Source organism: Panthera tigris, chromosome F3 (assembly GCF_018350195.1).
Source record: "Panthera tigris isolate Pti1 chromosome F3, P.tigris_Pti1_mat1.1, whole genome shotgun sequence".
In the NCBI taxonomy this organism is placed as follows: Eukaryota; Metazoa; Chordata; class Mammalia; order Carnivora; family Felidae; genus Panthera; species Panthera tigris.
The window spans coordinates 42,865,186-43,006,767 of NC_056678.1; the positions used below are offsets into that span (position 1 = coordinate 42,865,186).

The 141,582-nt window shown below is 53.3% G+C and overlaps 1 protein-coding gene and 1 long non-coding RNA gene across 20 annotated transcripts; one reads left to right on the plus strand and one right to left on the minus strand.

Annotated features, from left to right (window-relative positions):
- Nucleotides 1-557: 557 nt before the first annotated feature.
- On the minus strand, nt 558-111,900 carry PLEKHA6 (pleckstrin homology domain containing A6). 18 transcript variants are annotated; one of them, XR_006213762.1, is made up of 28 exons: nt 111,781-111,900; nt 42,343-42,423; nt 41,547-41,661; nt 36,417-36,521; nt 35,689-35,761; nt 32,811-32,911; nt 29,124-29,326; nt 27,082-27,633; nt 24,864-25,386; nt 24,288-24,374; nt 23,095-23,148; nt 19,501-19,581; nt 18,548-18,616; nt 17,253-17,333; nt 16,802-16,951; nt 15,869-15,964; nt 14,301-14,412; nt 13,540-13,679; nt 12,426-12,575; nt 11,114-11,243; nt 10,791-10,897; nt 9,689-9,865; nt 8,477-8,644; nt 8,262-8,395; nt 7,617-7,762; nt 2,757-2,880; nt 1,467-2,132; nt 558-676 (listed from the first exon to the last, which is right to left on the minus strand). XR_006213762.1 is itself a non-coding variant. In XM_042975524.1 (27 exons), exons 1-26 carry the CDS (start codon nt 111,840-111,842, stop codon nt 2,765-2,767), a joined length of 3,684 nt encoding a protein of 1,227 aa, XP_042831458.1. In that variant the 5' UTR covers nt 111,843-111,900; the 3' UTR covers nt 558-2,132; nt 2,757-2,764. The 18 variants fall into 18 exon arrangements, 16 of the variants coding, with proteins under 16 accessions (XP_042831458.1, XP_042831455.1, XP_042831456.1 ...); XR_006213761.1 differs by having other exon boundaries at nt 558-882; XM_042975524.1 differs by having other exon boundaries at nt 558-2,132; nt 27,082-27,564; nt 29,124-29,266.
- On the plus strand, nt 77,933-82,434 carry LOC122235741. Of its 2 annotated transcripts, none has more exons than XR_006213763.1 (4): nt 77,933-78,697; nt 79,005-79,263; nt 81,599-81,689; nt 82,172-82,434. It is a non-coding gene; the product is annotated as an uncharacterized LOC122235741 (long non-coding RNA). The 2 variants fall into 2 exon arrangements; XR_006213764.1 differs by having other exon boundaries at nt 79,008-79,263.
- Nucleotides 111,901-141,582: the final 29,682 nt, after the last annotated feature.

Here is a 141,582-nt window from a genome sequence, read left to right on the forward strand (position 1 = left end):
CTAGGTAGGAATGGTGTGGAAAGTGAAGGGGAGAAAATGGGCCTGGGCAGGAGTTCTGGGAAAGGACCAGACATCCAAACAAATATATATATTATGTATATATCTATAATATGTATAATCTTCATAAAACATATATTAAGGCATGTAAAGCAACATAAAGAGCCAGCTTTATGAAACGGGAGGTGAGAGCGAGGTGGCAGGCGTTAATCCTTGGTATTTTACATGTAGTTCTAAAAATACCACTTTAAAAAAGGAGAGACGGACAAAGAAAGGAGAAGGCATGGAAGGCCCCCAAAGAGCCGTTTCTTGTGGGTGGAGAAAGGTGCCGGAAAGAGGGAGAGGGCCAATCCCGCCCGCCAGTGTGTAGGGGAGGGGAAAAAAACAGGTTTGGGGTGCTCGAGCTGTGCTAAAGATGGGAAATGTAGCCAAAGGTCACGGTCAACACCTCTGCTAAAAGTGAAGTGAAATTCCCCAGCCTGCAATCCCGCAGAAGCACGAGAATATCCTAAGCACCTAGAACAGTGCCTGGTACATAAAAGGTGCTTGATAAATATTTGTTGAATCAACTGCCATCTTTACTTGCATATGAACCAGTAACTGTCCCAGCCGTGAAGGGGTGGAGAAGAGTTGGCGGCAGATAAAGTAGTCGTTCTCGGGAAGTCTCCGGGCATCAGCTCTGGCAGAGAGAAGGCCCAGGGGCCGAGGTTTTTCCAGCTTCACTCTCTCCCCTCCCTCCTCTCTGGCTACGGTCCTCGAAGACGAGCCGCAGAGGAGGAAGAATGAGCTTTGCTTCTGTGTCTCCTCCACTGGCCTCCCCGGGTAGGTGGATTGTGAGACAGCCAGGCCGGAAGGGAGTCCTTCCATACAGCCTCATCCAGACGCCTGGAATGCGGGGTGGGGTCCTAGAATCTGGCCTCCCAGATTAAGGCTGTGCTACCTCTCCAGGGCACTCGCTCAGCTGGCCCACAGCCCATTCCAAGGGGAAGGGGGACAAGGAAATGTCCCGAACAAGGTTAGGAAAGGCCCCAAGGCTGACTACACCCTACAGAAGACAGGTCCTTCTCTCGGACCCTGAGCCTAGTAGGGGGAGGCAGACGCTAGGCCCAGACCTAAGAAAGAGCCATCTTCCAACCTGCTCACCCACACCAGCATCCCCACACCTTCGTCCCCACGGCCTCAGGCCCCCACGTGCTTGCTGGTGGGTCCTCCGGGAGCCAGTGTGCGGGCAGCCCGCGGATCTGGGGCACCCGGTGGAGGAGCGGAGCTGACAGTCCGGCACTGTACTTGGCACGAAGCTAAGGCTCCATCCTGGGGAAACCAATCCCATACCCCCTCTTTGCATCTCTGCCTTGTCCTTTTTCTTGCAAACGATTCCTGCTGCTTCCTTGTCCTCCCTCCCACTCGCCTCCAACTCTCCCTTTCTCTCTTCTACCCCTTCTCAACCTGCCCTCAGACGCTGCACAGACCTGCGTGCTGCTCTCTACCCACAGCCAGCACCGTCCCCTCCGGGAGTCGAGGAGCCTCTCCCCATGTCTTGTCATCTTGTCTTTGGCTCAAGCAGGGTGGTCAGTCTCCACTGGACCCCAAAGGAGCACCCATAAGCAGAGATGTGTCAAAGCCTTGGGTGCAGCCGGGGCAGTAGGGTGGGGCTGATGGGGGAAGGACATGATGGCAGGTGCCGTCCTCGGTGTCAAGAGGGCCCAGAAGAGGCAGAGTGTCCATCTTCCCCTAGTCCTAACCTAAGACGGCCCAGGGCGTCTCTCCCACCAGGGCATCCTCTTCATCAGGAAATGTTCCAGTAAGGCCATCACCAGCCCGGGCAGGGCCAGGCCTAGCTCCCTGTGACTTGGGCACCAGACAGGAGGGTGCTCCCTGCCCGCCCTCTCAGGCCCTGGCCGAGGACCACCATCTGAGTAGCGAGGGGCTTCGGGGCCGGGCGTGGCGGGCGTGTGGACACTGAGGCATCCTCTCGGCGGCAACCCCGGCCCCCAGCCTGGCTCCCTGCAGCATTCCCACGGGAGCGCAGGCGCGGGGGGGCCGGGGTGGAGGACCAGGACCTCGGGGGGGCAGAGGCGGCCTTCAGAACGTGGCTCTGTGCAGCTTCACGGCGTTGGCCTCGGCCAGGGCTTGCACTAGAGAAAAGAGAAACGGGTCAGAGAGGTGCTACCCGGACGAGAACCGACTCCAGCCAAGCTTCCCCGGGAGACGGAGGTCTCTTCCTGTAGAACCCTGCGGAAACCCGCCCCACGCCCCCAACCCTGAGAGGGGGACAGATGAATGGAAGTCCGTGTTCTTTTCCACCTGCCTGATACTGAGCGGCTGTGTGCGAGGGGAGGGGAAGATGCACAGCCTTTGCTACCGTTTCCAGTGTGATTTTAATTTACAGGAAGATCTGGGGGTGACCTGGGGGCTTCCGAGGCAGGACCGCTGTGCATCTCAACAGGTAGAAGGCTTGTTGGCCGACAGAGGGACAGCGGGGGCCTCAGCTCTGTCCCTGTCTGCTTCTGGAGAAGCAAAGCCCGCGGGCACTGCGGTACCAAGCAGCGGCCCTGCCAGCCGGCGCCAGCCCAGCACTGCACGTGACGCCGGAGGGCTCAAGCAGATGGAGGGAGGGGAGGGAGCGGCGGGGGTCGGGGGGGGGGCACTGGGGGTGCAGGAGAAGCGATGTTGGGATGAGGGGTGTGGATGGCTCACGGGGGTGGGGGGCGGGGGACCCACTCCCCGCGGTGGATGAAATACAGAAGAAAAGTTCTTACGTCAGAGCTCAGACCCGCATGGTATGGCTGCTGTCGGTGCCCCGTGGGGATTCAGACGATAGGGGGTTGGCTGGTGGAGTCGGGGAAGCAGGGGAGGTGGGAGGGCTTGGGGTGGCACATTGCACTGGAAACAGAAATGAACAGGGAGGTGAATAGGGGTGGGTGGGTGGAGGTGGGTGGGGGAGGGGCGGGGAGGCGGGGCACCCAGAGCAAGCGAGGCCCTTCCCCAGGCGGCGAGCCAGGCAGGAGGCAAGCAGAGAGGGGAGCTGAAGCGGAGCTGGCCTCGTTCCCGGGGCGCCCCGGAGGAGCACGGGGTCCCCGGAGGAGACGGGGCGGTTGCGGGCTCTGCTGAGAACCAGTGTGACCGCGGCCGAGGCCGGCCTCTCTGGGCGGAGGCTCCACTCCCGTCCGCGCAACGGGGAGATGGCGCGGAGGGGACCAGCGACGGCGCCTTATACACGGTGGTGTCGCTAACGATGATGATGAATAGTGCAGTAAAATCACACTAGCCCAGATCGTCAGGCCCCCATCTGACGACTGGATCCAAGTTGTCACCGGGGTGGGGGAATCCCCTCCATTTAAACGGAGCCTTCCGGCAGGGTTGAAATGAGCTCCGTGGACTCAGACGAGCTCAAGGTCTTGGAAACACGGCCCCCGCTATCACCGGGGAACCCCCTTCTCCTCAATCCAGGAAGGGCAAACTTCACCCCCAAGCCAAACAAATCATTACAAACCTTAAAAGTGGTGACATTTGAATTAATGGATTTTACTCTTATTACATTATGATGCCATGCTGAGACTAGCCAAGTGGAAGGGCAATGGGAAGGGGGGGTCGTATTATGAGGGACCAGCTCTGTGCGGGCTCCAGGCCCCTGGGCACCGCGGTGCGGCTGTGAGGCAAGGAGACTGGCAGACAGAACGTCCTCACTTGGCCTCAGAGGAGAACCAGACCTCACCCAGGGTCACACTGTTTCCTTCAAGAGAAGGATCCTGGCATCGAACTTCCTAGTCCCTTGCTCTCCACCCTGCCCTGGACCTCATCACCTTCCCTGCCCTCGGCGCAAGAGAGGGGGCCGGGGCAGCTTCCACTGCATATATACGTACACCCACAGTTGTATATAAGACCTGGAACTTTCCCGTGAGCGGGAAGTTGTGTCTGCCCACACACAATACATAGTTTGTGCACAGGATCCAATAATACCTCCACACGCGCTGCAAACATCTCAGATACGTGTGCGCGTGCACTTCCAAATCTGTTCTCTTCCACGTGACCCAACACACGTGTAACTTCACATACAAACACACTCACAAACGCTTTCGAAACACACAGTTGTGCGTCTGTCTGTATCGTGGACCCAATGGTTAGTTATGTGGCAGCTTCAACTTCTAAAATAGTCAAAAAGATGGAAAAAAAAAAAAAAAAACCAGGCAAGGGCTATTTCAGGAAAGCCAAATTGATGTTCCAACGTGCATGCAGTGAGGCTCTTACACTTATTCATAGATGAGCTCCTTGGACTCCAGTTACTTTCATTTCTATACAATTCTTTTTTTTTTTAATTTTTAAAAACGTTTTACTTATTGTTGAGACAGAGAGAGACAGAGCACGAGCAGGGGAGGGGCAGAGAGAGAGGGAGACACAGAATCCGAAGCAGGCTCCGGGCTCTGAGCTGTCAGCACAGAGCCTGACGTGGGGCTCGAACTCACGGACCGCGAGATCATGACCTGAGCTGAAGTCGGACGCCCAACCGACTGAGCCACCCAGGCGCCCCAATTTCTATACTATTCTAATAGGTGTTGACCTGCTGGGTTTCTACCCCCTGGGAGATCAGAAGCAGGGAAATTAGGGGAGAGAAAGGAATCAAGAGGCCTACTGACAGCTAGAAGAAGACACGACTGAGGAGGAAAAAGTCTTTTGCAAAATTAGATATAAAACCTTTAAAAGTGTAACAGTTTGGGAACATTTAGCATAGCTACAGTCTGTACCAACTATAGCCTCTAAGGGCATTCCCTTCAACAGATCCACAAAATAAGCATATTTACAATGATACTAAATTAGCAAGAGCAAGCAACATGGGTTACGTTAAATATAACTTCCTTACGAAGGCAGAAAAGTACGAAATACGTATGAGGAATGTATGTACTGCAATAGTTAAAATTCACATATGTAGCAGCTATGGATTGGACAGATGTGATATTGTTACCGTGTGTCCACAAGTACTACCCCCTCTGCATGCATAAATAATTGGTCACGGGGTGCCTGGGAGGCTCGGTCGGTTGAGCGTCCGACTCTTGATTTCGGCTCAGGTCACGATCTCATGGGGATCAAGCCCCATGCTGGGCTCCGAGCTGACAACGCGGAGTGTGCTTGGGATTCCCTCTCTCCCTCTCTCTCTCTGCCCCTCCCTGCTCACACGCTCTCTCTTTCACAAACAAATAAATGTCACACGTGCTCTCTCCCACCCTGCACACAAAGATACATCAGTACTGCCGCGTGTACATATATACGACATACGCTCATGTGCGTTTGATCATTCCCGATACTGCAAAAAAAAAAAGCGCCAATCGCACACAAACACGTACGTTCGTAAACACCACCTCCATCCTCCTATTGTACGCTCACCTACGCATATGTAACTCCGACGGTGTACCGGATGCCACCTGTGCTCATAAATAATGGTCTCCACACCATATCCGTAGACATCTTGCACACGTATACACTCACGCTTCACACCCGAACACACACAGATACGTGCGCCTCTGCCAACACCACCCGAATACAGACACCGCACGGGACATCATGCCACACACACACATATTAAAAATTGCCACATCTTCCCGTATACACCATTCTTGAGTCTGCACACACTGGGCACACCGACAAGCGCTCCAGCGCTCGTTACTGACCACACGCCCACGCTCAGGCACCACGCCTCCATCCTGTGCACGCCGCCCTGCTATTATGGCCCCGGGCCCAGCACTCAGGTCCCGGGCTTGGACCTATGCCCGCACGGCATGTGCCCAGGGACAGTCCTCGCTGTCCCTGGCAGAGCAACAGCTCTGGGAATCTGGGCCACGAGCCAAGGGGCAGGGGGGACAGTGGGCTTAGTCTGAGGTCTGGCCCCGCTGTGCCATTTTTTAAATAGTTGGGGTTTTGGCAAAAGCGAAGGATAGTTTGCTTTCAGCGCGTAGACCCTGAAATGTAAGCCGGTGTCTATCAAGAGGGAAATCTGATAGGCTGGGGTGGGTTCTGTTTTCATGGAACCTTTGGCTGGGAGACTACAGCCGAGAGAGCCAGGGGCTGCGGCGAAGGCAGAGGGAAGTTTTAAAAACAGTGTTGTGTGCTCTAACCCTCGAAACAGGAAGTTGCCTTCTGCCCAGAGCACGGGGAATTTGATCTTTGGAAGATTCGAGTTCACTTTATGGCTAAAGTACAGAGAGGTTAGCTAGAGGCCTCCGTGCAGCCAAACTGGTTTTGCCGCCCTTGGCTGCAGGATGGGACTGTCTGAAGCCCGTCCCTTTCTCGTGTCCTCGACTCCAGCCCAACTGACAGCTTCTTTCTGAAATACGCGCCCCCCCCCCCACCCCGGGCGGGGGGGTCTTCCTCGGCCACCCATCTAATGTCCCCTAGACTCTAACTGCCAGTAGGTTCTTCCTCAAGGCGTACTCAAATCCCCCTTGTGGTAGCTGAAAACCCTCTGGTTTCTAAAAATATCCATATTTAAAATAGTTGGAAAAACCACAAACAGACCCTACTTCTCCTTCATCTATTGCTATTTCAATGAGCCACGACCACCGTCACCAACGCCACCACGACTACACCTGGCTAGCATTTATTGAGCACCGACGAAGGGCCAGGCACCGAGCTAGGTGCTGAGCATTTATTGTTGACATTCCTTGCACCACCAGACAGGTATTTTGATTTGGATTTTACAGAGGAGGAGATGGAGCCTCAGAAAGCCAGAATTCAAACCCCTCTTAATCACCAGCACGAAACGCCATGCCTTCCACCGGGCTCCTGGCCACAGGCCTGACCTCGCCCAGGCTACCGTCCCTGTGGCCAGCACCCCTGTCTCTGCCTCTTCCTCTTCCTCGACCAAAGCCCTTGTAACCCTGGCATCCTTCCTGGGCCTCCCTCTGGACTGGCCCTCAAAGTTCTTCGTCTCTGTCCTCACCACCTTTTGTCTTGAGGAGGAGGACGCGCTCCGTCCCCCCCAGGCTTCATGACATAATCGCTGTCTTGGAGCCTCGTCCGTTCTTCCTGATTCCATTCTCACCTTCTCTGGGGCCATATCTCAGGCTGGCTCCGGCCTCACCGTGTCTGCCTGGAACCCTCTCGCTTTTGGGTCAGTGTGAAGTCCACTCGTCATGCTCATCTTTAATGAGCAGAAAAGTGGGTTCGGGTCCGGAGCCAGGCTGGTGACTGTATCACTCTCAACTCTGCGGCCACCTAGAGCGTCTCCACCTTCCCATGTGCACGCGGCAGGAAAGGGCCATGAAAGGAGGCCCTGATGCCTGGCCCTCACTCCACACCTATCACTCCCAACCAGACTCAGTTATCACCTTTTGGCTGTGCCTTTCCTCGAGCTGTCCAGGGGGTGGGGGGGGGGCTCTCTTGCTTCCTGCGTGGCCTCTGGCCATTCCTCTGCGGAGCTGCTGGGAGGGTCACCATGGCTCTGAGCTCCTGGATGCAACTCTGGCCCCTCTGCACCCCGCGGAGCCTAGCACAGTACCTGGTGCTCAATAAATGCTTATCCTGATCTTGACGGTCTCTCTGTCCCTGGCCCCCTCGCAGCACTGAGCTTCCTCCCCTGCACCTGGTCAGCCGGTCTCCCTGGAGGAGCGAGGCCCGGCCCCTCTCACCAGACAGCATGCGGCCCCTGCGGGAGGCCTCGGTCGCCAGGGCACAGGAGATTTCAATCCGCTTCTCCTGCTCCTGCAGCTGGCTCTCTGAGTCCTGGGGCACGTCCACAAGGTCCCCCTCGCCGACGGGCACCACGTTCTGCATACTGAGGAGGCACAGACACACAGACATGGAGTGGGGGGGCGGACAGGACGGTCCCATTGGCTTGGGGCGGGGGCCTGTGGACTGAGGTTGGCAGGGTGGCCGGAGGCCTGTGAATGGGGTGAGTGGGACCCTGGCCGAACACATTTTGGGGCCCCTTCCTACAATGTTTTAAAATTAATCAGAAGGTTCAGGTGAACATTTAGGGCGGCCTCGACGAGGAAGAGAGGTCACCAGAGGGCAACCCATCAGTTTGTCTTGACGACAGCACGTGCCTGCACCCAGCTGTCTTTTTGACCCCGACGGCGGCAGCGTCGCGGCCCCTGCCACGGGCCCGGGCCTGGTCCGCTGCCTCAAGCCACGGCCTCCACGCGCTCTCCGCTGGGGAGGCTCAGGGCTCCCACTGGCATGGGGTGGGGTGCTGGATTCGGTGGCGCTAATGTCCCAGGTGCCCTGGGTGCCTGGGTGGGCAGATGTCGTCGAGGTTCACCCAGGCCTGTTACCTGGACTTGGCAATGAGCGTCTTGATCCTCTCCACCTTCTTCTGCTTTTCCTTCAACTCCTCGGGGCTCAGGGGAGTATCGGGCTCCAGGTCAATGTACCGTTCAGGGATGAGGACTTTGTCCGGCGTGGACAGCTGCGGAGGGACCTGGGTCACCACCCCCATCCCACCCCCTTCCAGGCTTCCTCCCCCTCCGCCCTCCCGGACTTCACTCACCTCCTTACTGATGTCCACGTCATAGTGCTGGGGCTCCAGCTCCATTTTGCGGAGCCGGGCGATCTCCTCCCTCGGCGTCTCGTAGGCCTGCCCGCCAGGCTCCTCTGCCCGCAGGGCCGCCTCCAGGTTGGAGATGTCCACCTCGTGGATGCTGCGGTGACGGCGCACCTAGGGGACAGCACCGCCGTGACCACGCGGGGCCCCTGTCCTGCTGTCGGCAGCCATTTCCCCTGCTACCCGTGTCTCCAGACAGCGCAAAACAGGCCTGTGTCCTCCCTGCTCGTCACGCCCCATCCGGCCACCGCCCCGCGGCCCCACCACCCGGCTATCTTCCTTCCGTGCTGCTTGTCCAGAGCGGGGACGCCTGCAAAGGCCCAGACGCCAAATCTCATCGACAGGTCTCGTCAGTACTTGGTACTTCGCATCTGGCTGTAGCCTGTGTTCCCATATTCTGTGCCATACGTTTTGGGCAGTTGATTAGTGTGCCTGACACTGGCCTTTAGTTGTTGCGTATCAGACAAGCTCCAACCCACCAGGTAGAATGCAAGCTGGTTGAGGGTAGGACTTACGAATCGTAATTTTCCTGTATTTTTGAAATGTGGTGGAAAGAAAACTTAGGCAGATGCCTGGGGCTACTCCCAGCTCCACACTCAATACCTGTGTGGCCCAGGAATCCTTAATTTCTCCTGACTTTGTGTCCCTGTCTCCCAAACAGGGGTGATAATTCCGAACCTCGCGCTGCTGAGGGACCCGGATAGAACAACATGAGGTTTGGGAACGGTACCAGGTGACAGGGTGGCATCGTGATTATCTTCAGTGTGTATCTTTCAATACATAGAAAACGCTCTAGAAACTGCGTGAGCGATGCCTCTCTCTGGGCGGTGAACTTCGCACTATTCTGTGTTAAGTGAATTGTGTATACTTCATTTCCACTAAAACAATCAACGCATTCTTTGGGGGTGGGGGGGGGGAGTTATTTTTCTTTAAACGCACAAAAAGGGATACTTGTTGCAATGAATCTTCTGCCTAGTGGGGAGAAGTTTCCCCCCACCCCCCCCGCCTCGTTCTCCCCAGGTGCCCAGCTCGGGCCCTTCCCAGCCCCTCTCCCAGTGCCCCGCACCCAACTGCCCCGGCCCAGGCTGGTCACCCACTGGGAGTGGACACTGTTGGCAGATGCCGGGCCAGGCCCGTGGGTCGCTGCGAGGACATTACCACTTTGTAGGCGGGCCGCGTAGCAGGGTCGGGGGCCGGACTGGCCGGGAGCTGCAGGCTCCTTCGCTTCTCCTTCATAGAACCGCTCTGGTGCCTCCGCATGCGGTCGATCTGCTCCTCCACACTCATCTTGACCTTGCCCTCGCCAGGGAACACGGCACTCTTGGGGCGCTCCTGCTGCACGGGGAGAACGGGGCTCTGACACGTGCCTCGTCTGCCCTCCCAGCTTCTTCATCTGCCCTAATCCCTTAGATTTCCCTTCTCTAGGAAGCCTGTCCATAGCGGGTTAAAGCATAGCCCCTAAGACATACGTCCAGGTCCTAACCCCCTAGTAACTGTGAATGTGACCTTATTTGGAAATAGGGTCTTGGCAGGTGTGATTAAGGTAAAGACCTCAAGAAGAGAGCATCCTGAATTAGAGCGGACCCGAAATCCAATCATGGGCGTCCTTACAAGAGACAGAAAAAAAGAAGACGGAGTAGAAGGAGATGTGAAGGTAGGAGTGCCTACTGGAATGTTGGGTCTACAAGCCAAAGAACAGCAAAGATCGCCTGCAATGCCAGAAGCTAGGACAGAGGCACTGGACGGGGTGCTCCCTCAGACCCTCCAGAAGGAACCAACCCTGATGATCTCGATTCGGGACTCCTGGCCTCCACAACTCTGAGAGAATAAACTTCTGTTGTTTTAAGGCCCCAAGTGTGGGATGCTTTGTTAAGTTCCTGGCAGCCCTCGGAAACCCATCTACTGCCTTAGGTCGGCTCGTTTGACCCTGATTTTTGCTGGATTTGTATTTCATTGCTGGCACATTATAATAATTTTGTTCAACATCCTTCTATCTTTCTCATGAATTAGGGCCACGGCAAATTTGAGAATTGTGAGGAAGATTAGAACAATGAAAGTAATGTGTATCTTCCTTGTCCCTTGTCCCTCGATATGGCTTCCTGAAGGAAGGCTTCTCCAGTGGAGCTGTTGCCCCCTCCTACTTGTCCTGCCTTCCTCCTCCCACCCGGGGTTTCTTGATGGTGGACAGATGGGCGGACACAGAGAGGCCTCAGCCCAGCTCAGGCCCACTCGGGCCTCGGCGCCCACAGATTGTACTCACCCGGGAGGAGAGTCCGTTGGTGAGCCCATCGGCACTCCTCCTCACCACCCTTGACGGGGTTACCTCTTCATCGGTGGGCGACTTCGTCCGAGGAGGCACAATGCCAACTGTAGGGAGGCAGAAGAACCGGTGGGCCTCCTGGAGAAGCAGGAGGGCAGACACACAGGGGAGCCTGCGTCTAGAGGCGGCTCAGTGCCACCTGTGGCCGAAATGAAAGGCCGAGGATGGTTGGGCACTCGCTGTCTTTGGTTGTGATGAGCACCTCTCTGGGCCGCTCTCCGACTCTTGGCCTTGCGTCTAGGGGAGGATGGGACAGGAAGTACCTTTGTTGAGAGCTGTCTGCTTCTCTGCCTCCGCCTCTTGCCTGGTGGGCACCAGGTTGATGTCTCTGGCGGTGTCCAGGGGTGACGTCTGGTGGGGGTCTTTCTTGCTTTGCTCATAGCTTGCCTTGGGCTGGGGAGGAAAAAGGAGGAGACGGTTGGTGCCCTAGGGACTGCTGAGGATTTGGCCCCCAGGGGTGTTTCTTTGTTTTGCAATGGTTGGAGCACAGACCCTTGAAAACAAGGGATAAGGAAACTCTAAGTGAGCCAGTTGGGAAGCAGGCAGGGGTGAGATCGAGCCTCCCACTCAGGCCACCTTAAGGCTGGCCAATGCTGGCTCATCTTGGGGAGTGAGGGCTCAGGGCTTCCAAGAGACCCTCAGCAGAGGCCCAGGAGGGGTCTATAAGGCCGCGGATCTCTGAGGATTCTGTTGGAATCGCACCCAAAACTTAAGCGAAAGAACCAGCTGGGCTTTGGTACCAAGATTCTGGGCGACAGAAAAGTGCACTTAGCTTGAGGGCTCGCCGAATCATGAGACTAGAAGGGGCTTCAGATACCACCTGCACCCCCTTTCGCCCCCATCGTGCAGCTGAAGAGTCTAAGTGTCAGTGAGGTGCACACACAAAGACTGGGCCAGAGGCCAGAAACCCCGGCTCTAGTCCAGGGAGAGAGCACAGGTGAGCCCCATCGCCTCCCCTCATCTGGAAAGCGTGGCCTGCTTTGCCCCCCTCACTGGCGGCCCCTCCGGGCGGTGCAGATACGGCAGCCGAGCCAAGATGGAAATACGGTTCCCTGTTTTAGGCACAGGACTCTTTCTACTCACCGTGCAACCTCTTGCCAGCCTAACTGCACCTCTCTCCTGGGAGAGGGGCTGGGGAGCCAGAACGGGGCAGAAAAAGGGGCCCTGTATTCTTACATCCCAGGGCCGAGGAAACCCAAGAGGACACAGGCGAGGCAGAGACAGAGACAGCACAAGAGGACCGGCGTCTGAGGCGGACAGGAGCAGGAGGGGATCCGAATGGCACCGGTCGCTGCGGGTCCCTGGCCCTTCCTGGCCGGCTGGTGCTGGCAGCCAGGGGCTGCCCGGGAGCCGCGGCACGGAGGGGGGCAACTCATTGTCCCCCTGTCCACAGAGAGCACCAAGGGGAAAGCCTTCTCCGCCATCCCTTTCCTTATCCCAGGGTCCAACTGGGCAGCTGTGGGAAATGACTACTGGAATGGGGGAAATGACTCCGTGTCCTGCCTCGCCCCCTCGCCTGGCCGTTCGCCCCGCTCCCTCCGCCCCTGCCCTCCAGGACCCAAGGGTGCTGGGTACCTGACCCCTGGCTGGCTCGCCACGGCGGTGCCAGGAAGGGGAACTGGGGTACGGCCAGAAGCGGCTCTCGCTAGGGAGTGGAGGCACGTTTGGAGGAGACTCCAGGGGGACGTAGGCTTTGGGAAGGGGGGGCCGCGGCGGGCCGGGCTCCTGAGGCAGAGAGAAGCCAGAGCATTAGGAGGAAGGAGAGCAGCCACTGTGAGAGCAGGAGAAAAGAGCGTTAGCAGGCAGACAGACAACATCGTGGAGACCTGCGGCCCCCATCGTGGACATCCGGGGCCCTGGACCACCGGACTCCCACCCACCGCCCGGATGGAGCTCCAGCTCCGGAGTGAACTCTCAGCCTGGCCTCAGGGCCCTCTTCAGCAGAGCCCCCGCCTGTGACTGCTGCCCCCACTGTTCCCCCATTTTTCTCCAAAGCTCCCTGCTCACTGTCTCATCATCGCACTGGGCACATTCGTGCCCCTGTGTCTTTGCTTCTGCCGCCCCTCCTGTCTGTGATGCCTTTCCCTTGTTCCTCTGACTGTCCCAATGCCTAGTGGCCCAAAGTTCCACCGTCTCTTGGGAATATCAGAGCGTTTATGGTCAATACTGAGACACACACTGCCACGCTCCAGAGGCTGGCTGTTTCCTATAAATTGGTCTGGGTCGGCACCAGACGCTGGGCTCCCCAAGTGGAGGGCTGTGGGCACACACGGGCACATGTCTGAGAGGGCCTCACACCGTCCCTGGCCCCTGGGAGAGCCCCTGTAAACTCTTGCTGACTGGCTAGGAAACTGCTCCCCATGCTGACTCTCCACCCTCTCGTGTGCTGGAAAGCTCCGGATTTAAATCCCCACTAAGTGGTATCTTTGTTAACCATCCTGCTGTTTGGGAAGAGACTTCCCGGGAGGAAGCTAAAGATGGCAAGTGCAGATGAGAGCAAGGAAAGGAGAAATCTGGAAGGAGGTCCGCCAAACTGGGCGCAAGATGACGACTGCCTCGGACCGAAAGCCAAAGCTCCAGGACTGGCGGCCTCTGGGGCAGGGAGGGGCACAGAATCCGGGTCTTTCAGGCAGATGAGGACCTGCTCCCCCCTCCCCCACCTACCTTCTACTCCATTTTCTCAGCTTACCTCACTGGATCCGGGCTTGGTGGGGGACCCCTGTGAGCCGGACACCAGTGAAAAGGGGCTCAGGGGGCTGGTGAGACTGGCAGAGCTGAGAGGGCTGGCGGGGCTATTGGAGCTGTAGGTGGCCGTGGGGCCAAGGCCTCCTGGGGGCAGAGGAGAGGAGAGGTGAGGGATGATAGGGTAGGGGTGTGGCCAGCCATGTGGATGGGCTCCACAGGTGGAGGAGGCAGGGGAGGACCCAGGGATGTGGGAGGAAGGTTCCAGGGCCACCTGGGCCTGCTGAAGGGACTTATTATGGGGGCTAGGGTGCAGGCTGGCCGTGGAGAACTGTGCAGGGACAGGGGACGATGACGGACGGAAAGGACACTGTTGCCTCCGAGATGTCAAAGAAAGCCAGCCCAAAGTCCAGCCCAAAGGGCTTCAGGAAGACATTAAGGTAGTGGCTTCAGATCGCCAACGGGCCCATGGGCTTAGGGGTGGGGAGAGGCATAGGTGCTCTTTGACCTTTTCTGGGGAGGAATCTAGACCATCAGGGGCAACAGTGTCTCTGAGGGGTCTGGTGCATTCTGGGAGGAGAGGAGGGAGTAAGGGAGTCGTACCTACCCTCCCGGGGGAAGATTCTGGAGGCCTGAGAGGGCCCTGACTAGCTCTGAGCTCAGCATAAGGGCCTGGAGAGGTGGGAGCTGACAGATGTGGGAGGGACGCCAGAGACACCAGAGCATTTCTGGCGAGCGTTTCAGGAGGCTGGTGGAGAAGGCACCCACCTCTGTGCTTGGCCGTGTCCGTGCCCCGGGACGGGTTGTTTTTCCTCAGCCCCTCCATCACGTCCTGGATCCTCCAGATTTCCTTCTGGATTTGCCGGTTGAGTACCTCATTCTGAAACAGCAGAAGAGCAGGTCAAGGGAGGTGGCCGTGAGGAGCGTCCCAGCCTCCTCCCTGCATCCCTTTGGGCCGGCGGTAGACAAGAGCCCCGTGCGCACGCGCACGCTGACGGGCACACAGCCCTCCAGCACGTTCCTCTTTCTCACGGGAAGACTGTGCCCCCCCTCGGCTTCTGCCAAATGGAATGCGGGAATTGCCAGAGGAGAGGGCCCTGCTATCACAGTCAAGAGCCCCGTTAGCCCCGTTAGGTCAACATGACTCAGCTTCCCCCAGGGAGGTCAGGGTGGTCTTGGAGCAAGTGTCCCCCTAGGTGGCCACTATGGGAGCCAGTTATCAACGGCAAGAGTTCCCCACTTACTAAGATTCTTTGTATCCAAACAGCCCTTTCGTAACACTCACGCCCAATGCATGCCTACACACTCATGGATTCTATTCGGTTAGAGTTTACACTCTTTGAAAACTGACAGCTGCCACTTATTTAGCGCCCGACCCTCCTCCGTGCCGCGTACCAGGCTCCGCGCTAAGTGCTTTGCATACACTAACTCATCTCGGCTGCACCAGAAGTCTGCGAGGCAAAAGTGACAGGTGTCCCGACTTTGGGGATGAAGGGATGTGCGCCCAAGGCCGTCCGTTAGCAAGCAGTGCGACCACCATCTGAGTCTGGGTCTCTTTGTCTCCAGAGCTGGTGCTCAGAGTGCTTTCCTACCTCCTAAAATGTTCGTGTTGAAAGTGAGGCTTGCCCACAGGACACGGTGGCATTCAGGTGACCTGGACCAAGAGGGCCTTCACCGCACCCTCCCTAACCAGCTGCAAGTGAGGGTGGTGGTAAGTTTTGTTGCCAGGAGGAAAATAGGGGAAACTGGGGCATTAACCGCATCAGAGAGATAGGGCTTGCACAGCTTGGGTAGATACGATTGATCGAGGGAAAGGATAAGAATTCCCCAAGGTGGATGAGTCCAGCCTCCTGCCTCCAAGCAGAGCGTTCCTAACCCCTCCTGGGAAGGAAAGCCTCTTTCCTATCTTAAAGTTCCTGGGTGGCTTCTCCCGTACTGCCCACTCCTTCTGAGGTCACGAGGGATAGCTACACGTATACCCATATCTATATCCCCGTAGAGACCTATACGCTTGTCTAGACCGAAGCCCGTGTCCGTATTTATGTGTTAAATCCTTTCAGTCATAAAATACCTTCCGTCTAACCCAGCTCTCTTGTGTTTCAGCTTTACTCCTTCCTAATGATTTGATGGAACTAAAGAAGAATCCACATTATCTTCGTCCTGAAAGCGTCTGTTTTAAGCGGACTTGAATCCTGTCCTTTGTCTCAGGACCAACTCCCTGTCTCAAGTCTCTGAGATCTCTAAAGCAAGAAAGGAAGCCACTTTGGTCTCTTGTGGCCCTAAGGAGAAGGGAAGGCATGCCAACCGCCCCTCCCCTGCCCAGGGGCCTTCTTCACCTGGACGTCCAAATTGAGCTGCTCCCAGAGGTCGTCGTGCAGGGCAGAGACCTCGGATTCAAGGTTCTCATACTCTATGGTGCTGTTCGTCAGGGCCTGCAAGGGCGGGTGGGTTTACTGAGAAAGCGGCCATTGCCGAAGCCTTCCTCCCATCCCGCCGCGGGGCCCGGGGCCAAGGTACCTGGGGTCTGGCAGGGCGAGGGAGGAGGGCACAGAGGGACAGGCGGAGAGGGCCCAGGGCTGAGACATTCTGATGACAGCCAAACACTGGCCTTACAAGAGGCGCAGTGGCCCATCGTACTGCAGGCGGACACAGGGAAACCAGAATCCTCTCCAGACGTGGGGGTAGGCCACAAGGGGATCGTACGATGCCCGCACCCTACTGTTCTTCCCACACTGGGTGATACAAAGTGGGAGGGCAGAAAGAGAAAACCCAGAGGTGTTTGCTTGCTGGGGGTTAGAGACCTTTCTCCCTTCTGGGCCACGTTTTCCTGGGCCTTTGGCCGCCGCAGCCCAGAGCCATTATCCAGGCAGTGCGTACCGGCCGCAGGGTCGGCCCCGTGCCCACGGGAGATGAGGGAGGTGGCACTGCCGCCCGTGTCCTGGATCTCCAGGGGAGAGGACAGAGGTAGGCAGCAAAGCTGTGAGAACAGCCGAGGAAACGAGTAGCCCTCGACTTCACCCTGTCCTGATCGAATCCCGGTGCAGGTGCGGTGTGTGAAAAATAAGCCAGTTTCCTCGGCAGAGACTACGGATCGAAGAGGCCGGCATACGCACGGCCGCGTGCAGGGCGGTACTAAGGTCTCGCGTTTGTGCCCCTTCTGGCCAAGAGCCCCCTGCTGCTCCCGCCCGTAGAGGAGAGCCGGGAGCTAGAGGGCACAGCCTGGGGGGGGCGGCTCTCCTGTCGGGGTGCCCACGGGGGCGGGGGGGTACCGTGGTCGCCTGTGACAGCTCCACCCGAATGTTGATGAGCTGGTTCTGCAGGGACTCTTTTTTGCGCAGCAGTTTCTCCGGGTAGGCGGGCTGGTTTCCAAACATCTCCAGTTCCTGGTGGGTCCCCATCAAGGCACTTTCCAGGCTCTCCTGAAGAAGGGCAGGGGACCGGCTGTGAACAGCCCTGATAACTCCTCTCTGGGTCTTTAAGAGGCCTGAGCCCCAACGGTTCAGCCCAGCAACTTGGTGGCGGTTGTCCTCCCTGGCTGGGGCCCCCGGAAGAGCTTCAGCAGTTCCAGGGGAGGGCGGTACAGAGGTTTACGACAGAGCTGTGTCAGCTTAGGGCGGAGATGGCAACCCACACCTCTCGGAGCCAGCCTCCCCCCGCCCCCCCAACCCCACCCCGCCGTCCCCACATGCCCCCAGCCCAAGACCACCCCTTGGCTCTCACCTTCTCAGCTCGGAGCTGCTGCACTAGCCGGTCCTGCTCCCTCACCACCTTGTTCTGTTCACACAGTTTGCCCAGCAGCTTCTGGGGGGCCCGAGGGGGTCGAGGGAAGGGAGGGAGAGAGAAGGGGGTGAAGGATATGGTTTGATGGGGACCTGGGAATTTGGTTGGAAGGGACTGGCCTCTGGATACCTCCTCCTTTCCCTTGCTGAGGAACCCTAGGCCTTCTTCACCTTGACCTTGGAGGCTCCTGGGAATAGGAAGACGGTCTTCACCTTGGGAGACTCCCCAAGGACCTACCGGGAAGGGAGATGTGCTTATTCTCTGAGGAAGGGAGTCAGCTTGAGAGAGGAGTTAAATGTTAAGCCCCTGCATTCCCCTCCTCCTGGGGGTTCCGGTTCCCGAAGGGTTGAGGAGACAACGTGGCCTGGGCCTCCCAGGCCTTCCCGGCGGGCATGGATTGGAGGAGCAGGCAGTCTTGGGAAAACCAGTGAACTGGCTCCCCAGTCTCACGGGACCCTGTTCTCCCCTCCTTCCAGGGTCTCCGGATGGCTGAGGCTGGGATTTCCTTCTGAGATCTGGTCCTCGCCTGGATGGAAACTCTCCTAGGCCTACTGGGCGGACCCGCTACCCAGGCAAGGCCAGTGGTGATGGGGAGGAGGCAGGTTAGGCCAAACTTCTCTTCTGGGAAGACTTACGCTTTCCCCACATCCACACCTTTATTCACGCCATTCCTCAAACACTTCTCTGGCTCTTTTCTACCGAGCCACATCTTGTCTTCTGGGCCTTTGAACTTCAAGGCCCGGCTCACATGCCACCTGCTTGGTCCCTGGCCTCCCTGCCCTGCCCTCCTGTGGAACCCATTACCGAGCCCATTTAGTACGACACTACCCTGAAGCTCCCTGAGGCCAGGGCCAGGTTCCTCCCTCCAGTCACCGAGGCCCTCCTGCCAGGCTGGGCCCAGAGCAGCCTGGCTGATGTCCCTCCTAACCAAGTCTGAGTTCCTTGTAATAAGCAGCCCCCGCCGCTGTAGACGAGAGGGCCTAGGGCTCAGTGGAGAAACGCACACAGCTGGCATGGGAGGAAGGGGTAATTGGTACGAACGAGAAAAGAAAGGGGATGAGGAAGGGGCAGGCAGAATGCTGTCTTGGTGGCGACAGAGGACATGAGTCAAAGGTATGAAGAGCCGGCAGAAGGACAGAGATGGACGGAGGAAGAGCCCCAGCGGAGGAGAGCGAAGATGAGGGCGACAGCGGGAGGGACCGGAGAGGACAGGGGAGCAGGAGAGCTGCTCTTACATCTGTATCCTGCTCGTTTAACTTGTAGGTGTGGAGGCCGTCCCGGAACACTTCTGGGTACGGAGGGACCTGCAGGAACACGAGGCCGGTTACAGCAGCGGGGGACGGGCAGGGCGTGTGGGGACGGGAACGCGGACAACCCTCGCTCCGTTCTTGTCCGAGACTGTGGTCCGTCCCCTCTCGCCGCCTCCATTCCGGGAATCTGAGCTGGTTCTTTGCCCCCGGCTGGGAAGCCTGGGATGGCCCCCGTGTAGGTTTTCCCCAATTCTTGAGGCTGATTCTGCCCAGCTCCTACTCTCCCCTCTCCCCTGAGCTCAAGATCTACTGTCGGGAGGGACTCTGGGGGTGCGTAGATCCCAGATGGCTTGGGCAACGACCATGACAACAACAGTTAACCCTTAGCTGTTTTGGAGGGTGAGGCATGAGGAAATGGAATGAGCGTCGGAAACACTTGAGAATTATCATCTTAGCAGATTGAACACCAGCCACAGGGCTTGTGTCTAACCCAGAAGTACACCTGGGTCCGGCAAACGCTGCCCACCCCTGGTGAAGCATCTGGAAATCACCGGACATTCTACACAACCTTGGCACTGGATGGTTCCATATGACACCCCTCATGCCCTTACCCCCAAAGACGTCTGTTAAGAAGATAACAAACACGAGATAGAAGTCCTGGGCATTAAAAAGCAGATTCGTGATCCCTGGCGTGATACGGGATGGTGGTGCTGGCTATTTTGATGGTTTGAGAAACGGGCCTTGGGTCCACCCATGAACATGAAGAACAAGAGAGACACGGTGGGATGAAAGGAGAGGGGCCAGGCGGGGCCTGGAGATGAGGCCTGGTGGATGGAGGGTTGGGCAGAGCAAGCCCCAACCCAGATGGCTTGACCCGACCATGCACAAGCAGCTGAAATGGTGTTGACAGGGACCATGCTGCCAGGCGGAGGCCTTACTTGCATGAAGAGTTGGGCCCTGGGGGAGGAGTTTTCCACCATGCGGTTCACCATACTGATGAGAGTCTCGCTCTCACTCATCTGGAGAGAGGAAGGAATGGACGATTCAAACTCCGGCCCACATAGAGCTATCTCCCCATCACCCGCCTGGGCTTGTTTTCCCAGAAACAGGACAGGACAGCTTCTCACGGGGTCTCCAGCTCCCTCTCTGTTTGGCCTTAGCCATCGCTGGCCCCTTGTGAACTGTCCCAGGACCAGCCCTGAAGGTGCCCTGAGGAAAGGCCACAGAAGGGAGCTGGAGGGCTGCTGTGCCTTCGCTCACGGCCCTGCAGAGACCGCCCCCCGCCCCCCAGCCAGTGACACTCCCCCAGGGTGCCTGAGACGTGTGGGTCTCATCCACACTGGCCAAGGTCAACTCCCTGCCCCAACTCTCTTTCCTCACGTTGCTTCAGTCAAAGACCACACCGGCAGTTGGAAAAACCCATCTCCCCAAATTTGAACTAAATGAAACAGCTGAGAAAGAAAACTGGGGCTGCTCTTTGGATGGGCCTTCACACAGAGGTGGGCACAGCTCTCTCTCCCCGACCCCTGCCCACCTCTTGGCTCTAGAGTAGAAAGGATTGCTAAACACGGTTTCCAGAGCTGGGCTGGTAACATCCATGACGATCTTGGATGACACTAGGGAGCAAATAAGGAGGCCAAAACAAGCAAGCCATGTTAAAGGGACACCAGATGCTGGAACACTGCTCTCCCAACAGGTTATCTTTACGTTTCAAGGGCCATTAGGAACACGGAGGGGGAAAGACTACTTGCCAAATGAAAAAGAAAGAGAGAGAGAGAGACAAGGAAGGGCAGGAGAGAGGAAGGACAGGGAGGGAGGACAAGCCGACCAAATCAACTAGAAATGCTGTCATTTCCCCCACTGGTTCCAGCGTGGCAACATCAAAACGTGAACATATTCGGGAGCGTCCTTGGCTATGTCCCTTTAACTCAACTGACCTACAGGCGAAGGCAGCAGAAAACAGAGGGAAGTTCTGTGGGAAAAGCCTTCTGGGGAGAGGAAGTGAATGAGGGAAGGGACAGAGCCACGTTAGGGCAGAGCTTCTGGGGTCACGATGCAGGAGGCTCTCACGTTTTCGGCCCTTAGCTGCCCAATCTGTGTCACGCCCACACGTATTTTTATCTTATCCACTTAGGTGGTGACCCAGGGGCAGCCTTGCTTCTGTGTGCTGTGGGCAGGGCGAGGGGTACCCACTCACTCCCCTTTGCAGGGTCCACAGCATTTTCAAAGGCTTTCCTAGGATCTGATCCCTCTACCTCTTTTAGCCCTTTGGAATTTTTTTCCATGGCACAAAGTGTCATTGAAAAGGCTTTGAAAAGAGCGGTAGTAAGAGGTTTGTCAAATAGTTAACGGTCAACAGGACATCAGCCACATCTTTCCGTAAGGATCTGAACTCAAGTCAATCCCTATCTTCCTGGAGCCCTGTGTGTATGAGATTGTGTTTGTTGTGTATGGGGTGTGCGTGTGTGGAGTATGTGTGATTGTATATGGTGTGTGTATATGTGTGTTTGCATGCTGCTGTGTGCCATGACTGTGTCCTGTGTGTGTGTGTGTGTGTGTGTGTGTGTGTGTGTAGGGCAAAGCAGACCTGGTAATGCACCAGGCTTGGAGAGGGCAAAGGCGGCCCAGGCTTCTCCTGGACACCCACTGATTTCATTCCTTCCCCTACCAGTGGATCTCAAGCAATAAAGGAGGGAAGCCAGAATGTTCTCGCCCTGGCCTCTGCTCCCACTCACGCTGCGGCTTTGGGGATCTTTTAGCCCCCGCAGGCTTTGACTGTAGGATTCCTTCCTCTTCTGTGTGTCCCTTCAGTCTGTCCAAAATGTTAGATTTTGTGAGAAAGCACCCACCCCAGTGCCTTATACACCATAAAGGTGCTCGAGTAATATTTTAAATTGAGTTTTAGAAGAAAACGAATAAAATCATTATAGCAGCAGTGACCACTTCTCGCCAATGCCTGACAAAGCGTTGCCATGTACCCTCTTACTTGATTCTCCAGGAACTCTGTACGGCAGAAAAGGCGGATTCTACAACAGCCATTTTATGATTGAGAAAACCAAGGCCCAGGGAGACAAAGTGACATTTCCAAGAAAAAAGAAAAACAAAAAACAGAACAAAACAAAACAAAAAAACCACAACCCTCGTAAAATGGCAGAACTGGGACTAAATGTCTGATTCCACATTTTGGACTCTTAGCATATACAACTTCCTTTTAGGAATATTATTCTTTTAAAAAAATTATTCTTTATCTAGAGGAGGTCCTCTGAAGGGTTATTTCTCAAGCATCCCCCCCACCTAAGGGCCCAGCCCTGTCATGAGGGCCAGAAGCCCCAGCAGGGGCCCAGCTGTGGCACTGAAGTCCTGTGCAGCCAGGCACTGTGGATGGGCCACAGAAAGGAAAGTCTGCCCAGGAGCCCTGAGGGCACTCAGCCCTGCCCCTCACTACCCAGGGCACTGCAGACCCCGCTTCCTATGGAGAAACGCCAGCACTTGTCAGCGCTGCTCTGGGCTGGCATCCGGAGACCCATCCCCACGTGGACTGGACCACTCATGGTGTGGACACCACGTGCTGTTTCTGGAAGTAAAATGCAACGCCCGTGAGGGCTGGGAGCTGTCGCTGCTGATCAAAACGTGGATATCAATTCTTCCTAGTGCCCAGCGCCTTCTAAGAGGATGATCTCCCCGAGGCATCGAGGCCTGTGTGTCTAGAACGACCAACAGTTATGGCGGTAGCCTCTGATGTCAAGGGTATGGTTCTCTCTGGAACTGTAAGAGCGTAAAATAATCCTGATGAGGATTGACTCCTGCTTGTTCACATGTTAGTCATTTCCTCTGCTACAACTTGGGTCAAAATCTCAGAGCCACATTCCAAGCTCTGCCGTTTGTTGGCTGTGTGTCCCCTGGCATGTTACTTAACCTCTCTGTGCTTTCGTCTTATCGGCTCTAAAATGGGCATAACAACAGTACCCACCTTGCGGGGGTTGTTATGAAGATTAAATGCGTTAGGATCTATAAAGACACCATCCTAGGGCAAGTCTGTAGTCCTTGGTTTACAAACTATGTTTGTTTAACAACATAGTTTAACAACAGCCTGTGAACCATGATAGATCATTTCCCGGATTCAGGCTGCACTAAATCCCTAGCATTTTAGCCAGCCCCCTCCACCCCCCCACCTCCCTGCCTGGCGCTCACCCCCAGTTCAAGGTCTCTGCTGCTCTCTCCAGCAGAAATGCAAATTCCCGCTTACCCCCCAGGGACAGTTCCATCTGGCCTGAACAAATAGGAGGTGGCATTAATTATTCATGTGGTCATTTCTTATTCTCCTTTTCCCCAGGAAACTCCCAGCTGCCCTAAAGGGCTTTGAGGCGAAGGGGGGCGGGGCGTGAAGGCGCAAACCAAAATATAAGCCACTTTGTTGTGTCCGGGGGGTGCCAACAAAGGTTGTCAAATGGAGGGAAGATGAGAAGGTGGGGAGGAGCAGGGAGACACGACAGGAGGGCAGGGGAATGGGAGGGGGCACCAGCTCTGCCTACCTGCTGATCCAAATACTCTAGGTTTCTTTGCAACTGAAGGTCTAAAAGTTCATCCTACCCGGAGCCCGAGGCCCAACAGCAACACAAACAAACAGGAACAGGACAACAGAAAACAATAAAAAGGAAGCAAAGCAGTTAAGAGTTAGCTGGGGGGGCGGGGGTGGGGGGGCGGGGGGGGGCGAGTGGGGGCAAGGTCAAAGAGAGGCCTCTGTCTATCCTTGAGGAGCTCTGGGGAAGGGAAGGAAAGAGGCTGGGGGCAGGCACCGAGGTTGCCTCCTGGACGCCTCAACCAGAGGAGGGACTCACTCTGGCCCCAGCTCGAGGGCCCCAGTTCCAGGGCTCCCGTCCGCCGGGCCCTCCCCTGGGAGAGGGAAGCACCATTGAAGCAATGCAGTTGGCCCTCCCTACCAGCTCCTGGGTTTTCTGGAAGAATCCATGGTTTCTGGGTGGGTGCACGTGCTGTGTGTCAGGGCTAGGGCTTAGACAGAGAAGGATCAGGGAGAAGGAAGGAAGGGGCACCCCTCCACGCCTGCGCAGGCTCCTCCACCCTGGCCTCCTGGGGCTGTGTCAGGACAGGGGTCAGCAACAGGACTTCGGGGACAAGGACTCTGCCTGTTGGTTCCTGTGACCCTCCTCAGCATCCCCGGTGGGGCGTCTCCATCCAGTTCTCCGGGTGGAGACCGGTGGAGACCAAAATTCTCCGGAGAACAGATTCCAGGGAGAGACCAGTGGAAAGCAGGGAGGAAAGGAAAAGACACACCATGGAAAATCTTTTCTTCCTTAATCCCACCACTTGTGTCGTTTCCCAGAAGCCGCACTCCAGGCCAAGGACAGACTTGGAGAAGACGTCTGCTAATGGCCACTCGGACCTAACTTTTCTTCCCAGGCCGTGACGCAAGCCCCTGACCATGCTGGACGGGAGGCTGTTCTGGAGTCGAGACGATCAGGACATCACGCGCCTCCAGATCTAGTCAGTCCCTGCTCCTCTACCTTATGTCACAGAGCTGGGGGTAACTGGCATCAAGCTCTGCGTTGGGGTTAGAGTCCCGGCCGGGAGGGAGGAGGTATCCAGAGGTTGCTGAGAACCAGGAGGGCCAGGTACCGGGCACAGAGCACCCCTGTGGCTGCCCTAGTTGGGCCCCCGCTCTGGGAGGAGAGGTCGTGCGGGCAGCGGGCGGGAGGAGAGGACGTACCATCTTATCGTGGGCCGTGGGGGATGGTGGGTAGTTGTAGGGGAACAGTCCTGCAGGGACTGGCCGCCTGTCTCCCAGGTAATCATACTGGAAGAGAAAGGGGATTGGAGAGGTGAGGGGGTCCGGCTGGGACACGGACTTCCCCACCAACTAACGTTCAAGGTTAGGGATGTTTGTATCCTGTCCCAGAGCAGACTCCAAATTCAAATGGATTTGCAGCATTTATCCACTGCGATAGCCTTGCAGTGACCCGTCCAGTCCTCAAAAGACAGAACCCTCTCTGCCCTCCGACAAGGAATTAGGGTTCCCGGCACAACCTGGGGAAGGGCACCAGTGTTCCTGCGCCGGGGTCAGAGCACATCCCCCAAAGCAGCTCTCCCACAGGCAGAACTGCAGGGCCAGTGGCGTCCTGGGCATCATCGTGGCTCCTGCCAACATACGGTGTGTGTCCCCATGGGGCACAGTGACCCCAAGAGTCCCAGATGCCTGCACACCTGCACATCTTCTCCGCAGATGGTAGTAGGCTCGTGGGGGACCTCAGGGGATGAGGAAGGAGGGGGCGCGCTGCTGGCTCACCTTGGGGGAGCTGACGGATCGCCTCATCACATAGGCAGCGGGGTCGGCATAGATGTCCTCGCTGCGAGGTGGCAGGCGCTCAAAACGGGCACTGGGTGAGCGGACGGGGGAGTAAATGCGGGCGCGGCTGTAGGAGCCCTGGCTGGGCGAGCGGGGCACGGAGTGGGAGCGGGGCTGCAGGGACAGGCGGCGCAGGGAGCCGGATGTGGCATCCAGCTCATCATAATAGACCGGCTGCCGGGAGGGGGAGGGGCCGGGGAGCCAGATGGTGCCATCCTGCCGCCCGTAGCCCGGAGGATCCTTCCACTCCCGAAGCTGGAAGGCAGGGCCGCCTCCATTGCGGAAGGAGTGACGCTTGTCCTCCAAGGCCCAGGGTGGGCTGATCCGATCATAGGCTGGCATTGAGCAGATGCTGTCGGGCCGCACCCCTGGTGGGTAGTACTGGTAATCATCAGGGTACTGGGAGGAGTAGGGGCCATAATACTCAGGGACCCTGCGGGACACGGGGTAGAACCTAGAGGGACTGAGAGAGAGGACACTGTAAGGAAGCCAGAACGAGCACAACCCCACCCACCCATCTGTGCCCCAGCCCCGCCTCTGTGTCCTCCAGCCTAGAGCAGACCGTGAACAGGTGAATGGTGCCCCAGGCTGACCCTGGGAGCACACAGAGGTAGCCGCTGCCTGGGCACTGAGGCTTGCTTCCAGAGGTGCAGGGAAACTCCCTCAAAGCTTCCTTCCTCTCGGGCTGAGGTCACGATCTCACGGTTCGTGAGTCTGATCCCTGCATCAGGCTCTGCTGTGACAGCAGGGAGCCTGCTTGGGCTTCTCTCTCTCCCTCTCTCGCTGTCGCGCGCTCTCTCTCTCGCTCTCTCTCAATAAATTAATTAAAAAAAAAAAAACAACTGTATCTCAAAAAAAAAAAAAAAAAAACAACAAAAAAACAAAAAAGCAGCTTCCTCCTTCAACCAACAACCCGAGGCTAGAAATTTCACATTCAGAGCTTCCTGGGAAGAAACTTTAAGCCTTGTTAGTTCTATCCCAGCTTGAAGCACAATGTATCAGATCCTCTCAGAGCAGCAAACAGCTGAAGGAAAGGGAACATACCAGGCACCTGGTGCAGGGAGGAGGGGAAACACCCAACACAGGGGGGACAAAAGGGCGCCTCCCCAGATTTTATGTTCTTGTCAAGGGCGGGACGGGTAGGTTCCTGGGATGCATCCCAAGTGAGGCGCTCACCCCTGGGGCAGGCCAGATGTCCCGAGCAGCAGAGTGCCACCAGAGGTGAGTAGCCTTCCTGAAGGTGTCACCTGGGGTCCCTGGAGTCGCCCACACCCAAGGGAGGGAGCAGCAGCCCCACTTGTCCCGAGATGAACGAGATGAACGCTATCAGGCTAATAAATGTCTTCCAGTATTTGAAAGCCAGTCACTGGACAAAGGAGGAAATTGGTCTAGAGGGCAGGACTAGGATCAGTGAGTGGCAACATTTCATTTCGTTTCTTTTCTTTAAAAAAAATTTTTTTTAATGTTTATTATTGAGAGACAGAGCGAGACAGAGCATGAGCATGGGAGAGGCAGAGAGAGGAGGAGACACAGAATCTGAAGCAGGCTCCAGGCTCTGAGCTGTCAGCACAGAGCCTGACGCGGGGCTCGAACCCACCAACTTCGAGATCATGACCTGAGCCGAAGTCGGACGCCCAACTGACAGAGCCACCCAGGCGCCCCTCTTTTCTTTTTTTACAACTGCAATAAATAAAGACTTTCAAACAATTAGAGCCGTTCAAAAATGGGGTGAGTGGGCTTGGCAGTCAGTGAGGCTCACGGTGGTGGAAACGCTGGAACAGGGGCTGTTGTAAGAGGGTGGGAAGCACAGACGGGTATCTGACAGGAGCAAGGCCGAGGCCCCTCCTATGACTGCCTGCGCGTGTCCTGGGCACCCAGCATCCTTGTGGAGAGGTGCCGGGGACTCCGACCCTGTCTCTGAAGCAATCAGAGAGGGCAGGAATCGGGCAGGGGTCACACTCCACAGACGGTGCCACGGGGGACAGGAAAGGATCTGGACAAGCCTGAGACCCTGGGTTTTGGAGTCTTCTTGGTTTCCCAACTCAGCCTGGCTTCCCGAAGGCTTCCAGCAAGGGAAGCTGCAAGTGTTACTACCCCAGCCCCCGCCCCTGGCCATCGCAGCACCCCAGCTCCACGCCTACGCCCCATCAGGACTCACCTCCGGAGATCTTCAGGGGGCGCCACCCCCCGGCGCAGGTTCACCCACTGTTGCAGCTGGTTCATGGAGCTCTTGCGCTGGGCAATCTTGTCGGGGTTGGCACGTGGGGGGAAGTTCCGCTGGTGCCCCCCACTCTCTGAGTCCGGAGGCGGGAAAGCTGTGCTCCCCGGCCGGCTCGGGGAGCTATACTGCCAGCCATTGGGCTGGGCGGGCCGGTCTCCTCCCCCTGGGACCCTTGGGCCCTCGGGGTAAGGGCTGCCCGGCTCCGAGGATGGTTCCGGTCCGGCTTGGATGCCATTGGCTTTCACCAGAGGCTCGCTCTTGACTTCAGGCCTCTCGGGCTTCCGCTCTGCCTTCTCGCAGCCCCGGCCGTCACCCTCCCCTCGAGTCTTGGCCTCTGGCTCGGGCTTGGGGAGGCTGTTGTGGGACGGCTGGTGGTGGTGTTTGCTAGGAGGGATGTTCTCTGAGTCTGGCTTCTCATGGCTGCAGGATGCCAAGGGAGATGTTGTAAGTGACTCCAGCCCAGCAGCGAGCTGGGCAGGGGGTGGTAGACTGGGAAGGAAAAAGGAGTGGAGAAGGGTGGGCGGGAAGGTAGCAATGGAAACGGGATTCAATGAATGACAATTCTGTTTCCCAAATGCCCATTTTGCTTTCTTGCTCTAGCCCGGGCAGTTACTCGAAAACACAGTGCACTCTTGCCCATGCGTGGTGTGCTCATTTCCCCCTCTAGGTCCTCTCCACGGCCCACTCTCTGCTCCCTTCTGCTGACCTGCATTGCATCCAGCCTTCGGAAGCTATGGCCAAGACTAACCCGCCCCAGACTTGGTCTCCTCTGCAGTCTGTCCCCGCTCCAGCCCCCCAAACTCGGTGCACACTACACCAAAGCTTCATGATAGTGACTGTCCTTGATGTTTCGGCCATGGAGGCTCGTTACAGCTCAGCCTGCTGTCCTATGCAAGTTCCTTAACTTCTGCAAGTCTTGGGCTCCTCGTTGGCAGGACGGGTATAACAGTCGCTCCCCTCGTAGGACCGTGCGATCAAACACGGCGGGCGCCAGGCGCCTAAGCTGTTGCCTCAAACATTCTAGGCTTAGAAGCATGCTAGTTTCTTCTCCAGGACAAGCTTCTTCCGGGACAGACTCCGCCTGAACGTAAGCTCCACGAGGCAGAAGCCTGTAGACTGGTCTTCCCTTGTTTTCCTAGCGCCCCCTACAGTGCCTCACACATACCTATTTCCAGTAAATATTTATGAACTAAATGAGCAAACTTCTGGAAGTGCGCCCCTCAGCTGAAGTGAAGATGGGACCTCGTGACGATGTTTTCCCTACCGCTTCTCAAATTCAACAGATTCAAGCATCCTTGTTGCAGCGTTGCCTGGTAAACACTTCTAAGACACTAAAATAGACTTGGAGTCTGTATCGTAAAAACCTCCTTCTTCTGGATCCCTGTTAACAATCTAACTCAAGACTCCCATCTACCCGGTTCCAGCAGAGACAGGCCGTGAGGCTGTGGGTGGCGACAGGTGGCAGGGGTGATGGGGCGGCCATGGGCTGAGTGTTCACTGCATGTCAGGATTTCCCGGCTGCCCCTATGAGGTAGGATTATAACTGCTGCCTTCACGGGGAGGAAATTCAGGCTCAGAGAGGTTAAGTGATCACCCTGATGTCACAGTGTGAGCAAGTAGCTAAGTTGGGATTCGCACCCGAGTCTACCCTCCTCCAGAGGTCATGGGTTTAATGTGCAAAGCCAAGAATAAATGAGCAAATGACCCTGGTCTTTGGCTCCTGGCCAGGCCCCGATGGAACCTGGCTTCTCTCTTGGCCTCCACCAGCCCAGAGAGAAGAGGAAGAACCGGTCAGGGGGAAGGGAAGGGAGACTCCAGGCTCTGGAATCACTTAGCCCTGCTAGGAGGCAAGGAGCGGCTCACATGTTCTCAGAGGTTCAAGCCAGCACGCCGGGCTCAGCAGGACACAGAGTGGGGCGCTTCCTTGATCCTCTTTCTCTAGCACTCCCCACCCCCATGCCCTGTGCCCTGGGACTCACCTGTGACGCACAGCTTGGGGCACCGACTTCTGGGCTGGGGGGATCTGTACTCGGGCAGCCTCCCCCATGGCCTGGATCCAGGCCTCCTGTTCCTCGGGGCTCTCGGCACTGAAGAAGTAGGTGCGGACCCCAGCGTGCTCAGCCTGTGGGGAGAGGCAGTGCGTGGAACTGGCCCCGGCCTCATCCACCCAGCACGTGGTCACCTGTCGGGAGAAGACACCCACACCCACAGCACAGGCGGTCAGGCGGGCCGTCCCCCTGACCTGCAGCTCTTTTCCCCACGAGGAGCTCAGGTGCAAACCGAGCTAGGCCAAGGGCTCCAGCTGGCGTCTAGGCGTCCGCCTTGGCTAGCTCTCTGGACCCCAATAAGCCGCCCAATGGCCAGGTAAGCTTACCTGCCCCACCTGAAGTGATTACAAACAGGAAGCGCAATTACCATGCCCGCTCTCCCATCAAATTCCGTCTTTGATTTGAAGGGCAGTTACCCGATGTCTGAGAGAGATGCCCCCCGCCCCCCGCCCCCGGGGGGCCCGCCCCCGAGCACATGCCAGCCTCGGCCCCAGCCTGGCCTCTGAGGACCGAGTGCCGTCTCTTCTGTGCAGAGACAGCCAGGCCTCCACCTCCCTGGGCATGCAAGGGGCACGCACGGACTGTTAGAGCACGCTACCTAGTTGGTGGCCGCGAGCAGGTGCGGCAGGCGGGAACCCAGAAGAGAGCTCCTGTCCAGAGGAGGGGTCCTCACGCAGTCAGAAGGAGGAGAAGCAGAGAACAGGTCAACCAGACACCAGAGGGAGAGCCAGAAGATGACGTGGCAGGAAGGTTGAGGAGCAGAGGGAAGTGGGGAGCTATTCAGTTTACCCCCTTCTACTGGCTGTCAACCACTGGGACGACAGCACCCAGCGATTCCCGGTTCAGCCCGCCGAGAGCGGGGAGGGCAGAGCTTGCGCCAAGGCAATCGGGCTGTTGGCGGGGAGGATTCAGGGCGTCCGTGCTGTCCCTGACTCCGGCTCTGCAGCTGCAAACAACTTGGGTTTTTGTTCTGGCCTGACGCGCTGCACCTGTTTAATGGGGAGGGCTCTACCTGGTGAGACTCCAGGTTCTAAGGCCACAAGGAAGAGATGCTCCAGAGCCGAATTCTTTCTGGAACCTCAGCATGCTTCCCTGGTGAGACTTTCAGGCTCCCGGAAAAAGCAGGTAGCCCGGTTTACCCCGCTCGACATGAGAAATCCGGGTGGTTACTAGTCTCAGATGTGAACCTCACTTTGGTCTCTGACCCCATGGGTGTGAAATCATGGGTCTCTGAGGGTTGGAAGGAGAGAAGACAGGGCTCTCCTGACCAAGCCCCAGGGCTCTCCGAAGCAGCTGTGTCAAACTGTGTCAAACCCACACCTCCCACATGCTTTCCTGGCTGGACATTCGCCCTGCTGTGCCACCCCTCCCCAGCACGTGATTCCCTTCTGACGGGAGTCATCACGCAATGACATGTCCTACTTCTCGAGGAGTAGAGATGGGCCTCTTTCCTCTGGATCCTGCCAGTTCCCACCCTCCAGCAGGGGGCTGGCTTGTGGGCAGCGGGACGTGTTTCTAGGCAGTGAAACTGTAAGGAGGCACCTTGGGGTTGAAACTGCACAAAGGTACGGAGAGCAGGGGCCCAGGCTGGCCTCCTGGAGTGGAGGACACAGGGTTATTGTACAGGAGAGAGAGACACAGGCAGGTCTTGTGGGTGTGACCTGGGGCTGGTAGGAGCAGACAGCAAGTGAATTAATTTGCTCGTGAGCGCCCCGTGTGTGCAGAGCTCTGCTCCGGCACCAGTCACAGGAAAACAGACCTGCTCTTTGCACTTGAAGAGCTCACGGTCAAGCTAGAGGACAAAACATGCCCACAGGGAAACAAGGAGAAAGCAAAGGCACGGGAACCGCTTGCAACAGGAAAAGGCAGATCCTGGGAGAAGACAGGGCAGTTGATGGCGAGCCGGAGGGGGACACCAGCCTGACATTGTGAAACTGGGCCATGATATTGAGGGAGGTCCCCCAGTGGGGTGAAGTCTTTTGAGCCCCCACAGGGCTGGGTTAGGAAGAGGTTAAGGCATTCAGCAGCAGGCTGGGCAGAAACAGTGCCCGGCTCATTATTAGCCATCCAAGAGTTTCACTTGGTGGCCGTAACAGGACAAGCCTCCCATCTGTCTCCGTTCCCTTCCCCTCCCTTCCCTGGGGAAGGGCCACTCGATAGCCACAATCGGAACCCTTTGTGGGCCACTGAGCACAGCCCTCAGAGTTGGGTTTTAAAGAGGCAGTGCGCTTCTCGGGGGAAAGGGAAGGAGGAGAGGGGCTGATGGGCACGGCGAGCTGGGGCTATGGAGGGCGTGTGTGCGTGTGTGCTTGTGTGCGTGTGTGTGTGTGTGTGTGTGTCAGTCACTCGGGGCGCTGATGGAATGCCTGTGGCTGGCAGAGCTCCGAGCTGGAGTGTGGATGTGTCTGTGCACAGGTCTGGAGGGGAGGGTAAGACAGGCTGTTTGACTGTGTGGGTGTGTGCGCGAATGTGTACAGTAGGACTTTCTGTTGTTGGTTCAACAACCTGTTTCTATTTCCCCCAGCTAGAACCTGGCTCCCTGGAGCCAGAGTTTTATTAATCGCTCATTCTGTTCACACCTCTGGCAGACAGGACCCTAGGAGGCTAGGAACTAATTATGTGCCAAAGAAGCCCCTCCTGGTTCTGTCCTCTGGAGCGACACCTGGGCGTGCGGCCCACCTCTCTTCCACAGTCAGGTGAGCAGAGTCTGAAGGACAGGAGGGGGCAGGCTCTGAGGTCCTACAGGCTCAGATACTGACCTGGTGTTAGCGGCAGTTTCTATCACCTAACACCACGGCTTTAGCTTTTCAGGGTCGTGGACGGCAGTTCTCAACTAGGGGACAGATGGCTTTGTGCTAGGGCAAGGCATGGTTGGTACCCTGATTTTATATTTGGAAGTGAAAGGAGCCTATGGTCTTTGCGTCATCAAGTACAAAAAGGGCGCGGGGTTTTTATTGTTTTCAGTGGGTCATGAATTTTTAAATGTGGAAAAACACTGGCCTGTGATGAGCCAGCTGCAAGTGTGTCTTTGATGGGTGGATTCCCCAGGGGTTCTCAGGGAGCGACACTGAGCAGGCCCACGCGAGGCCCGTCTTCCCGCGCTCTTGTTCTCCCAAACTGCTCTCTACTGGGAGGTTCGGGTTTCTTGATTTGCCATCAAACCCAACTCCCGATTTTCTCTAGAGGCTGAAATTTGAGTCGGTGTGACTGGGGGTCCGGTCCTCCGGGCTCGGTGTAGGGAGGATTCCTTTCCAGAAAGGATGTCAGAACCCCACCAGCCACGGCCCCTGCCTCTGCTGCGAGGAATTTCCGCAGGACTGATGCTAGGCCGCTGGGCAGAGGGTTCATTCCCCCCGCCCCCAGGAACAACTGTGGGACCACCATCCACATCTCCACGGGCCCCACCTGACTCCTGAGGTAAGAGGAGGCGGCCTCTCGGGCCTCTCCTCAGCCTTACAACAGCCTGTAGCGAGTCCAGGGGTCACCGCCTACTCTTTCCTTCCGCCACCACTGGGGGGCTCCTTGGGGAGGTGGCTCGTGATCCTTCTCCAGTCCCGCGTGCTCTACAAGAGCAGGCCCCCCTCCCCCACCTGGCCTGGGAGAGAAATGCCAACTGACCTTAAAGGTGTGTTTTCGGCTGATGTTGTCCGAAGGCTGCACTGCCGCCACCCGGAAGCTCAGGAGCGGGATGCTACCCAGGATGCTCTCCTCCTTCTCATCTGTCGGGTGAACAGAGGCCCGGGTGAGACGCACGTGCCCGTGGCCCGCGCAGAGGGGGAGAGAGAGAGGAGGGTATCAGCCCTCTTACGACAGATACCGATAAATACTTGTGGCTCATCTACGGCCTGTCAGGACTCGGGGCCGCCACCCACCAAGCGCCCAGGGTGTGCTCTGTACAACAACGCGAGGCACGCTCCCGGGAGGTAGGGCACCCCGGCGGCCTTGCAGACACGGTTCTAGATACTGGGACTAGAGAGGCGAACGAGAGAGAAGTGGTACGCACCCTCCGGGAGCTTACCTTAGGGTAAACAGATAAGTGACGACTGACATTACGGAGGGTTTGCTATACGCCGGGTCCCGTTCTAAGTTAATTGCCTTAAAGGATTTCACCGTACCAACAATCCCACGAAAAGGTCCTGCTGCTACCCCATTTTCTGGGGAAGGAGGCTGAGATACAGCGGAGAGGTTAAGTAATTGGTCCCAGGTTACTTAAGTAGAGAGTGGTGGATTGGTCTTTGGACCCAAGAAGTCTGACTCCCAAGCAGGCATTTTTTTTTTTTTTTTTGATGTTTACTTATTTTTGAGAGAGACAGAGCGTGAGCGAGGGAGGGGCAGAGAGAGAGGGAGACACAGAATCTGAAACGGGCTCCGGGCTCCGAGCGGTCGGCACAGAGCCCGACGCGGGGCTCGAACTCACGGACCGCGAGATCATGACCTGAGCCGGAGTCGGGACGCTTAACCTACTGAGCCACCCAGGTGCCCCCTGAGCAGGCATTCTTAACCACTCTCCTGTCTATAGAGACTCTGCAAGCAAGACAATTCCGACAGGGATACACATGGATGATAATGGGATCGGGCAGGGGCAGAGAGGAGAGTCCCCTCTTCGGCTCAGGCTCCTCTGGCTAACCGTTTCCAAGGTTTTCCCAGTCACCCAGCAGCTTGCTCTGTCCTCTCCTGACAGGGGTCTGCCTTCCCCTCTGTGGCCCCCCATGTCTCCACAGGAAGACATGCCCCTGTGTAACCTCTTGGCCCTCTGTTCCCCGGATCAGGCTAACAGCCAGGCTGTTACATAATTCATCCCGAATCTCCAAAGGAGCCTGATGGATTAGCTAGTCGGGCCCCCAGGTGTCAGCAGGAGCCACGGAAGGTGGGGGTGCTCTGTGGAATAGGGGGGGGGCAACTATGAGGCCCTGGCAAGCCTCTCCCCATTCCCCTAGGATAGCTCTTGAGTCAGCCTAGAGACCCTGCAAAACCCTCAGGGTTCAGAAGGGGTCTCTGGGATTATACGCTCATGGGCTCCCCTTCTCTTCGTCCTCATCACTTAGATAAGATACTTGGCTTAAGGTCCAGCTTCCTATGCAGACTCAGCATGGTACGCAGAGGAAGGGCTAAGCCAAAGGATCAGGAGGGACCCAGGGCCGGGGACCCAGGGCTTCTTCAGGGAGACAGAGGCTGCCATCTCCTGGGGGCGATGGCCTTCTGCCTGGTAGTCCCCAGGCCAGTGTTTACGGGGTCTCTTGAGCGCATCTCTCAGCGGATGGCGGCCCCCATCACGGTGCCTCTTGAGTCCACAGCTCTTAAGTTTCTACCCTCACGCCAGTCCCAGAGTCTCTTGTCTGCAGAGGGCCTGGCTTTCCTTCATATTCGTTCATACTCTGGCTCCAGTCAGCCCTGGGTCCCAGAGGCTCAGCGCCAGGGACCAAGCCTTGGCGGATTCTTCTCCCTCCGTCTTGGGGTTTTCTCTGTGACTGGATCCTGTATATGCAGCCCCTTCCTGATTTCTCTCCTCGGGTTCAGGTGGCAGCGACGCAGGGCACAGGGACAGCAGCATTCTGGAGGGTCACTGGGTACAACCTTTGTTTGTGCAAGTTAATGATTCACTGAATTGCCCCCAGGAGGCCCAGAGGAGGCAGGGCTCTGCCATTCCTGGGGCATGGAGGAAAAGAAACAGCCTCTCCTGCTGCAAAATCACTTTACCCTTCTCTTCTTGTGGCCCCGCGTCAGCGTGACGGGGCCGTCGCTGTCATCAGCCCTCACTAGCTCCCAAGGTGCCTTCCCTGACACAACGTTGCTGTACGTATTTTAAAAATAACTTCCTGGAGGCTGCCTCACCAAAGTTATTAGGTCTCTCTCTCTCTCTCTTTCTGTTTTTGAGAGGCTAGAGAGTGAGTGTAGGGGTGCACGGAGAGGACAGAAGCTGGGGGATGTTCGTTTACTCAACACTGGGCACCTACCATGTGCCATAATGCAGCGTTTTAGGCGCTGTGGCGACAGCGGTGAACAACACTGCGATTTCTGCCCCCCCCAGACTGGACGACAGGGCGACAGGAGGAAGCTCCACACACAAGCCCCGATTGGTAGGTCACCTTACCTAGTAGTGAGTAGGGACCTTCCTCTTCTTCTTCCCGTTCCTACCCCATCCCCCGCCCCAGGACTTCACCGCGTGTCACATGACTTTCCTGGTCACCCACTGTGTCCTCCATCCGGACCTAGAACTCTGCCTGAAACCTCGAGGGTGCCCGGGAAGTACTGTTGAATGTGACGTGATCGAGCGCGTGAGCGAGCGGGCTCTGTCTTCATCCCACCGTCAGGACCCACAGGTGCCGGCAGCTACGGGGCATATTTGCATATCCCTCCCCCCCCCCCCACCGCCCGGCCACCGTTGGCCCACTGACCAACGTCCACCCGAAGCAGAGCCCGATGATTTGGCAGAACAAGCAAGAGTGGGCCCTGCCTTCCTGTGGCCCCTGCCAGCCCCAGTGGAAGCGAAGCTCACCTTTATAGTAGAAGAGACAGCGATCCACCAGGACGAACCAGCGCTTGTTCCACTGCTTGACCCCGGAGCTGGCCTGTGGGACACGTGGAGACAGACGGGAGGGACCGTGAGCTGGGCACGGGAGGGGGGATGCAGGGGAAGGTGTGCGGCACGAATTATATAAGGACATCCTGCCTCTGGTTGCGGTTTTGCCACTAACCAGTGGCAGCCGACCCCCTTAAGGCCTCGGGCGCAGGAAACGGACCCTGGACTATTGCCCGTGACCTTCCAGTTCTGTCTTTCTGGGCCTCAGCATCTCTCCCAGGGAAGATAAAAGGGGTGAGAGATGAGCCAGGATACGTGGGCAGAGGGCAGTCAGGCAGAGTGGCAAGGTCAAACTGGGAAGAATTAGCGGACCCCTAGACTAAGGACAGTCCCCTTAGCGCAGCAAGAGGGACCTGCTGAGAATGAGCCAGACGGCGCTCTCATGGGGTTGGTGACCCAGCGTACTTCAAAGTCACTGCATCTGCCCATCGGGAGACCTGGCTGGATTCCCATAGTTGACATTAATTTTTCTGTGTGATTTTGGGAAGACACTCAACTTCTCTGAGTCTTTATAAAATTAGGAGATTCACAGAGATATGCCAAAAATAGGATACGGAAGCACATACCAAAACATGCAGGGACTCAGAAATACAGAGGAATGGGAGCGGCGGTCATGGTGGGGGGACCGGCAGAGGAGGCCTCACCTGCTTGAAGAGCCAGCCCGCCTTGGTGACAGGTGCATTGAGGTTCCGCTTCATGGAGTGTGAGCGCTTCCCAAAAGCGATGGCTTTGCGGGATGTTCGGGTTGCCTGGGGAGGCCGAGAGAGAAGCAGGCCTGACTTTCTTCCTGTCCTCCTCTCTGCTCTATCTGCAACGGAAGCTACCCTCGGTGGGAGCTGTATCTCTCTCCACGCCTGGGGGACTCGTCACGCCAAGAGGACCAGGTGGGACTCTTGGATCTGTCCTCACTCAAGGGCACAGCTGTCCAATTCTTCACTGCTTTTCTCTTATCTCTAAAATGGGGCTCAAAATCAGTCCGACCTGTCTCACAATGGTGTGGGTTTTGTTGTGGTTGTTGTTGTGAAGAGAAAGTAAGATTTTTCATTTCGCCCCCGGGCTTTCTTCTACTGTCCTGACTCCCCAACTCTTTTGTGAAGCTTTCTGGCACCCATCCAAATACAAGTGCATTCCCGATGTCATCATCCTGTCAGAGTCCTGCTCCCTCTCGAATGGCCGACGTAGCACAGAGCAGGGAGGATACACAAGTGTTCTCCTAGCTCCTTGTTGCCACATGGACACTGTCACCCTTCCACATGCTGGCAATAATCACTCTGGAAGCACCCCTGATCTTCCATTGTTTAGCCCTTTTCATCACTGTCAGCTTCTAGATCATTCCTTCAGAATCTTAGGATTCTGGTACCAATCATCCCCTTCATTCAAAGTCTTGCCATCACCGTGACCTTGTCCCTGATGATGACCCACCCACTGCCCTCACCTGATAGTACTGAGAGGTCCTCAGTTCCAAAACCATTCGCTTCTACCCCAGCACTCACTCCCATGGCCGCACCTTTGACCTGGTTGCACCCAGGCCCCATCTTCAATTCTGAGGTTTCGACTTCCTGACGCCCTCCTGTCCTTTGGGCTTGGTCACCCCATTACTCAACACCATCAGCTCTTCTACTCCACTGGCATCTCCAGCTCCTCAGTCCTCCCCTTTTCTTCTGGATCCATCAGTTGTCTCTTGGTCGTATCTATTTCCCTAAGAAGCCCAGGGGTGCCTGAGTGGCTCAGTTGGTTAGGCATCTGACTTCTGCTCAGGTCATGATCTCGCGGTTTGTGGGTTCGAGCCCTGCATCGGGCTCTGTGCTGACAGCTCGGAGCCTGGAGCCTGCTTCGGATTCTGTGTCTCCCTCTCTCTCTGCCCCTCCCCCGCTTGCACTCTGTCTCTCTCTCAAAAATAAACAAACACTTAAAAAAATTAAAAAAATTACTTAAGAAGGCCAGGCCCCACATGGGAATAGGTCAGCTACCCTCCAAAACACCCCATGCGTTGTCATCTCTTGACCTTCTCTAAAACTCAAAATCCCCGAGCAATCAAATTATCCTCTCCCTGCACTCACTGCCAGAGTATGGTTCTGGCAGAGGAGAAGCACACTGCAGTACAGATGAGGCCACCACAGACCACCGTCCCCAAGCACAGCTCGGCTCATGAGCCATCATTCCGCTCCCTGCCCCGCGAGCTCCCCCTCTGCCCTCCCCGCGGTGGACCTGGCTCCCCTCCCGCCAACACACAGATAATCGGGCGATCAGACATGCACTTCCTCAATTTCACACCCTTTTACCTAGAAAATTACTGTCCTCACCACTCATCCCCTCTTTCTCTTCCATGTCAAAAGAGGTGTCGTCCTCCTTTTCAAGGCTAACACATTCGACCCGCCATCTCCTGGGACTTTGCTCCATTCACAATCTCCTCTCAAATCTGTCTTCAACTTTTCCTTCTCTACTGGCTGCTTCTCCTGGGCACATGGGCTCAGTCCTCTCCATCTTAAGGCATCAGTCTGTCTCTGTCTGTCTCTCTTCCCTCCACCTCTCTCTGTCACACACACCAGAATCCCCCCTCAACTCTACATCCACTGCCTGTTGTCAGGTAACACTTTCCCTCCTTTCCCTGCAGGAATATTCTCCTGGGAAGAGTCCTGACATCCTCTCCTCGCGTTTACTCCTAACCCCCCTGCACCTCTTTCCTGAAGTGGCAGCTGCAATGTCATTGAATTAAGGCTGCTCAGTCTTAGGCCATCATCCTAAGACCCTGGAGAGCATTTACTTTCTCTGTTTCCTGCGACTCTTGGTTTCTGTGACAGTATTCTTTCTTCTGAGCTCCTCCACCTGTGGCCGCTCCTTCTCAATCTCCACCTTTACTCAACTGGTGGGCCTTGACCAAACTTCTAAAATTCTCATTTTTCTTGTTCCACGCTGTCTATGTATCTCATCTATACCCATTGCCTTGACTACCAGCAATGGGCTGAAAATTCCCTAATCTGTACCCAAGACTTCTCTCCTAGCCCTGGTCCATTTTGTAACAGGTTGTCCAGCCAGGATGAAGTAAATGCAAACCCAAGCCCGTTGTCTTCCTAACCAAGCCTGTTCTGTATTTCTCACTTGGTGAATGGTACTACAATCCACCCACTTGCCCAAACTAGAACTCTGAACCGCCTCACACCGTTCCCTCCTCCCTCCTCTCCTTATCCCACATTTACGGGTGGGTGAGTCTATGTTCCTAATGGTTCTCGGATCGGTTCTTTCCTGTCGGGTCGTCATCTCTCCTTGCTATGCACCTTCTGGAACAAGTCAGGTTACTTCTCTAAAACAGGGTAATCATGACGCTCTCTTAACGTTTCTTACTACCTCTCACCACTTAGAAGACTAATCAATTTCTTAGCATGGCTCACAAGGCAGGTCTGTAAGAGTCGCCAGGCCCATGACCCGCCTTCTGCCCGTCTACCCAACAGGTCCCTTGCGGTCAGGCCAAACTCCTGGTGGTTCTCTCCCATCCCGCCTGCTTTTGCTCATGACCCATGGAAGACAGAGGGATCAGGATCTCCCTTGTTCCCTAACAAATCCCAACTCATCCTTTAAGCCCAGTGTAGACCCTCCCTACTCCACAAAACCTCCTGGATCCCCCGGGACAGTTAGCTGCCCCTCCTGTCTGTCCACTCCTGTAGTCTAGAGCATGTCACACTGCAATGGAACTGTTGGCTTTCCAGCTCCTTCTCCAAACTCTGAGCTCTTTGTAGGGAGGAAGTTGAATCTTATTCATCTCTTCGTCACCAGAGCCCGGCAAGGTATCTGGCTACAATAAACATTTAGCAAATACTTGCAGAAGAAAGGAAAGAAGAAATTGGGATTTATTACAAAGCACACCCCAATCTGGGGAATAAAATTGTTTTCTAAACTTTACTAGTAAAAATCCACATATAAAGGATGAGATTAGGCACCTGAATCACCTACTCCCCTAAGAATAAGCAAATCCGCAAATCCTTCCCTTCCTTCTCAGGCTCTCACCTGCCATAGCTTCACCTCCTCTCTGTGGCCTAGAAGCCACTCCCATAGTTCACCACTTCAGCCATTCTCCTGCCAAACCCTCCATACTCTCGCCTCCTTATCTTTCTGCCACGGCTTCCCAGCACCACTCAACCTTAGGCTAATCCAACCGTCTGCCTTCCCTGCTTTCACGGCCAGTCTGGGAGTGGTGCTGGAGTAAAACCACACACAACTGTGGACTGGAGTCAGCCAGAGTCAAGTCTGTGACCTCAGTTGACCGTTCGACATCATCACACAATATTTCATATTCCCCTCGTGGTCCTCTGTTCCTGTTCTCCAAACCTTGGGCATATTCTCAAGCCTCATTGCCTCTCCACCCACCCCACTCTCTGCAGAAAACCCTACCTCCTACCTCCCTGTAGAAGTTGAGGACGTCAGATGGGAACGTCTTTAACTTTCTACACCCCCACCTCCTAGCTTCACATGACTTTCCCTTGTAGCTCAGGAGTACCCCTTCCCTATGCAGGCTAACAGCACCTCTGCATCGGACTTCTCCTGTCTCCACAGAAATGAGACTCACGGCTGTCCCCTTCCTCCTGAACCCATCTACTGGGCCATGCCCCTTCTGCTCGCACATCTCAAAACAAAACAAGATGGACCAAGCAGACCTCCTGCCATCTTGCATATCTTCTGGCTTCTGTCCCCTACCCCTCATTCCCCCTAACAGTGAAGTTTCTTTACAGATATGTACATTTCAATATTTCAAACACTTCAGAAAAGTAGAGAATAAATCACCACTTTGTTGGTTTCTAACAAAACGTGACAAATACAGCTGAAACTCCCTTTGAGCCCCTCCTCAATCTCATTACCTTTCTTCCTTCCTAGAGGCAACTGCTGACCCAAAACTAGTCAGCTTGGCAGTGGTTATTTGCTTGTACTACAAATATACCTATACATATGCCATATCACTTTCATGTCCGTTTTACGTAAGCGATAGCACGTTTTTCATATTCTGCAACTTGCTTCTTACCCAACATTACATTTTCGAGATTTATCCTCGTTAATACACATAGCTCTCGTGCAATTTAATTTTTGGAGAGCACTCTATTATACGACTGTACTACCCCTTACTGTCCAGTTTCTTAGGAGACTAGTTTCTACTCTTCATCGTCTGTCTGCCCTCCCATCTCCTCTTTAGCTCTCTCCTGCTTGCCTTCTGCCCCCATCCCACCACCTGTCAGGTTCTCCAGTGGTACGCCCCATGCACGCTTTCAGCCCTTATCTTACTGGACCTCTGTGCCACATTCTTGTCTGGATTACTTCTTCCTCCTGAGGCTCTCCTTCCTTTCTGAGCTCTCAATTGGCATCTCCTCCAAGAATGATTCCTCTTTTGCCGTCCCCCTAGATCAGTGGTTCTCAATAGGTGGAGGAGGGGGCAATTTTGTGCCCCAGGGAACATTTAACAACGTCTGGAGACGCTGGTTGTCACAGGGCAGGTATTACTGACATCTAACGGGTATAGGCTGGGGATGCTGCTTAACATCCTACAGTGACAAGACAGTCCCAAACCACAAAGAACTATGTGGCTCCAAATGCTAACAGTGCCAAGGTTGAGAACCCCCAGTCTAGAGATTGATCTTCCATAAGGTTCCGGTCTGACCCCTCTTCCCTTCCTGTGCTCGACCCCTCTTGCATCACCTCACTTGCTCTTTGGAGACTGTTGAAACAGCTGGACAGGCTAGCATATTTCCTAGGATTCCTACCTGACAGCTTGCCTTGGGGGCTAGACTTACCCGGACGCTGGGCCGCTCTGGGGGGACCTCGGACACCATGTTGTGGTTGGATGTGTCGCTGTTGGTGATAGCCGGGCGTTTTCCACCTGCTTTATTGGACATGTCCAAGGCCGATCTGATTTCAGGTTGATGAAAACAGAAGAAAGGGACTGGTCAGAACCCAGAAAGAATGGAAGGGCCCTAGCTGTATTCCCTACCCTGCCACCCACTGTTCCAGCATTAGCACAAAATCACATCCCCTAAGTGCTATCAAGAGGTCACCTCAGCTGTTCCTTCCGCTCTTCTGAGACCACATGCCAGTAATCTTGGTTGGGCATTTTCCTCTTTCTTTCCTGTAAACTTATTTTAAAAACCTAGACCTTAGGACTCTGGAACTCCTTTTCCTTCTAACTGAAGAGACACAATGCCTCAGTGGATATGAGAGTCATTTAATGATCTTTCTTTTCCTTCCATTCACTGAGCCGAGATCCACAGAGGAAGCCGAGAGGAATTCACATTTGGCTCTCAGGGTTATATCACCTTCCCTCAGCACCTCCCTCAAAGGCCCCTGGGTGATACGCCCACCTCAAAACTATCTCACTCCTCGAGCCTGAGATCTGGGAGACACTGGGAAAAGTGGGTGAGGTCAACGAGCTGGATGGCCCTTAGAAGCTTCCATTCCTCAGGACTGAGGTGAGAGACCCTAACTCCCTCTGCTCTCCACACCCCCTCTTTCCCCTTCCCAGCTGCAAAGTGGCAGTGGGGGCGGGGGTGGGGAAGGCTGGAAAGGTCAAGCAGCCAATGGGGGCAGACATACGTTTTCAAGTTAAATTTTTTGTTTTCTTCTGGGACCTGGCCAGTCACTGGGTGCAGAAATGTGTTCCGTCTTTCATTGTGGCTGTGGAGGCAAAAAAGAGAGAGGTTGTGATAAAGACGGAGAAGGCAGAGACACAAGCTAAAGGAAGGGTGGGCCCCAGGCAGTGACAGGGCCCCGATGGCCACATGGGAGATGGTCCCTCTGTCGTCTGTGGGGTCCAGGAGAGGCAGGCTGGGGGGCTGGGCTGCAGAAAAAGCAGCTGCAGTCAGGTGGGGGGTAGGGAGACACCTTTCACTAGTCAGTGCTAACTACTTACACAGATCGCTGAGGCTGGAAATACGTCCCACTTAACCCCTTCAGTGGTGACCCTGGGCTTGTAAGTGAGTGGGGGGGGGCGGGCAGGAGTCTCCAACAGCCAAGGTTTTGTGTGTGGCAGGTTCTCTCCCAGGAACTGCTCCTGCCCGTGCCCCACATAAAAACTGCTCACTCATTATTTGCTGAAAGAATTCCCTTGTGACCTTGGACTCCTTTCTCTCCTGTTTTATGTTGCATCTCTTGCTTTACGTGAAACCAGAGATCCAGAAACTCCATTCCTGAGCTCGGGCTGGGACCCACTCACGCTTCCAGTCCAGGGTCCCTGCATCTAAGGGGCCACTTGATGTACTGAGGCCCCAGGGACCGTCAGGCATCGAGGTGAGTGCCGGCTCCACAGTCACATCTAATTAAGGGATGCTGGGGCCTGGGGTGGGCTGGGGTGCTGGGAGGACAGGCTGCTAGGAAACGGGGTCTGTGCAGAAGCAGATGGGGAGCAGGGCCGTGGAGGCTCCTTGGGGAAGTCCTGCTGTGGCTCTCTGGCTGGCTGAATGTCAGCCTAGTTTCCTGGTGGCTTCTGGGGGAGACAGACAGTCTGTGAAAAGGGTAGCAGATAGACCTTAGAGGGGGGCTGGTGCTGTGGGTCTAAGCCACCAATGGCAGCCATTGAAGATGGCTTCTGCGAACAGGGGACCACTTGGCAAGAACATTGTAGGATCCAAGCATCTAGCCAGTGGGGGACTGGGTGAGTTTTAAGGTCTTCACTCATCCTCGTGCGAGATGCTGTGAGAGCCCAGAATAGTCTCAGTCCGCCCCAAGAAGCAGGCACCTGGACAGCGCCTGCTGAAGCCATGCCAAGCTTGGGGCTTGGGGGGGGGGGGGTCCTGACACCAGGCCACTTGAGCACTCTGACAGCGATCAGCCAGGGCTGCCTGGCATGCGGCACCCCAGCCAGCCCCCGAGGAAAGAGAGCCTAGCTTGGTCCCTTCCACTCCACGTGAGAAGTAACCTTATGGAGATCCCTCTTCGATAGTCCGGGAATCTCAGCCCCTGGGCTGTCTGCTGGAGTTAGAGATAATAACAAACGGTGGGTTTTTTTTTTTCGGCTCCCAAACCAGCCATGTGCAGATAGAATCCAAAGCCCTGTGCAGAGAAGCCCGGTGAGCAGTGGCCTCCGTCTATGTGGAAATCTAGGGTTTTGCAGCTTGGGCTTGCCGGCCAGGACCCTAAATCTGGCCAGTGTCCACCAGGACTCGGTTCCAACTCTAGCATATTGCTCACCTGCTCTCCACATCTCAAACTTTATTCCCTCCTCCCTCCAACAGGGATGCTCTCCTCAACTGCAGGGCGTCGTTGCAAGGAAGGGTGACTGGTTGCAGTCCCCCCTGCCCCCCGCCTCTCCCCCATCGGGAGGCGAGCAGTTTGTGAAAATAAGGTCCTCGAGGTGCCAAGATCTCTGCTTTTCCCCGGTGGCACAGAGCGCCTGCTCCCCACCTCCCACGTCCAGCCCGCTACATGTTCCCTGTGCTAACGGCCGGAACCTTCCCCACACACACTGGTATAGACAGACACACACACACACACACACACACACACACACACGCACACAGTCTGCTGTCAGCCGGCACAGGTCTCTCAAGGGACAGCGAATTGCTCCCTGCCCCAGACTCTCCTACCCAGCAACCCCTACAAATGACGTCCTCTCTCCATCCCGGCGCTACCAATTTCAAAATAGCTTCCCCTTCACAAGCACTGCAATGCAGCAGCCATTGACCTAACTCCTCTTCCTTCTCCAGGTCAGGTCTGGCAGGGCCCTCGCTCAGAAGCCCCCGACCCAGCGAGCCACCCATCAGCCCGCTCACGGAACTCGGCTCACCGGCCACTGAAGAAATCCCTACCTGACCCGCCGATCAGCCCGAAACTTCAACATCCTTTTGGCAGCTCTGTCCCCTGTTCGGCAGCCTCAGAGGACCTGCCAGCCACCCTGCTCCTACCATCCCTCTGAGAAGTAAGTCCTCCGGGTCCCGGTGGCCAGCTCAGGGCGCGAGGCAGGCGCGGCTGGCTCCCCCTCCTCCCGGCTCCGGCACCAGGCGAGGGGGAGGGGCTCTCCCCGGGTGGTGGCAGGGGGTGCCCAGGTGCCCTGGGGGGCCCGTGGCTTCCTAGCATCCAGCCCGAATGCTGCCGTCTGAGTGCTGGAGGCAGAATAAATGAGCAGGGACGATATCCTCCCGGTCCAGGTCCCCGAGGAGAAAACGCTGAAACAGAGGCGGGCGGGCGCCGAGCAGGTGTACAAGTTCCAGGTAGTCCGACCTCCCTGAGCTAAGGACACAGAGTGGCCGGGCGGGCGGAGCCGTCTGGGGCCGCACTCCCATCTGCGCGGCCTGCAGGAAGACGGTCTTTCCTGCCTCCCGACCCCCAGCCCCGAACGCAGGCCCTTGGGCTGAAATCCACGTGCCTCGCAGAGACCCTTCTGATCCCGCGGGCACGAGGGTTAGAAGAAGCTCCAGGCTCGGCTGCTGCCACTGCCTAGAAGCTGAGATTAAGTTTCCCAGACTTCGGCGCAGACAGGGCACAGCGAGGGGGGCTTCTGCGCAGCAAACGCCCCCCCCCCCCCCCCAAACGTGCTCTCTTAGGACCCAGCCCCGCCTGGCTTGCCCTCCGCTTGGGGTCCAGCTGAGGGGCACGGGGAGCCAGAGCTGGTGGCAAGGACCTGGCTTCTTTGCTCTGGTGAACTGGAAGGAAAGCTTCCTCCCAAAGCTTGTGAGGAAGAGGGCAGCAAACAGGGCTCAGAGGGGGTCACCGTGTGTTTACTTCTGAAAATCTTCCCAGATGCCATATGATAAATCCCAGCTGGCGACTGTTGGATCTGCTCAGGGGCAAAGGAGGTTTGCATCGCCTTGAAGTTCCCTGAACTCTCCGGGGGCTGAAGACAGTCAGATCTCCCCTTTCCCTAATGCCCTCGGTGTCTGAGGGTCCTGGGACTGCAAGGGCCTTCTGAAGGTCATCTCTTCCAACCCCCTGCCTCCAGGCAAGCTCACTCTGCAATCAATCTCATTAAGTGCCCTGGCTCTTCACAAAGGGCTCCAGCAAGGGAGGCTCCAGACCCGCTGTCAGCTTATGCTGCCAACTTGTTCTTTTTTGATATCAAATTTCAGTTCCTCCGGCTTTCCATATTATTCCATTTCTGCCTTCGGATGACAGAATCCCTTCTGAGCAGCGTGGTCCCTTATGGCAGCACCAGGCAGTCCGTTGACATCATAGTCTGTTGTTATGGCAATTCTGTGATGTCACAACAGACACTGAAAGGGGAGGGCGGATCTAATTTTTTGGATCGAGGTCACAGCTCAGAGAACCGTGCAATCAATGAATGCAAAAGCGAGCAGACGACATTATTATTTAACTGTGACAAGACAAGCCGGCTGGCGAGAGCTGGGTTCAACAGCTACTGATGTTGAGGCAACTAATCCTAAATCCAAACGGTCAATATATTCAACCATTTAGCGGTACTTTTGCAAATGGTGACAAGAGCCTTCGGTTGCCAGATCCCACCTCTCTCTGGCCCAGCCTAATTATTTGAGCCCTGCTATGGTTGTGGGAATCTGGGCCCTCCTCTGGTGCCAGCTTGAGGTCTCTGCCTGTGCACAGTAGGCGCCTAATAAATATTTGTTGGACCAACGAGCAAATGAATGAACGAACAAAAGAAACCCTCCGTGCTCCGACTTAATTTTTAGCCACCTGCATTTGGAGTTTGACATTCTGTTACCAAGGGCCTCCCTACCTTTGCTCTCTCTTAAAATTAATTACTTCCTCTCCATGAGAGAAGCTCTGTCTCTGCCCCCTCGCCCCTTCACTCAGCTCCCCTGCCTGGCTCCCCCTCGAATATATAGCTTGGCTTTGATCCGTCTTCATTAGGAGGGGAAGAAAATTAAGCTCATCCGTACAGGAGGAGGGAGTGGAGGTGCATTGGGAAAATGAGTTTTCTTCCTCTAGAAGGCAAAAAATATCCCCTTTCTCTTCAAGCTGAGCTCAGGAACCTCCCACAGGCTTTGCTTAAGTTGTAAGCTAAATTACTTCTCCCATGCCCAGTGAAGCTAGCACAAGGGAGTAGGAATGTAGGCTCCGGGGCTTTCCCTGCTTGTCGAGGGCTCTGAAATCCTCAGGGTTCAGGCACACAGAATGCCTAGCTGGGGTTCTTTTCCTTCACCACTAAACTGCACAGAATGACAGGTTGTCATTTTAGGGTAGACGTCAAGAAGAACTTACCAGGTGCAGGATATTTTAAAAGGGAAACAAGGATAGGTGATTCATTTTTTCTCTCTTCTTTCCTTTTTTTTTTTTTTTTTTTTTTGGTGGGGGTATGTCAAAGGCCTCCATTTCTCAGGAACAAATAGTTATGAGTACATCTCCAAATGGACCTCCTGATTCCCACACCCCAAAAAGGGGGAGAATCTCAAGCAGTCAAGCAGATTTTGTGATGGAGGCAGGAACATCCCTAAACTCCTGGATCTCCCACTGGGTGGCCACCTTATCCACTGTGCCTACAAACGTGGCCCCAATGGCAGTGCCACCGGTGAAAAGAGAATTGGGCAACACCAGGCTTTCAGTCCAAGATCCAACGGGAATTAGCAATGTGACCTGACTTCTCTGGTTATTCGTTTCCTCGTGTGCAAATGAGGTACCTTCTAATTCTATGAAATAATAGCTGGCACTTGCAAACTGTGAAATGTTTTATGCATAAGAGATAATGGCGATGATTAATTTGCTTAGAAACAAATCAAGAAACATGCCAGGTGCCGGAGCTAGAAAAGGAAAAACATACCATTCAGGTTTAAGAAGGCTACGTGCGTGGGGCGGGGGCTGGCTTTCCAGAAGTGCCAATACCAGTAAATTACAACAAGCAGAGGCCGGGCATCCACCTCTCCTTCCTAGTTAGGGCTTTCCTACTTCCTGAGGCGCCCTCAGTCTCCAGGTCCTGGTGACAGCCTCGCTACAAAGATAACCCAGTACTGATCTGTCTCCAAACATCCTCCCCAAGCATCGGCATCTGTCTAGAGGGCTACTGGCACTACACGGTCAAAGGCAGCAAATTCAACCCCAGTCCCCGCGACCCTTTGTAGGCATGCATGGTTGCACACGTGCGCGCACGCGCGCGCACACACACACACACACACACACACACACACACACACACAGGTTGGACGCCCAGAGCTCCCACCGTGATAAATATTGAACAACTAGAAAAATACACTCAACGCCTTCCACCCTCTGGGCCCCTCCTGGTTATCTGCCCTACACCAAGCTGCCTCATTTCCATAGCTCCCGAGAATCTGCTGACAGAGAATTAGCCCTGGCTAGGCTTCCCCATCCAGAGAGCACTTTGGCTTCTGGCATCACAGCTCATTATATGGAGAGAGGACATGGGGTGAGTGGGGGGGGGAAAGCGGGGGGGGGGTGCTGCCTGTGGCCCATCCCTCCCACTTCCTTCTTTTCCCCAGCTAGCAAATTCCAAGCGAGGCCATCCACACTCCTGGGACGGCTGCTGCCGGAGGGCGGGGGGGAGGGAGGAAGGTAGGGAGAGGTTTGGCTGCAGCTCCCCACCTCCCCCCCCACCATGTCTCATCATTATTTTTGAGCAGCTTTATCTTCTCCGGCATTCTGTCCCAATTAAAACCAGCTCGGTTTACAGTTCCAACAGCGCTGGTGTGCCTGACCATTGAAGCTCTCCTGATCATTCCTCGGGAAAAATACGCTGCCCTAGCCGACTTCTCCCCACCAAAGTCCCTCTGTCCTCCGGCCTATTGCTGCCACACAAAGAAGCCAAAGGAGGTCAGGCCCCGGTGGCCCTCCTGGGGATCTGCAGGTGGCAAGGAGCACCTCGGCACGGCACTGTCTCTTCTCCACGTGCTTGCTGCCTGCAGAGCAAAATACCAGCTCTGCGGGCTCCGGGGACCCAGCTGCCAGCCTCACACTGGTACTCGTTCTCTCCTCTCTGTCCTTGCACCATCCTTCCTCCCAGGCCACAGTCATTTCCAAAAGGGCAGGAATAGGGCGTCCTCTGCCAAGCAAGCTTGGAATGTCCTGAAATGCTAGGCCACTGGGCTGAGCGGCTAAAAGGTAAGACTCGGGCCGCCCCCTTTCCTGCTCAACTCTGCGTATCCTCACAGCCCCCATCCCCACCCCAAAGGGCCAAAACACATTTCCCTTACTATGACCGGTTGTGGAATGCTGGGGGATGTTCACCCGGAGCTCGGCCCCTACCTCAGATAGAAAGCAGATGAGCTGGCTTAGTAGCCAATGGAGGGGAAATCACAAATCAGGGGGCCAGAGTCAGGTTTCCTCCCTTCCCCACTGTGTCCTTCCTGGGGTCTCGCCGCACTATCTCTGAGCCCCTGCCCTGGGCTGGAAAGAAGCCCCAGACGGCAGGGTAAGGGTTGCGCTCTCGCGGGCTCTTTAGTCCTGGTCACTGTTTGTAGCGTGCACGCGCGTGTGCGCGTGTGTGCGTGTGTGCGGCGGGGAGCGGCGGGTATCTCAGGGAGGGGAAGTTTGCGGGGAGTGTTCACTCTGATCTTGTGCCCCAGCTTGGATTATCTTATCTTCAAACTGATGATGACGGCGACGACGATGACGATTTTACTTTATGTGATTCCATTCATCTTCTGAAAAATGAAGATAACCGGGGTGGATATTCAGCACAGCCATGCTATGTTATGAAAACGTTGAAATTCTCCCTTATTGGTCAGTAAAGAGCACCTCCACTGAGCCTCTTGAGCGCCCCCTCCTCACCTCCCCACCGGTGCCTACCCCCCCCCCCCCCCCGAGAGATCCAAAGACACCACGGGGGAGGGGGGGAACCACAGGACTCCAGGCCCCTGCCCTTTCTGGTTGATGAATTACTGAACGTCATTCCTGAAGTCGCCATTCCTTAACTGTCAGAACACCAATGGCCCTTGCAAGTGTCAAGATCGGGATTCTGGGCCCAGAAGTTGTGATGTGCAGGACGCAGGACGAGAGGGGCCTTTCCCGCTTTTCCACCCCACGCCTGACCCAACTTGGGAGAACTGGGGCAACGCAGCTCCCTGGGGCTCCTCACCTTCCTTGCCCTCACGCTTTGGTTTTGTTCCCTGCTGAAGGGAAAGGAAATTTAGGAAGGACTGTCATTCTGGCTCTACCTTCCCTCCTCACAGCCTTTCCTGAGTGGTGAAGCCTGATGGGAGCAGGGGGAAGGCCCCAGTCTCCTCCCTCAGCCTCCAAGCCGCCTTCTCCTGACAGTCAGCAAGAGTCCCACGAGATAAAGGGGCAGGATACTAATTAATTACTGTCTCCCCCCCCATCACCACCCCCCCCCACCCCGGCTCTGAGCTAAATCCCAAAACCCCAACCTTTCAGAAGCTGAGGCGGCCCAGCTGTCTGCTTCCGAGCCTCCAGAAGGTCACTGGAACCAGCTCTCTTCATTCCTAGCTCAGCAGATTTGGTTCTGGTGTCCCAGACAACAGTCCCACCCCACCTCACCCCAAGGGAAAGCATTCGACAGAGTAAGTGTTCAGAGAACAATGCAACCAGACTAATGTCCCTCCTTCCACACCCTCCAAGGCTACAAATGCCTTCTCAGTTATCAATCCAGCAACTGGGGAGGGTCAAGTCGTCCTGTGCCTCAGCTTCCTTGTGTCAACAATGAACCAACGGTGCAGCCACTCTGGAAAACAGTATGGAGGTTCCTAAAAAAACTAAAAAGAGAACTACCCTACGACCCAGCAATTGCACTACTAGGCATTTAACCACGGGATACAGGCGTGCTGTTTCAAAGGGACACATGCACCCCCATGTTGATAGCAGCACTATCGACAACAGCCAAAGTATGGAAAGAGCCCAAATGTCCATCGATGGATGAACGGATAAAGACGATGTGGTATATATATACAATGGAGTATTACGCGGCAATCAAAAAGAATGAAATCTTGCCGTTTGCAACGACGCGGATGGAACTGGAGGGTATTATGCTAAGTGAAAGTGGTCAGTCAGAGAAAGACAAACATCATATGACTCCACTCACATGAGGACTTTAAGAGACAAAACAGATGAACATAAGGGAAGGGAGACAAAAATGATATAAAAACAAGGAGGGGGACAAAACAGAAGAGACTCTTAAATATGGAGCAGACGGTTACTGGAGGGGGTGTGGGAGGGGGGATGGGCTAAGTGGGGAAGGGGCACTAAGGAATCTACTCCTGAAATCATTGTCCCACTATATGCTAATTTGGATGTAAATTTAAAAAAATAAAATTAAAAAAGAATAATTAAAAAAATGAACCAATGGTAATAAGTAGGCCTTGTTCAGTACACAACACAGATGAAGGGGTTCAGAACAAAGGGGATAAATTAAGCTCATGTGGTCTGGGCTTTGCATTTGGAGGAAGGCAAGGCCCATATCAGAGTCAGGGAAGCTGAGGTCCGTTGTCCCAACCCTAGTGACTGGAGAGAGAAGACAAAGTTCCTGTTCTTTGTCCAATCTGAGCCTTTTTTGTCTCCAGGAAAGAAGAGGGACAAAGCTTTATGATTCAGAGGGGAGACACCTGCTCCACCAGGCTGGCTGCGAGAACGCAGGGATAAAAGACACAAACCCTCTTACTTGTAAGCCCGTGGGCCATAGGTCTGGGGACTGTGTGTGACACAGAGCGGGGGCGGGGGGGTACCCATGAATGTTAGTCCGACAACACCTGCCTAGGTGCGGAGATGCGGAAGGGCGGCCGCATGCAAACTGCTTACCGCCTGGGCCTTCTCGGTTGCTGTTGGCCAGCACCTCACACACAGTAGGAACAGAATGGGTGATGGCCGTGGTTGCAGAGGCAGTGGGGGGAGTGGACGTGTGCCATTGCACTTTGGGAGATGGAACTGTGAGTGAGAGAGGCGGGAGGGCTCAGCTTCCGGTCCCTCTCGCTGGGGGATGTGAAGGCAGGTTCCATATGCTCCGGGGCCCCCTCCTCTCCTCCCCCCTCCCAACTGGCCAGCCCACACTGATAAGAGTCTATGAAGCAGGGGCTTTGTCTGGGGGAGAGGAGAGCAGTAAATCAATGGGAGCAGAGAGCAGGGGCCTGGACAATTGCTTCTGGGGGGGAGGAGCCCTCATCTCAGGGAGGTGCATGGAGCAAGGGGGGGCAGAGGCAGGCGGATGGCAGCAAAGCTTTAGTGTTAGCATCACCCCTCACCTGCCCTGGGGGAGCCAAGCCGGCCCCTCCCCCCAGGGAGGGCTCAGCTGCTCATCTCTCCTAGACTGGGGGACACAGATGGATTGTGGGACATTCTGAACACCTCCTTCTGCTGGGAGTGAGGAGTCTGGAACTTCCCATGTGCCTGGGGAGCTTGCCAAGGGCTCCGAGGGCAGAGGCATCTCCCCAGATTGCTGTCTGCTGTAGGGAGGATCCAAAGTGATCCTGGGAACACAGGCCACCAGTGGAACGGGCCAGAAAATGGCCGTACCTGGGGAAGGTCATTGCCGTCTTCCCCCTCTGCGGACTGAGGACAGCTGTAGAGTGCTCCCCCTGCTATCCCAGAGAGGAGAAGTGAGATCTAGAAAGGAAAGGACTTAGAGAACTATTGAAGAGGGCTGTCGCATAGAGTCAAAGAATGGAGAGCGTGTGGGTTATCCTTACGGAAAAGGGTGAGGGCAGTGGTTTCCCCATCTGTAACAGAGTGCCACCAGAGATGTTAAGTTAAACAAGATCACATGTTGGAAGCACATAATAATTCCTCGGCAATTGCTGAAGTTATAATCATTAATAAATCAAAGGGATCGCATAAAACAAGTAGCATTATTCTAAAGCTGTGCCGTCCAGTTTAGTAGCCATTAGTCATATGGGACGATTTACGCTGGAATTAATTAAGATGAAATAAAATTAAAATGCCAGTTCCTCGTCATGCTAGCCACATCTCACCGTGTGGCTCAACGGTCACAGTCGCCAGAGGCGACCACACGGGACAGACAGCCATGGCGCACTCTATCATCGTGCAGCAGTCTATCTGGACAGCACGGGGCCAGAGCCTCTGCAAGCCACCTTCCAGTTCTAATATTTTTTGATTCTCTGGAACATGCACTTCCACACCAGCTGCTCTGGGCTCAGGGTCCTCAGGGAGTACAGGTGCCCTGCTAGTCCTCAGCTACAGCAAGAAGCAGGGGAAATCTGCCACCACCACCAGAGTTTGATACATTTCAAAGTCGCATCAGAATTGATTTGGAGAATCCATCACTTTTTAAAGCATATACATTAAGAGATTCCCCTCCAAGATGGGGAATATTGTTACCGACAGCCTGTTGGGGGCAGGCTTGGGGGAGGCACTGGGGAAAGGTTACACAGCAGCTCACTCTGTGCAGAGAGGAGAGGTGGTAAGGGGGAAAGAATGGGGGAGCCCGGTCCTCCCCTGCCTTCCTTTTCCTTCTTGGATTGGCCAACTTTTGGCAGAGACCAGAGGGAGGAGGAGGAAAGAGGTGATCTGCAGGGTCCTTTGGTTTAGAACAGGAAGAGCAGGCACACAGGGAAAAGATAGAGGAGTGGCCACCAAGGACAGGGGGCTTAGAAGTCCTCCTTCCCTGCGCCTCCCCCATCCCACCCTACCACCCAGACCTGGAGCCTGTGGTAATCACAGGGAAACAATCTGTCCCTAAACAAACAGCACTTGAAGCGGGTGCCAGAGTGCGTTCATTGATAACCCAGGCCGAGACAGGGGAGGAAGATCTCAGAGGAACGGGAGAGGCACTCCCAGGCCTAGACCCCAGCCAAGGAAAAGAGGGGGCCTGCAGAGGGAAGGGAAGAGGGAGACAGAAAGAGGGGACCACTGTCCCCACCCCTGTTCCCCCCGCCCCCGCCTGCCATGCAATAGCCTTGAAGGAAGACGAGGCAGGGAAGCTGCAACAAGAAGGAACAGAATGCTCTCGGGAGGGGAGTGGAGAGGAGGAAAGGGAGAAGGATGCTGTACTGGTGCCGGTCAGGACAGGAGCCAGTCCAGGTAAGTGACACCAGAGTAACAGGTGCGGCTGCCTGCACCTGTCAGAGCGTGTGAGCCACTGTGCTGCTGTTGCAACTCCCGGCTGGGCCCGGGGAAGGCACAGCCTACGGAATTCCCAGGGCCTGGTGCAAAATAAAAACGCGGGGCCCCTTGTTCGAAGATTAAGAATGTCAGGATGGCAACGGCAGAGCATTAAACCAGGCCTTGCTGAGCCTGAGGGGCCCACTGCACAGGCTGTATGCCCAGGAAGTCCACCCAGCCTGGGGGTGCCAGGCCCTCCGTGCCACTTCCCCTGGGACTGTGAGGGCGGAAGGCGGCCGATCCCCTCTGCGGCTCGCTCTCTTAATACAGGGCAGAGCACAACAAGTGGCCCCGCTCCTCCCATCTCTACTCCCCCCCCCCCCCCACCTTTCTTGGCTCACATGCCCAGAAACTTGGCTTTTGCTCTTGCCCTGCTGGGTCCAGGGCCCGGCCCCTCCCCTTTCTTGTGCCTGGTTTCTGTTTGCCTGTGGGCAGCCCGGCAGCTGAAGCGCCCAGCTGAAAGCCACCAGGGGCTTGGGTTTGCCTTATCTCTCAAATCTGCCTTCAAGATGGCACAGGGAGTGCTCCGTTCCTACCCAACAGTCCCCTTCAGGGCCACTTAACATCAGCATTATGCCCTCCAACCTTTTTCGTCCCAAGAAAGTGGCACGGCTACAAAAGAGCTCCTGGCTAAGGGAGGTGGGGGCGGCGGGGCAGCGGGGTGGGGGAGTCAACATTTCTGCTTTGGAGAAAGATCAGGCTTTCATTTTTTGTCACATGTGCACACATGAGTACACACGCGTGCTGAGCATACACACACACACACACACACACACACACACACACACACACACACCCCATCAGCTGAAAACAGTCCACCTGCCCCCTCCAACAAAACCCAGAACTCTGGTCCACATTCCCTGCAGGAGTCTGACTTATCTGGAGACGGTGCCTGGGTCAAAGAGCACAAATGTTTTAGAAGCTGAGGGAAGGAGGGACCTGAAGTTGAGAGAAAGGGAACGAGAGACACCCGAACCCAAAAGATTGGTCCTCTTTTTTTTTCTGGATTTGTCTGGCTCCCAAATGACAAACTTTGTCTTCTTCATGAGAGTCGCACTCCCGGCCCACTGCCAGCTCTCTGCACCGCCGCCTCCCCCTGACCCCCCACGGCCGTTCTGTCCTACCTTCTTCCTCTCCACACCTGACTAAGTAAAAAAAGATGGAAGGACAAGCCACAGCGATCCCAGCCTCTTTGGCGGGGACTCTCTGCCTTCCCTCCTGCCTGCTCCCAGGAAATCAGCCCGCGAGAGGGCAGGCCGGGGGCGCTTCTGCCCGGGGCTCCCAAGCCCCTCTCTGGAGACAATGGCTCAGAGAGGGAGGACGCAGCCAGCCAGCTTTATGTACAGGGTGGCCACACACAAAACCATTGTCTCCGCATCAGGACAGACCATGGTTTGTATCTCCAGCTCCTGTGCCAAGTAGTTCACCCCCTTGGATGAAAGCAACCCTCAACATTCCCTTGTAAGAAATAGCCTGATACTGAAATCTGGCCCCAAGCTGAGAATTTGTATCCGGCTGTAACAAAAGCCCGTTCTAGCTGACGGACTGGGTGTATCCAGCCCTCCCTTACCTGGTCCAGAGCCACCCAGGCAAACACACGGGGACAGATCACCACTCTCACCACTCACTCGCCGGCCTCTGCTTGCTCGTCCCGACTCCTTTCACACTCAGGAATAGGGAAAAGGTTTCCTTTAATACTCACCAGGTCCCTGGTGGGTAGCAATCATTAACAGCCACACATGCTGACTGGCCTTAACCCCTTCAGCGCTGGGTTGCCTCCGGCTGACTGATGGACAGCCCTGTCCTCTCTTCCCAGCCCTGGGCCAGCCCAACTCCCACCTTGATGTCATCCACCTGAGTAATGCCGGCCTCCCATGTGGAGAGCGGAGAGCGGGAGCCCTCTAGTCCCACCCAGGCTGCCCCGCCTGATTGGAGCACACTCCAACCTGAGGCGCTTGGCTCTGGCGTGGTGCCCAATTGGATGAGCCCACATTATGAAATATTTGCCTAGCAGGCCAATAGAGGAGCCGGGATCTGGGGGAGGGGATGATATTTTTATTTATTCCTGGAGGAGGGAGAACAGACAAAGGTAGTCCCTCGCATCCCTAGCCCTGGGACGGGAAGCAGTGGGAAGGTGGTCTCAGGTGGATGGAAGCGTCTCTAGCTTCTCTGTCCATGTACGGGGCACGATCCTTGAAGGCTTCTGAGCATTTCAGCTCCTGGCTGTTTAGCGAGAGGGCTTCGTTGCCTTAATCATCCCCTGCCTCGCTCAGGAGTTTGGAGAGTCTTAGCAGGAACTGTAACAGAAACCAAGAAAGGAAACTTCTTGACCGGCAAAGGATTGCTCGTCTCTACTTAAACTGTGCAGCTATAGGTGGTCTTCTTTATATTTGAAAGTTGCAGAAATTGTTTTGTTTTGGGTTCTTTTTTTTTTTTTTTTTTTTTTTTTTGCATCTTTGGAGGATGCAGCTGAAAGGTGGGCAGGCATGAGTGGAGACAAATCCCCTCTTTATCCCTTTAAAAATAGGCTTCTGATTTGGGGAAATCTAAATCCAGCATAAAAGTATCCACATGTAGGACACATGCAAATCTATGCAGATATGTGCAAATGAGCAGCTCCGGGCTTTTCAGAGTAAGTCCTTGCCGGGATTTTTCTAGTTTGAGCAAGAAACCAGGTAGTCTCAAAACCTTATATCAGAGCATCTTACTAGAGCTTAAAGCTAGCAGCAGAGAGAACATAGAGAGCTCAGCAAACGGATTTATCGAACATGTACTACGTGTAAGGCCTTTAAGTATACTCTATTAGAGTGTTAAAAACATGATCATAAATATATAGCATACACAGGGGAATGCAAGTGCCCTCCCCCTGCACGCCCACAATGAATACCCACTTCTCCTTTCAGGGCCCAGTGAGGGAGCTGGCTGCTCCAGGCCTTGCCAGCCTGGGTCTAGCAGCTGGCACCTCCTCCTTATCACCCCTGGTTCCTGTTTGTCTACCAGTAAGCCCAGCCACTGTGGCCCAGGACCCTGGCTTAAACCAGCCCGGGGGCCTTATCTTATCTCCCAGGCTGCCTTCCCAGTGGCCTGATGGCTGGTTGGCCCTAGTCTCTTAAAGGGGCTGCACTATATTTCCATCTAGTCGGACCTTAAGAATACCCTCAGAAATCTAGGGAAGCACAGCCTGTGGAGGGTCAGATTCACCACCCCACCCCCTCTTGGCATTCCCTTTACAGCCACGGCAGGCTGTGGGGCTGCTACTGGAATGACTTATTGACTTAAAACAGGGAAAGATGCTAACGTTGTTACATACCACTTTAAATGCTTATCATATCATGCAAAGGCCCTGCACCTCAGTATTTCCAGGCCCCAGTTCTGTTATTGAGTTTTTAAAAGCGGGGGGGGGGGGCGGGGAGAGGCTCAGGATACACCGTCAATATAGTAAAATCAGTTGTACCTCTAGCTACTAACCTGAAAATTGAAATTTTAAAAACGCTATTTACAGTAGAATTAAAAGTGTGAAATATTAAGAAATACCTTTGGCAAAAGATGTGAAAGACCTATATACTAAAAATTATAAAACACTGCTGAGAGAAATTAAACCAAATGTAAATAAAAGGAGATATATATTGTTTGCATGGATCGGAAGATTCCATATCGTTAAGGTATCAATTCTCCCCGTATTTTTCTACAGATTCAACACGATCCTTTGTAAACACTGACAAGCTGATTCTGAAATGCATATAGAAATCAAGGGACCTGTAATAACTAAAAAACTTTCAAAAAGAAGTACAAAGTTAGAAGCCTTAGACCCTCTGACTTCAAGACTCATTGTAAATCTACGGTAATCAAGACAATGTGGTATTGGCATAAAGATATATGTATAGATCAATGGGACAGAATAGAGAATCCAGGAATAATCTATGCATATATGGTCAATTGGTTTGCCACAACGGTGTAAAGGCAACTCAATGAGGGAATGACAGCCTTCTTAATACAGGCTGCCGGAAAAAAACAGAGATCCCTACACCTAAGGCAAACAAAAACAAGCCCCTACCGTAAAAAAATTAACCGAAAAGGAATCAAGATCTAAATGTAAGAGCCACAACTGTAAGATCGCTAGGAGAGACCATAGGAGAAAAATCTTCAGTGATTTTCGGTTTGGCAAATGTCTTAAATACGACACAAAATTCACCAACTTCATCAAGAAATCATCAAGAAATTGAACGTCACCAAAATGAAAAACCACTCTTCAAAAGATGCGGTTACAAAAAGGAAACGGCAAGCCATAAACAGGGAGGAAACATTTGCAAAACATGTACCAGACGTAAGATCTTTATCCAGAATAGAGAACTCTTGCCGCTAAATATTAAGACGGCAAACACCACCACCACCACCACCACAAAAAATATGGGCAAAAGACTCCACCAAAGAAGATATACAATGTCAAATCAAGTACACGAAAAGATGCTCAACATCATTAGTCATTAGGGAAAGGCAAATTGAATGCACAATGAAATAACGGTACACACCCACTAGAATAGCTAAAATTAAGACTAATCATACCAAGTGTTGACAAGACTGTAGGGGAATGGAACTCATCCACTGCTGATGAGGATATAAAGGGTACCTCCGCTTTGGGAAAGTTTGGCAGTTTTTTAATAAGTTAAACATGTGGTTATCTTACAACCCACTGATTCCTAGGTATTTACCCAAAAGAAGCGAAAGCATGTGTCCACACAAAGACTTGTGCACAAATGTTCATAGCAGCTTGTCAGAGCCCCAGGCTGCAAAAAACCCCAAATGTCCACGAACAGGTGAATACAATGTATGTGCTACACCCATACAATGGGCTATGCCTTGACAATAGGAAGAAATGAATTATTACGGGTGCATCTCAAAATAATTATGCCGAGTGAAAGAAGTCAGACGCCCCCAAGGTGGAAAATGTATACTGTATGACTCCATTATATGAAATTTTAAAATGCAAACTAATCTATAGTGACAGAAAGCAGATGAAAGTTTGAGGGGGAGTGGGGTAGATGGCAGGATTTCAAAGAGGCAGGAAGACACTGGAGAGCCACACGTCCGGGGACATTATGTTAATCGCGGTCGTAGTTTCACAAAACCCATCAGATGTTACCCTTTAAATATATGCAGTTTACCTTCAGTTAATTGTACCTCAGTAAAGTAGAAAAACTTTCGTTTGAAACATCAGTACAAGACAAAACAACACAACAGCTCCACCTGGGTCCCACCCATTATGTTTACACTGTGATGGATGTGGGCAAGGGGTGGTCGGGGGGACAGGCTGGGGTTCCAGCTTTGCCTGGTGACTTAGTCTGACAGAAATGCCGGTTCAAGCCAGGGATGAGCATGGGCCCTGAATCGGCCTGAATACCTCGCATGGATTCAGGTCAAAAATGTGGCAGATCTGAATACGGTCTTTATAAAAATAAAGGATTATCTAATGACAGAAGGGAAAATATTAAGTATAACCCTTTATGATCCCCAAAGCACTCTTATCCTTATCTCATTTGGTTCTTTCATGGCCCCATGAGGCAGGCAGAAATATTATCACCCCTCATTTTTTTTTTTTTTTTTTCAACGTTTTTTTATTTATTTTTGGGACAGAGAGAGACAGAGCATGAACGGGGGAGGGGCAGAGAGAGAGGGAGACACAGAATCGGAAACAGGCTCCAGGCTCTGAGCCATCAGCCCAGAGCCTGACGCGGGGCTCGAACTCACGGACCGCGAGATCGTGACCTGGCTGAAGTCGGACGCTTAACCGACTGCGCCACCCAGGCGCCCCATTATCACCCCTCATTTTAACAAAAACCCTGAAGTTCAAGGAGATAGAGTCTTGGCCGAGAAAACCCACCTGCCGTACGGGAGGGGAGGCTAAACCCTGATGGGGTCTTTCAATCTCGGTTCAGAGCTCTTTCCTGTTGCCACAAGACCTGTCCCCAGCGGGGGTGACTGCCTCCGACTGTGGACTGTGGACCAGCATCCGGTGCTCACCCTGCCCTGGGTGGATGTTCTGGTGACTGATCCAGAAGGGGCTCCCAGGGTGGATGAAAACAGGGGCAGATCTAGGGTCAGAATAGGATCAACTAATGGGAACCATGCAGTGTTAAGAGAGAGGAGACTGTTAGAGAAGAGAGGATCAAGGATCTAATTTGATCACACATTTGATGAGAAGCGGGAGGATGACAACCAAAGCCACTCCCAAGGCAGGAAGTCTGGTGGGCGTGGAAGCAGCTGGAAGCTGTTAGAGGGCTCCAGGCCAGCAACCCGGCTGGGCTCCAGGCCTCTGTACCCCTCCTCTCCCTCCTCTTCTCTCCCTGCCCCACCCTCCCTCCTCCAGCACTCTGGCCAGGGCACAAGAACAGTGGCTGGCTGGGAGCCCCACCTCTCTCTCCCCCTTGTTCCCAGGACAGGATGCTGGAAGGGAGGAGACCTAACCGTGCAGGGCATGGGGACACGACATGTAAGGGGCATCCAAGAACTCAGTAATCAAGATTGATACTATTTTCTTAATGGAATATTTTTCAAAATAAAAATGCAAAAAAAAAAAAAAAAACAACCCATGATAAATGACATATTTTAAATAAAACCCAGATCGGTATTACTGAATTTCCCTCTTGTCTGAGGCTCCAGCATGGCTTACAGGGGCACTGCTATCGGTCCCGTCTTTACTTAAACTGCTGATATTTCGTTCTTTATGAAATTTTGGCACTAATTTTGAGTTTTTAAAAATATCGCTCTCGGTTGGCGGGGTGGGGGGCACAGGGGTGGCTCAGTCGATTGAGCGGTCGACTCTTGATTGTGGCTCAGGTCTGATCTTACGGTTCATTGTGATCGAATCCTGCATCAGGCTCTGCTCTGACAGCACTGAGCCTGCTTGGGAGTTTCTCTCTCTTTGTCTCTCTCCGCCCCTCCCCTACCTGTGCTCTCTCTCTCTCAAAATAAATAAACAAGAAAAAACAGTAAAAAAAATAAATACATAAAAATATTGCTCTGGATAATTGAGTTTTTTGGCACCCCTTAAGTGTTGTCCCTACGAGGGAACTCACATCCCTTACCTCATTCAGACCTGCTCAAGGATGAGGCTAGGGGGGCATGGGAGGGAGCTGGGAAGACTGGACAAGGCCCAGAAAGGGCTAGGGAGGGTCCTGCGCTCTTCGAAACACCTCAAGGCATGAATAACAGAAAAAGGCTGAGGACTTCTTCTAGAATAAAGGGGAATAAAGAGGCATGGTCCTGGATTGGATTCTAATGATTAGGGCAACTGATAAAATTTAAATACGGATTGTTTATTAGGTACTAGTCCTGCATCAACGTGACATTTCCGAAATCTGTTCATTTGTGCCATGGTTATGCAAGAGAATATCCTTGTTTTGAAAAAGGAAAAAAAAAAAAACCAAAAAACGATGATGCAGAAAGAAGGGCTGGAGGGAAGCCCACGCCCCTCTTTCTCTAGTCTCTCTCCTCCCATTCTAGGCAGTCCCAAGAGGGAACAGTAGGAAATGGGGTTGGCAGAAAGTCTTGTCCAAAAGATCGGGTATTGGAGAACCGGCTGGACATTTTCCTCCCGAAACAAGAATTAATTTTGAATTCCCCAATCCTCCTCACCCTCCCCAGGAAGACTTGACAACCGGCACAGAAAAGAAAAGGAAATTAACACCTATCCGTGCCATGACGCCATGACGCCATGACGCTAGCAAATTCTGATAGGTGCTGAGATCCAGCCTAGGGAGGAGGAACCTGAGAGGTCAGGTAGGTAGCCCGAAGCTACAGGGTTAGGAGGTAGGAGAGTTGGGACCATAGCCCAGGACACAGTCCAAAGCCGGCTCTCTTCCCACTTCATGTAAGTTGTGCAACTTGAAATTCCCTTCTCATGCATCATCCTACAAACTAATCCTTTAGTTTATTTTTACTGAGTTGAATCTGCATTGGTCTTGAGATTTTTGGCTCCGGAGTCAGACTGCCCCAGCTCCAATCCTGGCTCCACCAGTTACCAACTAAGGAGCTTTGGGGGAGTGACTCAACCTCTCTGTGCTTTCACTCCCCCATCTGTAAAAAGGGGTAATATATGCACCTACCTCCTGGGTTTGTCATAGGATTAAATGAGATTATCCAAGTAGAAAATTTAAGAGAGGTCCTGGCACTTAGTAAATGTTCAGTAAATGCAAGTAATCATTCTTATCTGCGCCTGTGCCCTGGACTGTTCACTCATAGGAAGCAATGGCCTGATTTTGACCATAAAGCCCCTTAGCACTTTGATACATAGAAATGGATGGTTAATAATTGCTCCTAAAGAAGCTATTCATCAAGGGGCGCCTGGGTGGCTCGGTTGGTTAAGCGTCTGACTTTGGCTCGTCATGATCTCATGGTCCGTGGGTTCGAGCCCCACGTCGGGCTCTGTGCTGACAGCTAGGAGCCTGAAGCCTGCTTCGGATTCTGTGTCTCCCCCTCTCTCTGCCCCTCCCCCCTTGCACTCTGTGTCTCTATCTCTCCGTCTCTCTCTCAAAAAAATAAATCGGGGTGCCTGGGTGGCTCGGTTGGTTAAGCGTCTGACTTCGGCTCAGGTCATGATCTCACGATTTGTGAGTTCGAGCCCCGCGTTGGGCTCTGTGCTGACAGCCCAGAACCTGGAGCCTGCTTCGGATTCTGTGTCTCCCCCTCTCTCTGCCCCTCCCTGCTCATGCTCTGTCTCTCTGTCTCTCAATAATAAATAAAGGTTAAAAAATTAAAATAAATAAATAAACATTAAAAAAAAAAAAAGAAGTTATTCCTCAAGATGGCACTTAGCCATTCCTAAATCTGGTTTGTAATGTCTTTAAGGCACTACGCACCTCAGAACAAGAGATCATCTGCAGCGGTCACCTGTCCCCCTACCCTGAGGATCCAGAATAATCAACATCTGAGAATCTCAAATGGGAGGGAGGTTTGGCCTGACGTACTTTGAACTGGAAGGTGCATATTTTTTTCCTGGGTCATATCGAACTTGGAAGTTAAAAAGCAAGTCAATGCCAGGGGCTACATCACTGGGCAGGAGTCAACTGAGGAGCCCCAAGTTCTAGTGTTTGCACTGTACCCCTCCAGCGGTATCATGTGGACAAGGGCTTGCCCCTTGGGGCCCACAGGACAGGAAACAGGGAATCACCTTGCCCAGAGAGTGAACGAGAGGGACCAGAGAGACCACGGAGACCTGAGCACTTTAGGTTCTTCGAGAAAGCCCCTCTCTCGGGCTAATTTCCCATCAGGACCCCTGGCCCCAGTGTAGACGTTTGGACTCAGCTAGGGAGGACCCACAGCACATGAAGGACATGGACTGACAGATCATTCATCTAAGGTGCTGAAGAGAGGCAGGCCAATGGCAGGGTGGCCAAAAGTCAGCAGCAGTCAGGTTTAGCCAAGACGGTCCTTCTGTGACAAGGGCAGAGCTGGAACGGGGCAACTTTCTAACTATAAACAGATACCCAAGAAGCCACAAGGCACACAGGACTTGTGTGGGGATGCGAGTGAAGCAAGGGAGGCACCAGGGGGTGTATGTCTAGGGGACAGGGCTGTGCGAAGTGGCAGCAAGGGACTGGCACAGGTGAGTGTATCTTGGTGATGGGGATACAGGGGGCAGAGCCAGATTTTGTGGGGCCGGAAGCTTCTGCAACCTGAGGGGTCCTCATTAAGAAAAAGACTACAAATACAAATACAGATGGGTTCTTGGAGGGGGCCTGGAACCAAACTGCGTGGCTCACGCCATGGGGGGCAGTAAGCTCGCCCCCACACCTGTCCGCATCTCTGAGCGGACAGACTCACCTGTGCTTGTTGGAACCTTCCTGCCCCTGCCTCGGCACTATTTCACTTTCCCTTCACACCCGTGCTTTGCTGACCTGATTTTGCTTCGTGGTAGACAGCGCGAATTAGTCAGTGCCCCCACGCCTTGGAATTAAATTCCTCCCCGCCTCTGCGCAATAGGTATTTGGATTTTGTGCCACGCCCCAGCCCCCCCCTCCAATGCACTACAGCCTCAACCATCACCATCAGGGGCTGAGTTCCTCCCTATCCCAGGAGTCCCACCTTTCCCAAAAGGCATTGCAGGCACCCTCCAAGCTGCCAGAAGGGGTGAAACCGAGGCTCTCCCTGACGCCTGGCCCCCTGCATTCCAGCCTTGCGCCCAGACTTTGACCTTCTCCTGTGGCTGGCTGCAGATGTGTTCTGTGTTACAGAAATAGCCCAGCTCCTGGGCCCCTGCAGGCCCTCCCTCTGCTTTACTCAGAGATACCCCACCTCCCAGGCTCCAGGAGGGAAGTGCTCAGTTCTCCACTCCTCTCTCCCACACGCCCCTCACGGCGCAGAGCCAGATGGGGCCTGCCTCCCCCCTGCTCCTTCCAGCCCCAGTGCTTCTGTGCCGTATCTGCCATTACAGCTGATGGTGGGGAGCGGTTTGGCGCAGGAAGGTATGAAGGAGGGCATAAAGAAAAAGGGGGGTAGCACCATGAAGAGAGTATACGATCTGACCCCCGTACGGTTTGTCTCTTCTCTGAGGTTCGTTTGGATAAAGGGCAGCAGCCAGCCGGAAATGGTTCCCAATCCCAGACACCCTGGCCCAAATTCCCATTCCCTCATACCAGAGGGTGATTTCATCGTCACGGATTCAATCCTAACCTAAACAAGATGGTGGGCATCGGTCTTCCTCGCGAGTCCAAGATGGAATGTGGGACAATGGATCCAATTACGTTATTAATAACTGAACTTAGAAACAGTAATGGGCTTTCCAACTGTGAGGCTTTTAGATGTTGATGCCCTAGTGTCTGATGGAACAATAAAATCTTTTCATAAAGGACTTCACTAAAAAGACAGAGTGTTACCTATGGGTAAGGCAGGGGCCTGAATGGCCTTCTAGGTTCAGGTTCTGTGCCTTTTCCACTCACAGGGAGTGGCAGTGACACGGCAGTCTAGCCACCGACTAGGCCCCTACCCGTCCCCATGATCAGGCAGGAAAAGAGCCAAACGGGAGAGGTCGGGGGCGTATAAAGTCTTCAAGCCAGACTCCTCTAGGCTTGGAGGCCCACGAAGGGCTAACATGTACTAGGAAGCACCCACCCTTTCTAGAAACTGCCCCGACCCCAATACCCACATAGTTACAGTGGTAACAACCATGTCCCTAAACCTGACGCCACTCTCTTGGTTACAGGGGGTAGCCACCTGGTCTCAACCCAACCAAAACCCTCCTCGGGGATGGGAACTGGGATTGAGAGAGAAAAGAGATCCAAGACCTCCTCCAGGTGACCTCCAGGTACACGAGGGAGCCACTGGAGGCCACCTTCTGGACCCCGTAGACTGCCCAGGAAGCTGAGTAGCCTGTCTGCAGTGAGACCAAAGACTGAAGCCAGCACAGGGAGAGCGGCAAGACATCATACTTGTGGCATTCGGCTTCTTGCTTCTAGTTGGTTCCTGTGACCCAGCCGTTTCTCTGACCCTTACAATAAAATCCCCTCTGGGGCCGAAGATGCTGTGAGTGGCTTCAGTAGTGTGCGCTCAGAAGTCCTAATTAATACCAGCAAGAGGAACAAGATGCCTTCTGGAAGACCCAACGTCTCACTGACTCTGTACACATGGCTGGTATGAGGAGAAAAGGAAGAGAAGCAGAGGAAGAAAGGAAAGGGTTGAGAGCCGGGCCCAAGGGTGGCAGACAACCGGGCTGGGAGGCCCCGGGCCAGCCCAGAGACCAGGCCGGCAGAGAGGGCAAGGAGGAAGGTAAGGGTCAGAGAAGACGAGTCTAAGTTTGCTACTACTCAGCTTAGAAAAGCTTCTGGGATGTTTAAGAGGGAGCCGGCAACCACAGAGGCAAGCTCAGATCCCTAAGGAAGGTGGCAGGTGACTGCAGTTGACAGAGGGAGTCGGGGAGCTCCGGGCCAACAAGCTGATGTGGCTTTGAGACATGTTCTCAGAGGACAGCCACGATTCAGGGGAGAAAAAAAAAATCACCTTGTCTTCTTTCTCCTGAACTTTCCAAAGCAACTGTGGGTCTTCTGCTACCTCTGAGCCTCACAGTTCTCTGAGTCCAAGGGGACCGGTCTGCCCCTCAGGTCTTTTAAACTACTTCCCTGGCACCAATTCCATGAGCTAATGGTCCCTTTAAGAATATTTTTCCCCCATCTGTTCTCTACTGGGCTGGAGCAGATGTTCCTTGTTCCTATGGCAACGGACTTACCACCCTTCCTAATGGGTATCTTCCTAGTGAAGGGCACAGCATAGCCGCTCTCCTCCCAGAGCAGAGTCCCCTGACAGCAGGCTCCTGACCACACAGGAACACCGTGGACACCCGTGTGCCTAGACTTCGAGAGTTCGGCCCTTGCCTGACCTAGAGGTGGCCCAGGAATGGCAGTTGTCATCTGACAACACACAGAAGGTCGAGGGAGGGAGATTATCTATGCCACTGCTCCCACAACAGACCAACGTCCATCTTTCCAATGAAGCGTTAAAAGCACATGCTGTATCTTCAGCAGATTACATTAGCACTTGCTTTGACCTTTTTTCACATCACTAATGAAGACCAGTGAGACCCCCTAATCGAATTCTTATTTCAAGCTGCGCATCACTCTCGCCCTTACTGGGGCTTTGTGATCCTTCCAGAGAGTCCTTCTCGTAAGACCAGTCCCTACTCAAGGCAAGAAGACTTCCACAGCCAGGCAATGGGTGGGGAAGCAGGAAGCAATGTGCATTCCACTGGTTCTGCACGGGGGTTGTGTCCACTGCAGATGATGCTTCTCTCACTAAACCCAACTTGACCCCATTTGTTCTTGGCTCTCTCAGCCCCCATGAAGCCAGCTGGATTCTTCTTGTAAGCCACAAAGTTGACTGAACTTTAGCTTCCTCTCTTCCGAGCTTTTAGCCTACTGGGATCCCACGAGTCAATGTATAAATAAGAACAAGCCAATAAATGATCCCTATCAGATGTGCAGAAAGCACCTCCCTAATTGGGTACAATGCCAAAGTCAGAGCTCCCACCCCCACCCTCCACTCTCTTTCCCTCACTGCTGGAGCGGCGAAGTGTGCCATACCTTGGAGGACAAAGCCTGGCTCTGGAGGTGGACAGTCCTGGGCTGGAATCACCCTTATTGTCTGAAAGGCGTTAGGCAACTTATTGATCATCTGAGCCCTAGCTTCATTCTCTGTAAAATGAGAATGCTAATTCCACCCGATAGGATTATACAAGGCAGGACAGAACCACAATGCCTTAACAGCATCTCCAAATCCACAAACATCTGAAAATTGAACATTTTTTCCTAACTCAACGGATGGCAGACCCCAACTTAACCTGAACCTAGTTAGCAGCAAAGCATGACCTGAACTGGCATGAGACTCTTCAGAGGCTTTGTTTATCCCGGTTCTGTGACTCTTTAGATAAGCCTGGCTGCAGAAATATTAATATGTTTGATTTTGGAGCTGTTCCAGACCCTGCTGGAGGCTTGATGTAACACACAGTATGTGCATCATGTTACTGTTCTGAAATGCACAGGCCCTGGGGTTTCAGATGACTAACTGTGGAACTGTCTATACTGGTCCTCCAGCCCCTTGAAGACGGGGGTTTCAGGAGAGCCACCAGAGTTATTTAGGCTAAAGATGTTGACAACCATTCAAAACACTTGCCTTGTCACAATCTGGATCTCTCCTGGGTCCCTGGGTTCCTGCAGCCTGCAGCCAGCTCCCCGGAACACACGTTGGCATGGGGCAGGGGAGAAGATCCAAAGACCAGCCTGTCAACCCATAAGAATCTGCGGCCTTTCCACCTGAACAGAGCTGGCACAGGCCGTGTGTTGCTGTTATCTGCTTAGGCTTCAGGTATAGACATGCCCGAATATTCCAAGCATGCCTCCCAACTTCCCACCTCATTGGGCTCTTCTTTCCACCCTACCACCACCCCCCAGCTTCACGTGCGCTACCCAGTCCCTAAAGGCACTCCCAGGGGAATAAGTGACTAAGCCTCGGGGACCACTGGGGATGGAGGGGGCCAGAGTTTGTGGAGAACTGGGCTGAAGAAAGGGAAAGATACTGCGTGTAAGAAAGATCGTGAAGATGGGACGCTCTGGGGCGAGAAGCAAACACACAGCGGAACAGGTTTGGCGTGTTTCTCCTGATGCTGTTTCAAGGCCCCAGGAGGCTTTTAAAATGGGAAGCTAGACCTGGCCAGTAACTGTGAGCTATGCTGGGCAATGGCTCTTCTAGATCTCTTGGCTCTGGCTGTACATTTCTGGGACTTACGGATGATTATTAAGGACTTGGGCCATGCCGAGGCACGGTCATCCAGGCGGGCCTCTCCATTCTGACTCTGGATCTGCTGTCCTCAGGACACCTGTCTCAGCCTGCCGCCTCGAGCCAACAGACCCTTTCCCAACAGACGTGTATTTGCTGGACACAGACCCGCAACGCCGGAAGAGGAAGCAGACTCTACTCCTCCTGGAGCCACAGGTCTACCCGAAGTTCCGGGAAAGGCCCTGCTGTCAGTCAAATGGAGAATGGAAGCGTGGCAATCAAATTCACCTCCCTCATTTTACAGATGAGGACTTGGGAGGCCCAGAGAGGGACTGAGTTGCCCAAGATCATGCAGTCATGAAGAAAAAGGTGGCCTTGGAGTCCAGAGATTGCTTTCCATAGTCTCGCTGTGACAAGGGCGGGGACGTCTTTAAGGTGCCAGTCACGTTCTTGTTGACCTTCATAGTCAGAAAAAGCCAAGCTCGCCCTTTGGCTTGAACATCTCGGATGAGATGCTGATCTCTAAGAATGTGGCTGTACACCCTGACTCCGTGTCCCAGACTTGTCCAACGTTTAATACAAAATCTTCATTAAAGCCACCTCGGGGAAAGCCCCCATCGCTGGTGACCAGAGATGCGCTGAGAGAACCGTTGCCGTGTCCCCGTCAGGAGCTTGCCCCACGCCCAGGTAGAGACACCAGGTGGACTGTGGAGGGCTCTACCCTCCAGAAGCTCCTCAGGGGGCAGAGATCTTGAATTTGCACCTCTTGGATCCTTTTACCCTCTTGTCTCTCTCCTGCTTCGGCTACTTTGAATAGGTCTGCGGTGTCTGTCATCAGTCACAGCCGTGTGCTTTTCCATAGTGCCGTTCTTTTTTCAAGTTTAAAAAATTAAAAAAAAAAACCCCTCTATGTCCAACGTGGGGCTCGAACTCACAGCCAAGAGCCTCATGCTCTACCCACTGAGCCAGCCAGGCACCCCTCCACAGTGCTGTTCTTAAGGCCTGTGCTGCTCTACCAACCCCTCACTATCCAGCAACCTTTTGGAGAGAAGAATTTCACACACTTGGGCTTGGTCTTCCAGGTCAGAACCTATGGTTTCTGTTGTTGTTGTTGTTGTTGTTGTTGTTGTTGTTGTTGTTTCACTAGTTTGTGCCACTTCCCCCTCAGCCCCAGGCAAACTTGAGGTGAGGGGGTGCTACCCACTCCCCCAAATAGAACAACCTGAGTCAAACCTCAGCTGCTTTCCCGGGCGAGGAGGGCTCTTGTTTCAGAACACGAAAATGGGGGAAAATCAGAAAATTCTCTCCTAACGGAGGAGCTCCTTGGCATCTGTCCTCAGGAGAAGGGTCCTAGAATAAATCCCAAAGAGAGCATCTAGTGCAGTGTGCAGGGGGATTTCAAACTGGTGTCCCCTTTAACACTTTCTCCTCTGCAGGTCTGTACACGCGTGCACAGCCAGCCCCTGTGTCTCAGTCTGGCGGCCGGGCTGTCCGGGGATTCCCACATATTTGTTGCTATTTCAGGCTCGACTCCTCAGAAGGGAAGACCCAGACATTCTAAGGCTTCCAGGAGCCTACAGATTTCGGAAAGCTCCAGCTGATATTCTTGAGAGTTCAAGAAAGATCCGCTATCTCAAAAACCGATAGCAAGATTTTTAAATGCCCTTAGCTCCTGCCCATCTCAAGGGGGGGTTTCCAAATGACTAACGCTGGACACCAAGACCCCAGATATAAAATATACCTCATGCCGTTCCCCTAATCCAATCCACAAACGCCCTCTCTCTCTCTCTTCCAAGGATAGAAGGTGATTTCCAACATTTCCAAAAGATAACTGCAGGCATAAGAACTGGCAAAGCCTGATCTTGGAGCCCCTCAGAGAAGGGAGAGTCTCTAGGGCACATTCCTTTGCCAGTGAGCGGCCTCGTCCAGGAGGGAAGAACCTCCCACAACTTTTAAAAATGAGAAAACTGGGGCGCCTAGGGGACTCAGTCGGCTGTGTTCGAATCTTGATTTCGACTCTGGTCATGATCTCGCGGTTCTGTGGGATCGAGCCCCGTGTCAGGCTCTGCACTGGCACCTCGACGCCCTCTTGAGATTCTCTCTCCTCTCTCTCTCTCTCTCTCTCTCTCTCTCTCTCTCTCTCCCTCCCTGCCCCTCCCCCGCTCACGCATGTGCTCTCTCTCTCTCAAAATCAAGAAACATTTTTTAAAAATGAGAAAACCAAGACTCAGTGTGAGTCTATCATGATCCAAGGGCCCACAGGGAAAGGACAGTGGTGACAAGACCAGAGTCTGGGTTTTCAGGAATCTGCCCAAAGGAGCTGTTATCAGGGAGATTCTCATCTGTTTGGAGAAAGTCCTGCCTGGAGGTAAGATTTTTGGATTTCATGTACCAGTTACATTTCAAAAACTGAAATTTAAGGAACCCCTATGAGGCTGCCAACTTTTTATTTTGCCAAATAAGGACATTTTGAAAGCCCAAGTACCATCTACTCTCACCACCAGCGCATGAAAAGAATAAAAAAGCCATAACCCCAGCGTAAATATTGGAGCGCATCTTCCGCCCCCAAAAGAAGACCTTTGAACTGAATGCATTTTGTTTCAAGGGAAAAAAAATCGGATCAGGGTTTTCCTTGTTTCTCTCCATTTCACCTCAGACTGGTGAAAACTCCATCACCGACCAAAAATGGATAATCACTGGGCCAGATGACCGCTCTACGTCCCTTTTCGCTTAAGCCTGGAAATGAAGAGATAGATCCTCAGCTTTGGGGATCTGGACCCTTCCAGGAAACCTGGGCCAGACGAATGGGGCAGACGGGGGAAATCAGCAACCAGGCCAGTTACAAAGACAAGAACAAATGCCGGCCGCAGTGGTACACACCCAGTGTTCAGTGAGCGTCTACCCCTGCGTGCGGCCTCCCAGGTTTCTGTGAGCCCCTGAATTCTACAGTCCCCTCGCCTGCGGAGACAAGCCAGGGAGAGGAGGGAAGAAGACAATCTTCCCAAGTCAAGAATTATCCGAGATGTGAAGGCGGCCTCCGGTGAGCGGTAAAGGGCAGCGAATCGGCAACGTGACACAGACACGGACCCGCCGATGCCATTTCGGTGGCACAATTAGGAGCCCGGAGAGGACTGACTCCCTTCCAGGGAGCAGTTTTTCCACTCCGCCTTCTGCAGATTATTGCTTCTCGCTCATTATGCTGATGGGGATGGCCTGGGGGCTGGAGAGGACAGGGAAGGGGATGCAGCTCGCGGTGTAGAGGGAAAATATTAAAAAAAGGCCCTGGATTAGGAGCTGGATCTTGATCTTTGTCCTTGGCCATCTGCCTACTAACCATGAGTCCTCTGGCACATTTTGGTTCTGGTTTCCTTATCTATATGGTGGGCATGATATTCTCTCTGTCTTCCTAATGGGGCTGCTGTTAGACAGTGAGATTCTCGGGGACAGAACAGGTCTTATCCACATCTGTACCTCAATATCCAACAGGGTACCCGGGAGAGGAAAGGGATCGGTAAACCTCTGCTGCATTGGGCCAGAGTGGCAGAGTTATCTGCGAAGGCGTGCCCACACCAGAAAGCTCCGGTAAAAGGGAAGGGCTGTTGTTACCCGTTGGCCAGAACTGCACATCACGCCAGCTGTCAGATATACAAAGACACTGGAATTCTCTTCGGAAGTAGATGGTGAGGTAAATAAAAAATAATTTGTTAAATGCCCAGAGTTTCAAAAATAATCAGACTGTACAACCCATTAATGATATTGCCGAACAAATAGCTGCGTGATTGCATGCCGGGTTCGGCCGTCCTACACAATTTCCTTGTTGGAAGTGTGTTTTTACTGTCCTTTGCCCTGTCCACATCGCCTCTCATCCATCTTTCTCATTGTATTCAGAAGCCAGTAGACAAACCCTGGTTCTCTCACGTCTTTGAGGTTACACCTATACTGAGAGTTGAGGTCCCTTGGCTGGCTGCAGCTTTGGAAGGTACCAGAGCTTAGGACTCCCTGGTCCCCTTTCCTGACTCCTTTTCTGTCCACTCCACATTCTGCCTCCAGCTCACGCGGCCACAGTCTGCTTCTCATGCTTATCTCATCACCTTAAATCTGCTTTTCAAAAGCCACCTCCAGTCTCCTGCCAGTGTCACGGGTCTGGTCCACCCACCAGCCCTCCGGACCCTACCACACAGCATGTGCTGCCCACTGGGCATGACTGTACAGACAGGTCTCAGCGGCCAGGGCAGGCTACCCGCCCACCAGCTCCTGTAGGAGGTAGGGATCTGGTCTCTGCTCCCGGTCACTGAGAAACACCATGCAAAGCCTGGGAACGCAGACCCGCACGCAGCCCAGCCTTACTCGCCACCCGCCAATCAATGCCAAGCCCCCCTGCCCCCAGGCATCAGCCTCCAACCTGCCCAATTCCGAGACACGGAGAAGAACATGCTCCCAGCACTTGTCTCTCACAGCTTTGGTCTCCTTAGGCCAGTTCACGCTAATTCCATACGGAGACCATGCTGGGACCCATACTGGTTACACCTTCTCACCACAAGGACAGCTACAGGACTTAGAGTTAGCTTTCCTGGGGGTGCTTCCAAGTGCCTGCAGAAAGCAAGCCTGGCTCTCGGGGCATTAGTCCCCTGGAAGTATATTTTCAGTACAGACCCGTGTCCCTAAGCTCCCTCTGTAGCCCCCCTGCCTTCAAGTGAGGAAATATTCACATTCTAGAAGTCAGAAGTTTTTGATGGGAGATCCCCAAGGGAGATGGACAGTCACGGGGCATTCTTATTTGTTAGTAGAGAAAAAGGAAATAAATGAAAGAAGAATGAAAAGAAAATTTGCTTCCCAGTAGAAACACCCCCCAATACATACACACGCACAAACACATACATACACAAACACGTTCTCTCAGTTCCCTCTCATGCTTTCTCTCTCCCTCCCTCCCTCCCTCCCGCCTCCCTCCCTCCTTTTCCCTCTCTCTCTCTCTCTCTCTCTCTCTCTCCTTGTGAACCACTCCTCTTTGCCCAACATGTGCGCACCCCCCCGCCCCGTCCTCTCCACTGAAAGTCTGGGTAGCCCCAGTTCTTCCTAGCCCAGGTCCCCAGGACCCCAGATTTTACCTTCCGTGCTAGAAGTCAGGACCCAACTGGAAGATGCAGACAGCTGATTGGGAAGGAATGAGACAATACTCCAGATTGGAGAAAATTGTCAAGGGTGGCCGGTGCAGCTCCCATGAGAAGGAAGGAGACAGGGAGAGAGCCCGGGAATCCAGAATTTCCCTAGCCTTCCAGGAAGGCTCTGGTGTCAGCTCTCTCCCAGCTCCAGCCTTGACTGAAAACCAGGGGAAAGTCTCCTGATAAAGCGGGGGTCTGAAATCTGAAACTGCAGGTTGGCCGAGTCCTATACAAACACACTCACACCCCCGGCTCCTGGGGTCTGATGGCTCACCCGCCTCGGTCCCCTCCCTCCCCACCCCGCCTGCTACTCTGCAACTCAGTAACATCAGACAGCCCTCTAGCTGTAGCAGCTCAGCTCCAGAAACCCTGAGCAGAGCCAAGCGGAGCCCGGCAGACACAGGAAGCGACCTGTCAGGCGCTCCCAGCCCCAGCCCCGACCCCCTCCCCGCCTCTCTGCTCCAGTTCAAGTTCAGGTGCTTAAGGGGCGCTCAGGGTCGAGGCAGCAAGGCTGATGGCCAAGTTGTTGGTTTAGGAGCAGGGATTTCTAGCCTCTAGCTCCACATCAAGGAACGGTATTTTTCTAAGGCTCAGATTCCAGATAACTGGTCTGGCATAAACTAATTGCTAAACTCACCTTCCCCTCTACTCCTCTTTCAATTTTCTGCATCTGCCTCTTATGGAGTCGCCCCTTTCCCTTACGGTTCAGGCCACATGCGAGTGGGAAGGGAGAGTAGGGAGACACTCGCCCATTTTGCAGATGAGGGAGCTGAGGCCAGGAAGAAAAAATGGCTTCGCAAAGCTGGGGAGTGACTCCCTGGCTGGCCTGGCATCTTGGGTTGTAGCAGACCAAAAGCCGAGTCTTCAAAAGTCAGACAGAATCACGCTTTAGTCGGTACAACTAGGTATTCATTTGAATCACCGATGGCGAGAAAAATCACTTAACCACAGGCTGAGGTCACAGATTTGCACTGAAGATCTCTCCCCAGAAGTTTCTCGCAACTCCACCTCCAGGCTCCAAGCTTCGGTCCCCTGGAGCCCACCCCCCTACTGAGCATTAAGCAGGGGTCAGCAAACTTTGCGTGTGAAGGGTAAGATAGTAAATGTTTTCAGGGCCAGTAAATATTTCCTGGGCCATAGAGTCCCTGTTGCAAACACTCAATTCTGCCTTCGTGTTACAAAAGCAGCCACAGACAACGTGTAAAGGAGCATAAACAGATGAGGACAAATCAATTAGCATAAACCAAAGAGCGTAGTTGTGAACAAGCAAAAATCTCCTTGCGGATACGACAACTTGAATTTCATATAATTTTAATGAATCAAAAAGCCTTTTTATTATTATTTTTTCACCATTTAAAATACAAGGGGCGCCTGGGTGGCTCCATTGGTTGAGTGCCTGACTTCAGCTCAGGTCATGATCTCAAGGGTGGTTTGTGAGTTGAAGCCACGCATCAGGCTTGCTTCTGCCAGCGCAGAGCCCGGCTTCGGATCCTCTGTCCCCCTCTCTCAAAAACATTTATAATAAATTAAATAAATAAACAGACAAACACCACTTTTGGCTTGTGGGTCCTGACAAATTAGGCGGTGGACTGGATTTGGCCTGGGAGTCATGGTGTAGACTGGCTTAGAGCTTCTCAGGAAGGACACACCGGTTAAGAATGGTCACCTCCAGGGAGGGAGCTGGGGGGGGGGGGGCGTAGTTCTGAGATGAAGTGGGAGAGAAACTTTTCTTTGGAAACTATTCTGTACCATTCGAATATTGCAACCTACGCAGGTTAAACACAGTCAATGATTTTTTTTTTATGTTTATTTATTTATTTTGAGAGAGGGAGAGAGAGCTGGGGGCTGGGGGGAGGGCAGAGAGAGAATCGGAAGCAAGCTTTGCCTTATCAGCACAGAGCCCGACACGGGGCTCGATCTCACAAACTATGAGATTATGACCTGAGCCAAAATCAAGAGTCAGATGCTTAACCGACTGAGCCACCCAGGCGCCCCACACAGTCAAATATGAATGGGTTCGCCATCCAAGTTCCCTTACTTCTATCCATAGCAACGTTAACCGTCCCAGTCAAACAGGCTTATACCTGCCAGGTCGACTTTGCCTCTCTCCCGCCCCAGTCTGTCATCCAACAGTAATTGCTGTCCGGAATCCACTGGCCCCGTTCACCCCAGCACCTCTGCCCACGACTAGCTATCTATTCCTCTCCCATGCGTGCTTATTATCACCTTTACCACACCACTGTCATTTCCTACAGCCTTCTACCCTCAACTGACTTTCTACTTGTGTAAAGCTTGTCTCCTTCCAAAAGTGACTGAAGCCTTTTAAGGACTGAGGCTCTTAATTCCCTGCCCTCTCTCTCCGCTCTCACACTAGTGCCTTGCACCTAGCAGGAATCCCACAAATAGTTGCTTGATTGTTAATCTCCCATCCTCCCAGAGACGGTTTGGAACACGGGTGACAGATCCACCCCAGAAAAGAAGTTGGTTCTGAGACACACAGCAAGGCGAGAATGAACACAGGCACAAAGCCTTCCATTGTAGTAAAGAACGTTTAGGGAGAGGAGAACTGTGCTCTGGAGAAGAAAGTCAGGAAGCCCAGTGGGGAATTTTTCCCCTAGCCCCACTCTCTCATGCATTCGCCTAGTAGGGTAGGGGGAACCTCTGATCCTCAGCTGGGGAGTTTGGGTGATCTCAGAATCAGAGGCTCCCCGGTATAGGAGGGACCTCCATGCTAAGCACTTTGCTGTTCCACCCAAAGCAGGAAAAGCTCTCTCCAGCACCTAGGAAAGATGAGCCTACCACCCGAACTCGCACAGGGACGAGATGTTCACTACTTCTGTAGGTGGCCTGCTCCACTGTTGAGGAGTGCGGTTAAGCGTGCTTGCTGTTTCCACCCGCTATTTCCAGTTCTGGAACTGAGCAGATGAAGACTTTCCGAGTGGGGTAACACAAAACTAATGATAACTGCCAAATATAATAGAGTTTTCGAATACTTCTTCCTTCCAAGACGTTCAAAGGGTTTTTAAAGACAAAAAAAAAAAAAAAATCATTGACTCTTTGAAAGTGGAAATACCTTTGCTTAAAAATGTTTATTAAATGAAACTGAATATACTCCCTTTTCCTCCTTTCAGCGTGAAAATATCCAGGTTATGCAGAAAAGGAATGGTTTTCTTTCTTTAGAGGAGGAAGCTTCACAACCACCCATGGCAATGTGGGTCCTAACATCCCCTTTTACACCACAGGAGGTGAGGAGGAGAGGAGTTAGCTAGCTTGCCCCAGATCACATAGCTAGGACGTTCTAAAGCCAAACTTCAAACCTAGGCCTGCCCCAGCTTCAAAATTCACGGTCTTTTCCTTAAGCCCAAAGTTGCTATGACAGTTGATCATCTCTGTCAACCTCACTCTGCCTCTGAAACGAGCAGAAATGAATATTTCCACCACTTCCACCAGAAGCACAGGGGAGCTCACCGCATATAACTGCCCCGCAGCCCCTTGCCAAATCCATCGTCACGAGGCCTGCCCGGGATGGCGGGAACGAGGCCAGGATGCCAGCATCCCAGAGACACCCAAGGGGCAGAGTGGCATCTCCCCAGCTCATGGTGCACGACCCCATGCTTCTCCTCAGCCAGACTTCGCAGGGGCCCGGCTCCAGGACTCCTGCCAGGCCTAGGGTACTTGGGGGCCCATGAAGCATGGCATTGTTTGGGCAGCACAAACCCCACATTGACCTGGGCCCCGGCACCTTCCCTCTGCAGCCTGCTTTTGGTAAATATTTGTCCGGCTCCCCCAGCCCGACAACCCTACTTCTAGGAAGACAGGCTGGAGACTGCTGGGGACGGGCACCGAGGGACCACAAACACTTCAGCGCAGCCGCTCCTCTCATCCTCAGCAGGGAACTGCCTGCATCATCTTGCCTCTCCCCTGCCCTCCGAGCAGCTCTGAAACGTCTGCGGCCAGGCTCTCAGCCCATTATCGAAGCTCGAAGCTCGGCTTCAAATCCCCCAGTGGTTCCTGATTGTCCGGTTGGAGCTCACAGCGCTCGGCGAGGGGCTCCTGCCTGGTTCTCCTTCCAACCTATCAACCTGGAAACACACCCGGTTGCTCTGGGCTGCAGAGAGCGCCTCCCTCCGGGGATGCGCGCGTGCCCGGGCCCCTCTGGCCTCAGTGACTACGTAGATGCTAGAGAGGACCCTCCCCATTTCTCAAGACGGCAAACCACAGCCAGGAGTTGAAAGCTCCCACGGGATGTTAATGTTGGAGACAGAAGCAGGCCCCAGGCCCACACTGCCTCTTTCCTTGGTCGCTGCAGAGAAGCGACAGTCTGTAGTCTGTATTGGCCCAAGGAAACCCCCACGATGCGCTACCTCTCCAGCTCCCCCCCACCCCCATTCTCGGGGAGCTGTCCTTGAGACCTTCACCTGGCGCTGTCTAAACCACCCACCCTTTTATCTGCCATCTCCCTGGGAGATGCGGTCATTAGCAGAGAGCACTATGTAGGTGTCTAATTAAGCAATCAGTAGCAAATGCAAAAACCTGTTCAAGCCACCGCACAGAGCATCCACCCAGGGATCCTCTTACAGTCCCTCCCCGAGCTTCCTGGAAAGGTCCCTATTGTTTGCCTGCAGCACAGCAAAGTGTCCGATTCTGCCCTCCTACTTATCTGCTGGCACTGACTTCCCTGACTCGGCACGCCCTCAGGGGGTGCCATTCACATAGAGCGCAGTGTGAATGGCGCCCCCAGAATTGTGGGACACAGTAGCTCCAGGCAGGCGGGAAAGTGAAGGTCCCCAGATGGGAGGGACAGGGTGTTCTGGGAGGATGTCTGCCTACCTGGCTTTTTCAGGTGTCCCAGAGCTATATCCTGCCGTGGTGGCATTTTGGGGTCAGGACACAGGAAGCGAGGAGCCCTCGAGCAGGTCGGTAGGAAGGTGGCAGGGGTGGAGGTGGGTGGCCCAGCACTCCTCCCACCCGTGTCTCTGAGTCCTCTCTCTTTTTTGCACCGGCTGCTCACCTGTTCCTGTTTCACCCTTTAAACGGAATGTTCCACTTTCCCCGGGAGCCCAGGGGTGGGGGGAGAAATCCCGCGCTCACGAAGAGCTTTCTTCTTTAGACACTGGAGTCTCTGGGATTCCCTCAGAGGCTGCTGCAGATGACAGGTGGAGGCAACGAGACAAGGGCAACAGCGGGGGAGGACCCTTGGGGGTCAAGACAGACTTGAGCTCGCCCCTGCTCCCCCTAGCCTGGGGACGGTCAAAGCAGGAGACTGGAGGCCAACGGACACCTGTTGCCTCCCTTGATCCTGGCGGGTCCCCCTCTCAGGTGTCAGCACCCCGACAATCTGGGATGAGACACAGCGAGCCTCCCCCCCCTCCGACCGCCAACCTCTTCCCCTGTGCCCCTCCCTGAACCCTGTCTTGTCTTTCCTCTTCTGGGCCCTTATCTCCCAGCCCAGACCTTTATCAGGCCTCAACTCTTTCACCCTCACAGGGGAGCAGGAGGGGAGGCACCCTTGTACTGATGCCCACAGGCTTTTCAAGGGGACGGTGTGTATGCCAGTGCTGGGGGGCAGGGTGGGGGGACAGCACCTTAGGCTAAACCCAGGGCTGCTCATGGGGGGGGTCTCTCATGAGGCTCCAACGACCTCCAACCCGCACCCCTATACCAGTGCAGGCCTCAGTGCCCTCTTGTGCCCCGGGGCTCTGCCAGCTTGGCCCAGAACCCTCGGACACCTGTTCCACCAAGATGTGTGGGTTCTCTCCGGCAGAAATGGGAGAACGACCTTTCTTTCCAGTGGCTGGGCCCTGCCCAGCTATTTTGCAACTCCTAAGAGAACTTGGGCTTTGATTACAGCAGGAAAGGTTTAGGGGAGACACCAAGAAGCCCCTGGAACAGGTGATAAGGGAAAGTTCAGGACTCCGCCTTTGTGCTTGAGAAATACACCGGTGCCTCCCTGCTTCGCGCCTGCGTTCATCACGTTACTCTCATTGCTCAGAAACTCCCAGCAGCTGTCCCCTCCCCTGCTGGCTGCAGAAAGGCCTAACTCCTCGGCACCCAAGGCCCACTACAACACATCCTCATTTACCTTTTGAAGGTCATATCCCACTGCTCTGTAAGTCAATTTTCTTTTTTTTTATTTTTTATTTTTTTAATGTTTATTTTATTTTTGAGAGAGAGAGAGAGAGAGAGAGAGAGAGAGAGAGCATGAGCAGGGGAGGGGCAGAGAGAGAGGGAGACACAGAATCCGAAGCAGGCTCCGAGCGGTCAGCACAGAGCCCGACGTGGGGCTCGAACTCACGACCGTGAGACTCAATCAGGTGTGCCCCCCTTTTTTTAATGTTTATTTATTTATTTTGAGAGAGAAAGAGAGAGCACGAGCAGGGGAGGGGCAGAGAGAGAAGCCGACAGCGCAGAGCCCATCCTGGGGCTCGAAGTCACAAAGGTTAACGACCTGAGCCAAAATCAAGAGTCAGTCGCTTAACCAACGGAGCCACGCAGGTGCCCCTGTGTGTCGATCTCCTAATCGGACCAGTTTCTTGATATTTCCCCCAAAGGCTTTAGGCAGCTGTGTGTGTGGCTGTGCCACCACTCCCTCTCACCAGGAGTTGCCATCCACCAGGCAGCCTTTCAGGCTGAGCTCAGCCAGACGGATTAACTGATAACCTGGGGAACTTCTCCACAAAACCCAATCCCCCATTCCATCCTAGATGCCTGTTGAATGTAAATCTACCAGGAGAAGCAGGTCGACACTGCTGTCAGGCTGAGCTCAAATGTCACCTTTTCCAGAAAGCCCCGTTAAATACCCCCTGGCCCATACAAAGTGCCCCCCGTGAAGATATGGTCACGGATTGGTTGTGCGTTCCCTAGACAGGTCTTAAGCAGCCACACAGAGACAGACATAAGATGGGGTCCCTGCACTCCAGGAACCCAATCTAGTGGCCGGACACACACCAAACCCACAAAGCCATCCTCTTCTCAAAGGCAGCCGGTGGTGAGGTATGAGTGAAGAGTCACAAAATGTCCAGGGAGGCAGCAGCAAGGAGACAAGAGCCTCTGAGAGATGGAAGGTGGGCATTCCAGAAAGGGAGCCACTGTAGAGGGGCGGGAGAATGCTGGGGCCCCCTTGGCGTGGCCCCCCGGGGTCATGCTGGGGGGTGAGAATAGGAACTAACATGTATTGTGTGTTTACCTTGCATGCTATTGGAACCGCTATTTATTTATGGCTTCTTTTCTCCCTTCTAACTAACTGAAGCTGGAAGGGGACTAGGGGTCCGGCTGGGGAGTCCCACCAGGCACAGAGTGGCTCCGGCTCGATTAATATTTTCTCCGTGATCCGCAGATAAATTGATCTCTGAAGGCTCACTCCCAGCGGGAGGAAGGCAGGATCCTTTGGGAGCAACTACGGCTCTGAAAAACATTTTCCTCACTTTTTAAACTATGAAAAGCAACACCAGGGCTGATGAGCGGAGGAGGGCCACCGGCTGGGGGAGGGCCTGGCTTTCCTGATGCAGGATGTAAGAGTGGGTGTTAGAGCGCTCCCTGTCCCCACAAGAAACCCAAGCAAGGCTTGGGGAGACAGCTGCCCCTGAAGGACAGCTGTGGGTTGCTCAGAATAGGGACACAGGAGAAATGTTCTCAATGGGCCGGCCCGGAGGTACCCAACCTCCCCAGAAGTCCCTTGTCCCAAATGCCGGTGTGGGACCCGTGCAAGCAGGGTTCCCTCAGCATACCCCAGAGTGGGCAGGGCCTCCTGAACTGACCTGGTCCTTCCTCCCTCTCCTCTTTGTACCCACTTCCCTTAACATCTCCATGGCTAACACGGAATCACGTAATCGACCCCGTAATCTGCAGCTGAGGTCACCAGAACTGGAGGCCAGGGGGCCCGGGCTCTAGTCTGCTCTGAGCCTTGACCAGAACATCAACATCATGCCTCTCTACCTTCACTTGGGGAACAGCATGGAACCTATGTTTACCTAATTCAGCCCTTGTGAGTGTACAACTTGACGAATATAAAAATATTTCAAAAGTTGAACCTAAAAAAGCAAAGCATAGGAGCGCCTGGGTGGCTCAGTCAGCTGAGCGTCTGACTTCGGCTCAGGTCACGATGTCGCGGTTCGTGAGCTCGAGCCCCGCATCGGGCTCTGTGCTGACAGCTCGGAGCCTGGAGCCTGCTTTGGGTTCTGTGTCTCCTTCTCTCTCTGCCCCTCTCTCACTTGTGCTCTGTCTCTGTCTCTCAAAAATAAGTAAATGTAAAAAAAATAATTAAAAAAAAAAAAAGCAAAGCATTGGGTATGTTGATAGAACACCAATCGGCTCATAAAGAGATGCCCGTGCATTTCAAGCCCTCAGCAATGAGCGCCACGCTCTGGGCTCCAGGTTGGAACACCCTTCCCTGGGTTGGGTCTGGGAAGGGATAAGATAACCGTGAGCAATGTCCCTACAACCAGGTCTCCAGGAAAGAACAGCTGACCCCAGCTGCAGCCATCTCCCGGGGTCCGAACACGCTCTCTCCAGAGCCCCGCGTCTGGGAACCACGAGGTACCTTCCCACTGTCTCAGAGTCCCGCCTGCTTCTGAAAAGGGGCCACGGCAAGCCTGGCGTGTCTTGTTCCCCTTCCCCTCGGGAGCCTCCCCCTCTCTGTCCTCCTCGCTTTCTGAGTGGATTCTGTAGGCCAGAGACTTTGACACTACCATTTTTGAATTATAATGGAGTAAAATCGAGATTGGCATTTTAAGAATTGAATGAAACGGAATTGAAAATATCAGTACACACAGCACTCTGTAAGAAGAGTGTTAAAAGGGGCGCCTGGGGTGGCTCAGACCGTTGAGCATCTGACTTCGGCTCAGGTCATGACCTCACGGTTCTTGGGTTCGAGCCCCGTGTCGGGCTCTGTGCCTGCCAGTGCAGAGCCTGCTTGGGATTCCCTCTTCCTCTCTCTCTGCCCCTTCCCACCCGCGTTCTCTCTCTCTCAAAATAAATAAACTTTAAAGAGGCGTAATGTCATATACTTACACCCACAGAGAAGGGTACGTGTTCCTTGCTTACAGAGTAAACATCTCTCTGTAGCGTGGAGAAAAAAACTGAAAACCACTGCTGTGGGAGCAGCTAAGAAGGGTCTCTCCGAGGACAATATACACTTGGACTCAAACTCCCGAGGCTCAGAGGCTTCACAGGTGTCTGCACACCTTGCTTTAGGGAAAGAGGCACAGGTGATGTGATTGAGTGTCCGACTCTCCATTTTGGCTCAGGTCATGATCCCAGGGTCATGGGACTGAGCCCCACATTGGGCTCTGAACTGAGCGTGGAGCCTGCTTAAGATCCTCTCTCTCTCTCTCTCTCTCTCATTCCCCCTCTGCCCCTCTCCCCTATTTGTGCTCACACACTCTCTCTTAAAAAAAAAGTTGGAAATAATAAACTTGGCTAACAGGGCTCCTAACCATGATGTACTGAGTCCTTGATTAATCTCGACAATATGAACTTGCATAGGGATATTAGACTCTCCCACACCCTTTGTTCTAGAAGACCGGGGTTCTTTCTGATCACGTCTCATTTTACCTCCTCCGTGGCCCAGAGACGCCAGGAGGGGCACCACTGTCCTGTTTGCCAGCCCCGAGAAGCCCAGCCTTGCCAGAGTCACCCTGTGAGGGAGCGCCCCGTGAAGCCTGGGAAGGTTTCCGGTGGTTAGGAGCCAGGAAGTGATGTGACCCCTGTCTCAAAGGCTCTAGAGGCACTGGCTCTCCCAGCCTGCCCTTGGTCTCCTCCCGCCTTGACTTCAGTGCAAACTCCCCCGGGACACAAGGCACTCGGTTTACCTCTGGAACCCGGCTGCTACTTCGGACGGGGAGAAAGAGGCCGAAGAAGGCAGCGCAGGCTGTGACTGCGGACCAGGCCTCCTTTCCCTCGGGAAAAGTCAGAGCTCGAGCGAGAAGAGGAGCAGGTGAATCTACCCATCAGCTCTACGGACCATTTCCTCTGAAATGCCCGGCCTCCCCCGGTAAGGTCCTCTCCAGCGAGAGCTGGCCAACATCCCCACATCCCAGGCGAAGCCCACCACTCTCCTTTGTGTCTTCTCATCCCGTGGTAAACCTCAAACAGTGACCCCGGTACAAAACCGACAAACAAACAGAGAAACTGAAGTCCAAAGAGGCTAGGGGGCTTGCTCCCAGGTCACAGACTCTGTGACTACAAATGAGGGTAGGTCCCAGTAAGGCCGGGCTCCTTTCCGAGCTGGTGGAAACTTCCATAAATCTTCCCTCCCCCATAAATCTTCCCTTCCCCTCCCTGACAGATGTGACCCCTCCCTCTCCTGTGCGCTCTCTGTTAACTCCTATACAGGCATTTCCAAGCCCTCCTCCGTCACCCCTTCCCATATGGCACCGATTTGTTGAGGCGTCTGTCTCCCCCCGTAGCACTCTGAGTTCTTTAAGGGCGGTGACTATGTCTCACTCGTCTTTGCATTCCTGGTACCGGGCATACAGTGATTTCTCAATAAATGTTTGGAGAAGACCGGGCAGGAGGGAAGGAGGGAAGGTGGGATGGAAAAAGAGGGAAGGGCAGAGAGAAAGAAACAGAAGGGGAAGGAGGGAGGCGAGGGGGCTGGGGAGGGAGCGGGAAGGCAGGCAGGGGTGAGGGAGGAGGGTGAGCAGGTACCAGGAGATCACAGGCACCTGGAGCTGGTGGGACTGGACCACAGCATGTGGGCCTCTGCAGGTCTCCCTGGGGTGCTGGACAGGCTACCCCAGAGCCACCCAGGATGTAAGGAAGGAGCACCTGTAAGGGGGTAGCCTTTCAGCTACAGAGCCACTCGCCTGTGTTCTTTTCCTCTGCCGTGCTCCCTGGCCCCCTCCTGCCTCACCGTTCCCACCTGTTACATGGATGCTCCTCCCCGTCCTGATGACGGAATGGATTTGGGAGAATGGGGGCCCGCAACACAAGCTGGGGAGTCCCCCCCACTGGACCCCACCCCCAACCTGGGGGGTGGGGTGAGCTTTCAGGGGTCCTTCTCGGGTGAGGGGCTAGTGTCGGCAGAAGCCTGAGGAAGGAGCCATGTTCCTCCACCCGGATCAACCACCAACACAAGGTCTGCCTTCCCGAGGGGTTGTGAGGCGGGCGGCAGGGGTGGCTTCTCGAGAAGGGGCTCCTGAGCAGCCTTGGTCCCTATGTGACGCAGAGAAACCACCAGAAACCATAACTTAGCAGGTTGGCTTCTCTTTGGAGTTTCGCTGGAGTGAGGAGGCGGAAGGCTTGCTGTGTAGACTGAATCCCTGTGAGGCCCCTTTCTCCTTTTCTAGAAAGTACCAGGTCCCCTGCCTCTTCCAATAAGGTCCATTGCTCATATACCAGTCACACCCCCCCCCCCACAACACGTGTTTGTGGAAACCTCCTATGTGCAAAGCATGCTGGTCCTGGGGGTACACTCTTGGAACCGGATCTCTGGAATAGGTGGGGGCGGGCAGTCGGGGGACAGAGGGGCTTCTTGGCCTTCTTCAAAAAAATCCAGAATAACGCCATAACAGTCTGCGAACCCTGCCCCATCTCTCTTGCAAAACAAGTCCTCAAGCCAAATCTGGCACATGCCAGGCAGCCAGGCACCTGGAAATGAAGCGGGAAGCTATTCCAGGGGATCTTGTGGCTTCTTCTTTGTGCCAAAGAACCAGGAGGGGAAGGGGGGGCTCCGAGCTCAATCACACTGGGCTCCCTGAATGGACAAGGCTGTTGTCGAAAGGTAGAATATGGGATAGTGTCAGCCAGAGGCCACGGCTGGCCTGATGACCTTGGCAGTGTCCTCAAGGACAGCAGCCGGAGTCAAGTAACACCAACAGCACAGTCCACCACACAGAGCACTGCTTAGTGGAAGCCAAGGGCACGGAGCCCTTATTCTGACCCTAGAGCTAATCTGCTGTGTGTCCTCGGACAGGCTGCAAGCCTCTCTGATCCTTCGGTAACACAGCACAGGGCCATAAGGATGGAGGCAAGGAGAAGAGAGGAAACAAACTCTGCCCCGTGCCCTGCTTAAACCCCTGAAAGATTAAATCCAGTCTCCCGGGTAGGGCTGTCAAGGCTCTTCACAAGCCAGCCCACCTTCCAGCCCCCTCCCCTGAGACTCCAGAAGTGTTCTCTGTGCTTCAACCCCTCACCGCGCTGTTCCATGCGGCCCCTGGCCTGCTGCACCCCTTCCACCCCCTCACCCTGACCTCAAGGCTCAGCCCGAACCCGCCTGCTTTCACCCAGCGATGTTCCTTCGTCTGTTTGCAAAACACTCTGCGCACCTAAGCTCAGTTTTCTGAATTCTTTGTTCGTAAGTCTACCTCCCCTACTAGACCGTGAGTCTTAAAGGACCCTGTCAAATCCATCTTTCATCCAACAAGCATTTAGTAAACGTCTGCTCCACTGTTAGGTGCCAGGGTACAAAGCAGAGGGAGGCAGTCTGACCGTCTGGTGTCCCCTGTGCTCAGGACAGGGCGGGCGCAGAGGGCCCGGCCTGCTACGGGGTTGGGAAAAGCAGGTGCCAGGAGCTGCCCCCCAGGGCTTGCAGTGTGCACTCCGCCTCCTCTCCCTGAGCGGAAGACTAAGGGACATTGGGAAGAAGAGAGCAAAGGCAGAAACTGTAACCGCTTCCTGAGCGCTACATTATAAGCTATTGTCAGTGCTTCTGACACCATTTTTCTTAATCCTCAAATTAACTCTCTGACAAAGGCTTTGGTAGATGAACAAAGCGATGCCCAGAAAGGCCGAGAAACTTGCTGAAGGTCACACAGCAGGTGGCAGAGCTTAGGTGGGACCTCAGGTCCGTGTGGCCACCCCCTGCGCTCGGTCTCACGTTGCCCAATTTAAATACAGTAACAAATGAGCACCTTGACTGCTTTTTCAAAAGGAGGAAATAACGATCTATCAACCTCCGGGCTCTAAGCCGTGTGACTTCAGTCCTTACTTTCGAGGCGGCCGTCTGGAAATTCTCTATTCTCTTCCCTTTCCGTTGCAACAGCAGTTCCCAGACCCCTAATGAGCCAGGCCAGCTTCCCGCCCTGCCTGGGGAAGCCAGAGAGCTGCCTGCCAGTTCTTGCCACCTTCAAAGTGTCATTAGTGGCCGCTTGGCAGGTGGTCCCAGGCCTCTGTAGCCGCAACCACTGCCCCTATTATCCAGGGCTTTAACCAGTCACTGAAGGGATTCTGCCCTTCACGGGGAGACAGTAGAGAATGGGCCTCCTGCGGTCTGCTCACCACCAACCGCCACCACACTTCTCGAACACTCTCCTGCACGTTCACCAAGCTTTTTTTGTTTTTTTTCTCTTACAAAACCCAGCTGTGGCTGCTGCCCATGCAAACTCCTGGGCCTGGGCGTCAAGGGCTCTTTCCCAACATCCTGTACCCCTCTCACTCACTCCTTTCTTCTGCGACCTGCCTCCCCAAGGACAAACCAGCCTAGCTGGCCCTGGGGAGTGTGCCAATGCCCTTCCTGTCCCACGGAGTGTCATTTTACTGACGCGAGTTCTTCCCCTTCTTCCCATCCCAAACCGGAACCATCTCTTCCAGGAAGCCCTTCCTGATAGACACGCCCAATCTTGATCTTGCCTTTGCTTTGCATTTTCTCAGAACTTAATGCCTTCCCCGCATTTACGCTGGTTGGATCTATTTGTTACCTTCACTCATGTGACGAACATTTACTGAGGGGCTACAACTAGGGCCCGGGCATTTATGGAGGGTCTGTTGTGGGTCAAGCGCTGCCTTCAAGGAGTTTGTGCTCAGGCCCTTTCCTGAGGGAGGCCCACCTCTGCACGTAGGTTGGGAGCTGTCCTGGGGACTGTCTCCTCTTTGTTCCGCCCCAGCCTGACATTTACAAAGCATTTTCACTTGTGCACCCAGGATCTCATTGTATCTACATGGCACCCCTACAAGGCAGGATGGAGCCTACAAGGGTCCACTTGAAAGATGGGGATGTTGAAGCCCAGAAGGACGAAGTGACCTATCCCAGGGCCCCCAGCTGGTTACCAGCCAGGTCATCAACAGAATTCAGGTCCCCTGGGTCCCAGGGAGAGTGGCTTCTGCCCCCACCATGCGGACTAGGATCCTTAAGAGCTAGATGGGTTCTAAGTGACCACCTACTTCTCAACCTCAGTCACTGTCACTGGACCTTAAGGAAGAAAGAGGCTGAGGCCAAAATAGACGGCCTTAGAAAGTGCGGGTGTAACTGGAAACTCGGAACAAGTTTATCCTTGTACTCCTGGCACATGGCAGGCACTCAATACATATTTGTTAAATGAATGAACAACTTACTGAAGAGGCCAGGGGCAGAGGGGGTGAGCTAGTTGACGGTAATGGCCATTCGATCGCATACTTTGTGCCGGGCACGGTTCTAAACGCGGCTCGTGCTGCCTTCACAACCACCTTCTGAGATGGCAGCTACCCTCTCCCTTCCACAGAGGAGACAAAATGAGGTGAGCCACCCGGAGTGGGGGCACCCGGGAGGAACCTGGGCAGACTGACTCCAGAGCTGTGTTGCCGAGCACCCCAGCCAAGTACAGGTCGGTCACACGCTCCCGCCGTCCACGGTCTTCACTCACTTCTCATTACTAGCGTACCGAGTGAGTGTTCTGACGAGTGCTGAGTGACAACTGAAGTCACGCTTCTGCCCTGGGCCCCAGGGTCCGCGTGAGTCACCCCCAGCTGTAATGCGGTGTAATAAAAATCCAGCCGGTGGGGGGGGCGTGTTTCAGCTGGTCCAGGACCTCGTGGGGCCTGTCCAGTGTCCACACCCCAGAGTCCTGCCGCTGCCCCTGGGCCTGTCCCCCTAAAGGGCGGCTCTCCTCTCTGACCTGATCGCCAGACACACCTGGTAAGAGCCAGGGCTGTGGATTACGAGGGGCAGAGGATGGAAGGAAATTTCTAGCATCTCAACCGAGCTGAAGTAGAGGGCAGGGTTAAGGAGGGTAGAACAGTGTTTGTCACTGGGACAAAGACACGCTGAAAAGATTTATAAATAGAATAAAGAGAGGGGCCTCAGTGAATAACCCCTTTATGAGGCGGGATGGGAAGGACAGGGCTGGGCTCCACCAGCTCTGGCTAATTTCCGTGCCTTGTCAGAAAGAGACTGATCCTTAGACAGGAAAGTCTCATCACCAACTGGACAGGGCCAGGGCCAAAGAAAGAGAATGTAGAAAGAATCACCTCTAAGGCTGGGCTTCTCTGACAAAATCGGAACTGAACTGGGAGGGATAAGACACAGAAGAGGTGATTTGGAGCAAGGGAGACTATTCCAGAAGTCGCAAAAGCTGAAGGTTTTGTGCCGAAAGGCACCGAATTGGAAGTTGGTTCTGATCTCAGTGCTTCTATATGGCCCGACAGCTTACTAAACTCTCTGTGGACTTCAGCTTCTCTGTTTTCTGAAAGAAGGCTAAGTGTCACCTGTATGTGTCCTTGTCCCTTGGCAGAGAGAACGTGTGAAGGCAAAGGAGACCAGAGACCAGATGTCGCTTGGAGTTATCTAGAGGACAGGAGATGCGGAAAGGCAGGATCTGACCAGACGTCTCAGCAGCGGACTGGCAGGAGCCACGGGCGGGCTCTGTTTCCGCTGCCCCAATTGCTGGCAGAGAGGAACAACTAGTTTGATTATCTCAGAGCCCCTGGGAGGTAAAGAAGACATGCCTTGTCCATCTTGGGTAGGTAATGTCTCTGCCCAGTTATGTGTGAGAGAGACCCCATCTCTGGGGTCAGCCCACAGAAGCTGACTGGTGGGAAGAAATGTTCCCTGTGATTTAAGCAACACAGAGAAATGCAAACCGGGTATAGAGGACTGGCAGAGAGAGGATCCCCTGGCACAGGGTGGCCAACTGTCCCAGTTTGCCCAGCACCGAGGGGGTTCTCAAATGCAGGACTTCCTGTGCTAAAACAGAGACAGACTGGTCACCTTCCCGAAGGACTCACACGTGAACCAAGCCTCTCTGGTTTGGCGGAGCACCCGTGGGCGTTACGTGAAATCTTCATGCTCAGAAATATCGAAAGCTCAGGTCTCAGGGTTGGTTGGGAGGCTGAGGGCCCAGATGCCCATCCCGGTGAGTCCTTGGCTCGCATGTTACTGTAGGCATACTCGCTGGGCCTTGATTCTTCTGGAAGATCTGGAGACGTTTACCGTCCTAGATAGAGGACAAAATACTGGTAGAGACTAACTAAAGTTGCCCGGAACCCTGAGAAAGGTTCCTGTTGGTGACTTCTTAGAGGAGCCTCTGAGTCAACCCAGGAGGAGGCCAGGGAGCAGAACTCTGCCCCCTGGCTGTCCCTAGAGGTCACTTAGTCCTACAAAGATCTCAGCGGTTGGGGTGAAGAAGGGGTCAAAGGATGGGCATGGGGAGAAGCAGTAAGGGCCGTTTCCAGGTTACCAATGCGAAGCACAGCTGAGCTGCGACTGACTGATAGGTGGGACTGGGCACAAAAAGGGGCAGTGCCCCCGTTTCTCGCCCTGCCCTGCCCCCTTCCTAATCAGTCCAGCACAATGAGCTGTACTTCCCCTGGCCTGAATCCACTTAATTTTCTCCTAAGCTGCTTTGTGGGGCAGGCGGCTGAGCACGCGACATGTCCAGTCCTGCTGTAGCCGACTTTCTCTACGGATGAGGGCAGGCTTTGGTTCCGTGCCCCTTCTGCCAGCTGAAACAGAGCCCAGGCTCACACCGGGCCCCTGAGTTCGCGGAGCCCAGAGGGCAGGAATGGACATTCAGCGCCTCTGTCCCTAAACGGCCGTCTGCCCCGTTCAAGGGCCAGGCAGAAGAGACAGGGCTTGAGACGTCAGGATCGAGAAAGTTTCTCCCTCCCGGCTCTGCCGATTCACAGCTATTTCTTGTTCTTTTTAAAAAAAATTTTTTTTCAAGACTTTATTTTTTAAAGTAATCTCTACACCCCACATGGGGCTCGAACCCACGACCCTGAGATCAAGAGTCGCATGCTCCACCCACCAAGCCAACCAGACATCCCTACAGCCACTTCTTAATTCAGCAAATGTTTTATCAGTGCCCACTGTGTGCAAAGTTCTGGGAAAGAGACTGAGGTGGTTGAGACCCAGACTCAGAACCCAAGGAGGGACAGGAGGGCACAAGGAGTGGAGATCTACAGATAGGTCCCAGCTTATACTCTGAGGCCTCCATGTGTGGCCCCAGGCACCCTGTCCAAGTGAGCGCACGCAGAGACGTAGAGATAAAAGGGAAAGGAAAGAAGCCCAAACCCTGGTTAACTGACGCGGTGCTCCGTGGGATAGATGATCAAGTTTTGCTTCCATTTACAACACATTTCTGACAAACGACTTTTGCTGATTGAGCCCTAAGTCCAACCTGTAGATCAAGCTAGAGAATTTGAAGGGTCTAAGGAGGGCGCCTGGGTGGCTCAGTCAGTTGAGCGTCTGACTTTGGCTCAGGTCATGATCTCATGGTCTGTGAGTTCAAGCCCCGTGTCGGGCTCTGTGCTGACAGCTCAGAGCCTGAAGCCTGCTTCGGATTCTGTGTCTCCCTCTCTCTCTGCCTCTACCCCGCTCATGCTCTCTCTCTCTCTCTGTCAAAAATAAATAAACATTAGAAAAAAAAATTTAAAGGGTCTAAGGAGAAATGTAATCAACCCCCCTTTCCTTTTCCTGGACTGGTTGGTTCATCCATTGATTCATTCCTTGATTCCTTGATTCATTCATTCATTAATCCATTCACTCATTCAGTTCACATTCCACGAGTGCCTTCTGCGTGCCAGCAAAGAGCTTGGCACTGGGACTCAGGGAGAAAGTTCAATCTGACCTCACTCGGCGTCCACTGCCCCCATCGTCCCCATTCTGGCTGTATGATCTAAATGTGCGCCCTTGAACTCTGCTCGCTGCCCCAACCCTGGGACCCCATTCTCAGGCCGGAATGATCCAGGCAGAAGCCCGCTCTGTACAGCCGCCTCTGTAGTGTGAAACTACGGGCAAAGCAGCCACTTGGGTTTCTGCCTCTCCCCAGTCTCTCCCCTCCCCTTCTCCTCTGCCTGGGATGGAAACTCTGTCACTCTGGGCTCACATGCTTGAGTCACAAGGCTGAGCGCCCAGCAGAAGAAGTAGTTCAAGGATATAACAGGCAGGAGGCCAGTGAAACAGAAATATAGCATTTCATTTTGCTCATTATGTGGCAGGTGTTCCTTTTTTGATGCCTAAGAAAGAAGCGCCAGGGCTTACTGTGCGCCCAGCCCTCCTACTTCTCCTTCCCACCTGGAATGGAGGCCTCACTCCCTATGTATCCTCGGCAGTTTTCCTTTCTGTATTCCACTCAGGGCCCACGAAATGGGGTCTTAGTGTCTGCATCGCCCAGCACGTGGAGAGTTACGGGAACCAGCCGGCGATAAGGAGCTAATGCAGAGCAAATGAGCTTGGTGTCTACCAGCCGCCCCCCTCTCCCCCCCTCTAGGAGCCCCCCACTCTGGAGCCCTTCCTGGCCTGGAGTCTCTGGCCCACTTAGGCCAAGGAGCGTGCTGGGGGCCCCCGTGGTTGATTGGCGCCTCGCAAGGAGGCTTCTCCTCTGGCCAGGCAGGTCGTTGGGTCTCATTGTCTAACTGCAGATTTCCATCTCTGATCTGCATGGGCAGAGAGAAAGTCCAGGCCTCCGAAAGGGAAAAATACAAGAGCGAGTCTAAGCCAAACCCCGCGTCCTCCTACTCCCTCCCGCTTGCTCCCATTCCTGAGGAAAGGGCAGGGCAGGTGTTAGACGGCCAGGGTGGCGGGGTATCCTTTCCCATTTTAGGCACGTCTCCGGACCCTCTGTGCTTCTGAGAGCAAGTTCCTGACTTCGGGTACAACCTCATCATCCTTGAAATTCAGGCTCGAGCCCAGGCCACTTTGAGATGCCCGGCCGGGGTGAATGAGAAAGAAACCGCTGCTCGGACCTCCTTCTTGCTGGATCCCGGAACAAGCCGCGCACAATCCCGGCCCTGTGATAACCGGTCAGCTTCCCTCTGCCGCCGCTCTGTCCTGGGTCGTGTCTGCGGAGCCTCACGGTCTCAGACTCGATCGCTATGAGCAATAGCTAACAACGTGCCGGACGCCGACCGTGTGTCAGGGACTGTGCTCTCTGTCCGCATCATCTCACTTAATTCATAATAACCCTGTAAGGTAGGTGGAGCCACTGATGCGGAGAGAAGTTAGCTAACTTGCCCAAGGCCAAGCAATTAGGGAGTGGTAGATCGAAATCCGCACTCAAGCAAGCTGACCTCAAAGCCTCCCTCGTACCCTCTCGTGTATGCGTGTGTGTGCGTGCGTGCTTTACGAACTATAAAGTAGTATACAATTATGAAGGGTTATTATTAGATCACTGGTAGTAGTATGAGCCAGGGGTGGGTATAAGGGATAGTCAGGGAAGATTTGTGTCTGACCATTAATCTGATTAACTATGGCTGAACTGTATTTCAGAGCTAATTGGAAACGTTAGAGTGTCTTGCGTTCTGACTCTGTCCGTCGGCGCAAAGACTTGAAATTTGGCTGAATAGAGATGCAGAGGACTCTTTCCAGGACTCCCAACCTGGTATTTACGGGATGCCGGTCTTAGCAACCCACAGAGAGGCCGGAATGGGTGCCACCATGTTGCCGTGTGGTCTCGCCTTCCACGGCAACACCTCTCAGAGAAGGAGCCCCCTTCCCAAAGTAAGGGATCACTTATTGTGGGAGCACAGAGCAACGTTTAATTAGAGAGAGTCATTAACGGGCAATTAGCCCGTAATGAATGAATGGATATCTAGGCAATGATCATCAAGGCTGGGAGCATCACAAAAGGAGAGACGCCCAGACATTGTGTGTCTCCTGATAGATGTACACCCCGCAACCAAGGGATTCTTGCACACACACACCCCCCCCCCCAACAAGTGAATGAGAGGAAGCTGGATTTGATTCAACACTAAATGTAACTACACATACAAGAAATACGGGGACAGCGGAGTACGTTAAATGACATGATATTGATGCGATGGGCCAAATCCAGACGGTGAAACTCTACAGGACAAACCACCCAGTTTCTTTAGCAAAGCATGGCAAGAGAGAAGGAAAGAGCAAAAGAACATAATTGAGAGTGACTTAAAAATCTGTAACAACCAATCACAATTTCTATGGACTTATTTGGAGCCAAATTAAAGAAAAGAGGAAAAACACGTACATGATTAATCAGAAAACTATGAATACCAACTAGGTATTTTATCACATTACGGAATTGTTATTTCTGTTTAGGTGCGATAATGATATATCTCTTTAAGAGTCCCGATCTTTTTGCTATGCCATGTGTTAACTGTCTTGAATTTAAATAAATAAATTTTTAAACAATAAAGAAATAAAACAAAACAAAAAGAGTCTCTACCTTTACAGATGAAATGATAAGCTGAGTAGGATTTACGTAAAATAATCAGAAGGTTAGAAGGAACTGGAGGGATGTCTGATACGAGATGGGCCGTGAGCTGAGTGAAGAAACACTGGAGCTTGGGTACTTGGAGATTATTGTACACTATTGAATACATTACACCTCATCTTCTATGGCCAGATCCTTGGACAGGGGTAGGGCCATTACTACGTAGAAGAAAGCAACCCTCTCGAGGTTCTACCACAAGGTAGGGGAGGAGCCACACTCAATCTTCAGAGGCAAAATTCAGCACTTCCCCTCCTCCCCAGACCACCTTGGGCCGGACCTGAAAACTAGGAGTTTTTCCAACCCCATATTGAATTCAGCCTCCCACTACCCTGGGGTGTGGAAAAGAAATAGCATCTCTACAAAGCAGCGTCTGTGACGGCTGGGGCAAATGCCTTCTTGCCTTTCTGCCCCCAGGAGATGCCAGAGTAGAGAAGGGGAGGAGGGGAGAAGGAAGAAGGTATGGGAAGGAAGGCCCCAGAAGAGCCAAGCACCCAAGCCGGTGCTGAAGCCCAGCCCAGCCCAGCCCAGGGGCCCAGGCTGCAGCCAACCCCGCCTTAGGCAAACAGCTACCTCCTACGATGGTCCTTCCCTTAGCACTTCCTGGTGCTTCTGATCACAGGGCTCAAGGGGAGAGAGAGAAGATGGAGGGGGAAAGGGAGGGAGAATTCAGAAAGGAGAGGGAGAGAAGGTACCGGGTGCCTGGAGAAGTCCTCGGGAAGGGCAGAAGGACAAGGGGAGAGCACCAGACCTGGCACATTCCAGGGCTCAAATCTGCCGAGGAAATAACTGAGTCAGAGAAAGATTAGAGAGAAGGAGAAAGAAAGAAGGAGAAAGCAGCAGTAGGGATTGAGGGAGAAAAGATGGAGCAGGGAAGGTTCCAGAGGCCCCCAGGAACATATAATCCGGGTCACCAGTCACCCAACCACCCACCCCTGCTCCCACAGTCCCGCACCTCCAGTGGCCCCAGCCACTGTGTTCCCAGCCCAGTGTTCCCAGGGGGAGTTCCCAGCCCTTCCCAGCCCAGGAAGGGTGTGTGGGAGGCAGCTCCCGGACTCACCACATGGCCCAGAAGGTCCCTTTCCTACCTGCTAGCTGCCTCCTCCTGGAAGAGATACAGTGGACTGATCCACCTGCCTCCTGAGGGCGGAGTGCCAGAAGGGAGGCTCCACCTCAGACCGAGGGGCCAATCAAGGGAGCCGGAGGAGCCAGCCCGGAGCCCTTTGGGGGCACACCGCTGAAGGGGACCCAGGGTTCACTAAGTATTCATCCAAGGTGCCTGTTCCATATTCATGCCCATGCTGGGCGGTCACAAGGTGACCGCCTCCCACCTCCTCACTCTCACTGACCTTCAGGGGCCACAAGGCCCAAGGTTACCTGGGTGTCAACCCACACCAAAGCCAGGGAGCAAGCAGGCATCGATGGGGGGCGGGGGGGGGGTGGCGGTGAACACTGACCCTTCAGGCACAGAGGCAGTGGCCCCACAAAACCCTCACTGATGCTCTGGGGCCCTCCCACTAATCCTGGGGCAGCCCTGACTCTGAAACTCAGATCCGGGCTCTGCCACTTGCTGGCCGCACCACCCAAGGCAAGCCATTGCACACCGCTGAGCCTCAGTCCCCGAGCTGCTGCGAAGATCCTCTCTCTCAGCCTGTACCTCCAGAGCGTGGGGAGCGTGCACGGAAGGAGAAGTGCTCCGGGCTCCCGGAGGAAGCGCCGCTCTATAAACGCAAGGTATCATTCCCATAAAGGAGAGTTCCTGCCACACCTAGGAAGGAGGAGGCAGGTTTCTGCCAGGCTCTGCAAGCCAGCCCCAGTAAGGATAAGGCAAAGGACCAACTGGTCGGGACACACAGAGGCCCCCTGCCTGGGAGAGCCGAGGCGCCCCCAGCTCCATCAGAGGGAAGCGGGACAGGCTGGCCAGGAGGAGGAGGAATGAGGAAGAAGAGGAAAGAAGGGACAGGGCGGGGAGGCGTGATCTGGGCCTAGGATTTGTATCTGTGGGATGACTGGGGTTTCTCTCCCCATCCAGGGCTTGGCCCAACTCAGAGGAGCACGGAAGTCCCACCACATGGCTCCTTCTCCTTCACTCCCACAGGGAGGCAGCTGTGGGCTAGCGGGGCTTCTCGGCCTCTCCTGTGAGTCATAACATTAATAATAATCCCCAAGAGGAGCCCGGGTGGCTCAGTGGCGTAAGTGTCCGACTTCAGCCCAGGTCATGATCTCACAGTTCGTGAGTTCGAGCCCCGTATCAGGCTCGCTGCTGTCAGCCTGGAGATCCTCTGTCCCCCCCACCTTGCCCCTCCCTTGCTTGCACACACACACTCTCGAAAATAAACATTTAAAAAAATAATAATAATCTCTGACATTTGCAGAGCTTTTCACACACGTTGACTATTTTTCACTGTGCCTTCACAGAACCCAAAGAAGCCTTATGTTACTGGTCTGGGTCCTCAGGCGATAAACAATTGGGGCTCAGCAGATAGTGCGTGAGCTGAAGTTATACATCTTATGGAAGTGCCAATGTCCAGACAGGAGCCCTGTTTCTGAGGCCCAGAGACCGCCTCTCTCCCTGCCGGGCAGCCCAGGGCTTGACCCTCAAGGGTGTGGTGAAAGTAACGCAACCGGCTGGTCCTACAGGGAGGGGCCTCCTTGGCCCTATTCTCCTGTCACTCGGGGACCAAGAGTTAGGGACCCACCTCCAGACTGGGCAAGTTCAGGGGCCTCAGAGGTCAAAGGCGGATTGTTCTGTTGGCAAGCCCAGGGTTTCACTGGCAATGAACTCCCTTAAAAACTTAAGTGATGTCCACTCGTCTTGCTCTTTTTTTTTATAATTTTTTAAAAATCTTTATTTATTTTGAGAGAGAGAGACAGAGTGTGAGCAGGGGAGGAGCAGAGAGAGAGGGAGACGCAGAATCCGAAGCAGGCTCCAGGCCCCGAGCCGTCAGCACAGAGCCCGATGCGGGGCTCGAACCCATGAACCGTGAGATAATGACCTGAGCCCAAGTCGGCCGCTTCACCGGCTGAGCTGCCCAGGCGCCCCTCATCTTGCTCTTGATAGACAAAGAGTTCTCAGCCAGCCTGTTAAAAACTGTAAGGTCCCTCTGAGCTTTTGAGTTCTGACAAGGTCCAGTCTGGAGCCACTTCTCTCTGGGTCTGAGACACAAAAGACCTAAAAGTGATAGGATGCTGACTGGCAGGGGAAGGAAGAGAATTCAGAACCTTCCCTGGAAGCATGCGGGGAAGCAGGCAGAATGGACTAGACATGCTGCACCCCGGGGACCCTGAAAAAGCTCCCCCCAAGCAAGCCTGCTCCCAGACAGGAGACCAGGACAAACAGCGAGGCTAACACAAACCCCCAGCTCAGAGGGCGGAGTCAGGTGGGGCAGGCCACAAGGTGGGTGGGAACAAAACTCCCTTTCATGCTGCTCAGTGAACTCTTCCAACTCTGTGCCGAGAAAAGGCGCGACTCAAAGACCCTGACCACCCGAAGAACTTCTGTAATTATCTATGAAACACACTGACACTCCTCATAAGATCACCACCGGAGGCCGGCTCTGGACTCGGTCTTGATGAGACCACCTACCTAGGAATCAGACAGAGACACCGCCCCCCTGGACTCCTTCCTTCCCCTTGGCCTCTCAAGGGTTAACCTACGGCCCACCCCCAGCCCCCATTCCCAGCCAGGCCAGGAAAACAGGATGGCTGGGGCAGCTGGTAGGGGGGTGTTTAGCTTGGCCTCTGCCCAGCATGCAGACAACTCCCCTCAATGTACAGACACCCGGGCTGGGCCCCTTGAACGGAGTCCTTCCCTTCCTCCCCGACCCGAGAAAGGCTCTAGAGAAGGCCTCTCTTGGCAAGAGGGGGTGGGGGAAGGCTATTTTTCAGGATTAGGGGACAGTCTGGAGGACGAGCCCGTCTCTCAAGTGCATCTTTGAAGCTTCAGTAGGCAGCTACACCCTTCTCTGCTCTCTGCCAGAGCGACTGGGGATCACAGCTCCAGGGACGGCAGTGCCAGGGATATGGTGCCAGTTTCGACGAGGGAAGACAAAAGTGACCTTGAGAGAAAGCTGATAGACAAGGAGCCATGTCATTCCCTCCTCCCCCTTTTCTATCTGGGCAGTAAGGGCTGAGCCCCCAGGGAGAATGGAAGGGCCATCTATTCTGAGCATGTAATGGGGGTAATGGGGCCAATATGACATCTGTACCTTCCTTCAATCCTCCCTCGACCCGCACCATGGCCACCGTTCTACCACAGTCCTCTGTCACCTGGCCTCAGCTAAGAAGTACCTCTAAGGTGTTCCAGGGCAAAAGCCCTCACATATGGGGATGATTCAATGTAAACTTCTCTAGTGTCAGGCAGGGCTTTCTAAGGGGTCCTGCCACCTAATCCTTCATCTGGTCCCCTACGCCCTACCCATAATGCTTTTGCCTCCAGTCACCAACTCAACTCTATCCCTGAAGATTTACCCTAGGTCTTGGATTCCCAACCTCACCTCCTGAGCCCCTGAAATAGCTCTGAGTATGTCATCAGAAACCCCCATTACCTGCAACAACATGGATGGAACGAGAGTGAATTATGCTAAGCGAAATAAGTCAGAGAAAGACAAATCTCACATGACTTCACTCATATATGGAATTGAAGAAACAAAACAGATGAACATAAGGGAAGGGAAGCAAAAATAAGATAAAAACAGAGAGGGAGACAAACCATAAGAGACTCTTAAATACGGAGAACTAACTGAGGGTCACTGGAGGGCTGTTGGGTGGGGGGATGGGCTAAATGGGGGATGGGCATTAAGGAGGACACTTGTTGAGATGAGCGCTGTGTATTATAGGTAAGGGATGAATCACTGAATCTATTCCTGAAATCATTATTACAGTACATGTTAACTAACTTGGATTCAAATGGAAAAAAATGAATACTCATTAAAAAAAAAAAAAAAAAAGAAAGCCCCATAACCAATCAATCTTCCCTGTCCATGATATAGTCTAAATTAAACATGAGTATACATGAGTAGAGATTAAACATGACCCAGCGACCTGCCTGAGCCATGTTATCCCCAGTCCCACTGCCCTGGAGATGAACGTGTGCTCCTGAATTTGTCTCCCTGCTCTCTCCAGATGCGGATTCTACCACGCCCTGACTCACGGGCCTTCATCGTATCTCCATGCCTACGGGATAGAGGATACACTTCCTAGCTCAAAATACAAGGCCTTCTACAATCCATCCCCAGTGTATTAGTCCAACAGGATCTACTACCACCCTACAACCAAAAGCGTAGATTTTTTAAAAAATGTTTATTTATTTCTCTTAGAGAGTGTGAGTGGGGGAGGGGCAGAGAGCGAGAGGGAGAGGGAGGATCTGAAGCAGGCTCTTCGCTGCTGGTGCAAAGCCCGACACGGGGCCTGAACTCACATAACCGTGGGGTCACGCACGGAGCCGAAGTTGGACGCTCAACCAACCGAGTCACCCGGGTGCCCCTAAAAGCACAGATTTGGGTGGCTCAGTTGGTTAAGCATCCGACTCTCGATTTCGGCTCAGGTCGTGATCTCATGTTTTGTGAGTTCGAGCCACACATCAGGTTTCTCACTGACAGCGTGGAGCCTGCTTGGGATTCTCTCTCTCTCTCTCTCTCTCTCTCTCTCTCTCTCTCTCTCTCTTTCTCCCTCTCACTCTGCACATTCTCTCTCAATCTCTCCCTCTCTCTCAAAAATAAATAAATAAACTTAAAAAAAACCCCATAGATTTTCTGTTAAGTGTTCTGAGTCATTGATGCCAGAGGAATTCAGTGGAAAGAGAGGTCATTTCTGGCTAGGGCCATCAGGCCAGACCCCAAGGAAGGGGCACGTGTGCGCGTGCACGTGCATGTGTTAGAAAGTGTTTTCGCAGAATCACCAGCGGACCAGCTTACACGTAGCTCTACTTTCTTCCCTCTACTTCTCCCCACCGTGGGCTTGTCAGCATGAAGGACATACATTTGCAAACCCTCATGGGTGCACGAAATGCTTTTCTGCGCTTGAAGATTTGTGGGACTCCAGGCGTCCAGGAACAGAATCAGACTGGACCAGAATCACAAAAGCTAGCAACGGTCTGAGAGGAGCCCCTGCTGATGCTGGACCAGAGAGATGAAGAGAGTGGGGTCTGGAGAGGCTTCCTCCATGGCTCCTGGCAGGCGGTTTGCTGGGGTGGATTCCATTTCACCTCCCCTGAGTATGCTGCTCTCCCAAATGACCAGCGCTAGGAGGAAAGAATTCTAAGAAGCTCACGTCTTTCTGGACTCCCAGACTTTTCAGTTTGGATCTTTGGAGGGAAGGGTGTGAGAAGAGTTAAGGAAAAAAAAAAATCCAACCCCCTCTGCCTTCTGTGATTCTGGCCACTCCATGTTCTATATCGGTAGCCAGGCAGGGGAGTGGAAGAGAGGCCTGGCCTTGGAATGAAGGGACAGAGGACCAGACCAGACTAACGGACGCCGAGACTAGCCAGCTCTCCCTTCCCAGGCAGCATCTCGAGCCAGAGAATGATGAGGCCAGAGCCAAAGCAGTAAGAGGGAAGGGCATCAGGAAAGGAAAGACGTAAATTACTGCTGTCCCTAGCTCTACCACGAAACCCCCTTCCCAGTGCCGTAGTCTCGTCTCCAGGCCATATCATAACTCATCCGGTGGAAGGCTCCCACTGCACACTCATCCTGAACAGGGTCCTTGCGTGTGGTGAGACCGAGAGAGACCCCCAAATGGAATCAGAGCGGAGAGGTGAGGGGAGCAAGCGAGAATGAGGATGAGGAAAAAGAAAGAGAATGAATGAATGGGTCCTTGTTGGGATTAATTTTCAAGGAGCAAACAACAGCAATTAATGGGGGAAGATGGGCTCCCCGGGCCTGGCTGTGGTTAAGGGAGGCCACCTGGGTGACTGGGTCCTGGCCGTCTGCAGGGCGATTAGAAAGAAGGTGAGAGGCTGCCCGCTGGAGGACAGTCCACGGGAAAGGGCTGTGAGCGTGCTCCACAGGGAGGGAAGGATGTAATCTGGAAGCGTGTACCAGAGTGATTACGCGTTGTGTCGGTGAACAACGCACACACCCAGAGACCTAGCGGGGCAGCTCCATCAACCGTCACTGGCCAGAAAGCCATCCCGAATGTATAGTGTTTGCCAAACCCTTGAGAGCAAGAAGTCATACCACGATGGGTAATGTGGAGTATGTGCCCGCTCTACACCGAGCACAGGATATTCTACAGGTCTTCCTTCCGTCCAAATGACAAACAACTATTGTCCACCCCGTTTTACAGGTGATGAAACTGAGCTTCCAAGAGGTTAAGGGTCCAGGAGAGAAGATTTGCCCTAAGTTCCCAAGGACCTAGGTTTCCATCGCAGCTCTACAACTTAAAACAAAAAAATTTTTTTAATGTTTATTTATTTTTGAGAGAGACGGAGACAGAGCTTGAGCAGGGGAGGGGCAGAGAGAGAGAGACACACACACAGAATCCAAAGCAGGCTCCAGGCTCTGAGCTGTCAGCACAGAGCCCGACGCGGGGCTCGAACCCACGGACCGTGAGATCATGACCTGAGCCCAAGTCGGACGCTCAACCTCCTGAGCCACCCAGGTGCCCCACGGCTCTACAACTTTTTAACCATGAGACCCAACGATGTCACCTTGGACACACCACATAACATCTCCCCACCGCACCTTCATCATCTGCAAAACAGGGATACTACCACGTCCTTCCCAGCTTGCTGTAAAAATTAAGATAATTTATAAGTATAAGCTCCTAGCCAGTGCCGGTAAGTGCGCACACTGAGTGTTCAGTAAATGTTTGTCCTCCTCCCCGCCCCCTGCCTTCCAATAAGATAATCGAGTCGTCCATTCAACAGACAGTGGAGTGTCCGATGTGTGAAAAGGGGGAAGGAAAGAGAATTTATGGAGGCCCCTTTTCATGCCAGTCGCTAGGTCTTGAGGGTAGGTGTGGAGATGAACAAGGACAGAGTGCCTGCCTTCAAGCAGGAGTTTACAACCTAGCAAGCCAAGCCCATAAGTAACTTAGTGCCAGGATGTGCTGAGAGCTGTGTGAGACAGCGCGACCAAAGACTAGAAAGGGGGAGGGAGGCCAGATGCAGGAAGAGAGCTAGGACTTCTGTGGGGGCCTCAGGAAGGTTCTGAGAAGAGGTCACATGGCTTCCGTGCCTCGTGAAGGGCTGGATTTGGAATGGAAATGAAGGGGTGGGGTTTCTTGCCGCCTCTCCAGAGGCAGCCACGCAGGGGATTCATGAGAGACCAGTAGTTTTCTTTCCAGGGCGGGAGGAACAAAGGTGATGCAAATTCTCTGCTGATCCTCTCCTGAGAGGTGGAGTCTGTTCCTTCCCTGGGCATCAGGGCAGGTCTGCGGCTCTCGGTTGGACCCACAGAATGTAACAGAAGTGGGGTTGTGTGAATTCTGAGGTTTGGGCATAAGAAACCCCAAGGGGTGCCTGGCTGGCTCAGTCAGTGGAGCATATGTGATTTTCGATCTCGGGGTTGTGAGTTCGAGCCACACGTTAGGCGTACAGATTACTTTAAGAAAAGAGTTTCTGGGGCGCCTGGGTGGCTCAGTCGGTTGGGGTTGAGCGGCAGACTCTTGATTTCGCCTCAGGTCATGATCTCATGATTCCTGAGATGGGAACTGACAGCACGGAACCTGCTTGAGATTCTCTCTCTCTCTCTCTCTCTCTCTCTCTCTCTCTCTCCCTCTGTCCCACCCCTGCTCATGCTCTCTCTCTCTCTCTCAAAATAAATAAACTTTAATATAAATAAAGAAGGGGCACCTGGGTGGCTCAGTCGGCTGAGCGTCCGACTTCGGCTCAGGTCATGATCTCACGGTTTGTGAGTTTGAGCCTCGCATCGGGCTCTGTGCTGACAGCTCAGAGCCTGGAGCCTGCTTCAAATTCTATGTCTCCCTCTCTCTCTGCTCCTCCCCTGCTCACGCTCGGTCTCTCTCTCCTTCAAAAATAAATAAAAACATTTAAAAAAAATTTTTTTAAATATAAATAAAGAAAACAAAAGAAAAAAGGTTGAAAAGAAAAAAAAAAAAAAAAAGCCTGAAGCTTCCACGTGGATCTCTTGGAATACTTTCCCGGGACACTCACCCTCTTGGAACCAGCTGCCACGTCCCCAAGGCAAGTCCAGGCCACGGGAAGAGGCTACATGTAGGTGCTCTGTTAACAGCCCCAGACACACACACACACACACACACACACACACACACACACACACACACGCCTTCCATGGGGTCTGGCCTCATGGCCTCAGCCAGAAGTGACCTCTCCCTCTCCTGAATTCCCCTGGCACCAATGACAGCCGGGTAAGAAGCCACCTTGCCTGTCTGGCCCAGTCCAGCCTTCAGATGACTACAAGGGCAGGAGACACCCAGGCAAGCCCCCGCTGAGCCCGGTAACCCAGAGAACCCTGAGAGGTAACAATACATTACTGCTCTAAGCCACTACATTTTGGGGAGATCGATAGCGAACCAGAGGACAAGGCCTCTATTTCACTAACTTGGGCTGTTACTGGGCAAGTTGGAGCCAGGGTCACACTAGAGATGGGTGAGACAGAGGCGCGGAGGAACTGTACTTTGGGCCAAGGAAGGGAGGGAACCAGTTGAACATCCCCTGCCTGCCCCCCCCAGACTCCAGCTTCCTCCCCACCTCAGCTCTTCTCAGCACTGTGCCAGATCTATATGACTCATAATTCACTTCACCCCGCTGGGAAATAGCTGGGGGGAAAAAAATCAGTAACATACAAAGATGTTCATAGCACAGCTATTCATAAGAGCAACAAATTGGAAACAACCCAAATTCCCAGTAATAAGAGAAGAGCACTCCAGTAATGAAGTAACCTGACGGAATTATTTATAGCTATTTAAAATGACAAATGTATGGGCCATTGGCATACCTGGAAGTATCTGTGTAAAATAACGTTATACACAAAACAACGCGTGACACAGGACGATGGCCACACGCTAACTACAACTGTGAAATACAGAGACGAGGAAGGGCCAGTGGAATAAGGCGTACATTTTAGCATTCACTTACACCCTTCTCGAAAAAGCAGGTGTGACTTTCCAAAAAGGCACCAATTCAACCTCACAAATCCTAAAAACGGGGTCACGACTGCATGGGAATTAGGAGGCGACATTTTGAAGATAGGGACATGCTCTCTGTCACCCAGGGACAAAACCCCAGGTTGAGGGGAGGCCCCTGGATGTGACAGGGGTGGAGTGAGCAGGGCTGCAGCATCTCCTCAGCAGGGTAGCTGAATGTTAGGAAACAAACCCTCGTGTTTGCTGACTCAGTGCAAGGAGAAGGACTCACACAAAAGCCACCCATTATCCCATAATTATTGTCTCTCTCGTGCCTGCAATTAACGGCTGTCTGAGAGGCGGCTGCTGGGGTAAATAAATGTTCACCCGCATTAGAGTCAATCAGCCAGCTGAAGCGCCAATTAACGAGCCCACTGCAGAGACACTTGGGGACCCAGCGGCGACTGTGGGGAGGAAGGGGACAGGACGAGATAACACAGATCTTGGACACACTCCTACCGCAGAAGCAGGGAAGGGATGCTTACAGCAACATCCTGAGCCCCGGGGTAGAAGCCGGTCTTGCCCCAGATGAGCCAGCTGGGTAAGCAGGTGCTCCGACCCCCCAGTGCCAAGTCAGGGGGGTCTGCGTGCATTCGTGTGTCTGTGAGCAAAGGTTCCTGGGAGCTGCTGCAGCTCCCACATGGGGCAGCCCTGGGCCTGTGGGGGGTGGGGGTGGGGGGTGAGGGGAAAGAGCTGCAAGAGAAGGCTCAGAGGTGCTGTCACCTCCTGAGTGAGAGGAGGACAGAAACGCGGGGCACAGAGAGGAAGCAGGCAGGGAGCCATCTTGACTGACTTAGGCTGAAACTGACTTACGGGGGCCTTTGGCTGGCTATTCTCCTTACACCGCAAGCTCAGAAACACAGGAAAGAAGCTCACATCAGAGCTTGGTGTCCAACCAAAAGATGATCCTTTTGTCCCGAGAAGGGCAGGAGAGCACGTGGCTGACAGCAGCCACCCCACGTCCTCTCCCAGGGATTTGGGGAAGACAGGAGTGCCCTGTAGTCCTGCATGGCATGCCCAGTGCCCGGTCGCTGTGCTACACCAGCCAGCCAGGCCCTTTCTCCATGGACCTTAGCCAGCAGACCTCAGGCTTGGGGACCAGAGCCCCCAGAAGATGCCTACCAGGCATCAGGGAGCCTCTGAGGTCAGAGGGGAGGAGCATGCATGTCAGAGGTAATCTGGCCCAGCGGTTCTCAATCCTGCCTTCACACCAGAATTACCCAGAGAGCTTTTATTATTTTTTTTATTTTTAGTGTTTATTTATTTTTGAGAGAGAGCGAGCACGCATGAGCGGGGCAGAGGCAGAAAGAGAGAGGGAGACACAGAATCCGAAGCAAGCTCCAGGCTCCGAGCTGTCAGCACAGAGCCCGACACGGGGCTCGAACTCACAAGCCACAAGATCATGACCTGAGCCAAAGTCGGGCGCTTAACTGACTCAGCCAAACAGGCGCCCCTATTTTTTTTTTTAATGTTCATTTATTTTTGAGAAAGAGAGAGAGAGAGTGCAAGCAGAGGAGGGGCAGAGAGAAAGGGAGACACAGAATCTGAAACAGGCTCCAGGCTCTGAGCTGTCAGCACAGAGCCCGACGTGGGGCTCGAACTCACAAACTGCGAGATGGTGACCTGAGTTGGACACTTAACTGACTGAACCACCCGGGCGCCCCACCCAGAGAGCTTTTAAAATACTAATGCCTGGCACATAGACCACAGACCAAGACCATGACACCATAGACCAACTTGATGAGGTGGAGGCCCAGGCACAGGCAAGGAATGAGTCTCTGATGGTGTGCCACAGAGGTCTGTTGCGATCCTTTTGTGTTCCACGTGTTCATCCACAGTTGGCACAAAGCCTCAGAAGGCGAGGCTACCAGATTTGCTACTGACAAAGCCAGGCTGGGCGGCTAACACACCTACGGCAGAATCAGCATTCCATATACCGGAATAAGGGCCTCACGTCAACAAAACGATATAGCTCGTAAATGTAAAACCCCACATGTCACATCAACAAGATTCTAACTGTACATACAAGCCCCAGGTTTTGAAGTATGCTCAAGAGCATGTTACTAAGAAAATGGGGGAAGTGCACAATCTATGTTTTCCTAAAGTGCATGAGTGTTTTAGAAAAACCGTATTATTGGCATGCCAAGAGGCAGACAGAGAACACAGACTATCTTAGAAATAGTTTTATGTCTGTCCCTAGGAGCCTGGTCAGTAGGACTCATTGTGAGATCTTGGAAGACAGGATTCTTCCCCCCGTGACCCTCCTTCCTACCCCAGGCTGAGTAATGCAGGGCAGTACTTTGCAAATTTCAATGTACGTATGAGTCACCCGGGGGATCCTGCCAAACGCAGATTTTTATTCAGTAGGTTGGAAGTGAGGCCTGAGATTCCACATTTTTAACAAACTCTCAGATGATGTCGACGCTGCTGGTTCACGAAGAGCAAAGATTTGGAGGGTCTCAGAGGTTTGCCTTGAAACCAGGCCTTCTGGATATGCCTGGGGCACCTGCGTCCCTTGCCCTGTAGGCCTGGGAAGTGTCAGAGCTGGATCTGGAGGTAAGGAAGGCCCCGACCGTACATGCTCAGCTCACTTGATAAGCAAGTGCATCGGGATGAACGGAGAAGAGTAAAAGTGACCCAGTGAGAGAGAAAAGACTTCCCGCTAACTCACACATCACATCATTTATGTAGGAGAGAGGAGGTCTAAACAGCTGTCCGCGGGAAAATAACCTGAGGATTCCAGCACAGTGAGCTCAATTTAAACAGCAGTGACTCACAAACTTAGTCTGAGGTCATAGAAATAGATTGTCAAGGGGCGCCTGGGTGGCTCAGTCGGCTAAGCGTCTGACTTCGGCTCAGGTCACGATCTCGCGGTCCGTGAGTTCGAGCCCTGCGTCGGGCTCTGTGCTGACAGCCTGGAGCCTGTTTCGGATTCTGTGTGTCTCCCTCTCTCTGACCCTCCCCCGTTCATGCTCTGTCTGTCTCTGTCTCAAAAATAAATAAACGTTAAAAAAAAAAAAGAAATAGATTGTCAAGTAGGGGGCATCGGAGTCCTGTTGAATAGACCCTATCTGGAGTATTGTGTTCAATTCTAGACAGTTTATTTTAAGAGAATGAAAGCTACCATGTGCCAAGTGACTTCCAGTTGCCAGGCCCTGTTCTAAGCTTTTTACATGTGATAATTGGCTTAATCCTCTCAACAACCCTATGAGGTAAGTGCCATCACTATTCTTATTTTACAGGTGCATAAAACTAAGGCTCAGAGAGGTTAGGATTACAACCAGGGTCACACAGCTGGCGAGCGTGAAGTCAAGTGCAGGCCGAGGCAGAGGACCCCAGAGCCTAGGTTTTTCCTACTGTGTCCTAATGTCTCTCCACGCTTGCCTGACTCTTGAAACCAAAGGATCGAGACAAGTTTACCAAAGGGTAGAAGACCAACTTGAGATCAGCATTAAGGAAGGCTACACGTTGGAGCCGTCTACCAGGGCCCAAGGCTGCTTCACACGGGAGTGCTCCTAGTCACTGGGGAATACAGTGATCATGCGTCTGGGAAGGTGACTGCTATCTGGGAGGGGGGCTGGACCAAATGAAAGGTTGCTTCCAAAGCTGAGACTCCGGGTCGCTCTCCTGTCTGGGTCTCCCAGTCTAGAAAAAACAGACTCTGACACCCGAGTACAGTGTTTATAATGAGCTACATTTAGCCTGGACCTGCCCACAGATTCTGGCGCATGTGACGGAGAGAAAAATGACAGCAATGCCCAGACTACAACCTGCCCGGGATGGCTGAGAAATTGAGCCAAAGGCAGGCTTGTGGGAAATATGCAAATGAGCTTCTGCGGCCATCCCCTTCCCCTGACTTGTCATCCGGCAAGGTTCTTGCGGGAGTGATGAACTCCTCTAAGCTGGCTGAAAAGAGCTTGCTCCTTCTCGAAGAAATATGAAAAATACACAGTCATCCTCAAAAAGAATGAAAGAGGCTCAGCACTGCCTAACCCAAACTAAACTGTGGGCCAGCACCTTATCTGCATCATCTGAGCGCCCCAGCACGAGGGACAAAGCCATGCGTCCAAGGAGAAACGCAGAGAAGGATGCAAAAGGTGACATCAAACTCTACCTACAAATCCTTCGGCCGATGGCTGGGAGACAGCAATCCCGGCTCTGAGCCGGAAAGTGGGGAGATCTGAGGTCTCAGCCCACCCAAAGCTTTGGGCTGAGAGCAGCTTCGCATCTTACCGCCTTGCAAGTTGCCGCATCCCCAAGCATACTGCCCGGGGAAGGTGGGGGAAGGTACGATCAAGTACCCGCTGGTTCACGGCAGTGTGCTAATCGCCGTGGGGAGACACAAATTTATCAGAGGGAAGGACATATGTGAATGACAACATTTCAGAACCACTTCTCTTTCCAACTGGCTGTTTCAACCAATAAAAGACACTTTAAAAATACATATAACTTAATAAGTGTAAGTGTTGATAACTTGGCCTTGGTCCTGACAACACCAGATTTGGAAGACGCCGGGCCCAACCGAGATGCTTCCCGTTCAGATCCAACAAAGTCTTTTCTGGGGTCTGGGCGCTCTCTGTGTCGCTGTGGCTCACCTGCTGGGCCTCCAGAACAGCTGGCCGGAGGCGGCCCATCGAAAGGCACACACTCTCCATCTGTTCCCCCAGAGCTCTTGGTCTCTCCTTCGTCTTCCTGCTTTCGTCCCATGGGGGATCTGCCGCCCCGAGGCGGGTCTGCGGGGTCTCCCTGTTTATCCCCCCATCAAAGCCTGTATGCGCTCTGCCCGTGGTCCAGCCTCACCCACAGTACAAGTCCTACAGAGCCAGTGGTCCCACAAAGTGAGCCCCGTGATAAGGATACCGGGGCCGGGTGGAAACATTCGGGAGCAGCAGACAGGGGAAAAGAAAGGAACGGGTCAAGCCCACTTTGCAGGCTGCTGCTGGAGGGTTAGGTTGGGCCTGAATGAGGACAGAGGGTTTCTGGACTCAGACAAGGCCTGTGCCACAAAAGGAAGCCATGTATGACTGCTGGAGGAACTGGCCCCGTTAGGTAACAACCCCCCACCTCCCTTCGGCTGTGTGTGGAGGAGGGAGTGGTAAGGACCGGCACTCTCTCCTTCCCCCTCCAGCCCAGCTCAGCCTCCAAGCCTCTGCCTCAGCAGTTTGGTGGCTTGCTTTCTGCATGATCTGAAGGGCCCCTTGGTCAGACCAGGAGCGGCCAACGGTCCCTCCCTATATGCACACGAACATGCTAATAACACATGCACACCACCCCCCACCCCACTGCCCCAGGTAGTGGCAGCCCCCCCTCCCCCCCCACCTCTCCCAGGACACAGGGTCCGGGCCCCTAGGGAGAGGAGGCCAGCCGGGCGGTCCTGAGCGGCCACGAATGAGCCATGACTGTTGGGGGGGGGGGGGCGCCACGACAAAATGGAGCCAAAAGAATAATCACAAGCTACCCCTCCCCCCATCTCCATGATCTCACTGCTAATGTATTTGCATTCAAACTTGGGTCACACGAGGGGTCAGGAGAGGGCTCGGGCAGGAAATGTGGAAACGGCCACAAATTCTAATTCTGATTCTCCCCCCACCGTTCAATGTGGTCTTGAGTAAGTGGCCATTGGCTCAGAACTGCAGGTTCCTCGCAAAAAGAGGGCACCAAAAGTCACCCTGGACCAGCTAGAAGGAATATGGTATATAGCTTGTCGGGTACGTGCAGAACGTGCGGGCACAGCGACAAGGGGGACCCTATAGGCTATTCTTGCAGCTTCACAGTGTGAATCAGTTTATCTTCAGGCAAGGCACAGTCTCCCCGTATGATCCCAAGCCACTGACTCTCCTTACTGGGAACCCATCTCCCCAGCCTCCGTTCACCCAGCCTCGGACAGAAACTTCCATCCCACTCGAGTTCCGGCAGAATTCCTGGTCACCCACCCACCGGCCTGGCCTGACCCGTTACAAAGGCACCAAGAGCCTGAGATCGGGAGCCTGGACAAGATACCTCTGACCGTTCTCGTTTTTACCGTTGGAAGTGTTGACATTCAAATCAGTGGGTACTGAAGAAATTAAAGGCCAGCCCAGAGAGACAGGCCAAGCTCGAGGCGCCCCCTGCCCCATCGCCTCTAGAGCCGCAGGCCTTGTGCCACCGGCCCCACCACGCTACCCCGCAGCCCCCTCTTGGGCACCTGGTGCGTTGGGCAGCTTTCTGTGCAGTGGAGTGACGTGTGGAAGCTGGAAAGGGAATACACCCGAACGGAAAGGAAGTGCCTCTCTGCTATAAATGCCTGGCCCGCGCTTCTGTTTGCAAAGGGCAAAGTCTGCGGTGGGAAGGGACGGAACTGCACCCATCTTCTAAGCCCCTCCACATGGAGAAACCAAGTTCTGAGGGGACTGAGAGGCTAAATTCTCACAGCAGGGTTGAGAACAGAACCGAGCAGTATGGATTCTGCCCCCTGCTCCTGATTCTTATTGCGGGCCTTATCTTGGATTGATCACAGTAAATATTTATGGGGCGGGGGGGCGGGTAGGATTCTGCCTGAGTATTCCAGAGCCCCTCGTGCCCTCCCCTCTCCGGCCACTCCCAGCCTCAGCCGCCTGGTGCTAAGCTCTCCTTCAGCAGAACCTACTCTGCGGTCAGGTCCGCGCTTGGCAGGCCTCCTGCTGACTATCATTTCTGTGGCGGCACAGGAGGTAGACAATTAAAAGCTGGCTTCTCAGGGGACTGGCTTAAGTCTTTCCTGTCAGAAAATCTGAGGACTTTAGGCATGGCCCCAGGACCCCGACACGGAATCTTTCCTCACAGCCCTACCCAGCCCAGCTCAGTAACCAGAAAAGTTCCTTGTTCAGCCAGGCCTCCCTCCCCGCCGCCCGCCGCCCTCCCAGACTTACCCCCTCGCAAATGCTGAGGGAGCACCCAGGCTGCTTCAGACTCAGTCTCATCTTTCGACAGCCCTCCTCAGTCACCCAGCCGCTCCCATCCCTGTGACAACGGACCAGACGCACGGAGTTCTGCGCTCGGCTCCGGGCCCTCAGTTTCCTCGAGGCGGCTGCGACAGATCCTTTTGGGCATTGAGATCCCAACGGGCAGAACTGAGATCCCAACTTCTCCCCAAGAAGAACCCTCCAGCTCCTCTCACCGCAGCGGGATCAGCACACACAGGGGTGCCTCACGCACCTGAGCCACAGAGACCCCGGGTCAAGCCTTGGCTCTGTGACCCTGGGCAAATCGCATGTGCAGCAACCGCTGATCTGTGAGCTTGGGCAAGCCACGTGACCCCTGAGCTTCAGTTACCTCACCGACTGGAGCTGTGAGGATCCAACCAGAAGGTGAGAGGAGCCCGAGGCCCCACGCACACCTGAGGGAGCGTGTTTCTCAGCGCTTGTCACGCTGAAGGCAGTGGGTGACCCGCCGGTGGGCGTGAAATCAACCTGAGAAGCCAACGCTTTTTTTTTTTTTTTTTTTTTTAACAAAACAGGCCAGACTAAACGAAAATCTAACAGGAAGCTGGTGTGCACCACACAGAGTCAGGGTAACACAGACGTGTCGGCCGGTTCTGTGGGAGAAGGTATTTCTACTGGTCGCAGTCACAATTTCCAGTTAGGCCTTACTTTGAAAACTTTCTTGCAGACGGTCCCACTTACAAAAACTTGCTTCCAGCCCTCAGCAGATTGGGATGGTAAACTCTTGAGGGTGAAAGTCACGTCTCTGGGTCCTCAAGGATTCCAACCCTCCCGCCCCCATCCCCTGCCGCAGGGGCCCCAGATACAAGCCCTTGGTGGCTGGAAAGCATTCACGGAATAGAAAATCAGCACGGAAGGAGAGCGGGAAGCCGCCACTGACGGAGACAGCCACTGTCCCAAACAATGTCCCTGGAGGTCTGTGTTAGCACCTCCATTTTACAGATGAGGAAACTAGAGCTCAAAGAGGTGACATCGTCCAGGAGGTGGGGGGACCAGGATTGAGATCGGGGTTTGGCTGGTCCATGGCCTCCCCTCTGGATCTCGCTGCCTGGGAGATGCTGCCCGGCCCTATCAAATCTTCCAAATGTCCTGCATTGGCCAAGAGGATTCATCCCACAAAACACACACACTCACACACGCACGCACCTGCACGGCAGGAAACAACACATCCTTTCCTACCTGCCTTTCTCGGGCTTTCCCAATCCCATGAGGGAGACTGGAGAGGGCTGTGCTGGGGGCATCAGGGATTTGTCTTCGTCTTGGTCCCGCCCTTGTCCTTCTCTGCCTCTTTGAGGCCGATTCCCCCCAGCTCCCCTCCCCCTCCCCCAATACCAGCTAACTGGTTACCCAGGCAACCCAGCTGGGAGGCTGCCAGTTACCACGGCAACCCAGCATGGCCGCCAGGCTGCCTTGCTGTGGAAGGTCAGGGGACCAGTCAGGCGACAGAGCCCTGGGATGTTGCCGGCAGGACTGGCCGGGGGCCGGGCCTACGTGCCTGAGGGAATTAAGTTCCTGCTGTCAAAGGACCACGTCCTGGTCTCCCTGAGGCGGGTCCCCCAGCTCAGCAGTTAGGAGGCACCAGCCACCAGCCGGCCTCCACCCCCACCCATCGCCCCATTGCCCTAGCCTCATCCCTGCAACCTTTTCTACGGGAGTTTGGAGGGCTTCTCAGACTCAGCCACTGTCCCTCGGCCTAACCCTGGCCCCCTTCGCCCACCTTCCTTTCTGAGCATATCTGGGAGTCAACGGGCATGCAACCTGTGTGTGTCTGCGTGTAGACGTAGCCTCTCCGTGAATTACATTGGCCATAAAAAGGGAGCTGTTATGTTCTAGCATTTACTACGTGCCAGGCACGTTCTAGGGGCCTTGGGCGTGAAGTTCCTCCGCCAACCCGTACAACACACCCATGGTCCCCACCCTGCAGCTAGGGCAGCTGAGACTTGGAGAAGTCAGGGAACTTGTTCCAGGTCGCACAGCGATTAGCTGGCAGAACTAAAGAGTTCAGCTCTGTGGGTCAGCTTCGGAAATTCCTTCGGCTCCTGGCTCCTGCCCCTCCCCCACAAAGCAATCACCCGCTCCAAGGGGACATTTTTTCACATTTATTAAACGATTATTCAGCGTCAGATGGTGCACTCATTATGTCATTTTATTTCGCCCTCCCCTCTGTGAAGGAGGCTATAGTTCCAGTGAGACCCTGCCGAGATCTAGCTTCAGACCCCTTCCCTGGGAATCCGTTCCTGACTCTCCAGGGACAGTCTCCCACTTTCTTTCTTGGGCACCAACATATGTAGCATATGTCTCTATCGCATACAGGACAATTATTTGCTCACACGTCTGCTCCCTTAACTAGACTGTGAATTTAAAAATCCATTTTTGCAACCTAGTACTTGCCTGGTACATAATGGGCATATGGTAAACATTCGCCAAAAGAAAGCGGCAGGGCCAGGATTCTAAGATTCTGCTCATCTGACTATCAGGGCCATGCTCTATCACCTTACTCTGTCTCATTCATTCATTCATTCAATCATTCATTCATTCAAAAAGCAGTTACTAGGGCGCCTGAGTCGGTTAAGCCTCTGACTTAGGCTCAGGTCACCATCTCGCAGTTTGTGAGTTCGAGCCCCTCTTTGGGCTCTGTGCTGACAGCTGGGAGCCTGGATCCTGCTTTGGATTCTGTGTCTCCCTCTCTGTCTGCCCCTCTCCGGCTCGCACTCTGTCTCTGTCTCTGTCTCTCTCTCAAAAATAAATAGACATTTAAAAAAATTTTTTTAAAAAAGCAGTTACCAAATAACTGCTACGTGCTTGGCTCTGTGCGAAACATCACAAAGACAAAGACGAATTCAAGACTATCTCTAGCCTTGAAGCAACTCAGTCCAGAGGAGCCAGGGGCAAGGCTGAGGACAGGAAATAAATGTCCCCCCCACCCCTGCCACATACCAACAGAAGCTTTCCCTGAGCCCAAACTCTCTTCCATCCAAAGCTCCTATAACCAACCAACATTTATTGAGCACCTGCTATGTGCCAAGGCCCTCAAATCAACCACGGGTTGCGGGGAGGAACCAGGAACTACCAGATAGTAGGAGGAATGACTGATAAGGGACAGGGGACCCAGGGACACCGAGCTTGTTTGTGCAACTCCGAAAGGCTTTCACACCTGATGTGATAAAGCAGTTTCATGTTGCACGGCTTTATGTCCGTACCCACCTCCTACGTTAGCTCAGTTGAACCTCCGTGTTGCAGGCCGGGCAGGAATTATCACTCCCCTTTTCGAGATGAGGAGACTGAAGCTCGGAAGGGGAAGAGCATTGGATTAGAAGGAGGGAACCTGGGTTCTAGACCTCAGCTGTGATGCCAATGAGTCTACACCTGTCAGCACCTCTCCACCCCACCACCCCACCTCTCCAACAGCAGGTTTTCCTTCCCCGCTATGACCTCTTCCATCCTAGACAGTCACAGTTTTAGGCGAGGCAAGCAGGCTTGTGGTCTCTGCGTGGCCCACTGATGCCAATGAGGACCCAGGAACCCAGCAAAATCAGAACAACGACCTCACCACCAGGGGCCAGGGTGAACTTAACAGGCTAATCGCAAGCATCGGGCCGATTAAAAGCAAATTGGGACCTGCGGTTAAGGACTCAGGTTTTCAGGTGATGATGAGCCAGACGGGGTGGATATGGTGATGTCAGAGCTAAACAGGGACCTCGCTTTCTCCATGGAGGGGGTCCTCGACCCTGCAGGAGTAAAGCCTGAGCACCCATGAATGCGTATCAGATCAGCATTGATATACCCCACCTTATTTCCTGAATCCACTCCATCAGGACCAACTGTCTAGAGAGACTAAATTCAGTGAGGGAGGCAGATTGGACAGTCACCCTAAATACCATCAGCCCTAAACACACGTTTCCTACTAACCCACCTTGGCTCTGGTCTGACCTTTGAGATAAAGCATCGCCTTCTGACACATTCTGTTCAAATGCACACATCGAACTGACGTTTGTATAATTATCTGCATTTTACAAAGCACTTCCATGTATGTTACTCTTCTAGCGATCAACTAGTTACGTGGGTAGTGATACAAACCCCATTTTTCAGATCGGGAAACAAAAACCTCAGGGATATGAAGTGACTTGTTACAAATCATACAGCCTCTAATTTGGACCAGGATTTGAATCTAATGTCTTCAAATTCCAGACGGGCATCCTTCCCACAACCCGGGCGGGCAGTGTCCCAACTCTCTCTTATTGCTACTTTGGGAGATGCAAATCGGGCTCACAGGAATAAGGAGGGATTGATCAGTACAGACGGACGCAGTGGGGAGGGGGCTCCAGTGGAGTGTCCCGTTGGCAGAAGACGCCAGAGGAGCCAAATCCCCTTCATCCGGGTACCTGCCAGCAGTCCCCAGAAGTGCGACATTCCAGGGGATCATCCTGGGAATGGGGTGTGGCTGCCTCATCACGCTCTGTGCTGGTGGGACCACACCCCAGTAAGGCTCCAGAAAAGCCTGAAAAAGGAAGTGGGGTCATTGGAGGCATGGGGGCACTTAGTCTAGGACAAGGAGACTTGGGGTGCTTGGAGGAGGGAGATCATGGTACTGTCTTGAGATATGTGTGTGTTTCGCACAAACCAATAACGGTAAGATAATGGCAAACACAGGTGTCGCTCTGCTTGCCATGATTCTACCTGCTCTGCATAAATGACTTCACCTATCTTTACAAGAAGTCCAGGAAATAGGTAACATTGTTATCTTCATTTTACAGATGGAGAAACTGAGGCACAGAGAGGTTTTTTTTTTTTTTAAGTCACTGTCAAGGTCATATTGCTGGTAAATGACAGAGTCCAGATTCAACCCAAATTTCACCCCATAACTGCCATCTTGACAACTGCACTAAACTACCTTTTAAGAAAAGCCAAAATCTCGAACAAATGACAACAGATGGACTATTCATACTTTATACACCTCTTTTTGGGGCGCCTGGGTAGCTCAGTTGGTTAAGCGTCCAACTTTTGGTTCAGGTCATGATCTCACGGTTTGTGACTTCGAGCCTCTGTGCTGACAGCTCAGAGCCCGGAGCCTGTTTCAGACTCTGTGTCTCCCTCTCTCTGACCCTCCCCCATTCATGCTCAGTCTCTCTCTGTCTCAAAAATAAATAAACGTTAAAAAAAAATTAAAAAAAAATAAATCTCACCACTAATCAAACCAATGGGTTAAAACAATGAAGAAGCAAGGGATTAAAGCAATGAAAATGTTTCAATATTCGATGCTGACGCTCGCGTAACAAAATGCGTTCTCAAACACAACTGCAGGGAACGTAAATTAGTAATTTCCAGCCAAGAATTTGGCAAAATACGTCAAAATGTCTTAAAACAGCAATTCCCTGTTGGTGGGAATGCACACTGGTGCAGCCACTCTGGAAAACAGTACGGAGTTTTCCCCAAAAAGTTAAAAACAGTACTACCCTAGGATCCAGCAATCGCATCACAGGGTATTTACCCAAAGAACACAAAAACATTAATTCGGGGGGATACATGCACCCCTGTGTTTATAGCAGCATTATTTACAATAGCCAAGATGTGGAAGCAAGCCGAGTGTCCATCGACGGATGAATGGATAAAGAAGATGTGGGATATACATACAGTGGATTACAATTCAGCCACAGAAAAGAATGAAGTCTTGCCATTTGCAACAACATGGATGGAGCTAGAGGGTATTACGCTAAGCGAAATAAGTCAGAGAAAGACAAATAACATATGATTTCACTCATATGTGGAATTTAAAAAACAAAACAAACTAGCAAAAGGCAAGAAGACAGAGAGAGAGAGAGAAAAACCAAGAATCAGACTCTTTGCTACAAAGAACAAACCGATGGTTACCAGAGAGGGGGTGGGCCAGGGAATGGGTGAAATAGGTGATGGGGATTAAGGAGGGCACAGATCGCAATGAGCACCGGGTGATTAAAATAAAAACTTTAAGGGCGCTTGCGTGGCTCAGTCGGTTAAGCGTCCGACTTCGGCTCAGGTCATGATCTCATGGCTCATGGCTTCAAGCCCCACATCCGGCTCTGTGCTGACAGCCCAGAGCCTGGAACCTGCTTCGGGTTCTAGGTCTTTCTCTCTCTGCCCTTCCCCTGCTCGCACTCTGTCTCTCTCTCCTTCAAAAATAAATAAACATTGGGGTGCCTGGGTGGCTCAGTCGGTTAAGCGTCCGACTTCAGCTCAGGTCACGATCTCGCGGTCCGTGAGTTCGAGCCCCGCGTCGGGCTCTGGGCTGATGGCTCAGAGCCTGGAGCCTGCTTTCGATTCTGTGTCTCCCTCTCTCTCTGCCCCTCCCCCGTTCATGCTCTGTCTCTCTCTGTCTCAAAAATAAATAAACGTTAAAAATAAATAAATAAATAAACATTAAAAAAAATAAAAAATAAAATAAAATAGAAACTTTAAAAATAAATAAATAAAATAAATAAAAACACAGCAATTCTATTTCTAGAAAGGTAGCCTAAGGGGAAAAAAATCATTGATATATGTAAAGATTAAGATATTTATATGTTCATTGCAGCATTGTTTATAAAAGCAAAAAAATTGAGGGCGCCTGGGTGGCTCAATCGCTTGAGCGACTGACTTCCGCTCACGTCATAATCTCACAGTTCGTGAGTTCGAGCCCTGCACTGGGCTTGCTGTTGTTAACACAGAGCCTGCTTTGGATCCTCTGTCCCCCCTCTCTGCCCCTCCCCCACGGATGCTCTTTCGCACGCTCTCTCTCTCTCTCTCTCTCTCTCTCAAAAATAAACATTAAAAAAATTTTTTTAAATATAAAAGCAAAAAATTGGAAACCCCTAGTTTAACAAGGGGGTCAATTAAACAAATAAATGGAATAGATATATAATGCAACACTAGGAAGTCACTTATGTAAGTGATAAAAATATATATTCTTGGTCCAAAATCTTAATGTATACATGCATATCTTGCTAATATAGTCATGCATCTGTGCATGAATTCGTAAAAACATATAGATATCAAAATGGTAAAATTATATACCAAATCTCTGAGACAATTATGGGTAATTTTAATCTTTTCTCTATATGTGTTTCTATATTTTTTAATGACTATGTATTACTTTTCTACTCAGAATAGTAATTTTTTAAATGTATACACTGGGGCACCTGGGTGGCTCAGTCGGTTGAGCGTCCGACTTCGGCTCAGGTCATGATCTTGCGGTCTGTGAGTTCGAGCCCCGTGTCAGGCTCTGTGATGACAGCTCGGAGCCTGGGGCCTGCTTCGGATTCTGTGTCTCCCTCTCTCTCTGCCCCTCCCCCGCTCATGCCCTGTCTCTCTCTCTGTCAAAAATAAATAAACATTAAAAAAATTTTTTTAAATAAATAAATGTATATACTTCATCACATTAATTCTGTGTCTTGGGATTTATCCTAAGGAAATCATCCAAACTGCAGAAAAAGCCTTCTGCACAAAAATGTTCACATCGTATTATTTGCAAAGGGAAAATAAGGCTAACGCCTTATAAGCGTCCAACACAAAACTGGTTACATAAAATACATTACATCCACACATTACTATATGCTATTTCCATGTGAAGAAAACCCTCGGTATCACCATGGGAAACAGAGCTTGACTTGCTTTGTTCTGCTTCAAAGAATCAGAACCAAAGGGCAGACCTTAGAAGTGGGCCGATTTTGATTCCACATAGAATGTTCTAACCACGGAACAGGCTGCCTGGTGAGGTAATGAGCTCCCCGTCGCTGGAGGCTGGTGCTCCCACCTGGAAGGGTACAGAGGGCTCGTCTGGGCGCGGAGGGAGGCTGGGCCAGACGGTCTCTGGGGGGCTTCTGGAGGTGCGGGTGCCAAGCAGGAACCCACCTGAACAGTTGTCAAGGGAAGGGTCCCACTCAGCCAGCCTCAAGTCCTCTTTGTCTCTGTTCCACATTTATTCTAAATGTTTCCTAACCAAAGTGTTCCTTCCTCTCTCAATATGTTTTTAATTGGTCGGGGGCTGGCCTGCCAAAGTCAATCCCACTAGTGCACTGGCCTCCAGACCACCTCAGCCCAGAGCTCAACCCAAGGGGCAAAACCTCTGACAAGCAGGACCCGTTCCCACAGCCACCGGCCCCTGCCGGTCGGCAAGCTCTCCCTGACGCCCAGTGACAGTCCTCATCCTCCTGACCCTCCTCTGGGGGGCCCATGTGGATGGGGTCCCTGCCAGGTACCAGTGGCTTCGGGGAACCCCACGACAAGCCAGGGAGGAAGACAGAGAGACCGCAGCTGACCAGGACCGGCTGACACGGAGCTTCCTCACCCTGGGCTGGGCCCCCTCTGGGCTCAGCTTCTCCTGTCCACTGCCCTGGGCCCCAGGAGCTCTCTCGCCTGAGGCCAAGGCCACGGGCGGGGCCTGGGCAGGCCGTGATGTCAGCCTGGGAGCCAGAGCTGGCTGCCGAGCTCCCTGACTTCCTCGGTAATTACTTCATTTACACCGAGCAGGAAGAATCCAACTCAATAATCTAGGCAGACGCGTTAAAAGTAATTATCTGTGTAATGCGTCCTGCACAGTCACCTTCCTGGGAAGATGGGAAAAAAGCTGAACCGGGCGGAAAAAAAAAAAAAAAAAAAGCCCCCATTGTCTCGAGCCTGTGCAGCCGCCCGCCAGGATTAATTACACACCAGAGCTAACACATTTATCACCTCGCCACTGATTGGAAAACCAAGGACTTTTAATAATTCATATCTGCAGCCCGGCTCTCTGCGCCCTTGTGAGGGGACATAGAGAGCCCGTTTTCCATAAGGGAGCCCAGCGATGGTGCCAGGCAGGCTGCCCGGCCCCTCCTGTCACCCCCACCGAGAGATGGCTCCCAGCCTCAGGACACCATCCGGCCCTTCCAGGACCCCACGCAGGCTGTGTAAGAGAGAGGAGCAGTGTCTCTTTGGGACCTCCCTCCCACCTCCTCTCCACCACCAGGATCTGCTCATCTCCTGTCCAAGCTGAAACGCAGCTTCCCTGAGGGGGGAGGCCACAGAAATCCTCCCCAGCTCCCTGCTCCCCGAGAGGGGCCTGGAAGCCAGGATTTGGGGGATTTGTAGGGTGGGTGCCTACGATGCCCCCAAGGCCATCTGGACAGCAAGCTCAAGCAGAGACGTGCCCACAGGGCTCCCACCCCAGCCGGCGTCCAGGAGACCACCCAAACTGCCAGATTGAGGGCGAGGGGTCTCTTGGGATAGGGAAAGACCTGCCAAGCTCAGAAGGCCTCCACCCTCTCTGGCTCTGACTCTGACCCCATCCCTCCCCCCATCTCCCCCTTTCTGCAGCCCTCCCTACCCCTGAGCCCTAGGGCTGGCTCCCTCTGTCCTGGTTCTCCCATCCCTAGCCTTCCCAGGCTCCGGCCCCCTCTCTTCCCTCCCCTGGCTTGTCTGCGGTCGCCAAGAGCATCTCTCTCGCCTCTCTTCTCCCTCTGCCTTCCTATCGAATCCCCCCCCCCAACCCCCACCCGATCTCTCACCACCCCTCTCTGCCAGCTCCCCCACCTTGCTCCTTTGCCCAGAAGCTCACACAATACGGCTGAGGCCCTGCTAGCTGCAGCCCGACCCCACCGTTACAAACCCATCCCCTCGGGCTCACGTACCAGGCCTCAGCTCCTCAGGTGCTCTCCACTAAACCTGAGATCCCAGAGATCAGATGCCCCTAAGAATCCAAGGGCCTCAGCGGCCCTGGGCCCCCACCCCGGGCCCCCTAAAATACACATGGCCTGGTTCCTCTCCACACGGAGGGAGGTGAGTCCCTGGGGCTGACCCGAGCCTGACCCCTGGACACCCCTCCACCTTTCCTTCCTGCTGGCCTTCAACTCACTTCTAGCAAGATTAGAGGCAAGGTGGGGCTGGCCTCTTTGCTCTAGCCAGGCTGGGGGGGTGGGTGGAGGGGGGCCGTGAGACCCTAGGAAGCTGGCAGCACCAAAGCTGGCCTCACCCAAGAGATGCAATTCAAATGAAAGAAATGCAAACAGCATCAGCCCAGACTGGGGATCCTGGAGGTGGGGGTGGGGGCACAGAGCGGGTTATAATTAGCATCCGCAGCATCCATGATCCCCAAGTGAGGCTGCCAAGAATGAGGGACAGGGAAGGCAGTGGCACCACAGTGCCAGCAGCCCAGACTCACACGGCGGGCGGCTGCCAGCCCTGACCAGAGCACAGCCTTCCTCCTCCCGCCTCATCTATATGATGCATCAGAACAGACTCACCGGCTTCAGAGGTGTGTGCCCCGCGTTGAAAAGCTAGAATTCTCCGGGCCCCAAGGCACCCCTCCCCCAGCTCCGGCCAGCTGGGGTCCTCCTCCCCCGCCCCTCAGGGCCCCCGTCTGAAGAGCGGGGCTCTGGATCTGATCCGGTCTAATCAGTCATCTCTCCGGCTGGCAGGTCCCTGGCGCGGGGAGAGGATGCTGTTGTGACTGCAGGATCCAGCATCTTTCCCAGGCAGAAGCAGCTGGGCATGCTCCATCGGCTCCCGCGGGGATTTCAGGGCCACGTGACTCTCCCTCCCCAAGCTGTCACTTAGGATCAGGAGTAAATAGTCCCTGGAAAGGTTTAACTCCATCAACACCGGCGACAAGCTGCTAACCATCCGTGCTTCCTGGAGCCCAGGAAAGGACGGAGCCCTTGGGCACAGCCTTCCTGGCCTTCCACCACCAGGAAGGGCTGCCCCCCAAAGGCGATCCGGGCGGCCTTCCTCGCGTGAGCTGCATTTTGCTGTTCTCCCGCTAGAGTGCAGGGAACCGGAAGGTGTCCAGGGGTCTGGCATCGTGGGGACTCACCAGACCGGCCTGTGGTTGCCTTTCATCTCGGTGGCTGTCCAGCCAAGAGACGGGCACACCTCTGGGTGTTAGGAGGGCTTGGTAGGGGTCCTGGTGCCTTCACGCCCCCTTCCCCCGCCCCCCCACAAGGAATTTAAAGAAATAAAGTCTGGAACTGGTTGGACCCCATTACAAGACGCCAGGACCTCCCGGGTCCTCAGCCCAAATTGGTCTCCAGTGACCTGGGGCAAGGAGGCCCGCCAAGCCAGGGGGTACCCGTGTTTGCTCAGAGACAGAAGGGAGGGCTTCAGACAATAGGACTGCAGCCCCGTTTCTGCTGTAGACAAGCCCATGCCATTGAGGGATCTCTCCCGATCTCTCTCTCTCTTTCCCTGCCTCACTTTCCTTCTCTTCTTCACATTTCTGGAGATGCGGGGAAAAAATAACAGATTCTCTGTGACAGTGCGTAAGTGCAATAGAAACACTGAATTTCACAACCGGGACCAGAAAGATGGGAAGAAAATGGCATATGCCTGCCGGGACGTCCAGCAGGCTCACTGGGTCTCAGTCCCTCCTGCTCCTGAGACCCGGAAGCTACAGACCAACCCGGATGAGCTGCGGTGGTCACGGCTTTCTTGTTTTTTAAGTTCGTTTATTTATTTTGAGCGACAGAGCACTAGCATGGGAGGGACAGAGAGAAAGGGAGAGAAAGAATCCCACGCAGGCTCCGCACGGTCAGCACAGAGCCCGGCGCAGGGCTCCAACCCACATCCATGAGATCGTGACCCGTGCCGAAACCAAGAGCTGGATGCTCAACCAACTGAGCCACCCAGGCGCCCCTGGGGTCACTTCTGAATAAAGACTACTTCAAGAAGCAGGAGCTAGATGGAGGGCATCTGCAAGGACTCACCCACCTATTATATCTTTTTTGAGTATTTATTATTACAGCAACTTGATTTCAAAAATTAAGCTTCTCTTCACTCAAATACAATGATTCGTCCTTCTCTGTGGGTCTCTTTTAATGTGATCGGACTACAAGCATCAGTTACCCAACTAAAGCCTTTCTCTTTAAAAAGAATCTGCTATGGAAGGGGCAGGAGCACAGACTTCCCTTCCAGGGTCCAGGAAGAGCCACGTGAGTGGAGTGGGGAGGGGGATCGTTACAGGGATCCGATCACACCCGAGAGAGAGAGAGAGAGAGAGAGAGAGAGAGAGAGAGAGAGAGAGAGAGCGCGCGCTACTTTCAACCCCAGAGTAGGCCAGGCCAGAGCTGAGAACCTCAGGTTAGACCAGTATGCACCTGCCTGCAGCCGTGGTGGGGAGGAGGATCCCTAGGTCATCCCTCACCTCTCTCCCAGCCCAGCTGAGATGCTGAGTTCATCGGCGATGAGAAAGGCACTCAGCTGAAGGGACAGAGAAATCCTGGGTGCAGGCCTGGTGCCAGGTAGTACTGATTAAGCCCAACCCACCTGCCCTGGCTGTCCAGGATTTGGCAAGCCTGCCCAGGACCGGCAGGGGGAGAGCCAGCTTCCAGCCAAAGAAAGACGAGGGGCTCTGGGGGGCATCTCTGGCCTTGAACAGTCAATGGAGCAAAGCAGGGTTGGGGCCAGAGACTGCAGCATCTGGGAGGGAGACAGGCAGGGCGAGGAAGGGGATTAGGACCCCAGCCCCAATCCCACACAATCCTTGGGCAACTGGAAAAGGCAGGAGACGGACAGAAGGGCCTGCTGGGAGGGTTTCCTCTCTGGCAGACAGAGGGCAAAGGCTGCAGACAGATCCTGCGAGAGGTCTGAGCTGGCTCTGCCGAAGTCTCCGGGCGATCTGGGAGGCCCCCGGGGCATGAGAAACCAAAGGGAGGACTTCTGTGGGGGCAGCACCTTTGAGGAGTGGGGTGAGGGACACCTGGCACGAGGAGGGTCTCAGAGTTCCAGCAAGGACACGCAGAGGAGCCAAGAAAATAAACTCCCTTTACCAAGTCTACACTCTCTCCCTGAGCCCAGCAGTGGAGAAGCAAGACTCCTGTGACACTCAGGTGGGGAGGGCGTGAGGAGGAGGCATGAGGAGGAAGGATCCTGAAGAAAGCGCCCTTAGAATCCAGGCCCCCAGGCTCAGGGGGGGCAGGTCCAGAACTCTGGGCCACTATGAGTCGCTCAGCACAAGCACACGGGTCCTCCTGGCCTTTTGAAGGTCATCACAGTCTCGGTGGCCATGAAATTGACGGACTTGTTGCCCCTCGGATATGTCTTACCCATTCTTCACCCCAGCCGCGTCCACACGGGCCTCTCTCTCTGCCGGAAGTACCAAATGGGGAGCAGAAAAGGGAGCCCCCTGTGGTGAGCTACTTTTGAGGACCTACTGAGTTCCAATTCCAGTTCTTCCCCTTAACCAACTGAGTGACTTGGAACAAGTTCCTTGGCTGCTGAATCTCAGTTTTTTCATCTGCAAATGGGGTTTCTCTTCCCTGAGCACCCCCCCCCCCCAATGCATTCAGTACCTGTTCTCATCTCTCATTTTACTGTTCTGGGATATTTTGTGCCCCCCCCCTCCCCCACTGCCGAGAGCAGAGCTAGTCAGTTCACTAAGTATGAGATTTGTTCCCCCTGTGACTCCTCTCCTTGTCCTGTCTGGGTTCTGGAGACAACAAAGCCCAACTTCCGGGGTGCCGCCTCCTCCGGGGCCTCACGGGTTGGGGTCTATGTGATGACTCCCATGAGCACCTGGGGCCAGAGCCCCGGGCTTCTGGATCCTGCCTTCCACAGCCCCTGGGGCAGCACTGAGCAGCCCATGGAGTAGCAGAAGGCACTGCTGGCGTGACCGCCCATTCTGGCGCCTCCTTAGACATGGAAGAAGTGACAGCCGCTGGGTGAGGCTCCCTGGGACGGAGGAGGTGCGGGGCCCACGGGGGCACCGGTGTCAGGGGGTGCGGGACAGAAGGGGCCCAGATTGGGAACAAAGGTCATCGGGCTCTGCAGAAAGCATCACTGCCGTGCCTCCCTCCCTGCCAACTTTGGCGAAAGAGAGAGGCACTCTGGGAGACGGAATTGGCAAGCTCCACAGCTGGCTGCCTTAGCAGGAAGCGGGGGAGGAGTCAAGGGCCAGAGAAAATCAGGAATGGGTGTAACACACCCAGATCTCTAAGCGTTTGAAAGGAGTCTACCAGATCCAGAGTGGTTGACCTGTGGCGGAGGACGGTCGAGATGGTTCTGGAGTGAATCGGTGGGTCACCACTGAGCAAACGCCGCAAGGCCTTGGCCGGGCTGATCACGTGTGCTTTGGCGCCCTCTTCTGGATTCACGTGATACACGCACACTGGGGGTATTGCTGGGGGTTTTACCCACATTTTAACACTTGGCCTTTGCTCTTCTCTCTGAACCACCCTTCCTGTAAGTGACACCCTCAAAACCGCAGGCACACTTGAGCAATGACATCAGTTGTGGACACCACGAGAGTCACCTCCCAGACACCATGAAAGGAAGGGCTTACTGACACATAATTATCATATTCGTCCGGTCCTGGGCAAATGTCAATGTTTGCTCATTGAAATTTGACCCCTCCACGCTAGAAGGAAAAAGAAAATAGCTTCTCGAGTTGTCTGTATATCTGACTTTCATTATTATGCCTTGGGACCCATGTCTGGAGTCCTCAGGGTCTCCAACTCGCCCACCAACCAAAGGTCCCAAACCTCGGTAGGGATTCGATCATGCAGGGAACCATGAAAATGAGAGGGCCAGAGTCATTCACTCATTCACTCACTCACTCACTCACTCACGCAGTCGGGGTTTCCTGAGCACCTCCCTTGCCTGAGCCCGGCACCAAGGATTCCAGAGACAGCTGTGGCATCTCTGTGGCGTTACGCTAGGCACACAGCCTGTGAAATCAAGCAGACGTGGGGCTGAATCCCAGCTTTGCTTTCCACAAGCTTCATGACACTGAAGGGTTTTTTTTTGCTCAGCGTTAAAGCTCAGTTTTAAGTCTCTATAGCCTCCTTCCGTGCTGAAACAGTTAGGGTTGTTAGCGCCTCCCTCCCAATGCTATCGTGAGGACTGAATGAGATCGCGTAGTAAAGCTCAGCTCTCAGAGCGGCCACTGCTGCTCCTGACGCATGGGGTGACCACCAAGTCTGGGAACAGACGCGAACGCTTAACAGCTTGTTGCCAGTTCATTGCGACGCATGATGAAATGATACTGTCTGTGTTTCCAGACTTTATGGCCACCCTATGTGTGCCCTGCCTTCGACCGGCTTTCAGTCTAGCCCTGTGGTTCTCAAAGTGTGGTCCCCGGACCAGCAGCATCACCATCACCTGGGAAACCTGTCAGAAGGGCAAATTCTCAGACCTTCTGAATTAGAAACTCTAGGGCTAGGGCCAATCTGTTTTAACAAGCCCTCCGGGTGATTTCGACGCACACTCAAGTTAGTGAACCACCAATCTAGGGAAAATAACACACATGTAAACAGTTACAACACCGGTGGGCTTCCCTAAAGGAGTGATGTCATGGGCCGAGTTTTCAAAGAAAGGCAAGTATTCACAGGTGGACACAAGCCCTGTGAGAGGAGAGATTAGCACTTGCAAAGGCTGGGAGGCATGGAAAAGAGGTATGTGTTGAGGGAACCACAAATGATCTGGTCTGGCAAACTGGGGAGTATGGGAGGTGAAGTCAGAGCAGGAAGGCAGGAAACCAGATTATGAAGCCCTTTGAAGTACCTGAGTAAGGAATTTCGATTTTATCTTGTAACTGACAGAAGCATGAAAGGTTTTTTTGTTTTGTTTTGTTCTTTTTTTTTTTTTTTTCTTGGAGTGACAAGGGGCAGGGGGAGGCGGGCACTGGGGATCCGAAATGGACTCTGTGCGGACAGCAGACAGCTCAGCGCGGGGCTCCAACTCACGAACCATGAGATCAAGACCTGGGCCAAAGTCGGACGCTTAACCGACCGAGCCACCCAGGCTCCCAAGCATGAACGGTTTTTAAAGCAGAATGATGTGACCAAAGCTGCACTCAGCAAAGAAGCATTTGTGCGGCAGTATGGCCTGGAGGCAGGAACACCAGTCGGGAACCTGCTAGAATGATCCAGGTGAGAGCCCATGTGGGCATGAAGTCAGGCTGTGACCATGAAAGAGATTTAGGAGGAGAATTGCCAGGCAGTGGGGCTTGAGGCTGTCTTGGAGGGATCTCCTCTGGTGTCGCTTCTTTATTTTTATCTTTTTAAGTTTATTTATTTTTAGAGAGAGAGCTCAAGCAGGGGAGGGGCAGAGAGAGAGAATCCCAAGCAGGCTCCACACTGTCAGTCCAGAGCCCCACACAGGGCTCGAACTCACGGACCGTGAGATCAGGACCTGAGCCGAAATCAAGAGTCAGTCGGTCACTTAAGCAACTGAGCCACCCAGGTGCCCGTCTGGTGGCACTTTCTGAGAAAGACGGAACTGGTGTTGGCGAAGAAAAGGTGAGGAGCTCGTGATGCTCCGGGCTGGTAGCCGGAGGCGTCAGTGACGCCTGTGTGGTTTACCTCCCAACATTTCCATTCATTTATTCCAGCAAATATCCCAGATTCCTCTCACACTCCGGCAAGGTTCTAGGACACAGTGGAGCATGAGATAGCCAGAATCTGTTCTCAGGGCTGACAAGGCAACGGGGAACACCACCGATGACTAAGTCAATATAGAAATATAGAAACGACAAACTTCCAAGTAGTGGCGGGTAGTATAAAGAAAAGTAAGAGGGTCTGAGGGTGCCTGGCTGGCTCAGTCTACACAGCATGAGACCCTTGAGCTCAGAGTTGTGAGTTTGAGTCCCACGTTGGGCATAAAGTTTACTTAAGAGAGAGAGAGGGTCTAAGGAAGAGCAGAGCAGGTAGTGAGGAACAGTCCCTCCGAGAAGATAACATTCGAGCTAAATGATACATAGGGGCCAGATGCACAAAAACAGGAGGAAAGTGCTCCCAGGCAGAAGGGACAGCAGATGCAAAGGTCCTGAGGTAAGCATGAATTTGGCACACCAGAGGAAAAGAAAGATAAAAATCACCGTAGCTGGCCTGTTATGGGAGATGAGGTCAGAAAGGGTCAGGGCCAGGCCAAGAAAGGGTCAGGGCCAGGCCACGGCAGGTGGTAAGTGTTCAGGGGTGGTCGAGATGAGGTAATACAGGTGGAAGTACTTAGTAGATGGTCTCAAGCACCAGATCCACCTAAGGAGTATGAAGATGGTTAGGATTTTTTTTTATAATTAATTTTTTTTTAATGTTTATTTTTGACAGAGAGAGAGAGAGACAGAACATGAATGGGGGAGGAGGGGCAGAGAGAGAGGGAGACACAGAATCTGAAACAGGCTCCAGGCTCTGGGCTGTCAGCACAGAGCCGGATGCGGGGCTCGAACTCACAAACCGTGATATCGTGACCTGAGCCGAAGTCGGACGCTGAACCGACTGAGCCACCCAGGAGCCCAGAAGATGGTTAGGATTCTTAACCGAAGCAGGGGTTTGGGCTCAATTTCAGGGAACGCTCAGGCTGTAGAAGCCACGTCCTAGCTGAACAGTCTCCGAAGCAGATAACTTGTCCATTTTGTTTTGTTTTTGTTTCAAGAAGATGGTTAACAGCCAAGCTGATGTAAAGGCTGGCTGGTCTGGAGGGAGGGTGGGCGCTCATGAGAGATGAATGAAGATTTGGAAGGAGAACAGGAGAGGGAGGAGATGAGGGGGGCCCTCCCTCCCCCGGCCGGGCAGGGGATGCCTCTGGCGGTGCCCACGCCCCAACCGTCTGCTCAGCCACTCTCTACCAGCCCTGTAGACTCCGAGGCCAGGCCAGGCACAGGCCTGAGCATGCCAAGCCTCGCCCGTGGGAACAATGCCAGGACCCAGCCTGCCTGGGAGATGGAGAGACCCAGGCCAAGGCAGCGGGAAATGAAACCAATCGGATAGACGGGGACCACCCCAGCCCAAAGAGTTCTCTTCTGCTTCCAAGGTTACATCCGGGGCGCCTTCCCCAGGTGTCCTGCCGGCTGCCGAGAGCACCAGCTAGCCTGGCCCACGGCGGAGCGTGACCAAACCCCAGGGAAAAACAGCACCGCACGTACCCCGCCACCTCCAGGGTCACAGATGCTCCGTCTAGGAGAGCAAGAGAGACGGAGTGGGCCTTGCCACGGCCCAACCTGCCTGTCCGCGCACCTCACTCACACCTTCCCTCCTCCTGCTCCACTCCCTGTCTCTTTCGGGCTTCCTCCCGCTCCGTCTCCTTCCTCGGAGACTTTTGTCCCACGGGGGTGTCTAAAGCAGCCGCTTTCCTTTACTTTGTTGAGCCATCCCTGCTCCCCCCAGCACTCCACCCACCCATCCAAACTGGGAAGACTCCCCATGATTGACACTGGCCCTCCCAGGCCAACAGAAACACACACACCCCATATGCGCACGTGCATAAACACACACACACACACACACACACACACACACACACACACACACCACCTAGCTTTCTCTGCCAGGCTGGAGGCCTCCTGGCCACTCACAGACCCCAGCAAGGCCTTCAGTGCAAGAGCAGGCCCCTTTAACAACCTCCCCCCACCCCCCACCCAGGGAGGCATCAGTGACCAAAACAGCAGGCCCAACAGCCACACCAGAAAGAAACTCCCATCTTACTCACTTGATGAAGTACACAGCTCCCTCCTGGGTAGAATCCACCTCCCAGCCTTTGGGCAACCCTGTGAGGAAGCAAATTCACAACATGACCCTCTCTTTCTTCTCAGCCCGGTACACCGGGTCTGCGCTCGGGAGGGATGGGGCCCGGAGAACCAGGAAAATTCACAGACCAGCCAAAAGTGCTCAAACCCACCTATCTCTCACCCTTTTTGGTCCGTCATCCCCATCGGTCTGTTTCTAGCAAAGAAGAAGAGGGATGGCAGTTAAGTGACCGAATGGATCGCTACCTTACAGGGTTTGCTCGTTCATTCGACAAGCTTTTCCTGAGCAGCTACTCTGGGCCAGGCCCTGCGCCAGCCCCAGGGACCCAGCGGTGAACGCACAGGTGGTTCCCCTGGAAGGGCGGTCCCACAGCCCTCTCCCGACCCAGAAGCACAAGCAAGATCCAAGGGCGGATCCCTTGCCCCAGGCCTCACAGGTGATTAGCACCCAAGATCAGAACAGGACTCAAGCCTCCAAACCCCAGGCCAGTATCATTACCACCAGCTTCTGCTGCTTCTGGACAAGATACTGAGGACTTTTTCTTGCGATGAGAACTTTTAGGATTTACCCTTGGCAACTTTACTGACTATAGTCACTGTGCTGTACATTATATATTTCCTTATTTTCTAACTGGAAGTTTGTACCTCTTGACCTCCTCCACCCATTCAGCCCCCCACCGGCTCCCCTCCCCTCCAGCAACCACGGTTCTATTATCAACGAGTTGTATTTAGCCTGTTCTTCTGTCTTACTGTTTAGATTCCACGTAAAAGGGAAATCATACGGTATTTGTCTTTCTCATTTCACGTCGCACACCCCTCTCCGGGTCCATCCTTGCTGTCACAAGCGGCAGGATTTCATTCTTGTTTATGGCTGAGTAGTATTCTATCAGATATATACCACATCTTTACCCATTCATCGACCATATTGCTTTCCAGAGTGGCTGTAGCAGTCTGCATTCCCACCAACGGTGCATGAGGGTTCCCTTTTCTCTTGTATCCTCGCCAATGCTTGTGGCATCTAGTCTTTTTGATTAGAGCCATTCTGACAGCTGTGCTGTAATATCTTGTTGTGGTTTTGACTGCCCTTCCCTGAGGATAAGTGATGTTAAGCATCTTTTTGTGTGTCTATTGCCCATCTATATGTCTTCTTTGGAAGGATGTCTCTTCAGGTCCTCTGCCCCCTTTTTGATCAGAATGTTTTTTGTCTTGGGTTATGTGTTCTGTGTGTTGTGTGGGTTTTTTGGTTTGGTTTTGTTTTTGCTATTGAGTGATACGAGTTCTTTATGTATTTTGGATATTAACCCCTTATCAGATACATGACGTGCAAATATGTTCTCCCATTCTGTACGTCGCCTTTTCATCCTGTGGATGGTTCCCTTGGCTGTGCAGAAGCTTTTGAGTGTGATGCGGTACCATTTGTTTATTTTTGCTTTTGTTGCCCTTGCCTTTAGAGTCAGCTCCAGAAAGTCATCACCAAGACTAGGGTCAAGGAATTTATTGTCTTCTAGGAGTTTTATGGCTTCAAGTCTTACATTCCAATCTTTAATCCATTTTGAGTTCATTTTTGTGTATATGTAAAATAGTGGTCTAGTTTCATTCTTTTGCATATAGCTGTCCCGTTTTCCCAACACCATTTAAAGAGACTGTCCTGGGGCACCTGGGTGGCTCAGTCAGTTAAGCATCCAACTCTTGACTTCAGCTCAGGTCATGATTTCATGGCTCATGAGTTCGAGCCCTGCATCGGGCTCTGCAGTGGCAGTGCAGAGCCTGCTTGGGATTTTCTCTCTCTCCCTCTCTCTCTGCACTCCCCCCCCCCCAGTTGCTCTCTCTCTCAAAATAAATAAATAAACTTTAAAAAAAAATTTAGAGAGACTGTCCTTTCTCCATTCCATATTCTTGCCTCATTTGTCATAAATTAATTGACCATATATGCATAGGTTTATTTCTGGGCATCCCTGAAATAAATACCATTCAATCATGGTAAATGTATTGAATGTATTGAATCATGGTAAATCCTATTAATGTATTGTCAAAGGCGGTTTGCTAATATTTTGTTGAGAATTTTTGCAATTATGTTCATCAAGAATATTGGCCCATAATTTTATTTTTGCCTGGTGTCCTGGTCAGGTTTTGGTATGAGGGTAATGCTGGCCTCATAAAATGAGTTTGGAAGCATTCCTTCCTCTTCAATTTTTAGAAAAGATCAAGAAAGATAGGTATTAAATCTTCTTTGAATGTTTGGTAGAATTTACCCATGAAGCCATTTGGTCCTGAGCTTTTGTTTCTTGGGAGGTTTTTGATTAGTGATTCCATTTCCTTACCAGTAATTGGTCTATTCACACTTACTATTTCTTCATGGTTCAGCTTGAGAAAGAAGATGGCATGTTTCTAGAAATGTATCCATTTCTTCTAGGTTGGGTAATTTACTAGCATATAATTGTTCATAGTAGTGTCTTATGATCCTTTGTATTTCTGTGGTGTCAGTTGTAACTTCTCCTTCACTTCTGATTTTATTTACTTGAGCCCTCTCTCTCCTTTTCTTGGTGAGTCAAGCTAAAAGCATGTCAATTTTATCTTTTCGAAGAGCCAGCTCTTAGTTCATCTTTTTTATTGTCTTTTCCAGTCTCCATTTCATTTATCTCCACCCAGAGATTTGTTATTTCCTTCCTTCTACTAACTGTGGGCTTCACTTCTTGTTCTTTTTCTAGTTCCTATATAGGTGTAAAGTTGGTGTGGTTATTTGAGATTTTCTTGTTTCCTGAGGTAGACCCATATTGCTATGAACATTCCTCGTGGAGCTGTTTTTGCTGCATCCCAGAGATTTTGGTATGTTGTATTTCTGTTTTCATTTGTCTCAAGGTATTTTTTCATTCCTCCTTTGATTTCTTTGTTGACCCATTGGTTGGTCGGTAGCATATAGCATCCACATATTTGTGATTTTTCCAGTGTTCTTGTAATTGACTTTTAGTTTCATACCATTGTGGTTTGAAAAGATGCTTGATATGATTTCATTCTTCTTAAATTTACTGATACTTGTTTCGTGTCTTAAAATGTGATCTACTTTGGAAAATGTTCCATGTGTCCTTGAGAAGAACGTATCTTCTGGTCTGGGGTGGAACGTTATGTCTGTAACCATTAAATTCATTTGATCTAATATGTCATTTAAGGCCATTTAAGGTCATTAATTCTTCTCTGTTGATTTTCTGTCTGGTTAATCTAGAACAAAAATTTTTTAATAGCACCTCTGAAAAAAAAATATCCATGGAAATGCTCAGAGCAGAGAATCACAGGCTTACAGAGTGAGCAAAACCTGAATAGATACAGAAGGTGACCGTGGCTTGGAGGTGCCCAGGCACTCCCTGCAGGTGGCTGCAGCCCCTAAGAGTGAGGCTCTATTAGCACTCTATCTCTTAAGAGCGTTCTATTAGGTACTGTTTCATCCTACCCATCCCCCCAAAAGAGCATCCTGCCTCCCTGACAAACAGGATTCCTCCACCCCAAGGCAGAGGAAGGGTCTTCTGAGAAACTCAAGGGAAACCACTGTCCAAGGTGGAGACAGGCAGGGCACTGGTGGAGATCGTTCCTTTTGGGCGTGCAAGAGCCCTGTGGCTGACCTATTGTAAAACATGTGTGGATGCTCTTGATAGATGATCACTGCCACCTGTCTGGTCAGGCCAAACACCTGCCTTGTGTATGAGGTTTTACAAAACATAGCCATTCAGTCTTGGTCTGAATCTCTCCCGCCATATTATCAGCTGCCTCAGGGCACAAGCTGCTGGAGAGCAGAACCTGGGTTCTATAGAGTGGTGGGCCCAGTCTGTATAATTCATTTTATTCACCTCTATTTCTCAAGGGTCTAGATTTCCATGGTTAGTGTTGGTGGTGATGCTGCTGCTTCAAAGTATCAGGGAAGCCAGTGAACCCAGCTCCCCTCCCAGGGCTTGGTCCATAGAAATAATAACACCAGCTACCACTTAGTGCTTCCTTCCTCTCAGCTACACATTTTACCACTGTTAGCATATTTAATTTGCACAAAAGTAGTATATAATAGGCATTGGCTTGAACATTTTTATAGACGAGGAAACTGAGGCCCAGAGAGGTTAATCAACTTGCTTAAGGTCACACAGGAAGTGTCTGGTCTGGGATGTGAGTCTGGTCTCGACTGCCTCCAAAGCTGACATTCTTTCCTCTGTGCTGCTCCATAAATGCTACTTGTTCCCCTCTGTCCCTGTGGGAGGACGTTCCCATTCAGAAGGGCGTGGGTTGGCAGTCTCCCCAAGTAGAGGGATCCCCATTGGGTCAGAATCATAAATAATCCTGCCACTGTGATGTGCCTGGGAAAGAGGCCAGCGTGGATTTTGTCCCCTGCCTTTTCCAGCAACTTCCCTCCACACTGCCCTCTCTGCCCGGGCAACACCAAGAAGTGCTTATATTCCTGTCCAGGCGGAGTGCCCGCTGAGGCAGCTGCCCTCCCAGCAAGCTTCAGGGGCATCTTAACCCCTTCCCAGCCTCGGACAACCAGTTGGCTGCAGCCCAAAATGAAGTAATTGGCTCACAGGCTTTTATCCATCTTCTGGTCCTACCTAGGGCCATAGCGAGGTACACGGAATCAAATTTTAAACACGGAGAGCAGCAAAAACAGCAACCCAGGAGAGGGACACAGCCCGATCTTGGGATAAGAGGCCTTACTTCATGTCAGAAGTAACAACAGTGACCACAGCGATAGCGGTCACCTTCATTGATGGTGATTCTCCCGGGTAGCCTTTGCTATCATCTTCGGAGGTTCGCGGTCCTATCCCTATTTTGCCAATGAAGAAGAGCCAAGTCCCGGAAGATTTAAGCCCCTTGCTCAAGACCACCCTGAGAGAAAGTAGAGTCAAGATTGGAGCCCAGGCCTCTCTGCCTCTAGAACTTAGGCATTTCACCCTGGCACGGCTTTGTGCAGCTGAACGGCCTCGAGCCAGGTACTTCCCCTCTGTTCTTCGATCTTCCCACCCTTGAAAGAAGGCGTTGGGTTCCAGGGTCCCTGAAGTCCCTTCCAGCCCTGACAACACAATGATCCTAGCCCAGAATCTAAAAGAAAGTAGGCTCTGGGCAGGCCAACACTTACTTAACCCAATGTGTCCCGCAGTGCTGGCTGTGTCCCGTGAGCGACCCAGACTCCTAGAACCACGTGGTGTGCAGTCAGCGGAAGGGCCAGAAGGCCAGCGAGGGTGGGTCTGTGGCAGCATTCTGAAGAGGAACACTGCCTGTTCACTCGAAGTACCCCGGCCCTTCTCATTCTTGGTGTCTCTGCCTCCCCAGGTTAGACTGAAATTCCGCCTGTACGTGTCCTCACCTTCCCACTGGCCTGGGCTAGCACTGGAGTCTGCCCTACAGTAAGCAGTCAGTGTGGGCCCCGCGCCCTTTTCTCTCATGTCCCCCCACCCCCACCCCCACCCCAGTGTGAAGGCATTCCTACTAGCCATGTGGGGCAACTTAAATTTGAATGAATTCAAACGTTAACAGTTCACTTCCTCAGCCACACTAACCACGTTGCAATCGCTCAGTAGCTATTTGTGGTTAACGGTGACTCTGCTGGGCAGCTCAGAGAGAGAACATTTCCATCATGGCACACGGTTCTATGGTACAGCACCAGGAGCTGGGATTACGCCTAGCTCAGGAGCTCTGAAGGTGGAGAGGAGTTTCTGACTGGGCAGGGGGATGACAGAGGGGTCAAATCTGTGTCCTCAAAGATCGGTCCCATATGCTAACTACAGAGCTGGAAACTCAGAAAGACCTCAAGGTGAGCATCAAGGCTCCTGCACCCTCCCCAGGTGGTCCAAATGCTAAGCTGAATCCATCCGTGCCGAAAAGAAAAAGTCAGAAGCCAAGTCAGGGCAGTTATGCTGCCTCAAGCCATCGCTTCCTCCTCAATTGCAAAGGCGGGGACAGCCAAGCTCCTTACCTGGGCTGGAGGAGTGTCCACTCTGGATCGGTGATTCCGTACCAGGGTGCACCCAGCTGGTTGACTTTTCCTCATCGCTACAAAAAAAAATAAAAAACCAATAAGAAAGTGTCAGATACTGGGGCGCCTGGGTAGCTCAGTCGGTTAAGCGTCCGACTTTGGCTCAGGCCACGATCTCACGGTTGTTGGGTTGGAGCCCCGCGTCGGGCTCCGTGCTGACAGCTCAGAGCCCGGAGCCTGCTTCGGATTCTGTGTCTCCCTCTCTCTCTGCCCCTCCCCCGCTCGTGCTCTGTTTCTCTCTGTCTCAAAAAAACCACAAAAACCCATAAAAAAAAAAGTCTCAGATACAATAGAGGCTTCCCAGAGTAGGACATCCCTCTCCCAATTCACACCAACACTGACGGTCTGATCCCAGGCACGTGAGATAGATGAATCCACACAGCCATTCATTCATTCACATGCACAAAGCATTTACTGAGTAGATGCTGAGGATTCAGACATAAATAACATCTGACCCTGACCTCAAAGAATTTATCACCCACGGGGGAAACAGACATATAAAAAGATGGTTGCAATGTAATATAATAGGAAGTATACCCTATCCCTATTATAGCTACGCATAGAGAGCGTTATCCCACCACAGAGGAGGAAGTGCTATCCGGGACGAAATTAAGGAAGGGGAACGGCACGAAGGGTGCGCTAAGGAGGTGACATTTGGGGTGACAGGTGAAGCCTCTGGGGAGAACGGCGAAGGTACTTAACTGGCAGCTTCTCAAGGGATACGAGAGGAGGAGGCTAGGTGAACCCCTAGTCCTTGGGTGTCTCAATGTTAAATATTTTCGTTCACAACAGTCCTTCACATGAGGAATTTTACAGATGATGAACCTGAGGTTCAGAGAGGTTAAGGGACTTGCCCCAAATCCTATGATCGATAAGTGATGAAGCCAGGATTCTAACCGCTCACTCCCGGCAAGCTGGGCTCCCCAAGACCACAGAGCCGCTGGGTCTAGACTGGGAGGCAGATGAACCCATCAACATTTCTCCACCCCCACCAACCAAATGATATTAATTTTTCCAGAGCCAGATGTGACCCACACGAGGCACCTGACTTTCTGGGCCAACCCAGGCACGTGGAGGAGAGGAGTCTGTATCACCTGCATCATCCAGGCTTTGGGGTGGGGCCTGTCTTGGGGTCCAGGACAGGACTCTACTCGCTGATGTTAAAGTATCCTTAATACTTTAATTAATATAACAAATCTCATTACGAAGTTTTATTGAAGTAAGATATACAATTTACAATGCTGCACATAAAGCGTACCGTGTAAAGTGTTGACATGTATATATACCTGTGAAACTATCACCAAAATCGAGATGTGAACCCCCCAATTTTCCTTTGTGCCCCCTCATAATTCCTCTCTCCCACGCTGTCAGCTCTTTCCACCTGCACCGCCCCCCCAACAACAACTAATTTGCTTCCTGTTACTATAGATTAGTTTGCATTTTCTAGAGTTTCTAGAATTGTATATAAAGGAATCATGCAAGCTAGACTTCTTTGACTTCTTTCTTATTTTCTTCCTCCTTCTCTCCTTCCTTCTCTCCCTTTCTTCTCTCTCTCTCTCCCTTCCCTCTCCGTGGTAACATGTGTTCATAGTTGATTCCGCTTCATTACCGAGTAGTATTCCATCACAGAATATACCACGGTGTCCATCTACTCACCTGGTGATGAACATTCAGGTTGTTTTCAGGTTGGGCCATTACAAACAAAGCTGCCAGGGACACCTATGCCTAAGTCTTCGTGTGGACACATGCTTTCTTTTTTCACTGGACTCCACTAATGTTTCTCTAAGTTTGGACACCTGCTACAGGACGGGATTTCCCAGTGGACTCACCCGTCTGATGAGGAGACAAGAAACAAAGTCACCGTTCTGGTGCCCCCAGGACCCTCGAACCGTTGTGCGCACACAGAGATGCCCTGTGTCGTGGCCTTTGGTGCCGGGAGGCAGTGGGAGAGGAAGCCCAGGAAGAGGAAAGCCAGCCAGTGTGAACTTTAAGTGTGCGGGGAAACTCACGCCCTTACACTTCCTCTTCAGCCACCCGGACACCTTCTGGCCCCGATTCCTCTTCTCCTCTCACATCATTCCCTCAGACGACCATCTCCACGCGTCCTGGACATCATGGACAATCCCAGGGTCACAGAGGTGGACACAATCCCGCAATCTCAACGTCTTTCCCCTGTCGTTCTGCTACTCCCCTTGCCAGCTCCTGGCCCAGAACGATGCAGTCACAGGCTGTCTCCACCCCTGGCTTTGGGCTGACAGAGAACTGTGAAACTGGGAGGACCGATGTCACTGCAAACCCACAGTCCCCACGCTTAGCTGGTCCCTAAGTGCCACCTAGAATCTTCTTCAGGGGCCCCGGCCAGTTGCCATTTGCAGAGTGTTCTAAAGCTTCCCCATCAACCTCAATGCCCTCACCAGCCTCTTCTTTCCTCCCCCTTCCCCGTTCTCAATGGACAATCTTATCACTTACTTCAAGAAAAACTAGAAACCATCAGTCAGGAGCTTCCTCAATACGCCCACCCAGCCACCCCCAAAAGCACCCATATCCCCACGTTAATACTTGTCTCTAGGGGCACCTGGGTGGCTCACTCAGCCAGTTAAGCGTCCGACTGCAGCTCAGGGCATGATCTCATGGTCCACGGGTTCGAGCCCCACATCGGGCTCTGGGCTGACAGCCCAGAGCCTGGAGCCTGCTTCAGATTCTGTGTCTCCCTCTCTCTCTGCCCCTCCCCCGCTCACGCTCTATCTGTCTCTCTCTCAAAAATAAATAAACATTGAAAAAATTTGTTAAAAAATACTCGTCTCTACATGAAGAAGCGGCCTTCCTCCACGTAAGGCTAATCTCTCTGCCTGGGTTATAGTCCCCATCATCTCCTGTTTTTTCCAGAACTTTATTCTATTGAGTATCACAAGATTGTCTCTTCCACTTCTCTCTCCCTCTCAGGTCATCGTCTGCTTAGCCCCACTCTGGTCTTTGTCTTCTGGTCTGAACCCTCCGCCTCCCCTCCCAGCTTGTTCCTCTTCTTACTGACCCAGCATCCTTCTTGGAAACTGGTCCCCTCTAGCTGTCCCCACTTCCTGATCTCCCTCTCATCCATCCTTTGCAGTCTGGTTTCTGTCCTCAGTCCTCCCCTGAACCCACTTTTCTTAGAAGTCAGTAAAGACCTCCTTAGTTCTAGCCACTTTCCAGTTTTAAGCTCATTTGGCCTTTCCACTCTTGACTGTTCCTTCCTCTTACCATCTCTCTCCTCCTCCTGCTAGGGAAGTGCCCTTCCCTCGCTATGATCCTGCAATCTCTGGTCTCTCTTCCTCTATCCTTTCCTTCTACACTGGTGCTGCCTGGGTACCCCCATCGTCTTGGTCACACATTTCTGGATGGTTCCACCCCTATGCAACGACTCCCAGGACTTCCTCTCCAGCCCAGGCCGCTGTCTGTACATCCACTTGCCTGTCAGACATGACCTCCTGAAGGTCCCGCAGGGACTTCAAATTCAATACTTTCCCCTGAATCTATACGCCCCCTAAAATCCGCTCCTTGTCCCATACGCCTCATCTCTGTCACACTCAAGTTAAAACCTCTGAGATTCATCTTTGATTTTTCCTTTTCCCTCTCTTCCCCGACATTCAGGCCATAAATGAACACCCTCCTAAAGATTTCTCCTAACTCTCCTCCTTGTAACCTCACCACCTAAATCCAGGCCTCATCATCTGCCTCCTGGACTTCAGCAGTCACCCCTGACTGCTCTCCAAACCCCAAGTTTCTCCCCCTACGCCCCTGTTCAGCCTTTAAGTCATCATCTGCCCACACAGCTGCCAGAGGGATCCTTCCAAAACCCAGGTCTAGGTGTGTCAATCCTCTTAAAAATCTCCTTTGGGGGGTGCCTAGCTGACTCAGTCGTAAGAATGTGTGACTCGTGATCTCGGGGTCCTGTTTGGTGTCGAGATGACTTAAATAAAACAAAAAATAAATAAATAAAAATAAAGGGGCACCTGGGTGGCTCAGTCAATTAAGCGTCTGACTTGGGCTCAGGTCACGATCTCACAGTTTGTGGGTTCGAGCCCCGCGTCAGGCTCTGTGCTGACAGCTCAGAGCCTGGAGCCTGCTTCGGATTCTGTGTCTCCCTCTCTCTCTGCCCCTCCCCTGCTTGCACTCTCTCTCTCTCTCTCTCAAAAATAAAAAACATAAAAAAATTAAAAACAAACACACAAATAAGTGAATAAACATTTTAAAAATAATAAAAATAAAAATCTCCTTTGGTTTCCTATCACCTGCAGGACCAAGTTCAAACCCCTTAGCCTAACACACAAGGCCTCTCCAAAGCTGCCCCTTCTTATTGGTCCTGCCCCCTCTTCTGCAGCACCCCTGCAGCCTCCACTCCATCTCCACTGACCCCCCCTCAGAGTGTTCTAGACAACCTGTGCCCTGGCACTCATCAGCGCCCTCCTTCCCACAGGCCTCTGCGTCAGGGCCCCTTTCACCCTGGTCCTCTGCTCCAGAATCAGCCCAAATGTCTCCTCCTCCAGAAAGTTCTCCCTCCGCTCCCCAAAGAACGTCAGTTCTTTTTTTCTTGTGTTCCTAGACCATCATGCAAATACCTTGAGAATATATCCCATTATTTCCCAAGTATTTATTTGCATTTTCTCCCTATCACCTTCAAGGAAAAACCTGTATCTTACTGTTGTTTTTTTTTTTTTAATCTCTAATGCCTCGCGGTGTGGCACACAAACAGTGGCTACTCGAATGTTCGCGGAGTGAAAGGCCAAGAGAAGCTGGAAGGCACGCAAGAGTCTGGGAAGAAAGACGAGGACAGCCAAATTAACCACTTCAGCTGAGGAGCTCCTGGAAATACACAGGCGAAGGCCCCGCCCCAGATGTGGATCTCTGGAGGCGGGGCTCGGGAAGCGGCCTTTTCTCCATCCATTCCTCGGGTGATTTACATGGACTCAAAAGTCTGAAACCACTGACCAAAGGGACTCCGGTTTCAATACCGGTGAAGTTCTGTTATTTAAGAATCTGACCCAGGATGGAGAACTTCAGTGGAGCTAATTTCTAACATAATCTAATTACAGCATCAATTATGATCATGGCGATGATAATTACAGAAGAAAGGCCTAAAGCAAGTGTGGCAACGGAGAAGCAAGGGGAAAATCCGCTGGCTTCCTTGGGCTCCAGTTCGGTGCTGGAGGGAAAGCAGTGCTCTAAAGTCAGCGGGTACCGGGCTTGGCCAGAGCTCTGATTAACAAGTGGTTTTATCTGGAACAAGTACCCTTCCTCTCTGTAGACCTCACCTCCCCATCTGAAAAATGAGGGGGTTGCAGCCAAGGCTCCCTTTCAGCTCTAATGTTCTGTGAGTGGCTATCTTGAGGAAGAAAAAACCCATCATGTGTGGGTAACAGTTCAGAATGCTGTGCTTCTAGACTTGCTACATTATCGGGAGATTTCTATCCTGGCAAAGAACGACTATAGCAGGAGCGGGCCAAAATCGCACCAGCGAGGCCACTCTGTTATAATGAGATTATGCCAGAGCCATTTTGGTTTATGAAATTAATATAACGGTACTAATATATTACTGAGAGCAGCAGAGGCTCCCTCTCCTTAAAGAATGCCAAATGCGCCGTGGGCATCTTCTCCTTCCCCTTGACCACACAGCCCCATAAAGGAAGCAGGAAGGGAGAGGGGCTGTCTTCCTGGCAACACAGAGTCCTGGGATGAGGGACGGCCAGGAACTGGTGGCTGAGACAGGGTCTCCTGGTGCGATGTCTCTGAGCCCAAGTGTTCTGTAGGAAAATATGGTGGGGGAGGGGGCAAGAGAAAGAACATACCCCTGGCCCTTTCAGGGGACGGGGTTGAAAGGAATGACGGGCCCACTGGACACTGGGTCCAATCATCCTTCTTCGGGCACCCGCTGCCCCCCCCCCCCGTCCCCCGTGAATGGGGACCAGCCGGAAAGGCCCGCACCTGCCCTGCCGCGCCCTGCCTTTCCAGAGGAGGACATGCCCAGCCTTAGCTGGACCTTGACCCATTGAGGAAAAGGCGGGAGACACATTCAAACAGGCGGCGATAAACTTATTAGTCATGCCTGCCTTTCCAGCCATCGCTTCCCCCTACCGCTCAGCCTGCCCCCCGCCCTGCCACCTTCCAAGTTGGACAACTCGAAAGAAAACATAAAATGGCAAAACGAGAGAGACCAACGTACTTGATGAAGAAGATTCTCCCACCGCGGTCAACTCCGTAGGTCCACCGGCCGGGCAAGTCCAGCCAGTCAATCTCATCGGCCATCTCGGCCCCTCTCACTCTGGGCACCCCCCCCCGGGGCGCGGGGCTGACGGGGGGGGGGGAGTTGGGGGGGGTGGAGGGCTTCCTGCCCAGCAGCCCCCACTGTCCGCCCTCCCGCAGGCGGGGAGGGGGACGGAGGTGGGGGGGGGGGAAGGGTCCTTGCGGGGCGCCGGCCTCTCACTGAAGGCGGCGGGCCGCCAGCCGGGCAGCAGGGAGCAGGCGAGACTTAACCCCGGCGGGGCCGGGCCCCCACTCCAGC

Coding starts and splice junctions, on each gene's coding strand:
- PLEKHA6 (XM_042975517.1), bottom strand. CDS start 111,842: ATGCCCCCAGCACAGCCCTCTCCAGTCTCCCTCATGGGATTGGGAAAG. Junction 14,413..15,868: donor AGCTCAATTTGGACGTCCAG/GTGAAGAAGGCC, acceptor CTGCTGTTTCAG/AATGAGGTACTCAACCGGCA. Junction 9,866..10,790: donor CCAACGGACTCTCCTCCCGG/GTGAGTACAATC, acceptor CTCCCCGTGCAG/CAGGAGCGCCCCAAGAGTGC.